The following is a 114629-nucleotide window of genomic DNA, read 5'->3' as shown; positions in this document are numbered from 1 at the left end:
CTAATAAGCAAAGGCTAAATGTTAATTAATGATGGGATCTCAAAACAATCACAAGTATAGCAAAAAGCAGCTTAAAGGGATCATTCACACTCAAAATTGCTTTCTTTCTTTCATTATTTACTCCCCCTCATGTTGTTCCAAATGCCTCTCTTTTTTCCCTGGAACAAATAAATGTTAAGTTTTGAAGAATACGAATCATCCACAACTCAGTTTGGACTCAGTTCAGTCACAGTTCCACGGAGGAGAAGATTATTAGTGAATAACTTAAAATTCAGCTTGCTTCTCACACAAAATTCTCAGATGAATTTGTAAGAGTTGACATAGAATACAAGTTGTATGCACCACTTTTATGACATTTTTATGGTGCTTTCACGGCCTCAATAAAGCTTAAAGGAATAGTAAAAATGTCATTTGCTGAACATGTACTCACCGTCTGGCCATCCAAGATGTGGACGATTTTGTTTCTTCGTCTGAACAGATTTAGATAAATTTAGCAGTACATCACTTGCTCACCAATGGATCCTCTGCAGTAAATGGGTGCCGTCAGAGGTAATCCACACTACTCCAGTCCATCAATGTCATGTGAAGAGAAAAGATGAGTATTTGTAACAAACAAATCCATCTGCAAGATTTTATTTTTACTTTAATGCTTCCAGGTCCTCTAATATTGTTTACTGCAGTGAGAATGTATTCTAGTCTGAATCAGGAGAGAAATATGCACCATTTAAAAGCTAAAAACAGTTCTAAATAAATATTTTCGTGGAGTTTGATGTTAGAGGACAACAGGGGATGGACTTTTTCACTGTAGGAAACAGTTTTATAGATTATAGACTCATATTTTGGCCAGAAGCCATACTGAAAAAGTTAAAATGCTTTAATGATGGATTTGTTTCTTACAAACAAGTGTTTTTTCACTTTTCAAGATGGAGTGTGGATTACTTGTGGATTATTGTGATGTTTTTATCAGCTGTTTGGACTTTCATTCTGACGGCACCCATTCACTGCAGAGCATCCACTGATGAGTAAGGGATGTAATGTTACATTTCTCCAAATCTGTTCTGATGAAGAAACAAACTCATCTGTATCTTATGACCTGAGGATAAGTACATTTTCACTAAATTTTTTGATTGAACTATTACTTTTACTATTACCTCTGTCTCCATTCACTGTAATTGCATGGGAACATTCTTTAAAATTGCTTCTTTGTGTCCCACAGAAAAATGAAAGTCACATGACAACAACATGAGGGTGTGTAAATGATTTTTGGGTGAACTTATCCTTCAATTAATGATGTGATAATTACAAAACAATCACAAGTTTGACAAACAGTAGCTTAGAAGCCAATGATGTTAACTACTTTGGCATTTACATGGAAGTAAGGCATTTGTTCTGAGGGATGAATGAGAAGATGAAATCTTAGTGCAGCAACATGACTCATCCCTCCTCGTACACTGGTACGCTTCAAAAACCCTCGGTTGAAACCTTGTTAGGGTCTCGGATCACTGGCAAGGACACAATGATACACAGTACATAACACATGGACACAAAATCCAACCATTGTGATGCTGACGTTTTCCCGTTATGCTTCGAGAGATAGGTCGAAAATCTCTCTTAAAAAGTGTTTCAGTGCATATCTCCAGCGATTCCACAGCGAGGATGACTGTGGGCAATCAAACCGTTCAGAGGATGTTCGATCCTTCAGACTGTTAACACAAAGCCAGTCGCAGTGTGGATAACGCAATGATAGAAAGCAAGGAGACGGAGATGGGGTTGGGTCGCCAGGCTCTGGACCCCCGTACACTCATACCTGAAACATGGAAAACGGGACTTAAAGGTACTGAAGATTATTAACTTGTAATTGATGAATATAGACTAAGGTTGATGATACATGGTGCAACTTTTTAAGCAACTTTGCCTGACAACTTTGAGCAATGTTGTTTGGACGCTTTCCCATTGAGGATGAGTAACAAATTCTGGATACTTTAGATCGGTTGTGTGCCCTGTGTCTCACCTGATTGCCTGTTGATAGCAACATTGCCTAAAATGGCCCTGTGTATCATCAGCCTGAGATTACATCTCTATCTTACCAGTGGATCCTCTGCAGTGAATGGGTGCCGTCAGAATGAGAGTCCAAACAACTGATAAAACATCACAATAATCCAGACTCCAGTCCACCCATTAACATCTTGTGAAAAGAAAAATTGTGTTTATAATAAACAAATCTATCATCAATTAGTTTTTCAATTTCAAACCTTTGTTTCCTGCTAAAATGTGATTCCTTTATCCATTTTCCTGCTTTTTCAGTAAGAAAAAGGAGTCTGAATCAGGAGTGAAATATGCACATATCAAACACTTTTTACAAGCAAAAACAGTCCCAAACTGTTGGTTGTGGCTTACTTGGGAATTATTATGTTGTTTTAATCAGCTGTTTGGACACTCATTCTGACGGCACCCATTCATTGCAAAGGATCCATTAGTGAACAAGTAATATAATACAAAATTTTCTCCACATCTGTTGCAATAAGAAACAAACTCATCTACATCTTGGATGTCCTGAGTGTCAGTACAATTTCAGCAAATTTTCATTTTGGGGCGAACTATAGTAACTGAATGGAACTGAAACATGAATGTACACAGTGGTTTAAAAGCTTAATTTAAATTTTTTGAAATTAGATTAAAAACAGTTGCATTTTCACTAAGGTCCAGCAGATGCACACTGAGCAGACTTTCCCAGTTTAAATGACTAATTAATATTAAAGCACGTTGGAAAACCTATTGGCACAGCTAATAATTTCCAACATTAACAGAGTCAGGGCTTTTTCTTGAAAACCAGACATTGTGGGCCATTAGATGAAAAATGTGAACAGTAAGCCACAGAGAACAGTTGTCCCGTGCAGTTGCATCAGCCTGTGACGTTGAATGCATGGGGGAGAGAAGACCAACAGGCAGAGATAGATGGCGAGAGCTTGGGCTAGTTAATAAAGATCAGACTGCTTAGCCCAGTGGAGAATAAAAGGTGTACGAGGAGGACACATGAAATCACTGAGAACTCATTTAGAGAGGCACATTAAACTCTGTGCTGCAAACTGCATCTGCGCTCTTCACTCGAGGGAACAGGAGTAGAACATTATGAGGTCAACTGTGCATTGTTTATTTTATAGAGGCCTGTGTGTTTAATATCCCTTTGACATTGAATATTTATCTTTTACATCATGGGCACTGAAAGAGGAGGGCAGTGGATGTGCTTTGCACACGCCTGCAGGTTTAACTCACATACGGAAATTTAATATTGTGTAAGGATGCAGACATAAAATGAATGAGCCGAATATAAACAACTGATAAAATCGAATTCATAAATCACTCATTTTTCTAAAGTAACACTGTCCAGCAGGGACACCGGGATGGTAGCATTTATTTTTTGGCCTCCCTTGAGCTTGTTGTATTTTCATAAAGGTCCTAAAGGGTAATCAGCAAATATAAGCAGTGACTTCACAGCAGTGTGATTGGCTCATAAGCTTTTTCAGTGTCATTTTTCACAACTGGTCCACAAGAAGAGATGGATGGAATAAACATTGAGTAAACTATTCAGCAACAAAGTGATATCACCACTCTGATTCGGAAAGATCTGTCAGGTGAGGTGAGTTTTTAGTTTTCTTACACTTTTAGGATATTTGATTAGAAAAATGTGGGGCAGGACTTAATTTGATTCAATGGGAACTGAGTGGATGGTGAAAAGAAGATGTTACATTGCAAATATTTTCTTAATTCCAAACATTATTCAATAGCCACACAACATGAGTGACGTCAGCAGAAAAGGAAAGCTGTTGGAGCACATTGTAACATTTCCTCTATTGTTACAAAGAGATTTAAGTAAGCGTTAAATGACTACAAAATTTCTCTTAAAAAAACACCTTTTGGTAAATGTAATCTTTAGCCAATCTCAAAATGAACACCCATTTTTTTTTCGTACTGTACATTTTAGCGTTGTGTTGCCTTAATTCATTTTTAGCATTTTTAGAATTAGCAATCATTTTTATTTTGAAATTCTGACTTCGATCTGTTTTCAGGATTTTTTGATGAATAAAGTTCAAACGAACAGTATTTACTTGAAATAGAATTTTAAAAATGCTATTCCTTATTCCTAAATTTAAGTATACATTATTATTATTCACCCCAAACGTTTAAAAAAAAAAAAAAAAAAAAACTTATTTCAGAAAGCCAATACACCCAAATTCATCAAATTAAAAAAATAGTTCTTACTAAGTTTATGTATGTTGATGGGTTCAGTTGGCATCCCTTCTCCTCCGTCACTCAGCGCTCGTATCTGAATGATGTAATCGTCATCTCCAGGTAGCGTGAGCTCCACTGAGGTCAGATTTGTTGTTATTGTGTTCATTTCTTCGTGCCGGTTCCTTCTGTAAGACACCTGGAGAGAACCAATGACAGAGGCGCTAACAACCACTTAGATTTATTCACCACAAGCTATTTTAGTCGATAAAGGAAGTCAAATCAAATTATCATATACTGTAGGGAACTGTAGTGTTTATTAGCACACCTGGTGCTTTCGCTATACTGTACAGCACATATTTTGAAGATCTGCAGTATAAATTAGTTTTATTTTTATTTTCCGTTACCACTAAGGTGGGTAACCATCCAATAAAAGAAATATACAGTATACACTGTAATGCAGTTGTTTCCTAAATGCTCACTGGAATAGAACAAGCTAATATGATTAAATGAAAATAAAGCCCTACAGTTTGGCTTTGAGGTTTACATTGCTGGGAAGCACTTACCTGATAACCAGTAACATCTGACTCCATCTCCAGAGAAATGACAGGCTCCCAATGAACAGTGAGCTTAGAGCCAATCAGATTCCACTCCACGTTCAAAGGTGGCTGCCCGGGTGCTGAGAGGAAACACCAGCATCAGTTACTGTACATGTGACCACATAATCCATTATGACATATCAACAAACAGACAGCCAGGCCAGGCACCTCTCCTGTCAATGTCATTATGTATGATACTATACTATAATAAAGCGTAGAGTACTAGAACTATGAATGACTATTCTGGCATTTCAAACATGTATGACTGAAAAAGCCCCCCCCCCATAAACAACAGCAACAAATACAAACAGTCACCAAGTACAATCACCCTCCAGAAAGGACAACAAACACATAAATAAAAACAGTGCATATGATTTGTATATTATATTCCAAGTCTTTTTTGTATGCAAGTTAAGGACTATTTAGGTACTTTTGCTGGTCATTGTATTCTTTCGCTGCATCAGAAAAAGCAGCATGAACATTCATCTAAGTATCTAATTTTGTTTCCCACAATCGTACTCGGTTACTAACGTAACCTCGGTTCCCTGAAATACGGGAACGAGTACTGCGTCGAAGACGCATATGGGAAAAACCCCTTTTTTCTCCTGAACTGAAGCCTTATTCAATCACGCAGTGAAACTGCACAGCCATTGGATCGTGCAGTGCTATTAAAACAAACCAATGGCTTGGCAGCGGTGCTGCACGAACCTATGGCAGAGAAGCCCGCCAAAGCCCGCCAATATGGGCGGGGCATCTGGCTATATATTGGCCGCTTCGCCACAGGAATTCAGGTTACTTCGACTGAAGCGACGACTGAGTTGTGCAGCCTTTTTAGCATGGCAAGGAACGCAGTACTCGTTCCCGTATTTCAGGGAACCGAGGTTACGTTAGTAACCGAGTACGTTCCCTTTCAATACTTCACTCGTACTGCGTCGAAGACGCATATGGGAACCCAGTTCAATCACGCCATGCTAAGAAGGGAGGACGACCAACGCAATCAAACTTGATTTGTTAAACCAAGATATGATAATAGCAACTAGGGGCAGAATAAGCTCAATGAGGTTACGTCTGGCCTAGCCTGATCATCCCGTGTTCGTATCGCCTCAGTAGCCAAGGGACCGAGTGCATACGAGTAGAGTTTGAGCCTTGGGCAAGAATGGCCAAGAGCATGCAAATGAGGAACAAGAAGGTGACCTTCACACAGAAAGTACCCCTAGCATGAAGCGCCGGGACGTCTAGATTGTAAAATCTAGCAAATGTGGACGGCGAGCTCCAGCCAGCCGCCTCACAAATTTCTGCGATAGTCACACCATTAGACCATGCCCAAGACGAGGACACTGCTCTCGTCGAATGGGCTCTTACTCCAATTGGGCTCTCCAGGCCCAAAGAAGAGTAGGCTAGCTGGATTGCATCAACAATCCACCTTGAAAGTCTTTGCTTAGAGACCGGTAACCCTCTGGTGCGGTTTCCAAAGCATATGAAGAGCTGTTCTGATCGTCTTATTGGTGCAGAACGCTCTATGTAGACTTTTAGAGCCCTCACTGGGCAAAGTAGATTCAGCCCTGGATCCTCCTCTGTGTTTTGTAACGCAGAAAGGGTGACCACTTGTGCTCTAAAAGGTGTGGAGAGCACCTTTGGCACATAGCCATGCCTCGGTTTCAGGACGACCCTCGAGTCGTTAGGCCCGAATTCTAGGCAATTAGGGCTTATCGAAAGTGCTTGCAAATCACCCACACGCTTAACAGACGCTAGTGCCAATAGCAGAGCGGTCTTTAGCGACAGGGCTTTAAGGCCTATGGACTGTAGCGGTTCAAAGGGGGCCCCCTTCAGGGCTCTCAGCACCGTGGGCAGGTCCCAAGAAGGGACGGTGGGAGGGCAAGGCGGATGAAGCCGTCTGGCACCTCTCATAAATCGGACGACTAAGTCGTTTCTGCCCACCGACTGGCCTGCTATAAGGGCGTGTGACGCCGCTATAGTTGCTACATAGACCTTGAGCGTGGAGGGGGATCGTCCCTTCTCCAAGAGCTCTTGCAAAAATGACAGTATCACTGATACGTCACAAGAGGTCGGGCTTTCACCATGGTCTGAACACCATGTGGAGAACACAGACCATTTGGAGGCATAGAGGCGTCGTGTAGACGGAGCTCTAGCCTGTGAAATTGTGTCTAGCACACGCTCAGGGAGTCCCGCGGACTCCCGTCGAGCGACCAAAGGTGCAGAGACCACTTCTCTGGGTATGGATGCCAAATCGTCCCGTCCGCCTGAGAAAGGAGGTCCCGTCTCAGGGGAACGGGCCATGGGGCTGCAGTCAGCATCTGCGACAGGTCGGCTATCCAGTGCTGATTTTCCCAGAATGGGGCTACAAGCAGAACCCTGCATCTCTGGTCCCTGACCCGCCTGATTACTTGGGGAATCAGAGGGACCGGAGGAAAAGCATAAAGAAGACGGTTGGGCCAGTCCTGGGACAACGCGTCCTTGATCTTGGAAAAATATATTGGGCAATGAGAGTTGTCTTTTGAGGCAAAGAGGTCTATTTCCGCTCTGCCAAAGACCTCCCATATCTTCTGAACCGTCTGCGGGTGGAGTCTCCACTCTTCTGAGGAGACTCCGCTTCTTGACAGCATATCCGCGCCCTTGTTCAGCTTGCCCGGAAGATGCACTGCTCTCAGGGACCCCAAATTGCTTTGGGTCCATTCCAGCAGTCGCGACGTCAGTCTGAAGAGACGCGTCGATGACAGCCCACCTTGGTGATTTATATAAGAGACCACCGTCATGCTGTCCGATCTGACCAGCACGTGGTGACTCTTTAGGTCTGACAGGAAGCTCTGGCAGGCTCGTTGAACTGCAATCATCTCGAGGCAGTTGATGTGAAGCCTGCTCTCCTCTTTCGACCATTGGCCGAAAGTGGGTTTCCCTTCGCACAGCGCGCCCCAACTCTTGTTGGACGCGTCTGTGGAGATCACTTTCCTTCTGCAAACCATACCAAGTGGAGCACCCCGTTCCATCCATTGCATGTCCCTCCAAGGGGTCAGGGCCGAAATACAGTCCTGACTCACCTTGATATTCAAGCGTCCGTGACGCCATGCATGAGGTGGAACACGTGGTTTCAGCCAATATTGGAGGGGGCGCATACGAAGCAGCCCGAGCTCCAGCACCGGCAATGCCGCCGCCATAAGACCCAGCAGCTTCTGGAATGTCTTTAGGGGTCGAGAAGCACCTATTTTGAAAGAGGCCGCAAGTCGCTGTAGAGCCGCAGCACGCTCCTTCACCATTGTTGCCCTCATCGTCACTGAGTCTAACACTGTTCCCAGAAACGATATCTGTCGGCTGGGGGACAGTGAGCTCTTGACAAAGTTCACCCTGAGCCCCAGGCATTCCAGATGGCTGAGGAGCACAGTTCTGTAACCCAATGCCTCCCCCTCTGACTGAGCTAGAACTAGCCAGTCGTCGAGGTAATTGAGAATGCGGATGCCCTTCTGCCTGAGAGGGGAGAGAGCCGCATCCATGCACTTTGTGAATGTGCGAGGCGCCAGAGACAGCCCAAAGGGGAGGACCTTGTATTGGTAAGCCACGCCCTCGAAGGCAAATCTCAAAAACGGCCTGTGACGGGGGGCTATCTGGATGTGAAAGTAAGCGTCTTTCAGATCCAGCGAAAAGAACCAATCCCCTGAGCGTATTTGCGAGAGGATTTGTTTCAATGTGATCATTCTGAAGCGCCGTCTCATGAGGGCACGGTTCAGATGTCTTAAATCGAGGATGGGGCGCAGCCCACCATCCTTCTTGGGAACCAGGAAGTAACGGCTGTAAAACCCTGAGTCGCGGTGTGCTGGGGGAACGATTTCTATAGCTCCCTTCACCAGCAGATTTTTCACTTCGGCACGAAGAACGTGAGCGTTCTCGTTGTGCACTGAAGTGGTGACCGCCCCGTGAAAGCGTGGTGGCCGTCGTGCGAAATGAAGGGAATAGCCGTGTTTTATTACTCCCATGACCCAATCTGATACCCCGGGAATGGCTTGCCATTGTGAGGCCCGGATGGACAGAGGTTGTATTAACTCGAGTGATTGACCGCCGTGGGGGGACATAGCACTCGTGAGTGTTGTGTGAGGAAAACTGCTCTTTTTGTGAAGGAGTGTGTTTTTTATTTTTTGCACTATAACAGCGCTTTGCTGTCTGGGTGCTAACAAGGGCCCATTGTTTGCAGCAGGAACAACTTCGCCGACATCTGGAGATGGACGGCAGAACACACGGGGCAGTTTGGGGGGTGGTCCGGCTGTGGCGAGACTTAGCCCCCTCCTCTTTCTTTCCTGTTGATCAGGATGACGGCGGCGGCGCAGGGTCCAGCACTATCTTGGGCCGGGGTCCCATGCGCTTGGGATACTGATACCGTCTGGTGGCCGAGCGAGAACGGTGTCGAGGCTCGGGTTTCACCGGCTGGGCTGCGGTGGTAGCAGCTGGCGCTTGCTTAGGAGGCTGACGAATCGGCACCTGTTTGGGGCGACTGGCAGCAGATGAAGCGCGCTTCGGCAGGAAGTGTCGCATTGCCTGGGACGACTTCTGCGCCTCTGTGAAACGCTCGGCGAATCCCTCTATCGCCGGGCCAAAGAGGCCGCTGGGGGAGATCGGTGCGTCTAGGAACTGGGCTCTGTCAGCATCCTTGATCTCCGTAAGGTTGAGCCATAAGTGGCGCTCCAAGACGACCAGGTTAGCCATCGAGCGCCCAATGGCCTGGGCGGTGCTCTTGGTAGCACGCAGCGCCAAGTCTGTTGCACTTCTCAGCTCCCTGAGCGTGGCGACATCTGGGCCAGACTCGTCGGTGGCGGCGAGAAGTTTGGCCTGGAAGACTTGAAGCACCGCCATAGAGTGGAGCGCCGCGGCTGCTTGCCCTGCCGATGAGTAGGCACGCCCGGCGAGCGCCGACGTCGTACGGCAGGGTTTGGATGGATGGTTGGCCTTGGCTTTCCATCCAATAGCTGCTGGCGGGCAGAGATGCACGGCCACAGACTCATCTAGCGGCGGCAGCCGTTCGTATCCTCTTTCATCAGCGCCGTCAATTGAGGTGAGGGCGGATGAAGATGAAGTACGCAGGCGCGCTGAGTAGGGGGCGCGCCACGATTTAGTGAGCTCGTCGTGGACCTCCGGGAAGAACGGAGCAGTTCGCTGACGAGGGGCTTGCTGGCGCCCCGGCAGAAACCATTCATCCAGACGGCTACGGGCTGGTTCCTCTGGAGGAGACCAATCCAGACCCAGCTCATCCACTGCCCTGGAGAGAACGCGGATAAGCTCGGCGTCCATCCCGAGTTTCGAGCGGTTTGGTTCAGATGACATCGAGGGGGCGGGGTCCGGCGAGCCCGACAGCTCCTCAGCATCTGAAGCGGCTAGAGACATGCTGTCCTCTAGCAGTTCCTCCTCAGTCCCTCCAAACAAAACCAGATCACTCGCGGCAGCAGAGGGACACTGGTCTGGCTGTACAAAGAGGACTGGGGAATCCCCTCTGGGCGGAGAAAACGAGGCACGCGGGGGCTGAGCCGGCGTGAGCTCGCTTTCATCCTGCTGCTTTAATCCTCTGCCCCGCCTTTTCTTCCTCGCCGGCTCACGGGATGAAGAAAAAGGGAGGGCGCGAGGAGCGAGATCGCTCTCTGAAAAGAAAGCGATTCACGAGCGCAGAGAGGCGATATTCATGTTCTCGCAATGAGAACATGAATTCCCCGCGAGTGCTGTGTCAGCGTGGGGTTTCCCCAAGCACGCAACACACTCGCTGTGCCCGTCATCAGCGTGCAGAGGGGCTCTGCACGAGCTGCAATGACGAGACGGCATTTGCAACAACGCCGTAGAAAAAGGCTCTTTTAGAGAAATTTGCTCTTTCAATATATCTCACCGGATGGCCGCAGGGAAGCGATGAATCTGCGGTGGGGACCGGCAGTCGCGTTCCAGTGCGAGGCGTGTCAACGGCGAGCAGTTCAGCGGAGATCAGCGAAGCGATGTGACGTCGTCGCTGAAGGAGAAATAATCTGAATTCCTGTGGCGAAGCGGTCAATATATAGCCAGATGCCCCGCCCATATTGGCGGGCTTTGGCGGGCTTCTCTGCCATAGGTTCGTGCAGCACCGCTGCCAAGCCATTGGTTTGTTTTAATAGCACTGCACGATCCAATGGCTGTGCAGTTTCACTGCGTGATTGAATAAGGCTTCAGTTCAGGAGAAAAAAGGGGTTTTTCCCATATGCGTCTTCGACGCAGTACGAGTGAAATATTGAAAGGGAACAAAACAGAAAGACATAAAGGTTTGGAATGATGACAGTTATTAAATGCTGACTTAACCTTATAACCAATAATCCTTCAAATCTTTATTTGTCTTTGCATTTATTCAACATGGACAAACTAGAAAAAAGTCGCAGTAAATACATTTATAATGTTACAGTAATGTTAAAGTAGAAAATAGTTATATTTTTTGCTATGTTTTTGATAAAATAAATGAACACTTAATAATAAAAAAAATGTAATAATTACAGTAAAGTATATCAAATTACAGGTTTCTTTATCCTGTTTAAACAATAAAAATGATTTTTTTATTTTTATTTTTTACAAAGTGCAAATATTGAAATTAGACAAAAAAAGTTAATGACATGACGTAACATAATATATAACTGCAGAGGCGATAAACTGTAAATAAACTGATACATTTTAAGAAGCATATACTTACGGGACTTCTTTGTGGTCACATTGATGGTGGGAGACAGAGGGCCAGTTCCCGCCGTGTTAAAAGCGCTCACTGTCAGGAAATACTGAGTGTACTCTCTCAGTCCGCTGATGTTAACCTTGTTCTGATTGGCAGACACTCTGACTTTGCCCATGGTCTCTGGTTTTGTGTCATCCTCCCAGTACACCACCTGATTTCAAGAGCAATGGAGAGAAAGCACAGACTGTTGGATCTAAAGCCTCGCAGATATAATGCCACAGTGCCATTATGTTCAGTGCAGGAGAATTATTATACAGTTTTTCCACTTTTTTCCACAAAGTGGGTTTGGGGTGGCATGGATAAAGAGTTTCACAGAGGAATGTGTAATGTGTTCTCTGTGCCCTCAAAAAAGATGAAGAAAAGCCATTTCGTCCATGCTGCAGAGAGGGCCTCCTATGCATACGGTAAGAACAGGGAACCCTATTCTTATTTTCAAATGGAGCGTTTCCATGGGTACAGAGGGAACTTTGAGGTGCAGCGTGGGAGATGACAGGCTCTGACAGAACCCACGGTGCATTTCAAAACCGGACAGAGAGTTATTTCCATTACGAAGAAGGGACGCACCTCATAGCCCAACACTCTTTCTGGGGAAGCGCTGAGAATGTGCCAGCTCACTTCAATTTCAGTGGCAGAAATGCTTCTGGCCCACATGCCATCTGGAATGCCACTGGGCTCTGAGAGGGAAGAGGAAAAGAGAAAAAGATGAATGCATAAAGACAAGAAGAAAAGAGAGAAGGAAATATGAGAAAAGAAGAGCAATAAGACAATACTAGGATAGAAAAAGGGAAGAAACTGAAATGAGACAAGATTAGAAGAGAAGACACAAGATGAGACAAAAAGCATGTCAGTGCACAAATCAGAGGATGATGAAAAATGACTTATAAATGACTGATGCAAAACCCTTTGTCTCTAAAATAGTAAATTACTAGCCTTTATTTTAACAGGATAGATGAGTGGCATGAAGGAACATTATCTGTACAGGAAATCAATTAATGCAGTAGCTTCCTGACACACCACTGTCTCCTCATCACTCCACGCTGTTATAGCTCATCTCAAACTGATCCTAACTAGCTGAAAGATTCCCACACTGCTGCTTCAAATGCTGAGCATGAGTTTCCAGAGCTCCAACCACCTGACATTTACAACACAACATCACATACAGCCATTATAGTACATGCTTTACCTTGTACTTACTATAAAAAGAAGATTGCATTATGGATTCTTGGACATTTAGCAAAACATCAAATACATTTCCAGTTAAGAAAGTGTAAAGTACTGCTAAAACTGCCAGCAACAGCGTTGGAGTGACCCATAAAATGATATAGAATTACATAATCTAGATCTATAGCCTTTTCCTCGCTTTTCCTTGACCATTTGTTATAAAATGAGCCATGTCCTTTCAGCGCTGCACGTAATAAAGTGCTGGTGGTACAGGAATCAATCCTGGCCTGTTCTCTCAATTTTTTATGCACCTTTCAATGGATGAATAAATATATGGTGAAAAGAAAAATCCATTGAAAACACTGTAAATGAGTGAAACGGTAAGTTTTTGTGCGCTGCTCATAATGCGATTGACAGTCTCACCATTCTCAGCCGAGAACACAATGGTAACAGGGCTGAACGGTCCCTGGCCTTTGGTGTTGTAGGCTCCCACTTTGACGCCAAATGGAGAAAAGGGCGGGATGCTCTCGTTCCGGTACACGTAACGGGACTGGGACGGTATGGAGGTGACGGCGTGCGTCCAGTTGACCTCCCCCAACGGCCGGAAAGCGATGATGTAGCCGAAACCATCACCGTTTTGCAGGTCTTCAGGCACAGGCTGGGAGGGAAACAAGAAACTATAGTGATATTAAAACATACAGACCAGATCCAGCCTCAGGTTCACACCCAGTGCTTTTCCAAACCCCGCACAGTTTTCACAAAGTAATGCAACCTCTTGAGAGTGTAAATGAACTGCTTTCTAATATACAACCAAGTTTGAATTGAATGCTATTACGGGAGTAAAGGGCCCAGATGGAAAACAGGCTTGGCTTTGACTGAGGTAATAAACACCCTCATTCAATTCCATTTAATTAGCCAAAACTATTACCTCGCACAGAGGGAGTGATAATATAGACAGATGACTTACCTCCCATGTTATTACTAGCTCTGACTTGGAGCCACCCCCACCTCCGACATCGGAGGGGGCCGTGTCAGGAACTGCGAACAGAAAAACAAAGAAAAAACAGCTTGTTTTCAGTACAGCGGATATATACAGCCCCTACCTTCCTTATTATTTCTATTCCTTTTCTTTTACTTATAAGCCTTACTTAATCAAGTATCTAATGCAACAAAGCTCCGGTCCCTTAGCAACTGCTTTAAAAAAAAATTCTGTGGGCAGCGTCTGAGCTAACTGCCTTTGTTTCTAGTGAATTTCACCATTTGCCAAGAGTCTCTCAACAATAACGCTCGAAGATTTCGTTCTATAACATACAAAGAGGCACTTGAGCATTGAATGCACCGAAATTGTATCGCTTCATCAAGGGACATTTGAACAATATAGACACTTGAGCATTAGTGGATTTTCAACCTCAGACAGCACACCCACAGGATGCCTACAGTCGCTTACTGACCATCTGATACCTACTGCACACAAAACTGGATTGCACTTTCTCGATCTGGCAAGCTCTGTTCTGATTGGCTGAATAATTAGATAGGCAATTTGTGTTCGGATGGTAGCTTCTGAGGATGAAATTATCCCTGGATTTTACCAAGTTTAAAATGTTATATTAAATCGGATCAGACGTAATTATGTCTGTGAAATAGTCTGTACTTAATACTTTAGTGAAGGGTAGAAATTCTGATCTTGGAGTAATTTTGCTTCTGATCACTTCTTTGTTTACCGGGTCAAAGAAAATTGCTAATGGAATTGACAGTTATGTATAAACACCATTCAATAGTTTAGGGTCAGTAATAAATTAATACTTCAATTCAGGAAGGATCAATTAAATTGATCATAAAGGACAGTAAAGGTATTTATAATTCATATTAGAAAGATTTCTGAAAATTCAAATTGCCATTACTGGAATAAATTATATCATATACTAGTTATATCTAGTAATAAAATGTTCGTATATTGCTGATTTTACTGTATTTTTGATCAAATAAATGCAACCTTGGTAAGCATGAGAAACTTCTTTCAAAAACATTTAAAAAAAATCTCACTGAATCACTGAAATAATATAGTTTGAATGCACACATTATCAATAGCTAGTGATTAATAGTTGATCACATGGTGTAATATTGAGGATTTTTTTTCTGTAACAATGCACTAAAATAAGGGCAATGAATAACTAAACCATAAAAAATTCACAACATTGTAATTCCTACATTAAAATTATATTATATCAAAAATAAAATTGCCTAAAAGGAATTAATATTACATGGCAAAACTATTTAAATGAGATATTTTCTGATTTGACTTTCCGTTAAAAATGTGTGTATAAATCAAGAGCGCTGGTGACTCACCTGCATCTTCGGTTCTTGTTTTAAGAGAAGCGGGACTCGGTTCCCCCACGCCGACGCTGTTTCTCGCCAGCACTCTGAACTCAAACTCCACCCATGCGTTCAGATCCACCACCGTTGCCGTCAAGGTGTTCCCATCAATCACCTCCGGGACTGAGAGCAAACAGAAAAGCCACGGTTTAACTGAAAATACCTGGATTACAAGGTGCCACCATGAAAGTCAACAACAGGAGCACAACTTTGAGCCTATGTTTACAGTAAGCCAGAAGTGTCATAAAGCATTAAAACAAATGTTCTATTTCACATCTCTGTCTGGGTGGGATGTTGTTCGAATGAATTCAGATTCAAGCGGCAAGGCAGGAGAACAGATTACGTCGTTTTGCCTTAGTACTTAGAGGGTACTTATATGTACTCAAAGTGAGCATAAGCTTCTTTCTTAAAAGCACATGAGACGTGCTATGGTAATTTCAGTCTCTCACTGAATTGATGCTCCGCTTGACTAGCTTTAGCTAATCCTGTATTGTTACCCGTGTTCACCGCTTGCCAGCCCACTGTGAAAGCTGTCTTGGCCTGAATGATATAGCTTGTGATGGGGCTGCCGTTATCCTGGCCGGGTCTCCAAGAAAGCTGAGCCGTGCTGTCTGTGATCTCCTCCACTGTTACACCATCTGGAGCTCCTGGGGGACCTGATTCAATCAGACAATTAGCAGTAAATTAGCAATTAGAAATGAAGTTACCTTCACTGACATCTAAACTTGCTCACCCCCTGCCAGGAAGCTCTCCGCTTATCGCCCTCCCAAACTGTGACATAAGGCCAGTCTCTAAAAGGCGTTATTACATTTTAAGCTGTTGCTTTTGTGGGGACGCTAGATCTCTTTGAGAATCACAGGAAAGCTTTTCAGAGGCTTGAGCTGTTTTCTTAACGGCTACAGCACGTCTTCCAATTAAAATGTGCAGAGAGTTGTCTTCCTTTGTCAAATTCACACTCTTTTGGGGGAATATATAACGAAATGGAGCATAATGTTTTGTGGTTTTGTCAGCGCAGGTGACTTGTAGAATCAATAGTAAGACCAGACAATGATTGCTTCTCACCAAAAAGGCACTCAAAGACAAATCATCAAGACAAACTGTAAAAAAAAAAAAAAAAAAAACTTCATATTTGGTTTTGGTGTGAGGAGTTTACATGCAGTTTTGGTCTGACTAATATTTACATAATTCATTTTAAACCATGGCCCCCATTGTGCATAATACTCAAAGGACAGACACTAGTTTCTGTGAATTAAACTGCCGGAGGTTTTAGGAGCTGAATGTCCTTCAGGGGTCCCTCTTTTTACATTTCTGTTCCAGTTTCTTAATCTTAATAATCTTATTAATACTTTTTACTTACAATTTTAGATACAACATTTTAGAGTTCGAAAGAAGTAGTAAAATGAATATATATATATATATATATATATATATATATATATATATATATATATATATATTGAAAAATGCCTATTGAGTTTTGTGATTGTATTCATTTAAATGAGAGTGGGTGTAGAAAAGAATAAACACAATTTAAAATAATCACACTTTGCAGTCTGAAATAAAGAGGGAGAAAGTTTTTGTTTTATCTAGCTGTATTTACTCAGTGCAATTTATAACATCAAAGTGAAAGATATAACACCAACATGTCAAAAAAAAAAAAAAAAAAAATCAGAATCAGTGAGTTAGAAAAAAGATCATCCCCACTCTTTAAAATGACTTGTAAACTCAATTAGGTGTTGTTAATCACCTTCTCAGTGGCACACAAACCATTTGACTTTTAACTGTGATTAGTTCAGCATGAAAAGAGCTTTTGTACAACAGGGAGAGTACAAACCAGACCCTCCCTGATCGGGACGTCACTCCAAACTGGATGAAAGAGCCGGAGGAAACTGGTCAGAGAGGTGACCAAGAGGCCCATAGCAAACCTGAAGCAGTTACAGGAGTTTATGACAAAGAGTGGTCATTGTGTGCCTGTGACAACAATATCACAAATTCTCCAATGTGGCTTGTTCAGTAGAGTTGACATGCATCACGACTGAACTTTACCAAAACACCTTGAAGATTCTGAAGCAGATGAGACTCAAATTGAATTATTTGGCCTCAACACCAAACGATATGTCAGGCAGAAATCGAATCCAGCTCACCATCCAAATAACATCATTCCTCCAGTAAAGCATGTACTGTTATGGGGTGTTTCTCTGCAGGAGGGAAAAATGGATGGGGCAAAATACCATCCAATTTTTGAGGAAAATCTGTTGCCCTCTGCCAGAAAGTTGTCAATAGAAGAAGGTTTACCTGCCAACATGACAGTGACTTAAAGCACCCAACAAAACTGAACACACAGTGGTTGAAGGAGAAAAAGGTGAATGTCCTAGCATGACCTAGTCAGAGTACAGACTTAAACCCCACTGAAATCTTTGGAATGACTTTGCAGTCCACAAACGGTCACCACCATTTAAACTGAACTTGAGCAGTTCTGCAAAGAAGAGGGAGCAAATATTGCAAAGTCTAGAAAGTTATTAGAGACTAAAGACTGTAATGAAAGCAAAAGGTGGTTCAACAAAATACTGATACAAGGGGGTGTTCCTTTTTCTAACTCAGTGATTCTGTTTTTATTTTATTTTTTCTGACAAATTGTGTGTGTGTGTTATATCTTTCACTTGGATGTTATAAGCTGCACTGAATAAATACAGCTGAATAAAACAAAAACTGTGTCTTCACTTCATGCTGCAAAGCAACCAAATTTTATTATTTTAAGGGGGGGGGGGGGTCTTTTTCTATATCCACTGGACATTTCTAGGATCTAGAAATCAGACATTTATCATTTAACTCCCCATCTTAAGAGCGCAGTAGCTGTGACGTCAAAACCAGGAAGACAAATTCACCATGGGTTCCCTTAAGATCTTCCTATGGGATTTTATAATGGTGTTTTTCAGTTCATAAGTAAAATAAGGTCAGTGGTAAATATAACTTGACAATACTTTTTTTGTTGTACAATGTAAACTGAAAACACTTACACTCCAGATTCCTTAAGTAGTTACAAACCTACCCCCCCCCCCCAAAAAAAAGCAAAAAAAGCATTTATTTTAAAATTATGCTTCAAAATGTGTGTTTTCAGTATGGGTGATTGTAGATTGAAACATACAAGTATAATCAATTTATGTTTAACGCAGACATTATTTTACTCATAAATTGCATAAATCCCGGCCCCCTGTTTGATACAGAGACATGGCCCCACATTTAAAGAGCCTTATATAAGCCCAGCTGGTTTTATTTGCTTGCTACTGCCAGTTTGTACTTGCATTTTGTACTTGCTGAGTACATTTCCTTGGCAAAGCAAAGAAAGCTTTTTTTATCTTTCAATCAGGTTTTCCTTCCAAATCCAAACCCTGAATTTGAAGCTCCCCCGGTTGCCTGGCCGTCGCTCTCTTACCTTTCACGATTAAAATAGCCACAGCTGATAAACTCTCGACATCCGTGTCGACCACACAGACATATTTTCCGGCGTGTTTCAGCTGTATATTCCGTATCATCAAATCTCCAGATGTACTCTAGAGATATAAACACACACATACACATTACTATCTGCTACCAACTGGGCTTTAAAGCAACAGGAAGATGTGTGAGTTGTTTGCTATATTTGCCGACAAGTGCTTCAGTAAGTGTAGACACCCTGCTGGGTTTGGGAATGAAAATGTGGCCCAACTCCACAGCTAACGGATGACTTTTGGCAAAGGCTGTTCACTGCCATGTTTGAAACGTCCGTCATGGAGAAACATTTCCTCTGGCCAAGCCTTAGGCTTCTTCAACACTGCACAGAATCCAGCTACCAAACTCACTTGCTAATTGGCTAATTAGAGCTTAATCACATTTAAGAGGTAGTGTGATTGGATTCAGTGTGCTGAAACCCTGTGATATGAAACCATACAAGTGATGAATACTAAATCCACACACGACAATTAAATGCCTTTGTTAATCTAATAAAGATGAAGAAAGTTGTTCATAAGAGTGGAGGTGAACTTCAAAAGCGCTCTGTCAAGGGAATAGATGAAGTACTGTGAAAACAGGTAAAGTAATAAAGATATTTCCTATTATATTCATGATGATACATGTAATTAAGAAGTAAAAAGAGCATCAGAATCCTCATACAGTATATTATAAAGTTATAATCATAATGAAGAACTTATGTACTGAAAAGTTCTTTCTGCTAAACTAACTTTTATTCTTAACATTTGAATCATATTAATTGATATACTGATTAACTGCATGCATTAACATATGCAGAGAATAGAATACAATTTAATTCAAAGACTGAAAGCACTGAATAGAACATTTTAAAAGAACAGACAACTTTGTAAAACTAAACACTCCAGCATTTTGTTTCACTCCATTGCTCTCAATTTAGATGGTTTTTTAACAGAAGCATTTATGTATGCATTAAATTAGCATTCTATAAAGCCTTAACCCTCTATGGTACGGAGTTGTTATTGATATCGCATTATGGGAATTAAAAGGGTAGGCCTTAAGGGAGCCAATGATGTGCTGTTTTTAAGTCACATGACAACTGAACGTCCCTCCAAAACTCCTTTTCCCACTGTCACCCTGACACAGAAGACACCTGTTGAAGTGCTCCAGAAATTGCTCGATTAAGTTAATTTGTAAACACATTTTCTCAAGGGGAATTTTTTTTGGAACATCTTTGGTAAGTAAATTAGATATTTTCATTCACAAATCAATTTTGTCTAACATAGTTTTACTGTAAATTAAGAAAATAGCAAGGTTGCCATATGGCAACTCTGTACCACAGTGGAACTGCAGTAATGTATTTCCACATTGGGATTTTTTTATAGATCGTAGCATCAATAAAATTATCTAGTTAATTATTGATTTGAAATGATAATTGTAGTATAGTAGTATTTAAGTATAAATAACAGAATTATGTCTTCTTTTCAGAAAATGAATACAGCAATATTTTAATGGAAAAGGCAATAGTAAGAGAGTAGAGTTGGCCTGTCATGGAGAAGAAAGGGAAGTGCAAATACCCTGGCTGCAGGGGGATCGTCTGCATGAAGTACAGCAAATGTGACTTGCACCTTTGAATCACAAAAAGGAACTGCTTTTCACAGGATGTCATGAAATGTGACATGAGCTGGATTGAGACATGTTCACATGGATGGACTGGGAAAACACATTTTTCTTCAGGGAGCTGCCTATCGTAATACCTGTAGTTGATGTTTTCATGTTCTACATGGTATTAAGGCATGTTCCAAGCTAGCATATATTTACTTAACTTATATAAAATATTTTCAAAAAGACTTGTTTTTGTTGTTGGAAACTTTGTGGATGTTAAAATATAAAATAAAAAATTGTCCATTTGCAAGCATTAATATAATACTTTTAAGTACAATTTTGAAGGTTAAAGGGTTGGTTCAGCCAAAAATGAGATCCAAGTATTAAAATATATCAATATCTAAAACTAATGTCCATTTAAGTAGAAAAGAAAATCATAATCTAATAGAAAAACTACTACTTTGGCCATTTTCCATTGTGGTACACTGTTGCAATGTTACAATGTTTTTTGATTTGTATAACTGAAGCTATTTCATGTAATAACAACTTATTTAAAAAAATATTTAATGGTTGGAACATAATGCGTACCATAGAGGGTTAATAAAAAAAAATAATAAAAAAAATTATATATATATATATATATATATAATAAAATGCATCAATATTTCTTTATTTATGAAAATAAATAGTGCTATCAGTGTGTACATTTACTTCTTACTCGATTCACCAATCTGTCAAAAATCTTCAGTTCATTAAAACGGATACGTTATTGCTATTGTTTATAGACACTTACTCGCTTGGATGTTGATATTGTCTATGCAGCACTGAAGTCTTTGGCACAGACAACTTCACTAATTTAATAAAAAGCGCTTAGATTTCAAATCAATTAAATTACATGAGATAAGATGTATGCTCTTATCTGAGGGGAAGATTGTGGTTGGCAAACAAGAGGTAAATCTGCAATTTCAGCAGCAAGGGCATTAGGCTAAAAATTTTGTTTCATTATGGAAATGAATTCATCCAAGCTGTGAACTTCATGTTGATAATCCTACAAGACGGGTGGCATCTGAGAATTTATAATAAGAACTGGAATATAATTACTGATAAGAATCACTCGCTTGAAGATGAGAGCGTATGTGTTCCAAATGCTCAGAGTTATCACCAAATTAACAGAATTATATAAAAGTCAAAAATAATTGTATTTTACTGTTGCTTTCCACATAAAAAATAACTCATTTAATTCTCTGAAATATGCAACCTTATTTGAAAAATAAATCATCTTTTTGATGGCTTTGGGGGTGGTGATTAATGAATCTGTTTAAGGGATGCTCAGTTGAATCATGCACATCCAATATTGACCAGTCAGTCCTCATTAGGGCATTCTCTCAGTCTTTAAAATCATTACTATTTCTAGAAAGGCATCATTACATCCCAGAGAAAAGCAGTCTGAGATCTGACCATTCAAAAGCCATATGAGGATATTACACTTGAGATCACTGAAGGCTAAACTTTAATGGATTGATTTTTATTATGTGAAGAGGAGGGAAAATAGCTCAAAGTGAACATATTGGGCTGCTAAGCAGTGGAAGGAACAGCTAAAAACCTCAAAAAGAGAGTGATGAATAGATCTCTGCCAAGTCTCCCACACTTTAACAGTAGGTCTGGCTCAGAGGACAATAGCATTGTACAGTAAACTACTGGATCTACTCCCTCAGAATCTGACATTTGTTGAGTATAATAAGTATAATAAATTAATTTCATTGTAAAGCTGTATAGCATGGTACACAGTATAGTACAGAGACATTAAATTAACACCTAGGGGCCTATTTTAATGATCTAAATGCAAAGTGTAAAGCACATGGCGCAGGTGCACTGAGGGCGTGTCCAAAAATAAATTAATAAATAATGGCCGTAACGTTCAATAAACCAATCAGAGTGTCATCTCCCATTCCCTTTAAGAGCGAGATGCGCTCGCGCCATGGGGCATCACTATTTACATGGCGGAAAAGCTGAACGCTTCTCAAGCAAAGAAACCGATCTGCTCGTGTGCCTGAGCAGATCATCTACAGGACAATCAGGAATCCACCAAAGCATCCACAGGTGAAGAAGGCGTGGGATGAAGTAGAATTTCATTCATCATTATAAGTAGTATTGGGCTGAATTGCTAATATGTAGCCTAATTCTAATACATGCAATGACTATCCTATTTATTAAATTTTTATATTTATGTGGCCTACACAATAATATTCTTTTACACTGTTATCCTTTTGTTTTTAATATTTGGCATGTTTGTGTGATGCGCATCCCTGTGTGTAATAAGCAAAGTCAATGCGCACTGTGGACCCGCCCAGACCCGCATTTTCTACCAACACGCTCTTTAAATAACACAAAAAATTGCGTCATTGACTTTAGACTAGGTTTGAGTTGGTCTATGGCGCAGTCTATTTTCAGCAATGCGTCAGCAATGTGCCGGAACACACCTCTTTTTTAGACCAGCACGCCAATGGGCGCACAAATGGCCACACATGCATTTGCGCCGGGTGTATGATAGGGCCCTCAGTATTTTTCTACATTAGAAAGGCTTTACACAAAGAAATTAATAGTAATATTTATACATTTGTTTAAAATCATTTGCATTCACATATATTCTGATGCAGACTCCAGTCATATGATCAGCCAAATAAAAGTTATTAAATTAAATTAGTCCACAACAGCTGTCATATTTGCAATTTGAGTGCAGATTTAACTCTAACGTTGTGTTCTATTCATTTTGACATAGAGAGGATTTTCTTTGCACCAAAAATGCTAATTAATTTTATCACATAGGAGTAAAACTTACTAACTTTTCTCCCACAGGGAATAACAACTCCCACCCTCATTCTGAAACTGCCCGATTGCCGACCTCATCGATTTGAACTTATGAACCTCAGTTTTTGACACTAACACAAATCGATGAAGCCTACAATCAATCAGTTACAAAAAGGAATACAAAACATGCTAACGGAAAGAAAACAGCAAAAAGAATGAATGCAAGATTGGTGATAATATTGCATTATGATAGGTTTACAAACAATTTTCAGAAGACCTGGTCATTTTTGACTGGGAAAACCAAATTAGGTAAAGGATAATCAGCACAGCACAAGTGTGAATAAACTTGAAGTGTGAAATGCTAGATTTTGATGAACATCTTAACAAACGTCTATGACACATTAAACAGTATAAAGCATTATACAGACAGAAAGAATATATATATAAAAAATACGACTTACCCCACCCACATGCTCATAATGTTGGTCCAGTTTATTGAGGAGCTGCCCATTGAAGGCCCAGGAGAATGAAACATCCAGAGCGGGGTCACAGGAGATCTGGCAGGGGAGTACGATGCTCTCCCCAACAATGATCTCCATGTCTACTGGACCCTGGGTGATCTGTGTGGGATCTGCTCAAAAGCACACATAAGGTTGATTAATTTAAATGAATAATAAATGTAAATATATACGCACACTGTACAGTATATACAAATTCTAAACCATAGAATTAAATCGCAGTGTTTTTAAACAGATGACTCTAAGATTTACAGCAAAAAAAAAATAAAAAATAAAATAAATGAAGTATTAGAAAATATTAATTATAATTGAGTTTATTTAAAGAAAGTGTAATTTTTTCAGTAAACCAATTTTTTTTTTTTTTTATGTAAAAAAGGGTTTCCCCCGTACCGAAACTGTGTCATCAAATCTAAGGTATGTACACACACACACACACACACACACACACACACACACACACACACACACACAAAAGAGAATAAATAGGGTCAATTTGGGTTCAATTTCAGAATAATTTGTTTTAGTTTTTTAATAATTTGTTACAATAAATTTTTTTTTTTTTCAATTCTGAAAATTAAATAGAAGAAAAAAAGTCAATTTCAAATGATCAAGGGAAATTCATTTTCTGTTCAACTGACATGACCCCTTTAATAACATCAATGTTTTTACAAGTGCCCAGTAGCTAAATGCAGAGGTTACTTCCATTAAGATTCATATTCAAATCTGTTGGCGTGGAATCTGCTGTAAAGGACTAATCTCAGCAAAACCCAGAGTGCAAATGCCGCATTCTATATTTTTCTCTCTAAATTGTGTAAGCACAACCTATAACCTACACCCTCACACACTCCATTAGTGTAATCCAGGGTAATTGCAATGCCATAAGCAGAGCGTGGAAATGGGTAATTACAACAGCACACAAAAAGCCTCTGTATCCCATCCCTGTTGAGTTCAACAAAGACAAAAAAAAAGGAAAGAAAACAAACCTTTGTCACATTTATAACATGAAACCTCATTGGTTCTTGGATGTCATGTGACTGAACATGTCATAACAGAAATTTCATGACACAAAAAGCAGTGATGTTTGATGTTATACATGCCTTTACGTACATAATTTAGATTGTCTTTGGAAGTAAATACCCACTTACATATTGCTCAGTTTATCGTATATGCTACCTTATGTCCTTTTTGGAGCTTGAAACTGTTGGACTCCATTGACTTCCATTGTATGGACAAAATCAGTTGAGACATTCATCAAAATATCTTTGTTAGTGTTACACAAACGAAAGAAACAAATGAGGGAAACATCATGAAGGAATTGACTTTTTATTTTTGGATGAACTATCTCTTTCAGAAACTGTCATGATTTTGATTAATTGTGCAGCTGTATCAAGAACCCAATTGCCTGAAACCTTAAAGCCCCAGAGTTTGGAAAGATATCACCACTTCCCACATAACATTTCCGCAGCTGAACGAAAATCTAAAATAACTTCTGTCTGCAGAAAAAGCAAAGAGGAAGCCCAGACTGTAATACTGTTACAGTAATCCATACCTGTGACTAATAGTCTTCCTGTAGTGCTGGCCACACCAAACTGGTTTCTAGCCAAGCAAGCGTAGTTTCCCCCGTCCATCTTGGTCACATTTGTTATTCTAAGTGTTCCATCAGGGAGTAAAGTTATCCTAAAGGAGAGAAGCACAATCCCCTCAAATCAAATTTAAACTTGGTTAACTCATAATGGAGCTAGATTCCGAGTACAAATGTGTTTTACATTTCGGGAACAGTAGAAAATGTAGTAAGAAGAACATAATGTGTTTCTTTAGAATGGCACATTCATCTCTGTACATTGGACACTATCCATGACAGCCAACGAAGCTGAAGAGTGTGCATTCACACGAACAATCATTTAAACGTAAATGTGCATCGCTCAATCTACTGCCCCATCATTTGAATTAGACTTCCTTCCAAACCTTCATGACTTTTTCTACAATTTTAACATACTCTTAATATACATGCTCTTAAGAAATACAACCCTTATTTTCTCATGTACATGTTAAGTGCCTAGAATCTTAAGCGATTTCAGTTTCATTTACAGTAATTGCTATTTACGTGTAACTGCAATCCATGACTTGAACCCTTTACAACTCTGTATAACAAGCCTCTCACACTGTTGCTGGTGTTTTGTCTTGGCTGTATGGATGGGGGCAATTTTAGTTCTGCAATATGTTGTTACACTAGTAATTCAAAAATTGCACGACTGGGTTAGAGGAAAAGTTTTTGGTTTATCAGCTGATTAATTTATTTTAAAAGAATGGGTTGTGACTTCTTTGATATAATTACAGTATATGTAGGTTCCAATTTGACATTTAGATATCCACTAATATTTCAAATTTTGTATTGTATTGTGTTTTATGTTGTTGGGTATCACAAAACGGAATATAATACGAAAAAGTAGGTACTATCTTGCAGCGGTCTCCTTTCCCCGACAATGCATTGCATCACGTCACGTTGGGGAGATAATTTACCAAAGCCACCTTGAGAGCATTGAGAGTGACTAGAAAGAGACGAGTAGTAGACGAGAGTATTCAGATTATAGATAAATAGATAAATACATATATATATATATATATATATATATATATATATATATATATATATATATAGATAGACTACATATATAGATAGATAGACAGACAGATAGATGGAGAGATATCGACCAACAGCGACCCAAACGCACTCACTTCCCTACAGCACAAGCTTTCTAACGCAGTTTACATGGGACGGCACCCACACAAGCTCCTGTCAAACACAGCTACAGACACACGGCTACGTTTGCAACAACATTTTCACCGGAGGAAGAGATAAACGCTTAGAAACGTCCATATAGCTAGCATGATGCCTTCTATTTCTAGGTGACAAAGACAAAATTTATCAGTACTACGACACTATGACAAAGGTTACCGATACTTATCTGAACTAACGTCATGATCACTGCCACTAGATATAAAGAAAACAATGATATATATATATATATAAAAAAAAAAATATATATATATATATGTATGTATGTGTGTGTGTGTGTCGTTATTGTGCACCGCTGCTCGTAAACTAGCTCCAGTGCTCATTGCTGCAATGCTAAATGATAGCAACTCACCAGGACTTCACCAACTCCACTCATTCTCCTGGGGCCATGCATAGGCTTTGACGGACATCAGTTCTTGGCAATTCCTCATTTGCCCTCTCACGGCTGGCTCGATTGAAAATACACTGCTGTGTTTCATCATACATGTTGCCACTTGCCACCTCTTCCTCATCCCAGTCAGTCGCTATAGTTCTGATGCTGCGCGCGTTCCAGGCAGGTTTTTGAGCTCGTAATAACTATTTCATATCACTACTAACGACTTTGTACCGTTCCAGGCAAGTTACGCCAAACTTTCTGAGTGCAAGGAATTGTAACTAGATTATTTATTTTATTGCAACGTTGCACTGACCTAAAATAGTTTTTTCAACGTGTACCACTTGCATAAACACTGCATCAGCAGGCAGTATTATTCGTAGGGGCTGTCATCGTTGTATCGCATGCTGTGTGACCTCGGAACTCGGAGTACATTGATCTAGTACGAGACACGAGTTCACGGGTGGGAAGTCACGGGTTTGATTGCCGTTCCAGTGCACTTTCACGGGCTTAAGCTTGTAAAAACACGGGATATGGGTTGCCTGGAAAGCGGCATCATACTAGATGGAGGCTACCTTTCCTCGACCTCTACCCAACATGACGTCATCACAGAGTTGCGTAAAAAAACCGTTTACACCAAAAACTTAAACAAATAGGTATTTAAGCCCATTTTTGAGACATTTTAAAAATGATATACATATCTTGAGTGATTTATGTACCCATTAATCGAAAGTAGTGGTTAACCTGCAACATGGCCTTTAAGGCTGCATTTATTTGATCAAAAATACAGTAAAATAATATTGTAAAAAATTACTACAATTTAAACGAAGTGTTTTCTATTGGAATATATTCCAAAATGTAAATATGACGTAAAGCCGACTTTTCAGTCTTCAGTCTCACATGATCCTTCAAAAATCATTCTAATATGATTTAAGCCTCAGGAAACAATTCTTATTATTATCAATGTTGAAACGGTTGTGCTGCTTTATATTTCGTGGAAACTGATTTTTTAAGTAAGTTCAAAAGAACAGCAATTATTTGTTGTAGAATGTTTTCCATAACAACGTAAAAGACTTTACTGTCACTTTTCAACAATTTATTGCTCAAGAAAATTAATTTCTTTATAAAAATTCTTACTGACCCCAAATTTTTCAACAGTAGAGTGTATACTTATTGAGATCTAAACGAAACAGATTTATATACATCCAAAACTACTTAGTAACGTTAATATTCTAAGGCAATTATATTATTTTTATAAAATATTTTGATATGTTTCTCTAGATTTCTAGCATATTTATAGTGTAACAACCATTCCTGTTATTGTAAGTTCTTGTATCTTGTGTTAAATTTAAAATTATTTTCAAGGCTTTCTCATTTTTAAAAGGTAATGGTAATATTTGTGATGGCATATAGATGTACAGCAGTGTTTGATTTATGGAAAAATATATATAATTGCCCCTGGGCCTCCTTATATATCACCAGCTATTCACATGATATTATCCAGAGCAGCTGACAGCAAACGCTGGAAACCCAGTTCTGGAATGTTTATGTTGTAATGTACAATTCCCCAGCAATGCGCTTACAGTTAAATTGGACTTTGGCCATCTCAACGAATGCTCTCAAAACAAACAACTGTGGCTTAATGCAAATCTATTGTTTTCCTACAGTAGTTCTGCACCCTTGACAGGATTCTCCCCATACTATTTAATCCAACTGCATTATAAAAAGAGCCAGGCTTGCGATCCGCTGTGCTTCCTCAAGCGGCCTCCTACCAGGAATCATTTCATACTTGACAGACTTAACCCAAAATGCCGAGCGACCTCCTGCTGGCCCGGCCTAATGGCCTGCTTCATAATTCATGAGTGTTATGGTCAGTGAGCTACCACAATTGGCAATGCGGCTTCCTTTTGATAACTGTTCAGTTGCAGGCTGTGCACAGATAGTGTGAACATAGCAGGGCTGCTGGGGTGAAGCCTTGAACGAATAGATGGTCAGAATGAATGAAAAAGAGGAATTAAGGACAAGAATACAAAGAAAAGAGAGAGAAAAAGATTGTATCCGTACCTGTCTGTGCTCTGCACTGGTTCATTTCCTTTCCTCCACGTGCTGATGGCTGTGGGAAAGGCCTGCGGCCTGCACTCCATGGTGACTGTGCTGCCCGTCTTGGCTTTAAGCAGAGCTCTGAGAGGGCTTCTGGAAAAGTCTGGGGGCGAGGCTATGGAAAAACACATGGCCAAGAGAGTCAAACTGCCGCCTCAGGCTCGGATGCCCTGCATGTATTACTGTAAACGGACAGCAGCGCCGAAAGCAGCATTGTGTGTGTGTGTGTGTGTGTGTGTGTGTGCACTGCTGATGTAGGACCACTTTAGCATTTTCTCTTAAAGGAACAGTTCAAGGCAAATTCTGGAGGCACTTCACTTGCACACTGCCTGTTGTTTTAGCGCTTCACTAAAGGAATTATGGAAATCAGGTAAGAAAATTAGTGATGAATGCAATTTGCACTGTGCAGTTCCCCATCATGTGGGTGGTTTTGAGCCTTGTGATTATGTTCGGGATGTATGACAATTTTACCAAATCTTTATTTGGACTATCTGAGGGGAGAAAAAAAGGCAAAAATAATACTATTGGGACATTATTTTCCATCATTTGATCCCTTTTAGGATAAAATCAAAAACCTAGTTTTGAATGAATGAGTCTTTATGAAGTGGAATTCTCCATCCATCCATCCATCCATCTAAATGTTAACTGAAATAAAAGATATTAATAGGATTATTTCGGCTAGTTTCCAAAGCAAGATTTCTCTTTTTCGTTTAATTTACCTTAATGTTCTAAAATACAATGTTCTAATAACTTCCATAAAATGTAAATGTTCTAATAACTCAAATAAAATGAATAATATATAATAATCTAATAATCTATATAGACATATTTAAATACAACAAAAACTAATAAAAATTACAAAAACTTTAACTAAAATTAACATGAAAGCATGAAAACATAAAAATAAAAATAAAATTCAAAATGTTAACAAAAAATATAATAGTATCTCAAAGACTCTAAAATAGCACTGGTTTGATCAAATGTATGCATCCTTGGTAAATTATAAGGGATTTATAAATAAAAAAACAAAACAAAAAAAAAAACATAAAAACAAAACAAAAACAAAAAAAATCTTACTGACACTAAACTTTTATAATAAAAAAAATAAATTAACAACACACTAGTGTACAGCAACCTGAACATTAAAAAATAAAAGCAGAACTTTTTTTTTTTGAGTGAACTATTCCTTAAAAAAATATGACTGTGGTGTAAAACCCCAAACCTGTTAATCACAGGGATATAATAAGGTATAACATCAATCCACGCTGATTTTACACAGTCAGTTGTCAAGTTTTTATAATAGCCCTTATATGAAAGACATTTTCCGATAGTGATGATGCAATGCAACCAGCACTAATTGGGTCTAATGTATCTCCTCTGCCGAGAAGCAGTGTTTATCAATGCTGCAAATCGGAAAGCTGCTTATGCACTGTCATAGCAAACACACTGTGGCCTAAAGTATTGTTAAATAGCATCTCTATTACCTAATTACCCCATGGAGGGTTGCTGGCTCCTACACAAACATCATTACAGGAGACCACTGAAGGAATTGGCTGTAGTCAGATAGCAGAGGTGTCCTTAATGACCTCTACCCTCTTTTGGCTATCTCTCTCTCACTCTTCATCTCTGTATGAGCTGATGACAAAGATCTTTCTCTGGTCTTTGTCACTGTGAACCTCTCAGTTGTGGTTTGTCATGTTGTCAACAGAGCGGCCACAGTTCATCATCTTCCACCAGCCAATCAATAGTGGATTAACATTACTGAAAGTCACAGTGCCGTACCACCCCACTCTAAATGTTCTGATGGGAAATGTTGAAAAGAGGGCAGCTCTTTCGTTTGTGAGCCCATTTCAAGAGTTTATTTGCCTGTAAAAACCACAGAGCGCACCAGAGGATTAGAGCTGTGTCCTCATATTCATAATCAGTCATAATCAGTATTTGAACCGGTTTTATTTATTTATTTTTTTTTATTTTTTTTAAAGGTGCTCTAGTCTTAGTTTACTCTTAGATAGTTAACTGACACCTAAATGCTATTATAACAGTTCTCAATGTTATTTGTTAAAATCTTGCAAAGTTTTGCTTCAGCAGTGTTTACATTTATTTTTCCCACAGAAAAAAAAAAAAAAAAATTATACAGCTATTCAAGCAATCTCAATAACAACAGTACATTAGTGTATATATATATATATATATATATATATATACATTTTTTTTTAAAATCACAATTTATTTTAGGGAATTGTAAAATAAAATAAAATACATATTTTGTTATTTCAACATTTTTTTCAAAATGTTAATATTTGTAATATTTCTCCAACGGCTTTACCTACATTAAAATAACAATATTCATACAACATCACATCTGCCAGTCTTAATTCACTTACACAAGTTTTAATTAGGTACCCGACAACTAAATGCTATCATAATGTTATTTATTTATTGTAAATGAGAAATTCATAATGTATAATAAATGTAACATAATGCTTATACAGTCATTCAAACAGTCTCTTTCATTGTTGAAACAATAGTATATATATATATATATATATATATATATATAGCAGAATCTTAAAATGTTTTGGTGACTCAAGCTATATTCTCCATATGGAGTTTGAGTTGATGCCCTTGGGGAACTTGTAAGTTAAAAAGGTACAACCTTTCTCTGATTCCATTATAGATTCCATTATTGAACATTAAGTAATGAATTGTGTGTGTGTGAGGCTAAGGTTATGGGTAATGTGTAATATTTATTGTTGTGTAATGAGTAATGCATATTGTATTATTTATCGATTGATCGACAAATTTCTCCTGAGGGAGAAAATATACTGGAATACTACAAAAATATTTTCGTTTATCTACATTCATTTGTGGTTTTAGGTTCTAGAAAGATTTTAAAATGTTACAAAAGCAAAACTGCAACCAAAAAGCAATTGAATGGAATGTTGTAGAGGTGTTTTGTGTTTGCTGGGATGGTGCTTCTTAGTGAACAAAGACACAAGATGATTGGAAATGAGAAAGGTACAAGAGATTCTCTTACCTAAAACCACCAATTCGGCACCGAAATAAATGATTCCGTGTTTGTTCTCAGCAACACACTGATACATGCCAGCATCTGAAAGGTTTACGGAGCCGATTGTCAGAGCTCCATTCTCTATCTGGATCCTGTCCTGTGAAACAGATGAACAGCAATCAAAAGAATTCAAAATAGGCGTGCATTCAACTCAAACAACAACAACTAAGATTTAGGCATTATATAATCAATACAACTTTGTTTTATACATTTAACAGAGCTCCCCTGCTAAGGTTTGACCCAATGATCTTTGCACTGCCAATCCAGATCTTTTCACCACTACACCATAACTCCGTGCACTGCTGGTATTTTACCTCGGCTGCCAGTAGTTCTCCATTCTTCAGCCAGCTGTATGAAGGCTTGGGCTTTCCATTGGCCTTACACTCCCAAAACAACCTCTCTTCAATTGACAAAGCGCTGTCTCGCATCGTCTGAACCCACTGAGGCTTCGCTGAAGAGACAAAAGTCAAACGTTTTTATGAATTAATTTATCAGTCATTTTTGATACACAATGTTTTTTATGAATGACAAAGACATTTCTCTGGTCTTTCTTGAGATCTTTTTACGGTCTTTGTCACTGTCTACTAGAAGATTTTTCCCTCAGTCATGGTCATGTTGTCAACAGAGCAGCCACAGTTTCTCATCTCAGTATTTTTCATGTTTTATGCTTCCCAAGGCTGCATTTAATTGATCATAAATACAGTTATACAGTAATACTGTAAATTACAATTACTAGAAAATCCAAATGTGTGTCTTTGCTGGAACATGGACACTCTTTTACCCAATTAATTGGAAGCACAAAATGTCAGTGAGGACTTGATCTATCCGTCTTCCTGCTGATTGAAAAGGTAACAGATTTCCATTCAGTGTACTTGACTCTGTCTAGATTAATGATTGAACCGTCAAACACAGTTCTATAATGTGACGCTCTCTTCATGTTGTGCGTTGTTGTTTCCCACCAATCACTCAAGATCCGTGTAAGCATGCCTATAGATGAATCATCAATCAACATTCCCGCTAACAGCGCTTGCAGGTTTTGTGGCAACTAAGCACTAAACTGACCGATGGGAGTCACGCACTGATTGACTCGTCAAGAAAACTGGTCAGCTTTGGTTTCCCAAGAACTAATTAAACCCAAACGTCTATGAAACGCATAAGCTGACCAACCTTGCAACTGTTATCGGTTTCTTCTTTTCTATGCTTTGGCCTTTTTCAAAGAGTTCGGCATACTGCATTATACAAGGACGCCTGCTCTCTGACAAGAACTGGGATGAAAAGCTTTCATGTTTTTGCATCGTTTGTGAAGGCCGGGTCTTTTCAGAAGAAGGTCAGAGTAGCAACTGCCCCTCTAACCTTCTCAGTAACCTTGAGAAAAAGCAGGACTCACATTCACAAACAAAGCGTTTCATCTGGGAACTTAGAAGTGGTGTGTACTCAGATGTGAGTGGAAAGAAAACCTTTTAATTCGCGCTGTTACAATTTGCACTTCAGTTTTGTTTATATTGTATTTCACTAATGGGTTCCTTTTAGCAGGTATTTTTCTTTTTTGTATATTTATCCATTTATCTAAATCAATAACACCACATGTGAAAGGTTGCCATACCTAAGAGATATTGAGTAGCTGTTCGGCTAACAATTATCTTTGGAAACATTTGCTATTTTCATCTTGATATTCAATCATTTTTCAGCACACTATGGCCAGTAATTCTGTGTGTAGCTGGTGATCTCCACATCATTAGGTTGAGGCATGTTCTTCTTGTTATTGTGTCAATGGAAAATGACAGACCCAAGGAGGTAATTATTCTCACATGCTGGCTTCTAGTGCCTAATAATCCTTTGAGTCATGGCTCGCCTCCAAAGATGGGCTCAAATTTGCTTAAATTCCAGATAGACCTGCAATTTGTCCAATATTTAACCGATATCGCTTTGGGCAAGACGTTGGTGTAAGATTTGGAACAGAAGCTTTATCTTATAAAACTAAGGTAAAATATTGACTAAAATTGGAGAGCCAAGATAATAAGATAATAAGAGCTGACCTAATTGCAGTGTCTGAATATTTAATAACGAGTAGCGTTATTAACTAAAATATAATAATAATGAAAAATACACAATGAGGTGAAATAATGAGTTCTTCTTGCACTACATATATATTTAAAGTGAAGAAAATATCAGAGCTCTCATACATACATGTACCTGAATATCTATCCTAATGAAGATAAATGTTATCCATCTATTTGTCTTTATGTCTGTCTATCTGTCTGTCAGTCTGCTGTTAGCAAAAAAACAAACCAAAAAAAAAAAAAAAGGCTTTATAAAACAAACTTTTTGCCATTTGACACCTTTCTGGATGAACGAAAGTGTCTCAAATTAGCATTTAGCACTGCTGAGTCTTGGCACACTGCAGCATCACGCTGCCAAATCCATTATGTGATCTCCGTTTATTTTGGTCTTTACTATGCAGTTATAGAAACTATAAAAAAAAAGTCAGACAGGGCAGAAAGTAATCAAAAAGCTATTCACTGCAATTGTGAAATGACCGAACTGGCAGGGCTCCTCTTGGAAAACGCTGGCAAGAATTTGAATGGTTATGACAACAATAATATCCATTAAGTGCGTTTTAAATTATTAGAAAGCTTTAATTTCAATTACAGAGAAAAAGATATGGCAAAGTCGACGGGCTTCTACAAGACCTACTAATAGCCAGCCAATGTGTTCACAAAATAAAATCGTATAATGGATTAAACAATTATATCATGTGTATCTTCTGTAGTACAATAACACAGAGGACACAAGTTTATTTACAGTATGTTCCTGGCAACTCATTGCCATACTTTCACAGCATTTTTACGGTAATATTTGTACAATATCAAATTTAGATGAAACAATTTATATGATTATACAACAATGGAGTGGTACTGTATATTATTGCAAGCAATTAGTGTGAAATGTTGAAAAAAAAATTTTATGGCAACAATGAAGCATACCATGTAAATACTAAACATAAAATGGGTGAAATAATCATACCATGGAAAGAGAGTCGTCCTTGCACCATGTTCTTTCCCATCTTGTTCTCTGCTACACATTCATAGCCTCCGGCGTCCTCCTGCTGGAAACTGGGAATCTCCAGAACTACGTTTGAGTTCTTCATCTTCACCTTGCTGGGAAACGGCACTCCATTGGCTCTCCTCCACGTTATCTCCGGAACTGGGCTGAATATATGAAACAACTATGGTGAGTGATCTTGCGAAAGCAAAAGAGAAAAATTCAAAGCTACATAGAGAGAAAGAATGAAAGAAGGAAAGAACACAGAGTGAGAGAGAGACAGAAAAGATAAAGAATGAATATGTATATGGCTCATCCACTAATGGAATCAATTGAGACAAGGCAACCCCCCCAAAAACAAAACTAAGACTGTTATACGGTATTTCATGTTTAAACGGTGGCGAGAAGAGGGGGCCAAGTTGAAAAACACATTAAACTCAGTGACAGAGTTCAGGTTAGCAAGTAATCGGCATTAGTAACTACAAAAGGGTGATGAATGACACTTACTTCCCCAAAGCAAAACACTCCAGTGTCACAACTGATCCCTTTGCGGCTGGAACCATGTCAGAGAAATGAACCTCTATTTTTGGCTCATATTCACCCATTACGCCTATAAAGGAAAAAAAAAGTGTTATTTTTCAATTCATAATTAATTCACTGATCTATAAAACTTGAAAATACATTATACAATAGATATGAAACAGTGTTAGTAGTTGAACAGGTTTTTTTTTTTTTTTCAGAGAACAGGCAGCTAAAACAAAAGCAACCAATAATTTATAACATCATCTGGAGTCTGACACAACGTGTAGAGGTGTGTGGTTTGCTCAAGTTTTACAGTGTTGGTAAATATTTTATCCAGCCATTGTTTATGTTTACTTCGTATAAGGCAAAGTATATTTATGACTGTGAAAGCATCTCTTCGAGAGTAAGCAGGGTTGTCTATGAAGCTTTGACTTAAAAAAACTAAACTAATTTACACTATTTTAAAAGAAGTGTTTGCATAGTTAACATGCTGTCAAGTCGACACCAGAGAAAGTGTTTTCAGTGTTTCAGTGTTCAATTTCTAAGCAAAATAAATTAGTGTCATATTTGAATTCCAAATACAAAGACAGAGATATATCAACTATATAAATGCTTGAATGACTGATATTTTGTTTAGTTTAGTTATGTTTTTCAAATCATATCACATGTTAATGGAGTTGCGCCTGCAGGTGTGTTTTGACTGACCTGAGAAACATTACCTGAATATTTCAGCAGTTATTATTTGTGTCCCGTGTTAATGTCGACTGAATCAGTGATGCCAGTTATTCATGATTTTATCGGAAGAGAAGACAATGATGAATAAAGTCGGAGTTTTTGCTATTTTCATACCAAAATGTATTTTAAATGCTTAAAAAAAATCTAACGGACCCTCTGATGTCACATGGACTACTTTGATGATGTTTTTCTTACCTTTCTGGACATGGACAGTATACCGTACACACAGCTTCAAAGGAGGGACTGAGAGCTCTTGTCACAGTTCAAACAAACCTGATGCTTAACTACATCAACAGGTCAAACAAACCCTTTAGTGCTGATGTTATGATTAAGCTTGTGCCTACTAAATTGCCCACTGGAAAAAAATGTTGATACTTACCATCAGTTCGTAGTACCAGAGGGGTCGGGGAGCTGAGGACTTTGCCTTTAGTGATGCGGTTTACCACCACGCACGTGTAGTTACCCACATCTGAGGGCTCGACTTTGGCGATGTAAAGGTTTCCCGTCTCCTGAGAGACAAAGCGACGATTGTCTTGCTGAACAAAGTAAGGGTACTCATTAAAGACCCATGCAAATGAGAGATCTGGAAAGAAGACGGGGCACAGAACATATATAATTCAAAATAAATGAACTAGGCTAGCCAAACACTCTTGGGAACTTAAATGAGAAATTCTTTGTTCTTTTTGGTATAATCATTAGGACACCGATAACACTTTTCTTTCCCAATAGCACTACTGAAATCTGACCCAGGTGTATCCAAAATTATCTTGGGGAAATTAGAAGCCTAAGCTGTGTTAAACACATCTTTATAAAACACTATGAAAAATGTCAAGGAAAACAATAGGTGCATAGACTCAAAGATCAAATGAAATGAACCCGCACACCCAATTTTTACACAGTTTTAGAGGCCACAAGGTGCAAAAAAAACAACATATTGTGTTGAAATGTTTGAATCCAATGGTCTCTAAAAATGATTTTCTTTAGACAAAGCGTGCAAGCTCAAAACAGATAGTAAATGGTGCACACTGATAAGTCAGAGCTCTGTATTTCACACATGTAAAGCATATTTATATCAAAGTAGACTATAAAAAAGTAACACTATAAAAGCCTTACCTCCTGCATATGATGGTGTACCACAAAGTAAAACTACCCCCTGGCCTTCTCGCACGGAGACAGCACTTCTCGTTTGAGTTTTTAAATTTAAGTCTGTAAAACACACACACACACACACACACACACAGTCAGAAGTGACATGAAAATGAAATGAAAATACCTCCGAGATTATTTCTTTTATCATGTAAACATTTCTGTATTTTATTCAATACATAAATCCCACACAAGAAAACAAATCTAGTGATTGCATGTAGTCTACACTATACATTTTTATTTTTTAAAGCAAAAATGTATTCCAATTACAATTAATAACTTACTCCTATTTTATAGTAACGTTCTTGAACAATTTCATTACATGTCAGTCAGTGTTAGACTTCTTACATACATATTTTTTGACAATGGTGGTGGAGAGTGCTGTCTTTCACATTTTTCCAAAATCCATTTTGGTCAACTGGTTCAAATAGGGGTTAAAATGGGTTGAGATATGGTGAACATTGGTGTATCCAATCATTCAATGGCCTCTCATGTCCTATGGTTGTGGCCGCTGTCAACTTGGAAGAGTCTGTTCCCATCAGGATATAAATTGTTCATCATTGGATAAAGGTGAACCCTGAACAGATTTTTTGACTTGCAGTGATTCTTCCCTCTGAGGAGACAAACTGAACCCAAACCATGACGGCACAATGGCTCCCATAACATAACAGAGCCATTGGATTTTCCTTGATTTTGTCACTCATCTGCCTGGCCCATTCGTAGGTGTCTCCTACATGTGGCTGGTGGGTTATTATCAGTATACAAAGGATAAAATGCAAGCTCCAAGGGGTCATCCGATGCAAACAAAGTGAAGGACTATACATCTGAATTCCAGGCCAACAATGGGACCAATGGATTATGTTAAAAAACCAGGTCTCAGTGGATACTGAAAAAGCTGATTAAGATTTTCTTGACACCACATTACATATGTATAAGTCAATGATATAACATTGTGTAAAGTGTATGTGTCTTGTCAACCGGCAATGCTCACCAACAAACTCTAGATTAATCACATTTTCATCCACAATCCATTCAAGTTTACCAAAAGCGACACAAAATTTGGTTGGAAAGGCGACAACCAAAAAAAAGCAGAAGGCCCCATGAAAAGGGTCACCATAATGCATAATGCACCAAAACATTGACTTTTGAAAACGAAGGCATGGCCGCCCACATTTGCTCTGCTTATACTCGACAACCGTGTATACAATAACATCATGCTCATTGTTGTACCTGCATGAATGGTCATGTAACATGTTCTGAGAACATTTCTGAAATGCAGTGAAAACAAAATTGTAGTCGCCGTTTTAAGAAGAAAACACACAAGTGTAAAAAGGGCCCAATACCTCCAAGGTCATTCTGAAGCCAAAACATGGGTATATATATATAATTCTCTGTGAACAGCCCGGTTTCAGCTTTTATGTAAACAAGATCTTCTCCACATTGATGTTCTCTTTTTTTCTAGTGGCTTCAACTGGATAGGCTAACATAAACCTTATAATGCAATGACACTTACATCGTCATCGCATCTCGTGTGCCACTGATAAAGGTCAAGCATACTTCGGCCTTCCGCACACCATCCGAAATATGTAATTTTCGCCATCCACGTGCAGGCAATTTATTTGAATATAATAAGGATTTTGATAATATTTCAGTACAAAATTCGAATTTAGTTTTTGAGTAATTTTGAGAGCCCTCCTGTGTTCCACCTCATTGCCCCACTGCGGGTATAACTGTGGTTCAGCTGGTCCCGCTTGTATGGTTTCTGGGTGCCTGGTCAGCGCTGCCCAGCCCATATCGATGGCTTCTGCGGATCATCAGCCTCGGGTATGTGATTCAGTTCGCCCGGTGTCCCCCCACCAGGCAAGAATCAACTAAGCAGAATCCACTTCACTATGCATTCATATGTCAGTTCTTCTGCGCCATGGACCATTTCTGTGGTTCGCATTCAAGGGGTGTGCATATCAGTAAAAAGTCCTGCCCTTCAGGTTGTCCCTTTCTTCCTGTGTCTTCATGAAGGTCGCAGAGGGGGCTCTAGCTCCCCTCAGAGAGTTAGGTGTTCACATCTTCAACAATCTTGACGATAGGCTTATTCAAGCACAGTCTCGAGACCAGTTGTTATGCAAATGTGCTTTTTCTATTACTTTCAAATAGACAAAACATTTTTGTTGTTGTTGTTGTTGTAACCACTACTCTATTTTTATAGCAGGATACTGTATAGGTACATGGGAGACTACATGTAATCTGTTCACTGGTCTGAAAATACATTAAACAGCACTTGCATCTGTCAAAGCACTCGACAGAGCAAACCATATTAAAATATATGCTAACAGAGTTTGTCTAAAGCACTTAATGTAACAATAAACATGATGCATCCTCATGTTTTGGGTTGTTTGTATTGTGCATATTCCTGCACTGCTTACCCTCTGACCTCTGCTATTTTTCAGATGTGTTTTATCCATTAAAATGCATTATTCACTGCTGTGAAAGGATGTGACTAATAGAGGCTGTCCATGAACAGCATGCAGACCAGATTAATTAATGAATTGAAAAGTCATTGTTGAATATTTTCATTAATGATTATTAGCGGTGTGCTATCTGATGTCAGGAAACATCATTAGTTTTGTGGCTACATTCAGTAACATCATTAGCACAGAAATCACTGTTTTTGCACACAGTGATACACAATTATGCACAGGACATGGACAGGAAATTTCTAACAGTCTGTATAATCAGCTTGATTTCAAACATACTTTTTTGGATAAATGCTGAAATTTATATGGACATATACATATGGATATACTGTTTGGGCAGTGAAAGTACTTCAATGTAAAAGTATTTATGCATGCACTTTAGAAACACACATACACACACACACACACACAAAAAAAACCTTAAATAAAATTAAATAAATTCAATGCACAGACTAAAGTATTTTTTGGTTCTTTCAATTTTGGTGATTTTGGCTCACATTTAACAAAACCCACAAATTCAATCAAATCTCAACAAATTTAAATACTTCACAAGAACTATATATATATATATGTATATATATATATATATATATATATATATATATATATATATATATATATATATATATATATATATATATAAATTTTTTTGTGTATTGTTGGTCTTCTGGAAAGTATGTTCATTTACTGTACATCTATTCAATACTTGGTAGAAGCTCCTTTCACTTTAATTACTGCCTCAATTCAGCGTGGCATGGATGTGATCGGTTTGTGGCACTGTTGAGGTGATCTGGAAGCCCAAGTTTCTTTGACAGTGGCCTCCAGCTCATTTGCATTTTTTGGTCTCTTGTTTCTTATTTTTCTCTTGACAATACCCTATAGATTCTCTACGGGGTTCAGGTCTGGAGAGTTTGCTGGCCAGTCAAGCACACCAACACCATGGACATAGACATAACCAACTTTTGGTGCTTTTGGAAGTGTGGGCAGGTGCTCAGTCCATTCCTTGTGAAGTTCACTTAAATTCTTGAATCCAGTTTGCTTGACAATCCTCATTCTCTCGGTTGGTTGTGCATCTTTTTCTTCCTCACTTTTTCCTTCCACTCAACTTTCTGTTAACATGCTTGGATACAGCACTCTGTGAACAGCAAGCTTCTTTGGCAATGAATGTTTGTGGCTTACCCTCCTTGTGAAGGGTGTCAATGATTGTCAGATCAGCAGTCTTCCCCATGATTGTGTAGCCTAGTGAACCAGACTGAGAGACCATTTTGAAGGCTCAGGAAACCTTTGCAGGTGTTTTGAGTTGATTACCTGATTGGCATTCTAATTTGATGAGACAGTGACTTGGTGGGTTTTTGTTGAGTCAAAATCATCACAATTAAAAGAACCAAAGACTTAACCTTAAACTGTCACTCACATTTTTTAACATAGACTTGAAAGTGCATGATCCAAACCTAAATGTTTATAATTCATGACTGAAAACATTTTGTAACATGATTTTGATGTACAATTTTCATGATAATGCAATGTTTGAATTTAAAATTGGTTTCAAAGGATGAATTTTGAGATTTTAAGTTTTCAAGTGATATATAATTTCTGATGATTTCTAAAGTGTGATAGAGAAAAAGGCAACAAAAAAGACTTTTTTTGACAAAAGTCAAAACTTCTGTTATGATATATGTTTTTTGACGTGCAGTATTGCCATAAATTTATCTATTACTTTTCCTACATAATTTTTAACAAAAAAGATTGGTAAAATATGTATTTAGGAGTCTTTCCAACAATATATAGTTTGTCATGATTAGATTAGGATTTAATTGTAATATAGTAAAGTAAACGTCCCACCGAAGTAGGCTTCCATCTGTGTGCACTGAATTTATTTAATACACGAGTATCACAATTTGAGTTGAATTACTGAAATAAATGAACTTTTCCACAACATTATAATTTATTGAGATGCACCTATAGTTGCATTAAGGTGTTTATAACTAATTTTCTCTCTTCTTTAAGATAAGTCCAATATTGGCAGCATCAACTCTAACACCTGTCACCCTGCATTGAGCGATTGAGGTACTACTATAGCAGGCTAACTTACAATCAAGGACTCACATGCAAACTGGAGGCTCGCTCTTCTGCTAAGAATTGCTCCCGGTGGGTTGAATGCAGTACACTGGTATATTCCTCCATCCTGGGCGCGGTCCAGACTCCTAATGACCAAATTTCCTCCCGATAGCCACCGACGGGAATCGCTACTGAGATTAATCAATGTGCCATTCAGAGACCACCTACAGACACACAAACAGACAGATGATAGTGCACATAGCTCAATGCTGATTTTGAATAATTTTTTAAGATAACCTTTGAAATTTATTTTGTTTTGGGTGTACAAATGTCATGTGGAATATCAATGAATCATTACAAAGCAGATTCAGATTGGTATTACACGCCATCCCTGATTCATTTCAATAACAAAAGAAACATTTCAAAATGTGAAAAGTCTGATTGCCTATGAAAATGTTGTCTCATTGAAAAAAAAAAATCTCATTGAACATCCTGTTTCACTAGGAAATGCATCATATTATACAGGTAAAATCATTTGCAAATTGCAAGTCATCTCAGCTTTTTATGTTGAAAGATTTCCTGCAGCTCTTTTGCTGTCTTTTTCATTGTGCAATGATTAGCGCCGGAGAGTATCATCAATTTCTCTTTTTCATGCCTCATCTACACCTATCGTCAAGACCTAAGACCCAAGCCCACCTGAGGCCCTTACCACTAGAATTCAATTCAGAGGCCAACCCGCTAATGTGGACAGATTTTCAAAGGGCACAAGATCATTTAAGGATCCTGGGGCCTCACTAGTCATTCACTCTGACAGGGTGTCAGCTGGGCTGAACTCCCATAGTTCAACTGTGTGTCTGCCTACCCCAGGAACAGATGCTGTGTGCTAATTTACGAGCATGAGCATGCAGTGAATGCAAATAAGTGAACAGAGGTGTAAATACAAAAACTTAGAGTTGTGATCAAGGCCCCCGATTGTCCACAACAATATTCAATGGCTCCATGACTTTCCAGGTCTTGATTTGTAGTTGCTTTAGTTTAGTTAATGTTAGTTTATTTTCATGTTAAAAGTAATCTTGAGGCCTCTCCAAAGTTTCACTGGTTGAGAACACCGTTATAGATTAATCCCACAAGACTGGTAACATTAACCGTTTGTGGTATTTTTAGTAAGTTATGCATACTTGTGATCAAAAATTATTCACACTAGCACAAGACTCTCTTTAACTTTTATTCTGGCAAACAAACCTATATATATATATATATATATATATATATATATATATATATATATATATATATATATATATATATATATATATATATATACGAAAGATTGGGATCAGTAAGACGTGTTTTTTAAAGAAGTATCTTAAGCTCATCAAGGCTACATTTATTCTCGTACATTTTTCACAAAGTGGCTTATTCGTACGAATTCGTACGACCACACTCGTATTTTACGAGTTGCACAATTCGTATGAATTTGTACGAATGACCTACACCTAACCCCACCCCTAAACCTAACCGTCACTGGGGTTTAGACAAATCGTATAAAATCGTACGAGTGAGGTCGTACAAATTCGTACAAATAAGCCACCTCATAAAATAGGTACGAACTGGCCGTGAGATAGCGTTGGATCAGTTAGACTTGTTTTTTAAAGAAGTATCTTGTGCTCATCAAGGCTACATTTATTCAATCAAAAATACAGAAAAATTTTTTAATCTTGCTAAATGTTTTTACAATATCAAATAATGGTTTCCATTTGAATATACTTTAAAATGTAATTCATTTCTGTGATGTACAGCTACATTTCCATTATCCTTTACTCCACTCTAAACTGTCAAATGATCCTCCAGAAATCATTCTAATATGCTGATTTATTATTAGAATTAATAATGTTGGCAATAGTTGTGCTGCCAAATATTTTTTGGAAACTGCGATACTTTTTTCAGGATTCTTTGATGAATAGAAAGTAATAGAGAACAGCATTCATTCAAAAGGCATTTTTGTTATTGGTGTTAACTGTGGAGACATCGCGGGAGAAGCTGATATTTTACACTCGCTTTTTAAAAGAACTCCCCCGTATTACTGTGAACGATGTAAATCACATTGTGAGGCAGTCATCTGTCACTCCTAACAGCAAGATGGAGAGGTTTTGAGTTACAGTGTCACTTTGAGGGTGTTTTCTCATGCCATAGTGACAGTTGCCTGTAATTTCATTTCATTATTTGTTTTGATCTATCCAGATAACTTACATTGTATTCATTTTGACTGATGTGCTTATTTATGCAAAGCATACGATTTTTGGATATTAACTGAATCATTTTTCAAATTCCAACAGGAATAAGGTGATAATGAGAGTTGTCAGTGTTTCAGGCCAGTAAGGAAAGGCAAGATATTATCTTAAGTCTGATTTAATTTCAATTTCAAACATGTAACAAGTATTTAAATATAATATTAATACATGACTTTTGTTATAGTTAAATTATCTTCACAGGTTGTTAAATGATGTCCTCCCTGTATCACTGTCCCACAGCAGTTGTTCCTATGATGCTGGGACAGAACTGTGACCACAATAATGCTGCACTACTGTACCAGACAGAACAACACCTGCAGCTTGGCATCAGTGAAGTTCCTCCTGTTTATAGCTGTACTGGAAGAAAACAGTTTTTAAGTGAATTTTTTCAATATATACGGAAAGTGTTGTCAAGTCCCGGTTAGTCTAACGCACACAATGTTTTTTTTTTTCCTTCTTTTTTTTATAACAAGTAAAAATTAAATAAAGTTGATAGAAAATAGAAAATAGATACAGCTAGTGTTAGAGGGTCAAGTTATTTGTTTCTCATAATAATGAAAAAGTTAGAACAAGTAGATAAAAAGTAGATGGTGTTAGAGGGTTACTTTTTTTTAACAATTTAACTGCCACTCGACCAAATGGTTGAGCACATTTTGAGTCACTATATTTTATTGAGAGGAGTACCTAACTTAATTCAAGCTGATTGAGCCATCTATACCATCTGGTAGAGGTATGTTAAGCCAAAAAAAATCAACAGCATTTGTCACAACACTTCTTCTTTGATGGATGTCAGAGAGAAAGAAATCACTCCTGCCATGTAAACTGTTTTTGGTGAAATTTTGCAAGGTAAGCATATTTTTTGACATATTACACTGTAAGAGCCCTAACTTTACAAAATTATTTTACTTGGTGCCATGAAAAAACTTTAGTATGTTTTCAATAATTTTTGAAAAACGTGCTCAACCAAATGGTTGATTTGTCACTTTATGGTAAACGTAGAAAAGCTAAGCTAATGTTTTAAAAATTATGGGACGTGTTGGAAAAAAAATACATTGAGTGTGGTAACTAATGACATAAGGAGATAAGAAATGCAAACAAAAAATGTTTTTTTCTTGGTGGGGCAGTTAAAGGGTTAATAAAATGAAAACGAGTAGATAGAAATAGAATAAATAGTTTTAATGTTAGAGGGTCAAGTGTAGACAGAAGAGATGTTTCTTTAGCCGTTTCTTGGTTATCAAATTATCACATCCTTTTAAAATAAACTTGATTAAGGGATAATGTAATATATGCTTTAGGTGTAAATTATTTTTAATGGCATAGTCAAAAATATTCTAGATGAGACAAAACAGAACATAACCTCTGCTCTGTAAAATACATAGGATTTCTGTATGTATTACACAGTTTTCTAATTACACTGCAGTTTTTTTTTAAAGTACCAAAAAAATAATTAGATATATTAAAGAATTCACTGGTGTTTCAGGCCTTAAAATAAATTTATATTAATCTGTATTGTTTCCTATTAAAGGCAATACAGAGTTATTCCAGTAAAACATGAATTAACATATCTAGGTGTAGTAATTTGTAAAATAATCAAATGAACAAACAAACAAACAAACAGGTGTCAGTTCAATTTTAATTTTTTTAGAAAACAAAGAAGAAAATTAATTTGTGGTTAATGAGGGATATCTCAATATTTGGGAGGGTATTATTGTCAAAGGCGGAGCTATATATACGTCATTATCACTAGATGTGCTTCCTAAGATTATTGGAGATCGAGATGAGAACTTTATTTTGAGAAAAACACGCTTTCATGGTTACATATTATATGGTTAATAGAGTGTATGAAGAACAGAAAAAGTCCTTGGACTGTATTCCCTAATCAAATATTCAATACTTTTGGAGGCATAGACTTTTTGTTGAAATGTAATTTTTCTGATGACAAAATTCCTGTTAAACAGGCCTGCTAGCATATAAACACAGTGTTTCATTCCTCAGTTATTTCGCATGGAATAACAAGGACATATGATTTAAAAACAAATCTTTATTCTATCATACTTGGGCAAATGGTTAATGAACACTCTCTGAAATAAGGGTACAAAAGCGGTCACTGGGATGGTACCTTTTCAAAGGTACATTTTTGTACCTAAAGGGTCCTTTTTGGTGCCTTAAAGGTACATATCAGAACTTAATAGGTACAAAGGTGTACCTTTTCAAAAAAGGTCCCGGCCCAATGACAGCTTTTGTACCTTTATTTCTGAGTGCATGGATATTTGTTATCACCAAATTTCTTCAAACTTTAAATGACCAGTTAAAGAATATGCTATTGTTCTTGTTCTTTTAAAGAACTGTATTTCAGAGGAAATCAATATGGATAATGCTTGTGGAAACATTTTCAATGATAAAGTTTTAAAATGCTCTTTGTTCTGTCTTGACCTTAAGTTTTGGGAAAAAATGTAGCTGAAACAAGGCTGTAGTGACGTGACGTGACGTGACGTGAAGTGACATGACATTCAGACAAGTATGGTGACCCATACTCAAAATTCGTGCTCTGCATTTAACCCATCTGAAGTGCACACACACAGAGCAGTGAACACACACACTGTGAACACACACCCAGAGCAGTGGGCAGCCATTTATGCTGCAGCGCCCGGGGAGCAGTTGGGGGTTTGATGCCTTGCTCAAGGGCACCTAAGGCGTTGTATTGAGGGTGGAGAGAGCACTGTTCATGCACTACCCCCACCCACAATTCCTGCCAGCCCGAGACTCAAACTCACAACCCTTTGATTGCGAGTCCGAGTCGCTAACCATTAGGCCACAACTCCCCCCCTGTAAAACCCATTATTTAAAAATGAAGTGAAAATCATCAAGCTCACTCAATCACAGAAAACAATATATTGATTTTTATTTTGTGTTAGAAAGGCCGTATGTGAGGGAGTGTCAGTGGCAATGAAAATGTAGTGATACACATCCTAAAACACAAAAGGCACCTCCCCTAATGGCCCATCAGTGTAAATGTGACTGAGGCAGGTAAGAAAGAATGCGAAGAGAGTAAAATAATGGGAGTTTAGATCATTTTTCTTTATTCTTTATTTACAACACAGTATAATCAAAATAAACACAGTGAAGGTCAAAGACACACTACTGAGCACACTCATTACACAGAGACGTCAACAGACTTTGTGTCATTCCAGGAAACAGATTCTGTTCAACAAGTAAAACACGTAAACCATTGCTGATATTTCCAGTGTTTGCTGCTTCTTTCACACTCTAAAAAACGCTGGGTTGTTTTTTTCAACCCAACTGCTGGGTTGAGGCCGTTGGATAGGACTTTGGGATGTTTTAACCCAAGTTTGGGTTGAAAATAACTATCTATTTTAACCCAGCGGGGGTGGGTTGAGGACGCGGACGTGAAGGAGAGCACGCACGTCACGTCAAAATCGTACGTCTCCAGTGCGAGCAGCCGCCATTTTCTCAGCATGATAGAAGCGAGAAGCGAGTGAAAGACTATGGTAAGTAACGTTAAATATTCAAAATGTAAAGTTATCTTTTATTGTTTACCCGGTTGTATGAAAGGCGGAATGTTTAATGAAAGGCGGAAACAAAGGAGCTTAACGTTATATATATATATAAAAAACGGTCGCGGTTTTCGCCTCGGACACGGAGGTCTTAACTGCCTCATGTAACGTTACTGAACGGAGGATGTACTTTTAATATAACGTCTGTGAATGTATTTTGTCATATTTACATAAGATTTTACATTATCTGTTCTCTTTGAGGCGTTAACAGACGGTTATGGTCACGGTTACGCTCATGTGAATTTGTCTTTTTTTTTCGCGGTTAAACTGAATGTATGTTTGTCTCCTAAAGGAAACGGCATTGTGTAGTAAAGACTAGCATAATTATTTTGAGGCTGTTGAAGTGGTAACTGTTAAAAGTATGTTTAACATGTAATATTTCAGACTTGTCCAGCTCCTGTCTTCATTGTCCTCGCGCTGAGAGTTAAAGACACAGAAGCTGTTTGTGTGAGGAGTCACAGACCTGTGTGAGGATGAGGAGGAGGTGTTCTTCTGAAGAGAGGGACAGACGGTTTAAGGAGAGTAAACTTCAGAATAACATCAAGTTATCTTTATTTTTACTAAGACTAAAATAATGTGTGTTTTTTTTAGATGTTGAAATCCAGAGACAAGATAACTTCATTCTTTTGAGACTGATGTAAGTTAAATTATTATTACTTTTTTTTTTTTTTAGAAAATTAATGTTTCTGTTGTGTCCTGCCTGTTAACTTCACATTTTGATGCAAAAACAGTGTGATTTTATATATGTATGTATGTATATGTTAATATTTTATTGAAACCATCGATGCCCCTCTTTGCAGAACTCAAACTAACTGGAGTTAAGGACACACAAGTCTGCTTGTGTGAGGAGGTGGCTTTCTCAGCTTCTTCTGAAGAGAGGGAAAGATCGTTTAAGGCAAGTAAACTTCATAATTTCATGTTATCAGTTTTTGTTGTGTTTTACTAAGAGTAAAATAATGTTTGTTTTTTGTTTTTGTAGATGTTAAAAGCAAGAGACATGGGAGAGCATCATTCCTTTGAGATTTTATGTAAGTTATTTTTAGAAAATAAATTTTTCTGTTGTCTCCTGCCAGTTTACTTCACATTTTGATGCAACAACAGTGTGATCACGTGCTCATTTCATTAAGACCATTGATGTCTGTGTTTTTTATTGCAGAACTCAAACCAACTTTGGAGTTGTCTGATTTGGAGAGTCATTATTCTTGGTCTTCGCTCTTAGAGGTAAAGTTCACACAAAAAATCATTTACTTGCCCTCAAGTCATTCCAAACCTATAAGACTTTTGTCTGTCTTTACAACATAAATTTATATATTTTTAGTTTTCTCATAATATTTGTTAATCCATTTATAGTTTAGATAATCAGTATTTTCAAGCTTCATAAATATAGAGTTATTGTAGAAGTAAATTCTGATATTTATATATGAATACATCTTCAATTATATGATAGCAAACATGTATGTTCAAAATAAAATACTGGTCTCCCAGACCAGCAATGGAGGACCCAAAAAGAGAATATTAAATATATTCATACGTTTTCCAAAAAATTAGCAGATTTTGTATGAGTCTGGAAAAACATGAGGAGAGTAAATTATGACCATTTTAATTATTTGGTGAACTAACGGTTTGAAGAGCAGCTCTCCACGCACATGAATATTGTGAGGTATGTGAATGTCATGTCTGTTTTAATGTTTCAGTAAAGAAGCTTTCTGAAAGCAATATTTATTCAAACAATATCGCATGTCCTCACACTAGTGCTGCCATTATAGCATTCTGGAGCGCTGTGGTGGACTGAGACATTAAACAACCGCACAAAGTGTTGAAACTTTGAAACCGATTATTTACCTATCCTTACGGATGTGAATACACCTCTACCTGAAAATGGATAGTTTAATTAAATGTATAATTTTTTTCAAATGTGTTTCTCTTAGGCCACTGATGAAGAACAGGCGGTGACTGGGATGAATCCTGGTCAGAGAGGAGAATCTTCTTTCCCCTAAACTGATGCAGTGGTGGTTTTAAAGGAGGACGCTGCCCTGGATGATGTAGATGTCACATGCTGTGCTGATGGGGTTTCTTCATGATAACATCGGTTATGCTAAAGAGATCATGAAAATTGACTGTGATGCATGATCTGTATTCATGGACTATGAAACAAACTGTAAGTGTATAATTTGTTAAAAAAAAAAAAAAGTTAAATGCTTTTTCTGTGTTGTTTAGTAGAAGAGTTTACACTCTGTCATTCATACACCTGCTCACATTCTTTCACACACACACACACACACACATGCGTCTGTTAAAGGTTATAATATCAAAGTTAATGTTGTGATTTATTTGTGTACTGTCATGCCAGAATAGTTGGAAAAAAACCTAACTAATTGTAAATTTATTGTATGTGTTTTCGTATATTTTTATACAATATATACAATTGAACAAAGTCCAATTTGATCTTAAGTTATATTCATCAAATGTTCAATTCTTTGTTTATGAACTCTGTAGCTGTTAATGCCATCCTTTTCTGCATTTCTTCTGACATGTTACTTTTTGACTTTTCTCTTGTTTTTAATAAATATTTTCCTTTTGGTAATTATTATTTGTGTGTAAAAGAGATATTTAAAATGAACAACATTTGTAGGTTTAATGCCTAGCTCAATTTGGGTTCATTTTAACGTAGAAATGCATTGTTTCCCCACATGGCTGCACTCTGCGAGTTTATTTTCATCCAGCAGGAGGCGCTAAGAGCGGGAGAGGTAGGTTTCTCCGGTAACGGCTGCAGAGCGGTGCTGAGCTCACAAACGCTGCCTTATCAAGCACATGCGAAATGATATCGAACATTTTCTAAATACAGTAGTTTTCCTTCTGAATTACAGTGATAAAAAAAACACCCGCTCTGTTTTTTTAAACCCTGCAATATAGTCATTTTAAACCATAAAAAAGGCAACCCAGCAGGCTGGGTTAAATATGATAACCCAACTGGTTGGGTTAAAACAACCCAGCGCTGGGTTCGTCCCTTTTTGACCCAGCGCTGGGTTGTCAAAATAACCCAAATTGGGTTGTTTTCAACCCAGCAGTTTTTAGAGTGCAGTAGTCAATTCAGTAGTAGGAGCTTGTTTTAAGAAGAAGAAGAAAAAAACACCTGTGAGCATGCTGATATCAGGAGAATTATATATATATATATATATATATATATATATATATATATATATATATATATATATTGTTGTTATATATATTCCTGGTGGGCCGTTATCACCGTTAACGTGCTGCGTTAACGCGAGACTCTTATCAGGCAATAAAAAAAATATCGCTGTTAATCTATTCTCAAAGTTGGGAGCTGGGTCTATACTAAGCAAGCTATGATGACTTTCACCTTGATATTTTATATAACTGACTGATAAAAGGAAAGCCTAAAAAGATGCTCAGGACAGTTGACGGGCCACTGCTGCGCATCGTCACGAAAGCTTATCTTTCTCACGTGTTGTTAAGCCTTGCCGCTTGTCGATTTAAACATTAAAGCATCCAAAAACTAGACGCGGAAAAGCTGAACAGAGTAGCGCGTGCCGTTAGGTGCGCACGAGAGAGAGAGAGAGCCGCGTATCACGGACAGCGACACTGAACCGAGCTCTCTTCTGCGAAGTTCACCTCGAAGTTCCTCCTGCACCCGAACGAACAAATGCAAATCGCAGTTTGAACAAACAAAAAGATGTGAAAGAGCCCAATTCAACACCACGGTGTTCTGGTGTTCAGGGCTCGTGCAGAGAAAGGCGTCTCAAAACACTTGAACATCGAATTTGCTTATTTTTGCTCTTGTGCCGACAAATACATACAAGATATGTCAAAATATCCACCTTGGAAATTATGCTCGAAAATTATGCTCGAAAAAATTGTACGTTATTTCTTAAGTGAAAGTAAACAGTTGAGGAAAAAAATGGGATGTGTATTATATTGGATGCGTTCATCGTCTCTTAAAGTGACCGCGTCTAATTTAGCTACTGGCTGCTGTAATGTTAATCCAAGAAAATGAAAATGAAAATCACTCACTGCTCTTGACCAAATTTCTTTGTTAATAGACAAACCAAAAAATATTCAGAAACAAGATGTACTTTTTGATATATATAGCAAAACTGTAATAATGTGAGAAATGTTGAAGGTGTCTGAATAAATGTAGGTTTGATTGTATATTTAATTTTTACATTGAAGACTATCCAGTGCTTTTTTACATTTAATTATTTAGTTTCTGTACCTTGACACCTACAAACTTAAAAAAAAAAAAAAACTTAAACATTGGTGTGAAACAGGTGTTAGGTTGATTGCACCTTGTGCAATGTGGAATTAGTTTACAGATTTTTCAAGCACTTTGTGATACATTTTGGAAACAGGAGATGAGCCCCTTTTCTAATGCACCATCTAGCTTGATAAACCCCCTCCTCAAAGACTTACTGTTTGTCAATTTTATTTGGGTAACACATATTCTGAATGCCTTCGGCAGAATTCGAATGAGCCATTTTAATCTAGATGAATCTAGATTAATTTCAAGATCACAGTGAGATTAATCTAGATTAAAAAAAATAATCTATTCCCACCTCTAATATATATATATATAGTAATAGACTCTCGCATGCTTTGTACTGTGGTAAAAAATGACACTTATGTCTGAGAAATGAATTAATGTTTAGCACGTTAAACTATTCGTGGGAATAGTGTAATAAATAAATAGTGTAATAATAAACACTGATCTAAATGTTCTTAGACTATAACATTCATCAAGTTACAGTGTAAACATTCTTTTTACTTTTATATCATATTGTGTTATATTATATACAGCATAAATACATCCTCGCGTTGTACAAAATATAGATACAATGTGCCTATTTTAAAACAAAATATTTTACGTGATTTCAAATATTTTAGTTTGGATTTATAGTTTGGAAAAACCCAACTAGTAAATGTGTCCAAGTTGGTCACAATAACAAGTTAACTGATGCAAATACGAATATGACTTACTCAGCAGATATTATCTCTTCTGCTGCTCAAGCCATGCGTTGCATCGTACTCTTCTTCTGAAGTACAATCTGGCTTATTCCTCTCAGCACATCTTCTTCCAGAACAGTACAGTACAATGCAGAACAGTAGATGAACTTGGTGAATCTCGGTTCTTTGTTTATTGAAGTGAAATGGGTATTTACATATTTGCGAGTCCCATGTGGATGATAACCGTAAGAATAGCGCGATGTGCGTTGACGTGATCACATTAAAGATAATGAGCTCAGACGGGAAGGACTGGACCTTAGGTTGGCTTCATACAGATTACTTAAAGAATATTTGTTTTCAACATGACTTAATTTTAAAGCAGACATTTCTCTATAGATACATCTCTCATGCCTGTTTGTTGAGTATTCGCTGAGTTTCAGTTCATTTCAGTGACGCATTTCAGAATTCAAGGAGACTAAGAAGTCAAAAAGCTCACCCTGTTTGTTTTCTTTACTTTACAAAAGGACAAAATGTTGTTGTTATTTTGAGTGTTAACAAAAATAAGCATACACTTAACAGTTTCGAATGATGTATAACACTTAACTGTGTGACCAAAATCGAAAGATAATTTTTTCTGTCTTTCGCACTGATAAGAAAAAGCGAGCTGATCGCACCAAATAGCAAATAACATTTTGGAAAATGCTTGCAATACAGTTTGTGTGCAAGTCTGGAACAGAGATTGGCTGAAATAAAACAAAGGAACTGGTTGCTAAATGCACATTTGGAGAAAAAAAAGGCCAATACGATTTATGGCCATTCAAATATTTCTTACATTAATTGTTTTGGGACATATACTGTTCTTCTTGGCTAAAGGAAAACAGTTATTTAAAAAAATATATAATTTTCCAGGATAACAAGGATTTTTCCAGGATATTTTAAATTTTTACTCATTTTCCATATTTTTTTCCTGGACTGGAAAATTGTACAGGTTTTTTTCAGGATGCGTGGGAACCCTGAAAATGCGCAGTTTAGAGGTAGAATGACAGACAAGGAAGGCCATGATCTGGTTTTCACCACCCACGCTGTGAAATTCACAAATTTATTCTTAAGAATGCCTATTTGCTGTCAAGCGTGGCTTTGGCCGATGGCACAACAGGTTAACCATACATCCATAAATGAGCAAATATGATGGAATATCACTCGACTCAATGCATTGGTTCCAGTCACAGCCTCTTACTGTTTTCACCCATGTATATGTATTATCTTTTCTTTTTAGCATGTTTATCTCTAAGAGCAGCTGTAAATGTCATGAACATAGCAGGGATCAGTGTAAGGGCCAAAAACAAAATGCTCTTGACATCTCAGAATGTAATAGCTTTCTCTCTCTACTCAAATCATCATCTGCTTCTAATGTGAGGTCTTCATGAGCAATGCAAATAAGAAACGTTCCAATGTCAATAAGCAGTTTTCAGTTGGTTAAAAATAGTAGAGAGGCAAGTGAGGCCCGAACAAGGGCACTTGACACACAGCGGTAAATAAGTGACACATCCGCACAGGCAGTGATGGCAGGAGAAAACAGAGATAAAATGAAGGGAGGTGTGAAGTGGGGTTACGTTCGCCTCAGAGCTTGTCTGGAAAGTGCCAAGTCTCCAGTGTGGCTAAGGCTGAACTTGAATCGACCCTGTGCTGTTCATATCAATTTTGTATGGGGGAGTGACATCATTGATATGACTGCTGGTGTGGGATCCAAAGCACCAGGCTCATCTGCTCATCTGTCTGCTCTCCTCATGGTGCTCAGATCTTCAACATCTGTGGACTGCCCTGGAGACCAGTCTCTGGCTGTGGCAGGGCATCGTGTGTTTCAGGGGAGTAATCTCTGCTTTCACACACACACACACACACACACACACACACACACACACACACACACACACACACACACACACACACACACACAGACACACAGACACACATACACACATGGGACAACAATGCAGGCCAGACACTCTCAATGCTTCAAAATGGTTACCCCCCCCCCCCCCCCCCCCAAAAAAAAAAACCGAGCACATAAAAATTAACTGCATTCACTCGGCCGGGTTTAAGGTTTATTTAACATGGTAAGAAATATTACAGCAACAGAATAATCAAATGTAAAAATAAAACACTGCATAGTCTTCAGTGTATGAATTAAATATAATGATTCTTAATTTAAAACTTGCCACTCACTTGTCATTGGTATGCTGTCAAAAAGATTGAAAAAAGTTGACATTTTTTCAACTTGAAAAGATGCTCTGAGCTGCAGAAAAAGACTCCGGCGGTGGCGTTTTAAAAAGCGCTTAGGACTTTTTTAAAAACACGGTTTATTCCATAGGATTATAATGTAAAACACACTGGCAGCTTCAAAAAAGACGCCAGATATCAAAAAGATATTTTAACGATTTTATCATGATAACGCTACGATGTGGACTTTCCCATTCTCCTAGAAGTTTTATTTATTATTAAACTTTAAAGTTATCATCCTGAACATGCTTTCAGAAGATACTGTAGAATTACATACATTTTCGCTTTGGCTGTTAAAGCTTTAAGTATGAATTTGGGATCCAAGTTATAACCCATCCAAATGAACAGAATTTGCTGCTGTTTGTCAGTGGATGTATATCAGAAATTTTGTTTGCGTTTCGTTTTTCAATTTCACTGGACTAATTTGTGGTCACAAATAAGCAATATAAAAGAGGGTGCATGTTTTTGTGCAAGCAAAAGCATCGTTGTCATTTTCCACCACCAATGAACCACAAAGAACACTTAGGAAAATATTCCAATGTTTCGAAATTACACCTATGCTGTTTGGCAGAACTTATGGCTCCTCTAATGCATATACAGCATGAAGACTGTTTTTAGTACCAAGACACCAAGCCCTAGTATTCACAAAACATAAGAAGTCTGCCAAAATGGTGCACAAGGACTTTTGTTATTCATGCTTGAAGTCGAAACCATCATTTTGATCTGTATTTGTGTTCACTAAGAAAGGATGGATCTATTAAGGAAACTCATTTCTCATGCAAGCCGCAGCAGGACAGGAGTTTGGGATTTCTAATATAACTCTGAAAGACTGGATGTTTTGAATTCAGGGTTTGATGTATTCTTTCAAGCAATTACCTTGTCCCTTGCACAAATCATTTTAGCACATGCTTCATTTAAACTCTGCAGACTGACTCACTTCAAAAAGATATTTTTGTCCGCAATCACACTTCACTGGATAATTTATACGGATTCAATTGAGTCTTTTTGGCAATTCATCATTGATATCCCATGCTGCCAGTAAGCACTGAGATTTGATAAAGTTTTAAAATTCTTTGGAGTTGCTTCATCTATATATATATATATAATATATATATATATATATATATATATATATATATATATATATATATATATATATACAAAAAATAAATAAATAAATAAATAAATAAAAAAAAAATAAAAAAAAAATTATATATATATATATATATATATATATATATATATATATATATATATATATATATATATATATATATATATATATATTATTATTATTATTTTTATTTTTTATTTTTTTGCCAGGGAGCCAGGAAACTTGGGTGATAAAAATGATATTTTGACAGTTAGGGGAGCAAATTTAAAAATGCATCTACCTTCAGTTTTTATGAACCTCGGTTGTAGCCGGGCAATTTATTCTAGAGAGCTGTCAACTCAGCTTCTCTCAATAGCAGGAAGGAGCCAGAGAAGAAGTGCTTCAGCCCTATTTGCACATCAAGAGAGGTATGCAGGTTAAGGCTCAGGCACCACTCTGCGTGACGTGCGGCACAGCAAGAGAAAGAGCAAAAAGATGATTAGAAGAAAACGAGGAATGCACAGGCCTATAAAGACTACAGTAAGGCCATCACCCATGTGCTTTCAATCAGGGGAGGAAATCTGTTCCTGAACTAAGATGAGCACAGCAACCATTCTGGATGGTGATTAGAGTGTTGCATCTTTACAATGTCTGTGCCTAATTCCCTGTTAACACCTGGTATTAATGTGTTTTGATCGATTGGATCACAAGTAGATGTGGGAGACACTTTCCCGTTTATCCCTGGTGTTTTCAGCAGTCTCTTTCGTCCACTTTCCTGATTTCTTTGAGGGGCGGGTGTGTGTATGGACTTGTTCTGATCTCTCAATCTAATATTGTGAAATAAGCTTGAAGCAACTTTCATTTCTGCTCTGATAGCTGCAAAACCATGCCGAATGCCGTGGGTTTGTGTTAGAATCAGGAAAGGTAAAAGAACATTGTGCAACCAAAACTCATTGGAAATAGGTGCTAGTTACTCCAACATCAATTTTGACTTACTACACATTTCGCCACAGTTTCAATTAAATGTCTTGTGAGAGGAGCAAAAACGTATATTCGATATGTGACTATGACACATTGTTATGTTGGTACAGGCGTGTTTTGCTGTTTTTATTACGTGTTATTATCATGTTGGAAAATAACAGAAATTCCTTCACCAAACCAAACCCAACCCTAAACCTACCTGATAGTGTTAACAAATGCAAAAGTTATATGCAGGCTTGAGCTGTTTGGTCAAATAGTAGTTTCACAGGATTTGCACCTGAGCACTTCACCTCACAACTGCAATGCCGTATTGCGTGAGCTATGTGAGCTACCGAGTTACAAAACTCATACATATTAAACTGTATATATGACACTACACAAGTATCAGTTTTCTATTCTGGCAGCATGTTCAAACTGCTAACTGCTAACATAATATCGTACAAGGCATTACAGTGTGTTAAAAATAGGCTTTCTTAATCGAAACTCTGGCCCTTTAAATCATAATTGTGTGAAAATTGTTTTACTGCCTCTAGTGTTCATTTCAACCAGTGACTGCAGTGTATCGTATGTATAGGTGCGAGTTTTGCAGAAATGTAGGTAGATGCCGTATTTCCAATGAGCCTGGGTGGGCTTTTTACATTGGTTCACCTTCAAATCAAACTTACGCTTTACAGCTGTATTTAGATTTGTTGCCTCGACAAAAAACACAACTTAAAGCCAGGTGTAAACAGGGCCTAGTATAAAACACTGCAATGTCATACACAGCAATCTGCAGCAAGAAAGAGAGACGAAGTCAATGATTTTCAATAAGAGTTGCCGTTTTCTGGGGAAATGAGTGATTGAGACTTGGCTGCAATTCAACGAAACTGAGACGTTTCGCTTTATGCAAATGAGTAGTGTGCAATTGGAGCAGAATCAGTGGAGATCATGTGATCTGTCTTGTGTGAGATTTCCTTAACAGTTTCATTAATAATTCTTTAAGTACTTTTAAGCAATAAAGGAGAAATGCTAATTTATTGAAAAAATAAATGCTTTCAATGATTCTTTAAGCTGTAAAACAAACTGATTCATTGAAAAAAAAAGAAGAAGAATTACTTAATTGTTTTACTTACGATACTTTTAATTTGTGAGATTTTATATAGACAAAGTCCTAGCGGGACACGTGACACCACAAGGCATGATAAAAAGCCTAATCAGCCAAGTTGGCTATATGTGACAAGCTATTTTTGACAAACTGTTTTTGGATTGCTTTCTATTTCTGCTCCATCATAGCTGACAGCTGATTGCATTTTATATAATATTAAAATCATTTAATTTTAGTTTGGATATCATTGTGCTTGACTTTTATAGCCATAATGAAAGTAAAAAAAAATTAAAATAATTTATCACATATATTGAAAATAAATTACTGTGTACATATTTTTAAGTTTTATTCATTTAATTATGTAATTTTCCATGCTGTTGCAATTGTGAGACAACAATGTGCTTGCAGAGAGAGCCCACCACATGCTCTCCTGACTGACTGTGATTAATTTTGCGTCTTGTAGCCGTGTCATGTCTGGTATGGACAAAAAAAATAGCTTGTCACTGGAATCTTATTGCATCATGTGTGCTTTCGAAGAGGCTAGCGCCCAGCAGCACAGTGACCTGGTGACCTCAAAAACACTGTCAGTGTTGAGAAGGGCATAAGAAATTCTCTAAGCGAAAGAGCATTTCTGATCAGCTATTTTCCGACTTTCAGAAACAAACTGCAAACAGTAAGCATAAACTTTTTGAATAAAAGATGTACACTTTGCATTTATGAGATCTAGGTTGATTTAAATAGAATGATGCATGGCGCATAACATGCCACATGTTTAATTGATATGCATGTGTCAATGCATTCACTGAGCACTGCCAGTGTGAAGCTGGTATAAATATTGCAGTTTTATGGCTCTTCTGTTGCCCGGGAAGACACTATGAGATACAGCCTCGTGATGTAAAATCCATAATCCATTAAATTACAGGAACATTCCTGACTAACCAATGCCATCAGATAATGCAGATGTCAAAATGTGACACACCGCACCCCGGCATATATCTATTTGGAACATACAGCAAAAATTAATGGACTGTTGAAAATACCAAAAAGAAAGATCATTTTGTTGTCACCGGCAACTCTCACCATTAAGACGGAGTAAAAGTTGCAATTTTTGTACATCTTGGTCATTAAATTCTAATAATATCATACAGTACTGCATGCATAAACATAACGTCATGCATGATTGGTGTTGCAGAATCATTCAAATTACTGAGAGGACGAAAAATGTCCCAAATCTTTGTGAGCTTCCTAAGTTGGCAGCGTTAAGGCATTACAAGCACGCTTTAGATGCAAAGACCATTCCAAATGGTAGGCAGCATTTATTCTACTTATTTTTTCCACATACCTTCATTCGGCCAAAATCTGCAGCAGCATCTATGTGATTTATTAAGCACCATTAAAAAATGTCCACAGAACATGGAGGGCATAGAGATTTTAAAAAATCAACTACAAAAAAATGTGTAATTAAAAATCTAAAAGTAATGACACACAACTAATAAAACTACTAAAATGTGATACTCTACAAAATATTTGAAGATGTTGTGTATTTTTATGTTTATTAGAGCATGGAATTGTTAGCAATATTAAAAACAGCAAACAAACACTATTTGTAAGTCCCTCTGAAAGCATTACAAAGCTCACTAGATTAAAAAGCGAGAAAACTGAAGCAGAAAATGCAAATGTACCTGTACTGAGGGGGAGGAATGCCCTTTGCGTCACAGGTCAATGTAGCCTCTTCCTCCAGTGAGCCCACTGTCAGATCGCTGGGCTCCATTCGCCATTTCGGCCCATTGAAAGACTTATAATCCACACACTCTGAGAGCAAACGACAGAATACAATTACATATTTATATCTTAATGCAAAGTTTAAGCTGCAGTGTGTCATTTATATTGTGTCATTATTATTTGACTTTTAAAACTTAATGGAATAGTAAATAAAGAACAGCACCATACCTGTTCTTTTAATAAGTAGAGACAATTACATATAAGTCAAACTGAAGGTTTATTCCTTCAAAAGATACACTATAGCTTTGTGACACTATTAAAACACTGATCTGTTTGTCTGAGTATCCTAGGCAGCTGGAGAGAGTGACATTGACTCAAGCAATGCTGTGAGTTTAGTGGCAAGAATATTTTGTCTAACAAAAGCCTGATGGGTTTAAAGTCGCCATGAATTCAAGATTGACAAGTCTTATTGTTAAGGAAAATTACAGGGTTTATTATAAACCATTTATTTTTGTATTCCACTTTTTTTTTTTTTTACATTTCATCAAAAACTTCACCTCCTCCTTTATTCTCTGATGACATGTGCACCATTGAGAGGACAACAACAAACCAATTAATTCCCAGTGGACAAAATCAAGCCTAAAAAATCTTCAAAAAGCTGTTTCATTGGATATACATAACAATAAAGAAGAAAAGATTATTGCAATCTCCGTTTCATGCAGACTTTAAAAAACGTGTTTGCAATTAATAGTTTTTGCAATTCCTTTATGTTATACTTACACTAGTAAAAAAACAAAAAAGACACACTTAAGCTTTGAATTCAGCTTATTTGACATGAACAAAAGAAAATTCTATTTGGGCATACAGCGGAAATCAACAAAAACTGTCTTTAATGATCTTCTTTAGTTATGAGCTGTTATCAGACTGACAGTATCATTTGTGATTTATTTTTTATTTTTTAATATTATTTGTTCTCTTAATTAATAACTATTAATTAAAAACTATTACTACGTTTTTTTTTTGTTACGGATGTCTTAATTAGGATACAGGATTTAACATTTTCAGAAATTTTAATTAAATGTTCATGTAAATTTATGTATTTGCGAGTTGTAATTTTGTAATATGAAAACAGTAGGTAGACAACCAGAATGTGTAATAACGCCGTGGCTAACTGCAAGTCAGTCGTGTGTTAAAATCATTCGTGAAACTACCGCCAGGTGGCGCAAAGGGAAGAATTGCGAACTGAAGGTAATTGTAAAATGTTGTTTTGTAAACGGAGATGAAAGGAAGAGGTAAAACAACAATAACATTTTAATATACATTTAAACATTCTTAAAAGCCATTAAAAAAAATAAGATATCATATGTATATCAGACGAAGATCCCTAAATCAAATCAAATCACAATCAGATTGCAGCATGCTTCTGTCATCTTTTTTTTTTTTTCAGAAAACCTGTTTTAGATCATATCATGATGAAACATGCAATTTTCACCCCTAATAAAAAAAATGGAGTTGGAATTTTTTTTTTTCATGAATCAGTTCATTCAGTTCACAAAACCAGTCTGAATGATTCATTCACAAATCAAACTGGCCCTCGAGTTCAACTCACAGACTCAGTGATCCCGTCACAGCCATTAACAGCTCACAGGAGGTGAAGAATGACTCAAATTGCAATCTGTTCCTCACTCAAAGCTATCATATGGCTTCAGAAGACCTGAAATACAGCACACATGTTGTACAGACCACTTTATGCTGCTTTTGCATCCTGTTTGGAGCTTGAAAGCCTCAGCGGGGACTCATGGAAAAGAGCAATCAGTAAAAAAAGATTCAAAACATCTTCTTTTGTTCTTCGGTGAAAGAAAGTCATAGATATGAATCAACATGAGGGTGAGTATAAGATGACAGAAGCATCACTTTTAGGTGACCTTTGCCTTTAAGAGATGGAGCTCTGGGGGTAGTTTAGTATACATATATAAATCAGACTATTCCCAGTGAATTCATATTGAGAGAAATAATTTCCCCTACGACATCTGTAGGAAGTGGAGCCATACACTGTGACATACTAGTTCAATTTCCTTGGAGGACACATTGTATCGAAGCCTCCAAAACCCTCACAACACAATTCATTATCAAAACGACTGCACAGCTTAATTGAAACCCCCTTCACCAGGTCCGAAACACCTCCTGTTCCTGTAAGCCTGATTCTGTGCGTCAGAGACTATTACGGTCTTCCGTTTATAATCAAGACATAGACTGGTAGCAATAAATGCTGCACATTTGTTCCTGTCTGCCATGGATTCACACAAAAACAATAAATGACCAGACAGGTTGAACACATACAGTACATAATGCTTCATTAATCAAGGGTATGTTTTTTGGGGGAGTACTTATCATATATGTACAGTCAGATTTTTTTTTTTAACTCTGAGCTACAGAACACTGCTATAGTCTACCTTAGAAAAGATTAAGTTAAAGTTGATAGAGACATAGTTGTGAATACACCACAAGAGCCACAGAGGGAAGGAATTACCAATTCATTTTACCTGCAAGATATTCCATGATTGATAGCAGCAAAAACTGTTTCCATAGTAACATCATCTTCAGCTGCCAGGGGCGAGTGCTACTTGAATCCAGTGTGCCGTAAATGAACGGCTGCTCTCTTTCTCTTCCTCTCTCTTCCTCTTGAGAAAACCACGTGACCTGGAGGACCAAATTATAAGAAATTAGAAATACTTCGTTATAGGTAGTCCAGTCTATTTTTCTCAATTAACTCTTAACAATTAGTTTTTATGCAAAAGAAAGACACAAGGTAATGAGCGGTGGCTGCTGTGTGCTTACAATATACATTATGGGGAAAAATTATTACAGCGCTAATGAAGCTAATGTGGCATAAAAGATCACGAGTGAGATCACTTGCATTCAGAACGATACTCTTTTCCATGATGCAAATTGATATTGATCGGCTGGAGATTTCAACAATAAAAAAAGCATAACCAACAACTGCAAAAATCTGCATGTGAATGCTTTTCACTTAAAATCACCCATATAAACAATGAGTAAAAAACCCATATAAACAACATGAACACACATAAAACAATTTTTTTTAGCTTAATGTGTCTTAATATATTAATATATTAATGCCCGGTTTCACAAGCCCAAAGTAAAATGCATGTTTGGTGTAACTAAAAGCAATTTGCTACTGATTTGTATGCACACAAATAATATTTCCCCCCCTAAGGTACATAAAAAAATAATTAATTAATAATAATAAAAATAAAAACTATTTAAATGTCCAAATTTAATTAAGATTTAATCATGGCTTAATCTAAGCCCCGTCTGTGAAACTAGGCCTAAAACAATGACATTGGATGACATTTAGTCCCAGTTTAAAATGCATATTTTAGCTATCTCAACTGAAAATAACTTGCACTGATATATCAGAAATATATGTCAGTGCCATTGTTTTGTGTCAAGTTTCACACCAGTAGTGTTTTTTTTTTTTTTTTTTAGCCATTTTTATAAAAACTGCTGAAATATCCAACTTTAACCAAATCCTAGCCCTGGCTTGAGCTAAATTCTGTCTGTGGAACCGGGCAACTATGTATAGACAAGCAGATAACCCACAATATGAACATAAAGAGTATTTTTCATATTCTCACTATTCTCACTATTATAAAGAAAAAGCTAATGCTGCAGTTTAGCTCAGGGCTCATCTGTTTGCCTTTATTTAGTATAAATATACAGTATGGTTTATATTTCCATTTGATCTTTTAATATGACTGTTTTAGTACATTAAATTGACACGTGGAGGGTAAGGACGAACTCAAGCGCAGACAGGAATCACAACACACAGGCTTTATTATCAACAAAAAGGGGAAAACAAAATCGACGAGGGGGAAAACAACAACTAAGGCAGAGACTAAATGACTTAACAAGACTAGGTTGACATGATTGACAAAGACTCTTAACACAAGAACACTTAACTACAGATAAACAATCACAGAACTTCTAAGTGCACCAATGAGTAACAATATATCACAATAAGTAGCAAAGTGTAACAATAACAATGTACCGCACAACACTAATAAGACGTAACAGGTGGCACAGGTAAATCAATAAGGACCAAGACTAGGATAACAAGGGGGGCGGGGCAAGGAAACGAGACAACACAAGCACATGGCCCAAAGACAAGGCCATGTGCTTGTACACAAAACACGGGCCTGTCATGATCCTGCCTCAAGACTAGAGGAAAATCAAGGACATGAGGGCAGAATCATGACATAAAATTCATCAAGCATTTTTTTATGTTCCACTGTCAAGATCTCCAGCAGGAGTGCCCATGAGCTCCATCCCATACCTTTGTCACTCACCCGGGATCAATTTCTCATAATCCTTTATATGGACTCATCAACACTCATCATCAGTTCACAGCTGTCTCATATGAGAAGGACTATAATGGTTACACTCACACACAAACATTAGTGGGGATTGTTAGTCTGTAATGTTTTCCAGTTTCCGTGTTCCGTGTTCCTGCCTATGTTTTATTTCTTTGTTTTTCCTGTGCCTTGTCTTGCCTTGACTTTCCTTTGTGGTTTTTGGATCCTAGACTATTTGTCATTGTTTTGCTGCCTGTCCTGATCTGTGCCTGTTTTCAAATTACTCTTTTGTCCATGCCTTTGATGTTAACAGTTTGTAGGTTTTTGAACCTGGCCTGTCTGTCAACGTTTGTAAATAAAGCCTGCATTTGGTTGTCAACTTAGTTGTCATGCCCCCTACTTTACACCCACGGTTTTGTGGTCTGCCTGAGATTCCAATGATCCATGTAGCAACATATTGTTTCTTACTGAATTGGTTCAATGACTCTTAAAGACAACCCATTTTCACCACCTACTGTAACGATGTAACCTGCAGAAAGATTTGGAAAAATCCCAACTATGTGATACAGAAAATCAAATATGAGGACCAGACTGGACTGATATTCTAAACCAGAGTTTAAACCAGAGTTTATATATATATATATATATATAATCCAAACCTATATTTTGATAATAAAAGGTATGTACATGACATCACAGTAGGTATATGTCACTGTGGTTACACCACAGATTTTTTTTTTTTTTTTGAAAACTGGATTGCTCAGGACATAGTAACATATGAATACTGATAAATTCATACTGATTTAAAAAAAAAAAAAAAAAAAAAAAAAAAAAAAAAACATTGTAAAGCCTGAATGCACTGTAAGTCGTTTGGATAAAAACATCTGCTAAATGTATAAATGTAAATGTAAATGAAGCCATATCACTGTCATATTGCTATTCGCACATATTGTACCTATTAAATCAATTGGAAATCATCTGATTTTAATGAGAAAACATTACCTACTGAGTTATTAATTTATATCTAAAGTCTCCCTGTACAGCAACTGTAAATCATTAAACAATGATTTTGTTAACAGCATGTATTTTGAAGCAGTTATGATAATGGATTTAATTTAACACTGATTAAATTAACATTTGATTAAAAAATATATACACAGATAACACTTAATCCCTATGCAAACTGTCATGTTAGTAAATAGCCACATCATTTGCACTGTCCTGTAGCTTTTTAACTGTCATTGCTTCCAAGATCTCTAAGAGACTGAAGTGGATGTTGTTTAACAAAAATTAATCATAAAATACATGCATTATGACTTATTTAGAATAATAACTAAAACAGTGTATGGACTTAAACACATGAAGCTTTACAGTGCAATATAATAACAGAGTTATGTGTTATAATATTTATTTGGTTCATTCACAGCATTAGCACTAACACGAACTAAGCATGAACAATACTTCTACAGCATTTACTGATCTTAGTTAATGTTAATTTCAACATTTATTAATATATTATTCAAATCAAAAGTTGTATTTGTTTACATTAGTTAATGCACTATGAACTAAGAAGGCAGCAGGTGCAATACATGCAGTTTTTCGCTGAGGAGCCCAGCCAGAGACCCAGTAGCTCAGCGGTGGTACAGCAACCATGGCAACGGGACGTGGCATCTCCGTTCCCTCCTTCAGGAAACGAGGGTTACCATACGTAACCGAGACATTCCCTTTCAGTCGGGTACTCTTGATGCCACGTTTGTGACCGACAAAAATTGGATCCCTACCAAAGTGCCATGGGTACTGCCCCTTCCAGTGCCCTGTGCGAGCCATACTCGAACAAGTAGTTCCACTCACCATTGTCAAAGCACTACCTCACTTGGTGAGATTGGATAACACTGGGAAAACATACCCATTCCGCTTTGAACAGTGATGCTGCGGAAACCCATCCTTCCCAAAGGAGGTCTCGGGAGCAAATACACATATAGCATCCGTTTAGGTGTATATGGAGCAATTTGAGGTGATTAAAACCCTCTTGGGAAGGCAGAGGTCTGCCGGAGAAACACTAGCTCTAAGGCTATACCATGGACTATACGCATACGAGTACTGATTAGGTCTCAATATGGAACTCAGCATTGCATGGTTCTCACGGATTCATCATGAAGGCCTGGCACCGAACGTTCTGCCGCATCCAGCTGCCTAGGGTGATGTAGGATCTCAGCAGGGTCTTCAGTACGGACACTCTGGAGCAGCTATGAGTGAGCTCGCAACCTGAATGGGCAGGGCACACCCTGTGCCTAATAAGCCAGGGTTATGGCATCCACAATCCAATGGGCCATCCTCTGCTTAGAAACGGCATTCCACTTCTGCCGGCCCCTGTAACAGACAAAGAGCTGGTCTGAAGTCCTGAAGCTTTGTGTCCATTCTACGTAGCATCTCAATGCTCGGATGGGACAGAGCAAAGCCAGGGTTCACCACTTGGTCTTTGAAGGGTGTAATGGGAACCTTGGGCACGTAGCCGGGCTGGGGCTTCAGGATTACCTGGGAGTCAGCTGGCCCAAACTCTAGGCACGAATCGTTGACCGAAAATGCATGCAGGTTGCCTACCCTCTTGATGGAGGCCAGTGCAAGCAGGCAAATGAGTTTTCAATCAAAGAAACTTTAGCTCAACTGAATGCAAAGGCTCGAATGGGCCCTGCTGTAATGATTTAAGCACTAGAGTTATGTCCCAAGAGGTCCCGGGATTTAACCTCCTAGCCCCTTAAAGGAAACTGATTATGAGGTCATGCTTACCCAAAGACTTCCCCTTCACGGGGTCATGGTACACAGCAATAGCGGCAACCTGGACTTTGAGGGTGGAGGGAGACAGTCTTTGCTCCAGTCCTTGCTGCAGAAAGGAAAGCACGACCGCAATTGGGCATTTTCGGGGTCTTCTCAGCGAGAAGGTCACCTAGAACCTCCGCGTCCTGTACAGGGACCAGACATGGAGTTTCCAAAGGTCTGGACGGGGTTGCCAAATGGTGCCCTGTCTCTGAGTCAGTAGATCTTTCCTCAGAGGAATCGGCCAAGGAGGGGCTGTCGCGAGGAGCACTAGTTCAAGTAAGCTGGACCATCAGTGGATGGAGTCGCCATTCTCCCGGGAGCATTGCTTGAGACAGCTCATCGACAGTACGGTGGAGCAGGCCGGAATGTGAACAGCACGAAGTGACCTTAGAACCTGCTGACTTCAAAGGAGGAGGTGGCGGACAAGTTGCGACATGCGACGGGAGCGCAGACCTCCTTGTCAGTTGATATATACGCCACGGTCACTGTGTTGTCCATATGGACCAGCATGTGCTAACCTAGTAAGTGACATTTGAGACAGTTCAAGGCAAGACACACTGCTAACAACTCTAGGCAAATAATGTGCCAATGCAGCTGTGGGCCCATCCAAACCCCTAAAACTGCATGCCCATTGTACGTGGCACCCCAGCCGGTGGCGAAGGCATCCGTGCAAACCACAACAAACCTGGAGATCTTTTCTATGGGCACCCCTGTCCAGAGGAATGTAAGATCTGACCACGGTGTGAGGATTTGGCGACAGGCCGGTGTAACTTGGACCCGTTGAGTGCCATGCTTCCACGCCCACCTCTGGACTAGGCCTAGGAGCCTCTGAAAGAGTTTCAGTGGGACCGCTGTCCTGCCCTTGAATGTATTCAAGCAGGCTAGCACCGACCGCGCATATTCCTCTGTGCGGCGTGCTATCTGTTCGACTGAATCCAACTCCATACCGAGAAAAGAGATCCTCTGCGTCAGTGAGAGTTTTCTCTTTTCCCAGTTGACCCAAAGGCCCAACAGGCTGAGGTGCCAGAGCACCAAGCCCCTGAGCTCACACAACTGATCTCAAGATTGTGCTTGAATCCACCAATCATCTAGATAGTTGAGAATGCGAACACCCTGCTCTCTGAGGGGAACCAGAGCCGCTTCCGTGACTTTCGTGAAGACACGGGGAGACTGGGATAGTCTGAGGGCAGGCTCTTGTACTGATATGCCCATCCTTCAAACGTAAACTGCAGAAAAGTTTTGTGGTGCAGAAGGAATGATACATGAGAGTACTCATCCTTCAGGTCGATCGCTGCAAACCAATCATGGGGATGGATGCCTTGAAGGTGTGTTTCTGCATCAACATCTTGAACGGTAGCCAATAAAGGGCCTGATTCAAAACTCGCAGATCCAAGATCAGTTGTAACCCACCGCCTTTCTTGGGTACAATGAAGTAAGGGCTGTAAAACCCCATCCTCATATCAGCTGGAGGGTCCGGCTCTATCACGTCCTGCCCCAGTAGGACTGCAATCTCTGTTTTCATTGTAGTGAAGTGGATAACGCTGAACTTGGGTGGATGCTGGGCAAACTGAATCGCAGTGCCAAGGCTGATGGTCCGTAGAAGCATACGAGATGGGCTGGGTAGTGCTGAGCAGGTGCTTAGAAACCGTACAAGCGGGGCTAGCAAAACCACAGCAATACCCGCGGTGGGGCAGCGAGGTAGAACCCAGGGACCCAACTCAGGGGGTTTGTGAGCAGGCCGGAGTGTGTGAGTGTGGGGTGCAGGGCTCACCTGGTTCCACAGATTGGCAGAGGGTTCGTGAGTAGGGTCTTTGTAGACGCTCTATAAAATGTTATTTATTTATTATTTGATCAACCGAATGTGTCCTTGCTGTTATTCATTCGTAAAAAAAAAAGAAAAAAAAAAAACCTGACCGTTTATTTAATTACTATTAATTAAATATTAAATGTTCTTATTAATGCATTTACATTTTTACATTTAGCATGTACTGTACCAATGTTTTTATGCTAAATTGTACTGTACTAAAATTTACTATGGTTAGTATTTGGTTACTAATATCTCCTCCATTCTGATTATATGTTTCTCAGAAGCAAATAATTTGCTGTGCAAAACATTTCTGGATGGCACCAAGTCATGTTTATCCTATGTGCACTACATATTTAATGTTGTGAGGGTCATATGTTTTTTAACCTTGTGTAGTTTTGTCCATGCTTTTCAAGGATAAGAGCTTGTCAAACAATCTGTCCATGTTGGCTTCTGCCTAATCTGACTAGTTTCTACCAAACAGCAGATTAATTTGCACCCACATAACACAGAATTTGATCAGAGTAGACCTGTGACCCATTTTTTGGATGCAGCCCACCAGTGAAGAACCAACACTCAACGTCAGTTTCTCATAATACACTTCATAGAAACACTTCACAGAATTCACTGATGCACAAAACACACACTCACACAAAGGCGAGTAATATCCAGACCACTGAAGACGTATAAGGACACTCCAAGAATGATAATTATTGCCATCTCTTGTAACTGCCAGAGCGTAAAGCCTCAGGAAGGATTCCCCTCATCTTTCAAGTTTTAGGCTGGTTTTAGCTGGAGTAAGTGTGTAAAATGGGATTTAAAGTCTCTGGATTTTGTTTGAAGAACACTGTATGTCATGTTTCCTTCTTGCTAAGCAGTCTTGAAGTGAAATCCTCAATGGCAGTGAGCCTATGAGACCTTCTCATCACACTGAACCGTCTAGTTCATTCCCATTAATAAAAGTGTGCACTGTGTAATTAGGGGCCCAGTTATTTGCAGCCTAATTTAAAGCATTTAATGTAACAATTCAACATTCCTCCATATAAAACACCCTGAAGATGTAAAGCCACATCAATAATGTTAAATATTCAAACTCTGTGAAGTGAAGAATGCTTCAAAGACCCAGCTCCACGGCATTACAAACAACTCTCCAATTTCTTGATTATGTTTTCTTGTTCCTTGACTAACATAATCACGGGTCAATACAAAAACACGCTTTCAAATGTGCAGTATATGTGTGAGTTTCATTAACGAAAATTGTTGAAAAATGTTCGCTGACGTTTTTTACGACTAAGACGAGATAACACTGATATGACACCGACGTCATCAAAATGTTAACTGTGACTATATCGACATGTTGTTGATGAAAAAGACAATAATAAAACTGTTTTCAATTCAGTATAGCAAAAACTGTTGTTTTGTTCAACAAAAAGAGGAAAAAAAATATTATGGAAAACTATGCTTAGGGTTGTCAGATGTCAAGAGTATAAAACCCCTAATAACAGCTTTTCTCTTTCTCATACATTTTCTATGGGATAATTTAGTTTTATCCTGTGGTGAAACAAGTTTACATAATTCTGCCCTGTGATTTACTTAATCTTCACAACCTGGCAACCATGAAAACATTGTGCTCCTTCACGTGGCTGCTTGGGTTTTATGCTGTGACTAAATCTGCAATCGAGCCTTCTCTGTGACAAATCCACACATGGATCCTTACTATATTGTTTGCGATCTTGGTTGCAGGTTGCACTTGCACTTCCAAGTGTGGAAGTCTGTTTTCAACACAAAATAAAAAATAAAAGAAGGCAACTATAAAGAACATTTGAAATATGACACAGACTAATACTAAGACGAAAAAAAAAAAAAAAAACGCCAACAACATTAACACTAGTCCAGATCTTTAACTGTATGCAACATGCAAACCCAGTTGATGTAGCTGAGATACAGAATGTAATGAAGCATTTTTCTAGTGTAGCAATAAATTATTCTGTAGACAATATTCTATCACTAGCAAGTGTAAAAAAAATACATTATGATGCCATAAAGTGTTTCAGAAAACTGAAATATTAGACGTTAAGACAAAAAGAAGCATTCTAATAAGCAACATACTCGGACAGACAGTCCATTTGTGACAAATAAATCTGTTACTGTCCTGTAACATTGCGTTTATACTGTAGGTTGGTTAACTGATGTCTTCCTGTCACAACACTTTATTCTGTATAATATGCGGGTGCGATCTTGCTGGTATATGTTTTGATGATCCTCTGCGAGGTATAAGAGGAATTATTATGTCGCTGACCAGCCTGACTGATTTTCTCAGTTACGAAGCTGTTGAGTGCAGTTTAGCGGGAAAGATGTTATATTTGTATTCATTTATTTCTTTATTTTACAGGGTGGATGACACGTCAAATAAGCCTGAAACAAGAGATGAATATCTATTATTTCCCTTAAATAAGGACACAGACATAAATGGCATCAGGTGTGAAATTATTTTTATTTTTTTAAATTCTAATTAAATTTTTTTTAAGCTCCTGTAGTGCAGATCAGTTACAAAATGACACCAGATAGCAATATAATATTATTTAGATTTAAAAAAAAAAAAAAAAAAATTTAGTTTTATTTTAAAAAGTAGACTTATTAACTCTTTCCTAAGGTGCCCGGGAGGTGACATGTTCAGTTCACTTAGTTTCGTTGTGGCCACAACATAATAACTCATGAGAACATGATAATATGTTGTGGCCACAAGATATTAATTTGTGGAAACATCGTATTAACTCATGGGAACATGATTTTATGTCGTGGCCACGAGATCATTTTGTCGAGGTGATGACATTGTTATGTCGTGGTCTTGATATGCTATCTTGAGGGAATCCATTTCTCGTGCCCATGAGTTTAATGCGTAAACAAACCTGCGTGACCATAGCAACCCGGTAAATAGATAATTTATTTTTTATTAACATTAAACATTTAATATTTGTATATTATTATTATTATTATTATTACATTAACTTATTAGGGTTATATTTGTATATTTATTGTTATATATGCTTATTTCCCCTTTCAATGTGTGTATCACGTTACCTAGTTAACATTTTGTATAATTATGCTAGCATTTGCTAGCGTAACAAATATTTTGCAAAAAAAAAAAAAAAAAAACACCAGACAGTTTTGACTTTATGATTGTATTTATGCCCATGTGTAATGAAAAATGAGTGTGTTGTGTTTACATTTACAATTTAAACTACATGATTATTAATTTCTCAAGGGAGTATTTATAATTGCGGTCTATTAATTAGCAGACGAAAAATTTAATATGTTCAATTTAAACTTTATTGGCATGTCCAGCATTTACAGTAGGCTATTATTTAATAAAGTATTCAGAACGTTAATTAAAGAGATTGACATGAAGGGAAAAATTAATATAAACGTATTTATAGAACGAGTCAATCTTTTGTTCAATATCTGGCTCAGCTTGGTGTTCATCTTCAGTTCTCTCTTCACATCAGTTCAGTCAGTGTACTGTTTGAGTAAATGAATTACTCCGGGATATTGGTTTGTTTGAACTCAGAGAGAGTGTCAGCCACATTAAACAAGTTAACAGCTTAAGTCATTTGTGGATTAATGCGTATTGGAGACGCGAACCATTTCAAACGATTCAGTTCGATTTGGTGAACTGGTTCAAGTAGATACGGTTACACCGAATGATTTGTTCACGAACCGGATATCACAAACTGCTTTGTTTTGAACTGTCTTATAACAGACAAGGAAGAGAAGACAATGCTGAATAAAGGTGTAGTTTTTGCTATTGCTTTTTTTGCTATGCTTCAAAATATTCTAACTGACCCTCTGATGTCACATGGACTACTTTGATGATGTCTTTCTTACCTTTCTGGATATGAACAGTATACTGTACACACAGCTTCAATGGAGGGACTGAGAGCTCTCGGACTAAATCTAAAAAATCTTAAACTGTGTTCTGAAGATGAACGTAGGTCTTACGGGTTTGGAACGACATGAGGGTGAGTTATTAATGACATAATTTTGATTTCTAGGTGAACTAACCCTTTAACATGGGGAGTCTATGGGATTGACTCCCTTTTGCAGCCAGCCTCAAGCGGCCAGTCGATGCATTACAATTTTTGTAACTTCCTTATGGGCTTCACGAGAGAGCGGGAGGTTGCCGCTCGGTATTAATTGGTAAAATCACGGCGACCTTATGAAGACCTAGGAAAAGGTTTCTGTTTAAGTTTTAATGGAAGTTATCTATGTTTTGATCATCACTCTGAATTAAATCCAGACGTTTTCTCTGACAAAAGCAAGATTTTCTCAACTTTTTGTTAGAAATGTTACCTTTTTTAATGAAACATATGCACAAAGAAAACAGAGTAACCATCTCTTTCTTTTGGCATATTGCTTGCTTAGATTTTTATACAATAAAATATATTGGAAGGAAAGAGTTAAATGTATAATATATGTATGTATATATATATATATATATATATATATATATGTATTTTTTTTATAAATAATTTGCAATCTGTGTGTGTGTGTCTAAATATATATATATATATATATATATATATATATATATATATATATATATATATATATATATACAGTATGTGTGTGTGTGTTTGTGTGTGTGTGTGTGCGTGTGTGTGTGTGTGTGAGAGTGTGTGTGTGTTTGTGTGTGTGTATAAATATATATCAGTCAGCCCTACTGACCTACTAACACTAACTGTCAAACTGAAGCCCAAAAAATGGAGAGATAAAGCGATGAGCAAGGCCCGACGCTGAGGCACAGTTGTAGTGGACGTCGCAATATTAATCTCAGGTAGTGACGAGTGAAGCTTTCATTCTGAAGCACAAAGCCATTAATAACAGCCTATCAATTGCTTTCTCTTTCTCTCAAACTAGAAAAGTGGCCTCTACGGGTACTGAAGCACATCATCAAAATAGCAAATGAAGCTGGTGGCAGCGGCGAGGAAAGCGATACACAGAGGCGCCAGATTTGTGATAATCATCATTCACTCTGTCCCTTTGCCTCTAGGCACTTTACATCAAAACAAATGACAACTGTATCTCATAGTGACAGGTTAGTTTAAGCAAATGCATACAAGACAGCTTAACAAAACCATTCCCAACAGAAAAACAGCTGTGTGTTGACACTGATATCAGTGAGATTTGGGATAAGCGTGCACATTAATGCATTACTGTTTCCTTTTTAAATTATGAATAAATGTTTGATGAACAGCTGGGTTGTATTTGGCAACATGTGAGATGACCAATCTAGCAATTGAGAGATGGCTGATGAATGCAAACCAAACAAAATTGAAAAGACCGAGCTGAAGGCCGGGGAATTCGACCAATCAGATGAAAGCAGCGTTTCGGCGCCACACACAAGTGCGAATGAAATATTGAATCCATAAACCGATTTGTAAACCGCAAATGACAAAATGAGAAATCGAGCCAAAAACAAAATTTCCGCTTGTTAAACTAAACGGAAAAACAAATAAACAAGCCATTTTTTTCCATTTCTCGTTATTTAATTCTAAATAGGAAATGAAATGATCAAAACGTACACGGACCAGACGGGCTTTGGTTCTACTAGCGATTTGATTGGAGACCAACAGCCAATCACAATTTAATTTAATTTCCCGATTGGTTTATTTTGTGACACACTTGTAACGCTGTTGTAAGTTGAGCGAGCGTGTGTCGAAAGTTGAGCGTGCACAGAATTAAGAGGTTTAAGTTTGTGATAGAGCACCTGAGTAAACTGTGTGAGAGGGGTTATTACTGCACGTTAATATGGATAATAGCAAACAAGCAAATACATTTATTGAGCATGGAATCATTTCTTTGCTCAAGCGAATTATTATTATTATTTTTTTTTGCGATTGTTAATTTCTGTTCAAAACATAATGTAATGTGCTTGCAAATATATTGTTCTCTGTGCTCAAAACGTACAATTACTTGCTCAGGACTGAGGCACAGCTATAACGCCATAGTACACCTACATACAGCTCCGTTGTACCGATACTGCCCCCTGTTTCTGTCCCACTTCACTTCCTGTTAGCACGGATCTGTCCTGCATTAATAAAGGCAAAAATACCAAAAAATACATCTTAAAAAAAAAAAAAAAAATATTAGGCTTAACGGGATTAGGCTAACAAAGTATAATTCCTTTTTATTGATATACAATACACAAGACTACATCAGACAAATGCTTCAGAAACTTATTTTGACAAAGACATTGCACCCCCCCCCCAGAAAAAAAATAAAAACCTGTTATGTTTTTTTCCTTCCTCTCTTTCTTTCCTAAATATTGACCATATTTAGTTTCTTTCCAAGAACCTTACGAAGCCGCAAGTCCATTTAAACCTCATTTCTGGAAATTAGAAAGGCTATTAAAGTGTTTTTGACTGACAAACAAAATACTTTTAGCCGGAAATGAAGGTACTTATAACAACCCATATTTTGTAAATGATAAAATCATTCGTTTTTTAAAACCTTCCATTAAATTGTATTTATTTATTTATTTTTAAAGTGTCTTTAAGGATTTTTCTGTCTCATTGTATTGTTAAGTGCTTATCTGTGGAATTAGAGTAGGCACGTGTTTGTCCTTAATTTATTTGCTCCCTCAAGCCCAAAGTCGGAGACACTCATTAGGATAACGAATGGCAGCTTCAGAAAGAGGTCTCAGGACACAGAATTCTTCCCACTCGTACAGTACATGACTAGACGACTAATAAGTCTCATCATGGCTGCTCCCTGTGCACGAGGAGTTTTAAGAACAACACCGTTTTTTAAAAATGTCAACCCACAAAGGGCACTTATGCTAACAGATAGCCAGAATTACTTGTTTTTGTCCAATATAGACTCGGTAAAGTGATTATTTGAAATGCAATTTAGTTCTTGGTGTGAATAAATTGAGGGAAGTGCATATATATAAAGCAGGTCATTTGAAGATTCTCCAAGGTTTGAATTTTACACAAGTTGTCCATAGCAATGAATGACTTAATTTCACAGCTTCAGTATTATTAAAGGTCCACAGATTTTTTTATTTTTTTTTGTGCGAGATTTATTAAATTTGCATTAAATTTCAAATGCAATGCAGAATGCATGTTTAATGTGTATGAGCAATAGAGTCCTCAGTTAAATTTGATTGCAGATTCGTATTAAATCGGTGGCTGCGTGTTGAAAAGACACTTGGCACTTCTAAGGGGTTCGAAAAGTGAGGGACATTTCTTGACTTCTCTTGACTCCTTGTGATTCTCATATTGCCTGCATACTACAGATGAATAATTCGAGTGAAATTAAAAACCAAAAGTTCACATTAAAAATGCAAAGCCATATTACAAGTATCATTTCTAGAGGAAGTGGTTGCTCTCGAAGACAGCATCATATCGGTTCAACCACTGAGCATGGTGAAGTGTAACATCATATGAGAAGTATAAAAAACATAAGATGCCTCACTGATACAATATCACCACACTTTCAGGAAACACAAACAGGCATTTTGGACACATTTATGCTATTCTTGACATTACAGTATTCATGTTACATGATTATAAGAAGAAACCAACATGTACTTTATGGATATAGTTACCACACTATGGTGCTACTTGTAAGTACACTTTACACTACATGCAACAACAATTCTAGGTAAAAATGCCACTGAATCAACCTAAATACATTTATATCAGCTACTTATTTTACAGGTTAAATCAGGCAGAAATGGCTCTTCAAGGCATGCAGATTACCAATTTTTAAGGTGTATAGACCTAAATTATTATAGATAAAGTAATAACATTATTATAGCTGTATAAAATGTGACTGGTGTAACAGGGACATTGTAATGTAAAGTATGAGGCACTTTTGTACTGAATTCCTGGCTCTCCTCAGGGGTTTTCCTGACAAACCAGCAGAGCACCTGTGCATTTCTGCAGGAGATGCCCAGCTGAAGCTCAGCCTGAACTTCACTGCAGCAGAGCTCCTTATATCCCTGCCTGTCAAATCCAAAGCTGTCAATCAGCATCATTCAGCACACGCTGTTTAACAGTAAACCAACACGAGCTGATGGCTGAGCTGATATCTGACGTGCAGATTAAAGCATCTGCTGCTGCAATCAGCACTGATTCATTGTGAATTCTAAATTACATGAAATTATAAGGGTTAACCTCAAAGCCATGCAAGGTGAAACAATGAGCAGGCAGAATAACTATGATAACAAAACGCTCAATTCAGATATGAAATGTTATACTTTACCCGACTAACGTGTGTTTTTATTATAATTATTATTATTTCTTCAGTCTGTGCTCCACGAGCGGTAGATGAGAGAGAGGTGCTGACATCGCAGTCACTGAGATTTCGGGAAAACCATTTTGCCAAAGTCCAGAGATAGAGATAGAGAGAGAGAGTCAGAAGAAAGCGCAGGCTGTAGGAGGGTTTCGCCCTTTCTCCTTCGGTTCTTCACCCCTGAATATATTCCAGCACGGCTCCCTCGCAAATGTGTCTGCAAACTGCGCGCAAACCCAGACAGTGCTCCTCCTGAGCCAAGCTCACCTCGCTGGATTCACAGCCATACAGAGAAAGAGAGAGATGTTGTTTGCTGCCAGATTTATATTCAGCGTGTCCAGCCAGCGCTGGGTCCAGCAAATCAGCAGAATGATAGCGAGAGACTTTATGAACAACAGCGCCACCTTCTGACCGAAGCGCACAACTGGCCCTTATGACTACAGACGGGAATCATGAGGAATTGTACGCTTTTGGCTCCAGTTTTAATCCCCCTTTACGATTCTGGTAGCATTAACCTTATTTTATTTTATTTTATTTTATTTTATTTTATTTTATTTTATTTTATTTTATTTTATTTTTTCACTTCTGCACGAATGAATGAATGAATAAAAAATCGCATCTAATGCCTTCAGAAGTTATTGCCAAAATGATCGTGATTAAAATAATAAATAATTAATGAATAAATAATCAAATTAAATAAATATAAAATTACTTAACTTTTGAATCGTAGGCCTAGTGTATCAAGGTTTTCACGAAAATATTAAGCAACAAAAATTATTTTCAAAAATTTTAAGAATATGTTTTCTGAACAGCAAATCAGCATATTAGAATGATTTCTGAAGGATCATGTGACACAAATACGGAATAATGGCTGCTAAATATTTCAGATTTGCATCTGAGAAATAAATTACAATTTTAAACAAAAGTTTTTACTTTTTTGATCAAATAAATGCAGCCTTCGTGAGCAGAAGAGACTTTATGTTTACATAGCTATTTAAATGAGGACATTACATAGACTTCTACTGTTTTTACATACAAACAGTTGCACTTTTTTTTTTTACCTAAATCCACCCCAACCCGAAGCCTTCAACATTTTTACAATTTCAAAAAACCTTAGTTTACTTTATTTTTATACCAATTTTACAAATGAGGACATCCCCAAATGGAGGTTTTTGGCGTTGTAAGGTTTTGCTCACTTTTGGGTACAAATTTGTCCCCAAAATATAGTTAATTATGTACACACACACACACACACACACACAATCTTAATCCATATTTGTCTTGTTTTCCAGAATATATATCCAAGTGTCCATAAAACATTCATTATAAATGAAAAATAGAATATTACATCTTGTCTTCAATGAAATCAAATAATATTTAATGATATTTATGCTTTGCAGATTGGGAAAGAAAAATAAACATGTTTACCCTTTGAATTATGTTTACTTTTTCTTACCCTTTGGCAAATAATAATTGATAAAAAAAAAAAAAACATAATATTACATGTAATTTTGCTTCTCAAGTAAATACATAAATTTATGTTGTATTAAGGATGTTTAAATATTTAAACTGGAAAAGCATAACTTTTTTACATTTTATTTTTATTATTTATTTATTATTATTTTTTGGTTGCATAATTAGTCAGTTTAGATGTTTCCACACGAATCCAGATTTTAGGATTCCTCCCAAAACATTTGTTGCATCAAACTTTCATTTAACATAAAAAACTGACTGACACATCTCTGACACCCACAGCACAGAGGGAGCTGAACTTGTTATGTGAAACATGACAGGCTTGCAGTTATGCTCAATGCCTTGATAAAGAATACCTGTCTGAGTGTGCTCAAATCGACCTTGAAACGAGACTTGTCAGTCCCATTCAGGAACAAATGACATGACTCTATGGGTGCCACCATTCCTCAAGTGCAGTTGGACCTGGTTCCAAGAGTGTCATTAGGTCTCTGCGATTGAACTTTACAACTGGTTTGAGCTCCTCGCCATTACACTATTCTAGAAGGGTTAACAAGCTTTACTAGCAGGCGTTATTCAGGTTTCTGTGATAAACAAGTCCCTTCCTCTCAGCACGCACGCAAACCTATAATTCAAGGAGGAGAGGGACTTTCTGCTTTTTGTTTGTGCGTCAGTCAAGAACTTCAATAAAAACATCACTGTCTGACAGCACAGACCCCACAGGCCCCAACATTCACCCACAAAAAACCCCCCTGCATTTTATTAGCACTTTCCAGACATATCCATCCATATCACGCCATTATAATTGTTGTTGGAAATAAATCTCTGAACAAGACCGGAAGATTAGATGATCTTTGGAAAGGTCGAACGGCGCTCCGCTGGGTGTTGAGAACAGGTCAATTCCAGAGACAAACCCCAGTAAAATAAGCTCTCTTTATTAAAGCCGAAGCCGTGTTCTTCCCCACTGCCATTAAACACACATTAATCATGCTTACTTCAGCCCAGGATACTTTAACACAGCCCAGCCATCATTAATAACGCTCCATCCAGTCCCGCGTTGACATTTCCTTTAATTATCTCCGTAATTTATTCATGTACTGTATCAGTGGTGCTTGTTGTGCGAAACTGCCTGCGAGGAATATTTTACTCAAGCCTCTTCAAGACACAGGATTAACTATGCTAATGAGGAAGCTGGGAGGCATGACTGCTATTTGTGTGTTTAAACCGGGAAGCCATTAGGCTCCCGATACATGCTTGCCAATTGACACAGGTTTGAGTTTGTTATTGTGTCAGAAATATTTTGAGCATTATATCTTAGTGACTGGGAGGTCATTTTTTTCACTTATTTTAGTCACTTTGAGCTTTGTGCTTACATTTACATTAATGTCGTCATATCACTGCTGCTTTCACACTACACGTCTATTTTTGGTATCATGAAGTTGCTGAGGTTTGCACATTCCATGACAGATCCGAGACTGAAGGTCGGTCTGGTGCGCGTGTTCAGACGATTACTAAAAATTGGTTGAAACTGTCTACATGTCTGTGGTCTCCCATAGTTTTGGACTCCAGTCCAGTAGGTGGCATCAAGTGACTGCAAGGAACAGTGAATCATTTAATCATTAGCTCAGTTGAATCAGTAGCCAAATAACACTTCTGTGTTGTTTGGAGATGCAACAGTCTGCTTTGATTTAATTTGTAATCAATGTTTCCTTAGGCAGAACAAAAAGTAACTTGCGAGTTGCGCCTGTGTTTTAGGCTAAAAGTAGAGTACCCCAGTATAAACTTTCATTTTATTTAACTATTACAAGAAATATTACACTGTAATTGTAAGTTAAGCATGTTTAGCTCTTCCCATTACATTACTGCTGCAATACCGCCCACTTTTTCAGTGTGAATACACCACTACTTTTATTAGGAGCAGTCGTGGCATAATGGTAAGAGTCAGACTTGTAACCCAAAGGTTGTGGGTTCGAGTCTCAGGTCAGTAGATAAGTATTATACTCATACTGAATATTGGCACAAAGATGCACTAGTGCTCAACACCAAAGAGACATGCAAGCGAAAAACAAGAAACAGTTGATCTATGAGGATTTGTTGATTATTTTATACAACAGAAATTACACCTTAACACTGCAAGTCAACACAGCAGCCTCTCAAACAGTCAAAGTCTCAGTTAAACTCAAGAACTCATAAAGGGCATGGGCAAATCGATACCAAAAACCTCTCTTCAGTATAACGTATAAATAAAATAATATGAAGTAAAATAGTCAAAGCTTACTTTCACTTGATGTTCTGATTTGGGCCTCATGATGTCTTCAGCTCATATATAAAACTCCTGCGATTCAGCAACTAGCTGTCACGTAGTCGAGTAGAAAGTAAAAGTTGCTAATATCTTTGATACTCAGCTGAATTACAAACTTACCAAATATATATTTAACTAGCTTGAAGAGTGGAGTTGGATTATTTTCTTTAAAGACTAATGTTTTTTTTGCAAACACAACCATTGACATCGCTACAAAATACGGCAACAATTGCAACATTCTGTAGTTCAATCCAATCGAATCCAGTTTGCAGCAGTGTGTGCCAAGTGCCATAATAACTGGAATGGAGCTCAGCTTAGTCTATGTGTAATTACCCTCTCTTGCCTTTAGCTTAAGTTTACTTACGTGCTGTCAAGAGAAGCCTATCTATGAAGGCAATAACAGCTCCTGGCAAGACTGTCAAACCATCTGGCGTAGAGAACAGGGAGACAAAAACAAATGAAGACAGGGACTTGGTCTTCATCCAGTTTGGAAGGCATAGAGAGAAACCTCCGCACTCCAGGCAAAGCTTACTCAGCATCACTAAAGGAAATGCACTTAAGGCCAACACCGCGCAACATTGACCATACATCTCATTTTTGTTATTCATCTCTGAGGTGATGACCATAGGAGGACAATTACTTGTGGACCCCACAACTATCTATTTGTACTCGCAGATGTGTATTCTGAAAATTCTTTGCACAGACGGTTTTGTGTAATGGAGAAGCATCATGCATCATATTTAGTACAGTGTGAATATATTCCTAAATTCCATTGTCTCGCTTTATCACCGTTCTTTATTTTCACAGTAAAAGATATAGCTCATTTTCTTGGGGGCGTAATATGCATTCAGTCTGATGAAGCTGGATGAGCGCCTCCATATCACAGCCTACCCTATTAAAAATGACAGCAATTTTATAACATTAAATGCATAAAAAACTCATAGGTACAACTTTTACCTTTAAGTGCCGAAATAATGCACATTCATAAACAAACTGAGCAAGACACTTTACACACTAGACGTGTTGCAATTTAAAACTCCCGTCACAGCATTTTGCTTTGCTTTGCCTTGAGGCTACACCCTTAAATGAAAATATGCTCTCAAGACGAGGCTTTTTCACTGGTATAGCATCTGAAATTCTCGAAAACGAAGGAATAAGCAAACAAATAACTAAATATGTGAAAATAAATATCCACTCAATAAGCACTAAAAAATGTATGTATACCTCCTTGTCAGTTTGAGGCCCATGCTCTTCACAGTATTTGTCTCTTATGGTGAATTTACCTCTGCAGTGTGAGCGTTATTTCCTCTGGGTGCCCTAACCCTCTCCTTAGTTCATTATCCTGCCTGCTTCTAGTCGGGCCGCATAAGACTAATGGCCCTCTCTGCCTCTCATTGAGCACTGCTGTGCAATGGTGGAGCAGTCTATTACGTCTGAACAGGTTGAATTTACCTTCTCTAAGAGAGTCCATGGTGGACTTTAATGAGAGGAAAGCATCCTAGACATAAATCCTTATTGGGCTGGTCCGTGGAGTTAGTGGGATGCAGGATGACAATTGGACCACGTGGCCCATGGGGGCACATGACAGCGATAACTTATCCCAGATAGACTGTGGCTCCGTCTGTGTCTGCATTCCCGTTATGGGGAGGGAAATGAGACGAGAGCAGGTGGCGGGTCTAAACACTTCCAAATGCCAATCTGGCCTTGAGATTCATGGCACAACATGAGTGGGAGTCAGGCAAAGCTTCGCTGACTCCAGAAAATTAAGATTTAATCAAACCGATCTTAATTGAATCTTTTCACCAAACACTGTCTAAATCAGACCTGGTGTCATGGTTTTGTGACAAAAGACAGAGACCAGAACTGTTATCTACCATTACTTGCTGCAGTGTTTTATTTTTTTATTTATTTTTAATTTAAAGAAATTAAATTATTTAGCATTAACATTATATATATATTTATATATATATATATATATATATATATATATATATATATATATATATATATATATTTTTTTTTTTTTTTTTTTTTTTTACAAAGTAAAACAATGATTATTGCAGAAATTCACATCATTGAAAATAGTCAGACCTATATCTATCTAGGCAGATAGATTATTATGTTCTGGGAAACATGTATCTATCTTCTCTAGCTTCTTAAAGGCAGTAATATATATATATATATATATATATATATATATATATATATATATATATATATATATATATATATATATATATATATATATATATATATAATAAAAAGATATAAAAAATTTTATTTCCTTTTTTCTGACAAATCTCCATTATACTGTCACATTTGTGAACTTTCTGTTTCCTTTTTTGGTCACCTTCCTCCTAGTTTTGGTTAATTGATTCTTCCCACCTGTTTCCAGTTCCCTCATCACCCCCTGATTGTTTTAATACCCGTTCTGTTGAGTTCTCCCTGGTACGTGATTGTTTGTATGTAGATGTGTCAATGTAACAGAAACCTAACCTAAATGCTGAATGTAATCTAGTCTGTTGTCTTTATCCTCCTTCGTTGTCAGTAAACTCCTAATTTATTCCACATCCTCCTCTTGCACTTTATTTTACGTTTAGCACTACCTTATTTTGTAACATATACTTCACTCTCCGGGTCTTAACCCTACATTGCATTTCCTTCTGGAGCATCAGTGAATGTTTGAACCTTTTGTAATATTCGAGTGTGAGTCATCAATGTGTCATCAATGTGAAAAGATGAATCTCTTAATCATACAGTCACCACTGGAAATGGTTATAATATGCAAAAGTTGCTGGAAAACCAAATAATTAGGGGGATCTGAAGGATTTTTCTTAAGAACACAAAAAAACAGTATGTAAACTTTTGAACGAGGTCATTCGTAATTCTCTTTTCTTTTGGAATATATGTAAACCTTTTTTAATTTAATCAGTGGTAAAAAAAAATATATATATATAATTCATCATTTTCATTTCATTCACTTATTTTGGTAAAATAATAATAGAAAAATTACATAAAATGTTATGTATACACACATATATATATATATATACTGTATATAACACCAAGATTTTAATTAAAAACAAAACTTATTCAGCCTTAAAAAATTGCAACATGATCTTCTCTTTTGAGTCACTGGCTGAATAGCAAATAGATCAATATGGACGATAAGACCAACAGATATCATTTAGCTGATTTATTGTTTCCTTTGCTTCTGCTGGTTCGGTTTGGATGCAACCAATGTTGACAGTCATATTGCTCCTCATGTTTTCAAACCAGCTTTTCTCTTTCTCTTGTCTCACTTCATCCTCCATAATTTCTTTCCTTGTTCACATGGCCATCTCATTTGTCACTTATTTAACTAGGGCTCAATTATTAATCTGCCTGCTCATGGAGATGGATCAAAGTCAAACTATGGTCAAAAATGTTGAATATGCATCCTGAATAAAAATCCAGCACTTATTTTCAACAGACTGCTCTTTTCCTAGCGTCGGTGCTGAGGCAGGATGGTTGTGGTTGCATTTCTAAACAGTAAAAAAACAATGATGCTGTGGAGCACAAAGTGTTAAGACCATAGGATCAATATGCTAAGGTACTGCAACAAAAACAAGCCTCACAGACTGCATTGACTGGAGCTGAATCTAGCTTTGGAGTTTTTGTTTCATAAAAGCACTCACAGCTGGAAACTTTATATTGTCTGGTGCAAAAGTCTATCGCCTGCAATTTTAGTGTGATGCAACTTTGAGTAACCCGATACACACACGATTCAATTCTAGTCGAGCTTAATTATGAGCATAATCTGCATATTAAATGACCTCAGAGCTCAGGGAGGGCAGCAAGGTTGTGATACAGGTGCAAGATTTGAGGAGTCCGAAGCTTGTAAAAATAAGAAGAACAGACTGTATCGCAACTGTTTTACTAAAATAGATTTATCATTTTTGTACAGAGTGGAATCCTCTGGAAATCTTTCCAAAAACAATAGCTCTGCTGTCACAATGCAAGTTCCTCCCGTTACATTTTAACATTGTGTGAAATAATAAATATAGAAATAATAAGTATACTTTTATAAACATACTTTTAACTGGAATGTTTTTAAAGTGGGTTGTATAGTGGACTCTTTTGATTTAAGCCAGTAAGCAACCACCCAAAACTACTCAAAACACCTTAGCGACCATATAGCAATGCTGTGGGAATGACCCACAACACCCAATAGCAAACACATAGTAATGCACTAAAATGCATCAGAACACCCTAGCAAACACATAGCAATGTGCTAAAACCACACAGAACCCTAGCAACACATTACAAACACTCAAAGTAGCTACCACATATCCACACACACACACACACACACACACACACACACACACACACACACACACACACACACACAAATCAGAACACCTAAATATCTGCATAGTAATGCCCTGCGAACTACCACTACTGCTGTTAAACAACACCCTAGCGAACGCATTGCGATAAAAAGCAATGCGCTATGCAAAAGCAAAAGCAATGCGCTATGAACACCGTAATCAGAAATTGCATGAGGGCAAAAGATCTGTCTGTGATTGTGCATCAAGATAATTTGTTATGATGACCAACAGAAAGCAGCTTGGTTTGAAAGTGTCTTCTTCATCTTCATACAATGCTACGCTATTGAGATTCGACAATAAAACACAATTTTGCTAATGCGTCTGCACGTTTAAAACACCCAAGCAATGCCTCATAGGAACCACCCAGAACACCCTACATCAGGTAAATTTTGCACATCACTGTCTCATAAGGATTTAAAATATATTTGATTTGTTTTTTTGGCTTGATTTCTTTTTAAAGTCCTTTATGCGCTTGAATTTCTCTGGTCCACCACTTTTGTGCATTCGAGTCAAATGAATTTCAAATGAAATTTACTCATATAAGCAGAGGATGACATGATCTTTAGTTCTGTTTGTTTACAGTTTGAATGTGATCAAGAAAGGAAAGGAACAAACACAGGATTTAATCACAGCAAGTCACAGATAAAATTCCACTGTTTTGTAAGATAATTAAGGCAAACTCCTTATACAAACCCATAATTAGGTAATTATCTATATTATACCTTATGGAGCAATTATCTTTAGTTCTTTTTTCCAAGCTTTATTTGTCAAAGTCTCTTCCAACACTCTTACATAAAAGCCATTTTCCTCTGAAAAGGTTCCAATATCAAAAAGGGTAAACGTGATCTATTTCCTACATGCTGGAGTCACTGATCGTCGAATTGAGGTTATAAGGCAGCCAGAGAGCTGTCAGTCATTCTGCAACACACCTGTAGCTTACACCTGTTCAGTGCAGAGCAGCTTCAGTCACACTGTTTACCAAAGGGTAATGCTTTTGTTATGTATGGAAATCAGTTTATGAAGGACATGTAGAGATGGAAATGAAATGCTATGTCTGAATATAAACCTGCTTTGTTTCTCCAATTACATTTCTCCAAATCTATTCTGATGAAGAATCAAACTTATCCACATCTTAGATGGGCGAGTACATTTTCAGCAAATTAACATTTTTGGTTGAAATATTCCTTTAATATACTGTATGCTTGCAAACAGGGAAGCTCTGAAATCCTTTTGGTGCAATGAATAGTGTATAATGCAGTACAGAAGAGATAATCATAATTGCCACCTAAACACTTGTTACCATGGTTTCTTCCCTTAAGTGCAATGAATGAAACAAATACTGAATAGTAAGTCTTACATCCAACAGATGGCCTGGATCAAAAATGTTATTTCCACAAATCTAAAGGTCACAAACAGTTCATGGCACATACACAATGATGGAACTAGTGCCAGTGAAATTTGTGGCACTTAATAGAATCAGTTTTCATCAGTAAAACAATCATTATTTTCATACTCTTTTCTGTTTCAGGGGGTTAAGAATATTTCAGGGAAAGATTGGAGGGGATGTGGAGGGTCGAGTGCATCCAATCATTACTGATGATTTCCGGGCCTCCGAAAGGTGAGAATTAGAACAATCGAACAAATTAATTAAGCACTTCTTAAAATAATCACAGGCAGCGTTGGTCCTGTTCAGCAAAAACACAATAGCGGAAAGGCAGAGCAGAGATCCCTCTCCAGGAGTGCTTTTGTTTCATCAGCATGCCGCTAATAAGAATGCTCTGTAGCCAATCTTAAATGCATCGACGCCTTTCAGAAGGAGCTAGCTGAGGTCTGCATGCTGGCCAGCTTGAATGTTCATTTGCTATTCATTAATTGAACATTAATTATTAACTCACAAAGTCGTTCATTAACATATTTAACCTGACAGCTATACCTGATAGATCAGCCTGACTATCCACTTGATCTGTGAAACCAGGGATTGTGTTCTGCTCAGTGGTGAATAGGCCACATACATATTTATTTATTTGTATGCATGCTTGAACATTTTATATTAATGTCACAGTGTGACAAATGGCGTGTGGAACTTATTCCCGCTGAAGCAGTGTTCCCGGGGGAACGCTTTGAGTGTAACTCTGTTCCCAGGCCTGTGTGTGTGTTTGTTGCTGTGACAACCCCAAATGATGGATTGGCAACAGGTGTGGGGGATTTACTCAGAGTTTGCGTGAGGCCTCATCAACAGTGGAGAGGATAAAAAGCAAGAGAGAGAGGTGGTGCGTGTGGTTTTTCTCCCTCGTGAAAAGTCGTTTTATTGGGTGGTAATAGTGGCTGGAGGACGGGTGAATGAAGTGGAAAGTGTTGCTTTGCTGAGGGATTCGAGGACAACAGAAGGAGAGTGAAATACCCTGTTTGCATTGGAGAGGAGCTAAGTAACTGAGAACTGAGTCTTGTAATTGCACACGTTTGACACTGAATTGGATGTGGTTTGGAGTGTTTGGATCACGATCATAAATATCACTGAGTGGATTGTATTGATTCATTACCGATCTCTTACCTCTCCCTCCTCTATAAATGGTGATGTGAACTCTGCCTGTGACTGTGAAGAAAAACATCTCAGAACATCCTCAGTGGCAGTGAGGATTGCGCCCTCCCCCTTCCCCTCGGACAGAAACCCGAATGTGAGTGCTGGCTTTAAATTGCACGTCGTGAAGTGAGTTTGCAGTGGCTAAAATTGATGTTTTTCCCCTCAATATATGTTTGAAGTGGAATTGTCGTGTGTGTGTGTAAGCTACATTCCTGTTTGCCATGCACTCTCTATGTGTCATGAGGGCTGACTGTCAATAGTAAGAGTCCTGCGACACTGATTTGTTCCAACTGTCTGGATGTTGAGGATTTATCATCTGGGATGTGAATTAACCCCTCTGTTGTGCTAATAGGAGAAGAGATGCCCTGTTGAAATATTTACTATCTGCCTCAGAAAAGCTCTGTGCAACCTGTTGACTTCGAGTCTGCTGTATCCCTGCCATTCAACTGTATGGTGAGAGGTGTTCGCTCCTTCCAATACATGTGAATTGTATACTTGCCTGAAACATCCATTCTGTCTGTCTCAGAAGAAGCCCCATTCAGCCTGTTGACTTCGAGTCTGCTGTATCCCTGCCATTCAACTGTATGGTGAGAAGTGTTCGCTCCTTCCAATACATGTGAACTGTATACTTGCTTGAAACATCCATTCTGTCTGTCTCAGAAGAAGCCCATATTCAGCCTGTTGACTTCGAGTCTGCTGTATCCCTGCCATTCAACTGTATGGTGAGAAGTGTTCGTTCCTTCCACTGCATGTGAACTGTATACTTGCCTGAAACATCCATTCTGTCCGTCTCAGAAGAAGCCCCATTCAGCCTGTTGACTTCGAGTCTGCTGTATCCCTGCTATTCGTCTGTATTGTGAGAAGTGTTCGTTCCTTCCAATGCATGTGAACTGTATACTTTGTCTGAAGCATCCATTCTGTCTGTTTCAGTAGAAACCCTGCACAGCCTGTTGACTTAGAGTTTGTTGCATCCTTGTGGCCCACCTGTGCTGAGAGAGGTGACTGTCCTTTGTCACGAACGTGAGAGGGGCACGCTTTGTCTGGAATATCCACTCTGACGGTGTCAGGAGAAGCCACCTTACTGAAGACCGTGCACCTGCCGTATACGTACTTGACTGATATCATTCGCCTCAAATTCCGTACCTGTGGAAGAAGGAAGGAAGGCTGGAATTACATACTTACCGGAGGAGACTTACCGGACCCCTCACTTGCCAAACACATCCCCACCTCAAGGCTGTGTATCTGCCGTGTACGGACCTGACCGATATCCATCCGTCCCAAATTCTGCATCTGTGAAGAAGGGAAGGGAGTTTGGAAGTATTTAATTACCAGAGGAGACTTACCAGACTGCGGGCTTGCCGATCGTATTCCCACCTGTGAAATACCTACTTGACCACCCATCTGTCCATCTATTGCGGGGCCCGCACAGAGGAAGAGGGCGGGAGAGTCCCCGGTCGCTGCATTGTTTACCTTCAAGCCCTGAGGGTAACAAAGAAGATTTTAGTTTAGGATTCCCAATTTGTTTTTACTTCAAAATAAAACTTGTTAAATTTATTCTCTGTCTCCGACTCTTCCCTCTGATACGCTCCTCGAGGTGGTCCTGGTTTAGGGGAGGGCGCAGTCCAGCTTGGCCCCCCTGACCTGTGACAGATTGGCGTAGTCGGCAGGGTTCTACCTCGAGTTGAGCGACCAGAGGTCGAGATGGCAGAAGAGGAAGTGCTTGGGGCACGGCAACCCGTCGTGCCAATCTTTATGGGGGCTCCGTGGGCTCCGAAGTATGGAGGCCCGGGATCCGAAATGAGCTTGTCGATGTGGAAGGTACAGGTGGAGTACCTGGCAGGGCTCCAAGGTCTGAGTGCCCCGCAGCAGGTTCAGTTTGTTTTAAACTCTTTGGAAGGGGAAGCGAGGAGAGAAGTTCAGGCAGCACCGGCAGCAACTCGAGCGACTGTCCAGGCCATTTTTGACTTCCTCACGGGACAATATGGAGACACCACCCCGGTAGCTGTTCTGAGGACGCAATTTTTCAATTCTCGGCAAGGCCCTCGGCAATCTGTTCGGGCATTTACCCTACAATTACGGGAACAGTTTTCTAGACTTACAGGGAGACAGGATCATGGCCTGGGGGGCGAAGAGGTTTTACTACGAGATCAGTTTTTAGTGGGGCTGCGGGAAGGCCCTGTGCGTCAGAGTCTGCGGGTGCAATTTCGACGAACCCCGAACCTGACCTTTGAAGAGCTTCGACAAGAAGCACTGGCCCTTGAGTGTGACCACATGGAGAATGTAGATCCTCCCAGCTGCCTAGCCACGAATGTTGTTAGCACCCCTTCGACTACTACGACATCTGACTGGAAGCAGGCCCTCCGGGAAGAGTTGAAGAGAGATGTGCGGGAACAAATGTCTGACCTATCTAAATCTTTTATGGAGGAGCTTCGGCGAGAGCGCCTCCAGTTGTCCTCTTTACCGCAGGAGCGGGCTTACTCTGATGGGAACCGTCCTCCCGACCGCCGTCCATCCCGACCTTCTGGCTCGCGATTTCAGTGGGATGAGCGTGGGCGTCCCATCTGCAACGGCTGTGGAGAGCCGGGACATTACTTCCGTCAGTGTCCTGCTCGACGTGCATCGCAAGGGGGTTTTTAGAGTTTCCGGCCACTGTGGGTCAAGTGGTCGGGACCCCCTTATCAGACCCCTCTCTGCCTACAACTTCTAGGAGCCGCCTGGTGGGCTGTTGCCCAGTGGTGGTGGTTCAGGTCAATGACCAGAAAGTGCAGTGCCTCTTGGATACAGGCTCCCAAGTGACCCTATTCACCGAAAGCTTGGCCCATGAGTTGTTTGGCACCGAAGGTCGTCCACCTGCGGAAGCCCCCTGGTTGACGCTACGTGGGGCGAATGGTCTTGACATCCCGTATGTGGGATACCTTGTGACTGATCTAAAGATTCAGGGAGTAGTGGTGCCACAGAAAGGAGTGGTGGTCGTACGAGACACATGCCTGGGGTCTCATCGTGCCCTGATTGGGATGAACGTCATTTCGGACTGTTGGGAGGAGCTGTTCCGAAGTAGACCGGCTCGAACAGCTGCAACATCAGCCGGGCAGGAGTGGGACCGCATTAGGGCCGACTGCCGTCGAGTATGTCTGGCCGAACAACAGGGGGATCGGGAAAGCACGGGAAGAGTAGCCTGCCGTTACGCCTTGTCCATTCCAGCTCAGAGTGAGGCTTTGGTCGGGGTCAGGTTGCCTCCTCGACTTTATAGTCCGGAAGATTGGGTCATGGTGGAACCCCATGAAGATGGTCCCAAGGTGGAAGTTGCTCGAGGATTGGCGACTGTTCAGGGGGGCCGGGTCTCAGTGCGAGTCAGGAACACGAATCCTTTCCCTGTTCACTTGTATCGTCACCAGCGTTTGGCCCGGGTGACCTCAGTGAGGCCCCAGCAGGTTCGTGAACAGGGTGAAGTCAACTTCAATCGGGTAGGCCCGACAGTGGTAGAGGTGGCCCTGACACGAGCAGGTTCGGGGGCGGGAGAGATAGGAGGAGGGTTGCCTACCCACCTGATGGGGGAGTCTTTACGGGGTGAAGGACTAGGAGAAGAGCAATTGGGACAACTCCAAGAGTTCTTGATGGAATGGCAGCACTTGTTTTCCACTCACGATGAGGATTACGGCCGCACGGATGTGGTGCGACATCAAATCCCAACTGGGGATGCTGCACCCAGCCGAGAGCGCTATCGACCCGTGCCCCCGACCTTGTATTCCGAGGTCCGCACCCTTTTGCGAGGGATGCTTGACAAGGGGATTATTCGAGAGAGCAGTAGCCCTTGGGCTGCCCCGATAGTACTGGTTCGAAAGAAAACTGGTTCCTGGAGGTTTTGTGTGGATTACCGAAGGCTGAATCAAGTCACCAAGAGGGATGCTTTCCCGTTGCCTCGAGTTGAAGACTCTCTCACGAGCCTCACACAAGCCACCTGGTATTCCACCCTTGACTTGGCCAGCGGTTACTGGCAGGTGCAGATGGACGAGCATGACCGGGAGAAGACTGCATTCACTACCCTCTTTGGCCTATATGAATGGGACCGGATGCCGTTTGGCCTTTGCAACGCCCCAGCCACGTTCCAACGGCTGATGCAGCGTTGTTTAGGCAACCAACTGATGGATTCCACCCTCGTCTATCTAGACGACGTCATTGTCTACTCCCCAGATTTCAAGTCCCATCTCGAGCACCTAGAGCAAGTCTTCCGTTCCCTAGAGCGATATGGGTTGAAGCTCCAGCCAGACAAGTGCCAGCTCTTCCGCAAAGAGGTTAAATTCTTGGGGCATGTGGTGAGTGCAGCGGGGATTTCAGTTGATCCCGAGAAGGTGGTGGCAGTGCAGGAGTGGGCTGCGCCCAAGACGGTGCGCCAGGTTCGTTCATTCCTGGGCTTCGTGGGTTACTATAGGCGATTCATTAAAGATTTCTCTAAAATCGCTAGGCCGATCAACCAGTTGCTGGGAGGTATGGGACGAGTTCGTGGCCGAGGGTCCCCTTCGATCCAATGGGATCCGGCCTGTGAAGCTGCCTTCCAGAAACTCAAGCAGGAACTACTACAGGCCCCGATCCTAGCCTACGCTGACTTCACACAACCCTTCATCCTGTATACCGATGCTAGCCACCTGGGCTTGGGGGCTGTCTTGGCCCAGAAGCAACAGGGAGAGGAAAAGGTAATCGCCTATGCAAGCCGAAGTTTACATCTAACGGAGAAGAACGATGCCAATTACAGTTCTTTTAAGCTTGAGTTGCTGGCAGTGAAGTGGGCGTTGTGTGAAAAGTTCAAGGATTACTTGTGGGGAGCCAAGGTACGGGTCGTCACGGACAATAACCCGTTGGTTCATTTGCAGACTGCTAAACTGGGGGCGGTGGAACAACGCTGGGTGGCACAACTGGCCAATTTTGATTATCAGCTCCAGTACCGGCCAGGAAGAGAACACACTAATGCCGATGTACTATCAAGGTTACCCGGCGAAGGATCGGCAGGTCAGGTACCAGCACCAGAAGCGGGGTCCGATGAGGGACTGATGGTGGGAGTTGTAGAGGCACCAGGGCAAGTATCGGAGGAACCCCCCCCTTGTTGGGGGTGGGACCCACAGCGATGGAGGCGGTGGCAGGGCGAAGACGGAGATGTAGCGTTGGTTCGAACGTGGCTAGAACAGAAGGCCTGGCCTGAGGGTGTGGGACGCCGGACTCAGACTCGGATTGTGCGGGGCCTGCTGGGACAGAGGGGGAGACTCTATTTGAAGGAAGGTGTGCTCTGTAGGGCCCTCCAGGACCCAGGTCGGGGCGATGAGGTCTGTCAAATCGTGGTCCCTGAAGGGCGTTGTCAGGCTTTATTGGAGGCATATCACACCAAGATGGGACATCAGGGGCAGGAGAGGACATTGGCACTGGTGAGGCGACACTTCTACTGGCCCGGAATGGAGGGTGCCACGAGGACTTACCTTCAGAGGTGCCCACGCTGCATGTTGTTTAAGACCAAGAAGGACGTACGGGCACCGCTGGTTCCGATGCAGGCCAAGGCACCGCTACATATGGTGGCCATGGATTATCTGACTTTGGGACGGCCAGTGGATCGGATCCAGAACATCCTTGTGGTAACCGATCTGTTTACTAAGTATGCTTGGGCCATCCCAACTGTGGACCAAACCGCCATTACGACTGCCAACGCCCTTTGGAGGTATGTGATCCAACCATTTGGATGCCCTGAAATTTTCCACTCAGACCAAGGAACCAACTTTGAGTCCAGGGTGATCCATGAGCTGTGCCAACTGTACGGATGCAAGAAGACCCATACGACTCCCTATCACCCCCAAGGGAACGGGGGGTGTGAGAGGTTTAATCAGACCTTGCTGAGTTTATTAGGAACCTTAGAGGAGGAACAGCAAGGCCATTGGGTCGACAGACTCCCGGCGATGGTACAGGCCTATAACAACAGTGTACACAGTACCACTGGTTACGCCCCCACCTACCTGATGTTCGGCAGACATGTGAGACTTCCGATGGATATGCTTCTGGGGACCACTGCAGGGGAAGAGGGAGGTAGTTTGACAGATTGGGTGACGGGACATCATCAACGCCTCCAGTCGGCATACGAACGAGTCTCGGGCCGGATTAACCGAGCAGCGTTGAAGAACAAGAGGTTGTATGACCGGACGGCTCGAGAGGCACCGTTACTACCAGGGGAGAGGGTGCTGGTGCGGGATAATCGCCGACAAGGGAAGGGAAAATTGAGTGACCGGTGGGAGGCTCAGCCGTTTGTCGTTTTGCGACAGCCACACCCAGACCAACCCGTATATGCATTGCGGCCAGAAGGAAAGGCGGGCCCCGAACGGGTGTTACATCGAAATTTGATCCGCCCTTGCCCAAACTACCCAAAACGTGTTGTAGAGAATCCACCGGTTGAAACGTCCGGGATGCCCCCGCTGGTAGGATGGGCGGTGATTCCAGGAGGCCTGGGCCTAGGGCTACGACCTGAAGCACCCATTTCCCCACCTCGACGGTCCCAGCGTGAGAATCGAGGTCAGCCTCCAGCTAGGTTTGGAGACTGGGTGTCTGGAGACCGTTCTCGGGACTAGAACGGTTTGGCGGGGGGTATGTCACAGTGTGACAAATGGCGTGTGGAACTTATTCCCGCTGAAGCAGTGTTCCCGGGGGAACGCTTTGAGTGTAACTCTGTTCCCAGGCCTGTGTGTGTGTTTGTTGCTGTGACAACCCCAAATGATGGATTGGCAACAGGTGTGGGGGATTTACTCAGAGTTTGCGTGAGGCCTCATCAACAGTGGAGAGGATAAAAAGCAAGAGAGAGAGGTGGTGCGTGTGGTTTTTCTCCCTCGTGAAAAGTCGTTTTATTGGGTGGTAATAGTGGCTGGAGGACAGGTGAATGAAGTGGAAAGTGTTGCTTTGCTGAGGGATTCGAGGACAACAGAAGGAGAGTGAAATACCCTGTTTGCATTGGAGAGGAGCTAAGTAACTGAGAACTGAGTCTTGTAATTGCACACGTTTGACACTGAATTGGATGTGGTTTGGAGTGTTTGGATCACGATCATAAATATCACTGAGTGGATTGTATTGATTCATTACCGATCTCTTACCTCTCCCTCCTCTATAAATGGTGATGTGAACTCTGCCTGTGACTGTGAAGAAAAACATCTCAGAACATCCTCAGTGGCAGTGAGGATTGCGCCCTCCCCCTTCCCCTCGGACAGAAACCCGAATGTGAGTGCTGGCTTTAAATTGCACGTCGTGAAGTGAGTTTGCAGTGGCTAAAATTGATGTTTTCCCCCTCAATATATGTTTGAAGTGGAATTGTCGTGTGTGTGTGTAAGCTACATTCCTGTTTGCCATGCACTCTCTATGTGTCATGAGGGCTGACTGTCAATAGTAAGAGTCCTGCGACACTGATTTGTTCCAACTGTCTGGATGTTGAGGATTTATCATCTGGGATGTGAATTAACCCCTCTGTTGTGCTAATAGGAGAAGAGATGCCCTGTTGAAATATTTACTATCTGCCTCAGAAAAGCTCTGTGCAACCTGTTGACTTCGAGTCTGCTGTATCCCTGCCATTCAACTGTATGGTGAGAGGTGTTCGCTCCTTCCAATACATGTGAATTGTATACTTGCCTGAAACATCCATTCTGTCTGTCTCAGAAGAAGCCCCATTCAGCCTGTTGACTTCGAGTCTGCTGTATCCCTGCCATTCAACTGTATGGTGAGAAGTGTTCGCTCCTTCCAATACATGTGAACTGTATACTTGCTTGAAACATCCATTCTGTCTGTCTCAGAAGAAGCCCATATTCAGCCTGTTGACTTCGAGTCTGCTGTATCCCTGCCATTCAACTGTATGGTGAGAAGTGTTCGTTCCTTCCACTGCATGTGAACTGTATACTTGCCTGAAACATCCATTCTGTCCGTCTCAGAAGAAGCCCCATTCAGCCTGTTGACTTCGAGTCTGCTGTATCCCTGCTATTCGTCTGTATTGTGAGAAGTGTTCGTTCCTTCCAATGCATGTGAACTGTATACTTTGTCTGAAGCATCCATTCTGTCTGTTTCAGTAGAAACCCTGCACAGCCTGTTGACTTAGAGTTTGTTGCATCCTTGTGGCCCACCTGTGCTGAGAGAGGTGACTGTCCTTTGTCACGAACGTGAGAGGGGCACGCTTTGTCTGGAATATCCACTCTGACGGTGTCAGGAGAAGCCACCTTACTGAAGACCGTGCACCTGCCGTATACGTACTTGACTGATATCATTCGCCTCAAATTCCGTACCTGTGGAAGAAGGAAGGAAGGCTGGAATTACATACTTACCGGAGGAGACTTACCGGACCCCTCACTTGCCAAACACATCCCCACCTCAAGGCTGTGTATCTGCCGTGTACGGACCTGACCGATATCCATCCGTCCCAAATTCTGCATCTGTGAAGAAGGGAAGGGAGTTTGGAAGTATTTAATTACCAGAGGAGACTTACCAGACTGCGGGCTTGCCGATCGTATTCCCACCTGTGAAATACCTACTTGACCACCCATCTGTCCATCTATTGCGGGGCCCGCACAGAGGAAGAGGGCGGGAGAGTCCCCGGTCGCTGCATTGTTTACCTTCAAGCCCTGAGGGTAACAAAGAAGATTTTAGTTTAGGATTCCCAATTTGTTTTTACTTCAAAATAAAACTTGTTAAATTTATTCTCTGTCTCCGACTCTTCCCTCTGATACGCTCCTCGAGGTGGTCCTGGTTTAGGGGAGGGCGCAGTCCAGCTTGGCCCCCCTGACCTGTGACATTAACATGAGTTTTAATTTTCAATCAGTGCAGTACTGTACTATATAAAAAAACTGGTTAACAAAAGAGTTAGAAGAGTTGCATCAGAGACTGTTTATAAGAGACATGCCACTTCCTCAATCCTCCATACAACTATATAAGGAAAACTCATAACGGCAAAGATGGCGTTTGTATGCACATGTCCCGCCCCTACCGCTGGAAAGCCAATCATCTGCTTTTAACAGTCAAGCCGGGAAACATTTAAGCCTATTGTCTGGTTCCATTGACACATGCACACAGTTGAGGTTTTGCGACAGCGGAGATGATTTGGCGACAGCGAGATGTGGTGTGTGCAAGATCAGATGGAATCCACATAGAAGAGGGTGAAACTGTAACAACGTGAAGGCACCGCACTACCAGATAAAGCATTTTATATCGACCACAAATATGTTACCTTACCAAGTAAAAGACACCGGTATTATGGATAGAGAGGTAAATGAAGTTGGTATCGTGAACCCTTGGGAATGCGTAGTAAAAGTATAACCTGTGGGGGAAAAGGCGTTTTAAACCTTATTTTGGGGCAAAATAATACAACTTTTTCAGCGATTTTTATGATATTGTACTGCTGTTTCAACACATGCAGTTTTTATGTCCCGGTGACCAGTGAAAGTGCAGTTCTGACTCTCTGGACATTAATTTAGATAGGAGCCTGGTCTTGTTAGTCTGAAATAGCTGTCCGGAGGCGTTGCCAAGATGGCGGCCGAGTGGCATGACTTGCCTTAAAAGACTTTGGTTGCATGCACTAAAAATACAAGTGTGGATTCAGATGAGACAACAAATAGATTTTTTTCTATGTCTTTGACAACCGTGTTTCATAAGGAGTCATGCAGTATTCCTTCACTAAACCTTCACCTTAGTCACTTTTTCTCATATATATGTTAAGTTCTGGATTTGCTTCAGTATATTTTATCTTTTAACTTTATAGGGACTAGCCTGTCAAAGACCAACTCAAAGCAAATGAGTGCCCTCTAGTGTGCAGTATCTCCTCTTATGTTGCCTGTGTGTCCAGTTCTGTGTTATTGACAGCTCAGAATTCACACAAACAGATTTCAAGCATTTAAATTTAGCTGTGAAGCACGATCTAAGAGCGTCAGAGATGGAGGTGAATGACAATTAAAGACAGCTCTAAGTAAAACTATTTTGGTTACTTAAGATTTCTTACAAGGGACATGAAATGAAGCTTCAGAGTATTATATTATGTTTCTTGACTTTATTTTAGAAACTCAAAGTTTTTTTGTTTTTTTATTTTATTTGCAGTAAAAAAGGTGCAGTTTTTGAAAAATATAATTTTCCATCTTTATTTTTGCTCTCTGTGAAAAACCATTGACCTTTATTTTCTCTTGAAATACACTTTAAAAAGTATTTTTATTTAATATTCATAATATTCATATTCATTTAATTTTGTAATATTTATTTTGTATATTTTATATTTGTTTTATGTATATATTTTACTTATGCTTCTACTAATAGGTTGTATGCAGCCTCGTGCAAACGTTTGCCACTACCGATGTCATTATACAAAGGCACTATTTGCAGCCAAACATGATTACTCTATTCTCTACATACTCTATTCATGTAATTTATTTTAAGACTGGACTCTTAAACTCATGTGAGTGCACATCATTTCAGAAAATATTTTTCAGAAAGGCCTTCTATTTATTATGTTACAGGGAAATGTTAAAGGAAAATGACTTGAGTACACTTTTAATATTACCGTGTTTATGCTGTTTACCAATGCTCTGTCTCATCACAGTGCCAGAGGTTTCAGAAGCTTCAACAGCCTTGTCTAAACCCACATTCAGCTTTCTGTCGTTCTCTACATGAGTGAGTGAGACTTGCCAAGTGCCATCAGAGCCTCTGCAGGCATCGTGAGTCTCCTGACTGTGTTATCTCTAACAGCAGCCTGCTCTTACTAAAGCCTTGAGCGGTTCTAGTATGTTGGAGGCGTGTGTGATTGTTGATACTGAATGTAAGCGCTGTGTATGGGATGTGCTGTACATCCTCAAGTGCTCCCATGACACGTGCGTGGTGAGTTTATTACACTTACACTAGAGGGCAGTACTATATTACTAGAGGCAAGGTATTCATTTACACTATTTACAATCTCTAAGACCAATAGCTCAATGTTTTGGTCACTTGTTTTCACACCGTGAGAACAATAGCAGTCTATGTGGGCTAAACTGCACACAATTTTCGTTGTATTGGAACAAAATATATTCAATGACTACAAATTACATGAATTCTTGTCTCAGTCAGACACAACCACTACCAAAACTGTAGGTTCCCACAGGCCAACTTCCACCCCTAATGAAAATAATATTTCTACCACTAAAAACGAAACAAAAACTTGCTAAGTTTGTTAACAACAATTTGCTACATTTCTATAGTAACACCATATTGAAATATATTCTTATCTAGAAAATTAAATACTATCAATTTACTATTAATTTCAGTTAGTCTTTACATTTTATTAGCATCTATACAAAAGGAGACGACTTGTAAAAATGTAAACACAGACCATGTTACATATATTGAATTACAGTTAATTCTTAACATTAGAGAGCTACTTATGAATGACAAATGTGTTTGTTGGGTTATAAAAATCAGATTGGGGCAAGTTGTCACATGTTTGGGCAAAATATAAAATGTGTGATAAATATTCTATGTTTATAAATTACAATTTATTTTGGCTAATATATATATATATATATATATATATATATATATATATATATATATATATATATATATATATATATATATATATATATATATATATATATATATATATATAATTACCCTTTACAGTTCTTGCTTTTTATTTATTGTTTTATATATGTTTTGCTGTTTTTGAATTATGCCCATAATAGGTTATTTAATGGGATTTTCCACTGTGACAATGTACACCATATAGTGTGAGTGCATGCCTACTGAAATTGACTTTCAAAAGGAATCCAACCCTTTTCAGCCCTATGGCATCTGTTTAGTTGGTTTATAAAATAATCTTCAAAATCTTTCTTTTAAATACATAAAATGAAACTGCTACGAAACTGCTATATTTTTGGTCTTTGTGCTTTACTTAAAATGCAGCAAAATGCTGAAGGTCAAAGTTCAAAGACATGCAAAACAGCCCTTGCCAGTCTCAGTGTAACATCTGAAAGATACTCCAAATGCAGAAATATCTAAAGTCAAAAGGTTTTGTTAAATGTAGAAGAGACTCTTCTTTTTTTCTCAAATGATGTGAGTGATGTGTCTTAATTACTATATATTTGTCAGACAGCCAGCTAAAAATACACACATCAGATGTGATTTACAATGGATTGAGTGCTCATTAAGTGACTTTGTGCATTCCACAGAGTCAACATCACCATGGCAACAAAAAAGGCATCTTTTAGGACATTGGAGGCTCAGGCAGTGAATGAGGTTTCAGGACGTCCCTCGTGTGCACTCTGATCCTTCTAACGCAAAACCGTCTTTCCACACACCATTATCCAAAAAGTGGGGGTCTAAACCCCAGAGGAGAGAAACACATTTGCATTATCTATAATTACAGGGGTAGATTTTTTGTTGGTGGGTGGTGGAAAAAGGGAACATTTCTTCCCTAGCAATGTTTGGAATAGAGTAAATGTTTTTCAGCAGCAATACACTTTGCATTCTCTCGCAAGAGGTTTACATTCGCACACAAGTTTTTGCATTCTTGCAAAAGTATTGTGTGAAACTTTTCAACAAAACACTTGCTTTCTCTAACAAAATGTGTGCATTTTCTTCTTATCTCAATTTTTTTTTTTAACCATAACTTTTTCCATTTTAGGGGTTGATGATGTCAAGGGGTGACCGCAGATTTTTTTGTTGTGTGTGTTTAATAGATTTTGATTTTGGAAAGTTCATGTTAATGTTCTCATTAAAGGGTTAATGTTAATATAATGAAATACATATGAATTAAACAAATAATTGACTTAAATATTGCCACTGTATCATACGCAAATAAACATCATCATATTCTTTTTATTAAAAAAAAACAAAAAAAAAAAACACATAAATGATATATATTTAGCATGCACAATACATCATCAGCAATAGATTAATTCACCAGAGCCATGGCGTATAAACACTTTTTTCTAATCTGTGTCTTTCAGCCTTCGATCAGTACCTACCAAATTTGAGGAAACACTTTTCACATGAATAAGGTTATACTGAAGCAGATCATACTTTAAAGTATGCAATTGCACATTATGAATAATGACAACATTTTTGTGATAGGATTCAAACAGAGCTGCCCAGCCAGTGCATGTAATAACTAAGAGAAAGCAGTAGGACCAATTATGTGCTTGGCTGGACATTAACTGCCCTCCTGCACTGAGATTAAAAACCAATTACAGCATGTTACGAATAGTAGAGTTCGTTTTATCTCCGATTAGTGTTTCCTGGCACACTAAGAACATTCATATTCACTTATAAAGGTAATTTGGAGAAGATAATACAGATGGACACTCATAAACCCTCTTAGACTCATAGTGTTGACCTCTGTTAGTTTGTGTTCAGCCTGGGTAAGCAAAGTAAATTACACATCTCTTAGGGGGCTCTCGACCATAAAGTTCTTTCAGGTGGAGAAAAATGTCTGAAAATGTTAATGGTGAACAGCACCTGCCTGTAAAAGTGAGCTTAAAATCCCTAACATCGGCGTACAAACAAATCAAGGCCTCTAAATTCTGAGCCTGTGAGATAAGCACTTTGCAGTCGTTCACTCGCTGGTGTCCCATGGACCCTGCAGATTAAATAGACTTGGTTTAAAAAGCTTTAAGTGAGTGCTCAGAGGGACCTTACTGGCTGCAGCTACAGTAATAATGAGTTTGGAAACCTGCGGAAATGAGTGGAACTCACTTCAGTTTAGTATCCACTGCTTAGATTGCCAGTGTTGGAGGATATAGAATCAAACCAAGCTGAGATTATTTACAAAGTATGTTAAGTGGACTCAAAGTGCTGTTAAAATATCAAACAAAATAAATAATATAAAGAAATGAATGTTAATAGAAAAAAAAAGAAGAAAAATGCAGTATGGCAGGTTTAGATGGACAAAATTGTAGTTCTAAGCGGCCATGCATTATCATTTTTTTTCTTCTTTTTTTCTCGTTATAACGGATTAATTTTCTCGTTATCTCGACATAATGAAAGATTTTTACTCGTTATAACGACTTAATTTTCTCATTATCTCGACATAACGAAAGTCGTTTTCTTGTTATAACGACTTAATTTTCTCTAGGAACTTACAAAACTGCACTAGCAGGTGGCACTATCGACCTGAATAAAACTGATGGGGTGTTGTACACCCACCACTTTACTGTACGCGGACCTTCCTCGTGATCGCGATAATTTGTGCAGTCTTGTTATAACGTGAACATGACTTTCTTTTGGCCAGATAAAGAGAGTTTATTAAGTCATTATAACGAGAAAATGACTTTTGTTATGTCGAGATAACGAGGAAATTAAATGTATATAATATATATATAATATATTGTAGCTCAACTGGTAGAGCACTGCGCAAGCAAGCAAGAAAGCGCAAGCTTGGGGGTTTGATTCCCCGGGAACACATGATATGTAAAAATTGATAGCCTGAATGCACTGTAAGTCACTTTGGATAAAAGTGTCTGCTAAATGCATAAATTTAATTTAATTTATATATATATATATATATATATATAGAGAGAGAGAGAGAGAGAGAGAGAGAGAGAGAGAGAGAGAGAGAGAGAGAGAGAATTAATGAGAAAATTAAGTCTACAAATTTATATATATAAACCCACTTACATTGCACACAGGAAACAGTTCTCAAAGAAAATAAGCTTGGGCTGTCCGAAATGTGAAGATACTACTCACCATCAAAATGCTGTTAAAGAGTTACTTTGGGTTCAGTCATGATAAATCTCATTGTCAGAATGTCATAATGCCATTATGACATAAAGCCTTTCATCTGCTTTATACTGGAGCCTGATGCATGTAAATCCCATATAGACCTGTAATCCAATTTATCAACATCTATCTAAATTCCACACATCTCTCTACGTCTGCTGCAACAGATTTTATCCTAGGTAATAGCTGTATTTGGATTCTTGGACCGTCGTTGGGATAAACTTCTTTGTGTGATTCCTGCTGTGGAGAGAATGAATTTGAAGTGATTTTCTAAAAGCCAGTGGGCAGTGGAGACTGTGCTGTTCTCAGTAAATACAGAGTTAATCCCATGAGGCACTAGGGCTGAGTGCCCACTTAATGGCCATTTAACATATAGCCAGTCTCCAGTTCATTATGAATCTAACAGTTTTTGATAAAGTTGATAAATGTGTTTCTTTTTTCAGGCAGGGTTTTTTCTTCTCTTTCAAAAGCATCTCCAACCTATTTCTGTGGCAACAAAACCAGAAAAAAATCTAGAACTGAACTTTTTGTGATATTTCTTGCCACCATTATATTTTGGGTTGACATGCATTTGCCATTTTTTTGCATTTGCCATGTGCACCCTGCATTTTAAGCACCATGAAAGTCCCCCAGATTATCCTGTTCCAAATTAATGGTGACTACATAGACAAAAATTATTTTAAAGACAGCAATGATTTGCCTTCTTTCATTGACAAGTCTTTTCTTCTTGCTGTGTCCAATCTCTTAATCTTTGGCCAAAACGAGAACTGAATCGTAATGACTCTTTTGCGAAAAGTGAATTGTGAATCGTAGATGTTTAAAGGCATGTGCTTGGCTGGTCATTACTGATGTCACACTTTCATGTGCATGTGCTCCATATTTATTCATGAACTCAAGATTGAAGCCTGAGTTGACATAGAAACAGCTTTAGTTCATGATCATGAGATGTCTTGGGCTTAAATGGCTTAAAATGACTTTAATGTTTAAACTGACATGATCTAAAACAAGTAAGAATTAAAAACTTTCTTGAGGAAGCAGCAATAGCCTGATCATTAAGATAGTTTTAGGGGGCTAAGGTGACAGATGGGGTGCTGAAACCCACCTAAATAGGGTTTAGAAACACCCTGTTATAGCGTGTGTAATTATACTGAAACATACATATATAAACCGTTTACTTGATTCAGTGTGATGGCTGAGGCTGTTTCTGAGATAACAACAAGCCAATCCGTGGCTGAATTTTCAACATGGCTAACTGTAAATCATCTTATACTGTCAATATACAGTACTCAAGCCAACTCTGCTCTAACGGTCAACTAGCAGTGGGAGTAAGATTGCCCGATTGCCCCCTAGTGGATGGCCAAAGTTTGCTATATTCATAAATCTTTAAGGGAACTTCTCTGAATAAACTGATGCTAGCACCCCCCTTGACAGTTACTGGTGCCCCCTGGTGGGGTGCATATAAGTATATAGCCTGTTATAGGCTGCATGTTCCTTGCTGCCTGTGTTACATTACGGGCGGAAATACACACATGTTTAAGTGTTGTTTGTTTAGGAGCAGAGCACACTGAGTTAGCTATCTGCATTATGAGTGGCTCTCGCTGTGGACACTCCACTACCTACATACACTCTTCGAGGAGGACACCCTCACTCGAGTTCCTCGCGGTTTGGGTCCTGCTTCTGCCTAGGCAGAATGGTGGCTGGGGTCAGGGGGATCGCCTATTGGATTTGGTGGCGGGAATGGAGACGGGCGAGTCCCTTTCTTCCCCTTTTACCCACCAGATCCAGTGCTCTCTCTCTGAGATTGGAAGCACTGCGGTTTCCCCACAGGGAGAGGCTCTATCTTGTTTCACATAAACACAATTGATATCATCTCGTGCCTCATTTTTCTATATAAATCTAAATCTATCTAAATCTAAATCTATACAGATGAGAGGTGCTAGTGTGCAGGTGACATCTGGTGGTTAATGAGTGGAATGGTCCTGAGTGGAGTGCCCTCTACTGAAGTTCATGGGCACTCCATGTAATGATCGTGACAAGTGAACACACACATGGAGCAGTGGGCAGCCATATTTCTGTGGCGCCCGGGGAGCAGTTGGGGTTTCGGGGCCTTGCTCAAGAGTCCTACCTCAGTCAAGGTACTGCAGGTGGAAGAGAGCGCTGTACATTCCCCCCTCTACCCCTCCCCATCTATAATCTCTTTGAGACCTGAGACTTAAACCAGCAAACTTCGGGTTACACGTCCGACTTTCTAACCAGCCCACGACTGCTCCACGGACGACTCTCTGTGGTCCTCAAATGCGGAAGTCATCATAGTTGGGTGAACCTCTAGTGGTGAATGGAAAATTACAACAAATATAATTTTTGCATTTCCATTTGCTCCAATTATCGATCCGTAAAGACTAAAAAAAGTATTGATAGTAAATTTTTATGTAAGTATTCACAACACTTTTACCATAGTGCATGATTTTTAGATTTTGCTACATTTTGTGGTTTGCTTCACTTAACAAGTTTGTATTTTTATGGCTTTTCTGATGTGGTAAACTTGCTCAGTAGTTTACCTGTTAAAGCAGTGCACTTGAAGTTTGAAGTGCCGAGGCATGAGTCCTGTGAAACATGAGTCATAATAATAAGAACTAAAATAAACTGTTTGCTTCAGTAAATATGTTTGAATCTCATGTTTGCTTTTTTAACACCACTGGTTATGTTTTAGTTTAGGTTAAATGCCCTTTTCACCTTAAATAACCTTTTATATATGCATATGTCATTTTCAACTTAAATAACCTTTTAGTGGCACTTACAGGACATTTAATTCCCAAACTGCAGCATTATAACATAATAAAGATGCACACGCAAGATTCATATTCAACTGTTTTGGATTAAAACTGAATGTGCTTTTAACATCATTCACTGGATATTTCACTGTTAAAGTATTGTGGAACTATCCCTTGTTTACTATCCATTGTCAGTAGAATTTGTCAGGAAGCCGAGAGATAAACACTTCTTTTAATTGTTTATTAGTCAATGTCAATTATTGAAAAATGGCTAAATATTGGCCTGTCAGTAGGATTGACATATATATATATGATCTTAACTTGACAGGACGCTCAAAAATACTGTTTAAATACAGTATGTAAGAAAAAAACCTATAATAGTCAATGATTAATCAACCATCATTTCCTAATCATAGTTTTCAATGTCTGTCCAAAGGTACAACAATATACATGGAAACATTACATATATTCCTACTACTACTAATGGCATTTCATTTAGAATATACCAATAGCAATTTTTGCTATTATACTTATTTATTATACTGATTTTCTGTCATCAAAGTGAGTTGATGGAAATAAGGTTGTGACTTCTCCTGCTGTCCGTAGCTTAATGTAATCACCATCTCACATGGTTTCAACGGCTTTCCATGATACTTCTGAGGATAGGAAACAATATTCTATAACGATGCCACCCACTGAGTGAGATCTGGGCTGCTCTTCAAACACACACACACACAAATAAAAATACACACACGTACAAAGGACACCCACTCCCAATGTCCTGTACACTCTTTGTAGCCCACTTGGAAAAAGTCCTCCCCATTGACAGGCACAATGGTCCACACTCCTCCTAAGTGCGTATGGACAGTTTGCTGGCACCTCTAGTGTACTTCAGTCCAATTCAGTCTGTCTCACACAGCTCAACAGAAGCTCTCACTGTGTGTCCCCATATAGAATAACCTTTCTCACTCAAACTTTCCTCTGAGGACACACATGACAGTCTCCAAATAATACCACTTTATATTTAATAATGCCCATATTTACAATATTCCTCATAAACTGGAACATGAAAGTTTTCCATTCATCCAAAAGACATCCTCCTCTTTTGCTCTATTGGAGTGATTCATATGACTCAGTCGAATCCATTGGGTGGACAGAGAGGATAATTTGATAGACACACTGTTTCAAATGAAAGATTGTGGATTCACATGCTAATTATCTCCCATATTGCCCAACGGGAGCAACAAAAGACGTCAGTCATCACAGGATAGGAACGTAATGACGTGGCTGCTACTAGGAGACATTTTTACAGGTCACTGCAGGTTATGTTAGGTGTGACATGGTTTATATTAGATCAGGAAAGCTTCACATTGCATTGATGTTTTATTATGTGAAAGGAGCCAAATGTTGACTAACTTCTTTTCTTCTTTTTTTTTGTGTGAATATTTGTATAATTTCATGTCTGTTCCCCAGATCTGTTCCCGTTCTATCAAGCTGAATAAGATTCATATGCTAATGAGGCCCCTCTCTTGGGGTCTCTCTTCTCAATCAAATCTCACTAGCACCTCCTGAAGTGTGTTTCGCTCACAGCCCCTTAACACCTGTATTCACTTTGATGAGAAAAGTAAGAGCAAAATGACACCTGGCTGTGTTAAAAAAAATAATTCAACAAAAATGTGTGAATAAACTATTCAATGTTTTCTATTGCTTAAAATTCGGAGCAAAAGTATTCCTTTCTAAAATAAAGCAGGAGATGGTATGCTTACCATGATTTTACCAAGTGATGTTCTTTGGCACAATACAAATAAACAAACAAACAAGCAAATAAATAAGTCACATGAAAATATAATTCAGGTGATCTGCAAACATAGATGTGGCAAGATTTTTTTTAAAGATAGAAATTAATACTTTTATTCAGCAAATATGCATTATAATGTAACAAAACATTATATTTATTTTATTTTTACTTTGTTTTTCAAATAATCTAAAAATGTTATCAAAGTTTTCACAAAAATTTTAAGCAGGAAAACTATTTTTGAAAATTCAGTTTTGCCATCACAGGAATAAATTACATTTTAAAATGTAGGCCCATTTAAAAAAAAGAAAATGGTTGTTTTAAATGGTAATAATATTTCACACTATTATTGATTTTACTGTATTTTCAAATAAATTCACCATAAAAAAGCATTTCTTTCAAAACATGAGAAAACCAAACACTTCTGAATGGTAATGTAGCCTATTTCACTTCATACTTAGCTCATCCAAGCTGATATTTATTTGTACCTTTTTAACCTTTTGAATACAGATATTTTAATATGCTAATATGCATGAAATTCATTAATATCACATGCTTAATAATAATAAGAAATAATAAAATAAAAGTATAGTCTAATACTACATATAATGCAGTATATATAGTCTAATATTCTATATAATGTAGTATTAGAAGATAAAGCTTAGTCAACTTTAAATGATCAGCAAATATTTTACTATACCAAAAAATATTTTAAAAACGCATTGTGTCTAAAGCTCTTTCACTCTTTCAGTCATTAAAATAAATGTATCCTGAAGGTAGATTTAGATGAAAGACTGGACCTGTCACAGGACTTGGCCTTTTCATAGTTTAGCTGGTCATTAAAAGATTACACATCTTAAATCCACACCTTTATATTACCCTCATAAACAAAAACTTAATATAGCCAATAAAACTCTTAGAATTTGCACTTAATATTGCAATTATTCCATTCAGTTCAATAGTATAATTATTCCATTCAGTTTAACCTTCCTAATAAACACAGTATATTTGTTTTTGAATCATAGCACACCACAGCACTTAGAGCAACATTACACTAAGTGTGGATTTGTTTCTGCACAGACCTTGCCTCTTAAAAGATTAAGTAGGTGAAGTGCGGAAGCTGTTTGGGAATAGGGTTGCTGGGCTGGCTTTTTTTTCCTCGACAAGCTGTTACATGAGGCAAAAATGATAACACTGTGTGAAGCCTCAGGGATTTCTGATTACTCACCACTCTCATTTTCTCCCAAAGTGTCTCAATCACGCACGCAGACACACACCCTTTGCATTCACAATATAGTACATGCAGATACACGCTGAAACACACGTGTGTTCAGAATATATTTTGAGACAATGGTAAAGAAATACTTTTTGAGTTGGAGTGTGCAACATATATTCTTCTATTGTCTGAGCAGAATTGTCACTGAACTGTGGTATTCAAAGGCTAGTTTCTGTGATCAGATGAAAGGAAGATTCCAGTTTTATTGGTGAACAAATTCTCTTTGATCTTTCAAGGTCTGTAATGCCACTCAGCAGGTGTTGCAGTGCGTCAGTCCAAAAGAAGTTAAATAAAAAGCACCCATCCTCAAAAAAAAAAGTGTCTCACACAGCTCTGGGGGTGAACAAAGGCCTCCTGTAGTGAATAAATCCATTTTTGAAAAAACATATATCCATATTTAATGTAATAATCACTTTAATTTAGCTTGTGCCAAGAGTGGTACACAGAAGCAGCTCCGGGAGGATGACGTCAATGGTCCGTATGCGCCCGTGAGTCTAGTGAAAACCAACATTTGTTAACAGGAACAAAGGAAGCAAAGATGAAAACAAGTCTCCTATTGGCTTATATCGAAATCCTCTGACATTCTTCCTTACAAATCCTCATTGTGCACTTTTAATTTGTGACCGCTGTTTTGTTTTGATCTCTCCACTGCGCTTCTGCGTTTGTCACTTCTGAAGCCGACCTCATATACGTCATTCACCTGGAGTTGCTCCTGTGTACAAAAGTGAGCGCAAGCTAGATTAAATTATTACATTTTAAATCTTACAAAAATGCATCACTTCACTACACGAGGACCTTTTGAGCTGTGTGAGACACTTCTTATTAAAGGGGGGGGGTGAAATGCTATTTCATGCATACTGAGTTTTTTACACTGTTAAAGAGTTGGATTCCTATGCTAAACATGGACAAAGTTTCCAAAATTAAGTTGTACGTTTGAAGGAGTATTTCTGTTCCAAAAATACTCCTTCCGGTTTGTCACAAGTTTCGGAAAGTTTTTTTCGAGTATGGCTCTGTGTGACGTTAGATGGAGTGGAATTTCCTTATATGGGTCCTGAGGCACTTCTGCAGGAAGAGCGCGCGCTCCCGTATAGCAGAGCACTGAGAGCAGAGGCATTCACTGATCAGAGCGAGACCGTCGCGAAATGTCACAAAAGGAGTGTGTTTTTGGTTGCCAGGGCAAGACAACCCTGCACAGATTACCAAAAGAGAAACAGCATTAAGGGACCAGTGGATGGAGTTTATTTTTGCAGAGCATCAACGGAGTTGTGCAAGTTTTTGTGTTTGTTCCCTGCATTTCGAAGATGCTTGTTTTACAAACAAGGTCCAGTTTGACGCCGGATTTGCACATCATTTATTTCTTAAGGATAATGCAGTCCCAACGAAAAAGGGTCACGATCGTGTGTTGGAACCGCATGCGGTGAGTAAAACTGCTTCAAATATCTCTGTGTTGTTAACTTAGCTATCAGCGTGTAAGCACATCAAGTAAACAACATGCGATGTTGTCATCAAACTGCACTTTCCACATGTACAGCTCTATTTTAAGTGATTATTTTAACTTCACACCTTCGTCAGCTTCTTCTTCTCTAACTATGTTGTTTACTTGCTTTGTTTTTTTTATTTTCTCTCCCTCTCTCTGTTCATTTTCAGTCTTATCTGACACACTGCAGTCCTTCTAAACCTGCTGTTAATGAGGTCTTTTAGAAAATCACCCAGACTAGAACAAACACACTCATTCATGCGTTTTCAAATTGCTAATGTGGCTAGTTCCCGACACATTTTCAAGGAGCTCCCATGTCATGGCATGGAGACATTCCTCACATAGACAGCCATTAGTGCAGGCAGCCTACAAGCTAACAGTGGCAAACAAGGCCCTGCAGACTGGCCTTATTGGCCCCTTGTAGACAGGCACCTAGACACCTTTGGTAGAGACAAGGAAATGCAACTCTGATTTTTTAAGTGCTTGAAGGTTATATTGGTGCAGGAGGTTTTTAGTAGTTGCTGTGTTTTAATAGAGAAGTAAGTTAATGTTAATCCTGTGCTTAATCAGCATTAACCCTTTATAATAGGTTGAAAGACACTTTTTCCTTCTCTTCCCCCAGTCTCTTCCTCTCTAGTCAGAGAAACTACATCAAATTAAAATTAAAAGTTGCCCTATTATGGATTTTTGAAAATTACTTTTCCTGCAGTGTGTAATGAAGCTGTATGTGAATATAAACATTCTGCTAAGTAATAAAGCTGAAAGTGCATCATAAATACGTTTATATAAATATTATATTAATATTACAATATTTATTATTTTAATGTGGAAATTTTAATAATTGAATTCTGAATGTTTAAATACATAATTTCTTTTATTAGAATAGTAATAATAATAAACTCACACAGCAATTAATACAATGAATAAAATATTGCATTTGAAGTAGGAAGACTGCAGTATTATTTCTCCCCCCACATTAAAATATTTTATACACTTAATTTATAATTCTCTTCAGTGTTGTAGAGATGCATCTGGTTTTAACTCTTGTGTATTGAGGGAATTTGATTTGATAGGCATTGGTTTCCTGTTTATCTGCTGCGAGGTTCTGTCATAACATGTTATGAAGATAATCATTAAAAAAAATATTTGGGGTAAATCAGCAATGAAATGCTCAGCAAGTTGGGGCAGAACTCAGTCCTCCATTTTTTTTTTTACATCTGATTATCTTAGTTCCATCTTAGAACAAGGAGCTTTGAGTTCCAAGCTACCATTAAGTTCTTTTTGTTCTCTACTATGCCTACAGTTCTCTTATCTGAAACAGCAACACCTGAGCACCTATTGGGCAGCACTGGAAAAGCTTCTCTGGAACTCAGTCCTGTAGGATCCTTTGAACGGCTCATTCTTATCATCTGTACTTCATTACTTTTACTTTTTTGAACCAAATGTTTATAAGATCGTATTCTAGCCTCCTGGGTATGGTTGCACCAGCCATTCTTAAGTTTTTACTTAAATTAGAATGTTAAGTCCACACTACAGGTTTAGTAACTAGCTTATAACCAAATCTATACGTTATTCTGTAGCACTAGTTTGGAAGAATGTAGCTAGTAGTTTGTAAGCTCTCTGTAAAGTAATGCGTTCAGGTATACGTTTACCCTAAATGATCCAATAAAAGCATTCAAATAAGCGAGCAGAACTTGTTTAAATTCTATCAGTTTCAATTTATCCTTCATTCTAATTTCTTTTTGCCTCACGTAACTAACGGTAAAAATAAGTTTCCATTAAAAACAAAACTACTTAATCATGAATAACATTAGCCTATAGGTAAACTATATTACAGTATGTAAATAATTTTCAGAAACTGTGATTGAAATGAATAAGAATAAATAAATATTAAAAGAAAAAAATTCATGTATTGCTCTCTCTCTTAGCATGTAAGCGTAAATGTCAGAAGCATCATATATGTCTGTAGGATTGAAGGTTGTCGGGTAAAAGAACATAAGTTCACTCTGTCTGATATTTTATCCCAAGCTTACTCCTGAACAGACGCTTCAATATATATTTAGTTTATACATACTGTAGAGTTGAGCTGCAACTAGCTTTTTTTATGATACAAATCTTTGCAAAGCAACAGAAAATTAAATTTCTTCAATATTTAGTAGCTTATCAGTGGTGAATGGCAGTTTATGTGCATATGGCAGAAACGTACAGAAAAATCAATTAAAGATGTAGTCAAGTCAAGTAACCTTTATTTATTTAGCAAAACAGATTGTGTCAAAGCAACTGAACATTCATTAGGAAAACAGTGTCAATAATGCAAAATGACAGTTAAATCCCATTCTTCTAATGATGTAGCAAGTACATTGTGTCTTATCAGAAGTGTCCCCGTTTCCGTTTTACCTAATTAATGCAGCCTAAAACTCCTTTAACGGATTAGAAGCATATTAGTGTGTTATGTGTAAACCAGTTTAAAGAGATAGGTCTTTAATCTAGATCTAAACTGCAAGAGTGTGTCTGCCTCCCAAACAATGTTAACTAGGTTATTCCAGAGTTTAGGTGTTAAATAGGACAATTATCTGCATCATGGTCTATGTAAATGTAATGCTGAAATGCCCGCTCAGCTGTGAACTCATCAGCAGACAGTAGTTTTCTTTATTTTGCAAAACTTAACAGTTTTGAATAATGTCTTGTTATCTATATTTATAACCAACCAATGTTGGTATGACCACACACTCAACATATTTGCACGTTGCAGCCTGTTCATTATCAAAATAAAATGCAGTCAAGGATAAAAAAGTTACACTTCTTCGTTGTACAAAATTTGTTGCGCTCTGCCTGACCATTGCCTTACTATGCTGATATAGCTGATGTAAATTATGTTTTACTTCCATGAAAGTATAAAGCCTAGCCTTAGCATCCAGAAAAATCACTAATATTTAAACATTTGAACTTGTGCTGAATGAGAAAGCTAAGAAACTGTTAGACCTTAAAAAAAAAAAAAAAAAAAAAAAATGTTGCATTTACGTTTTTGTAGCCGAAACGCATAGCCTTAACTTTAGAGGATTTATTATTGAGAGAAACAAATAACTAATAATGTTTGTAAACATTGTGCTTTAGCCTACTGGCATTTTAGCCTACATTATTTCTGAATGTAAAAGGGGTAATAAAATGGAATGTTAGCCTATAGGCCACTTATGGGGTTTTTTTTCACTCTAAAAAAGCAACAAAGTATCAAATAAAAACAAGTAGTACTTTTTTAATATCTTAAAAAATACTTTAATGTCTTTAAAGTGTTAAAGCATACATTTTTGCTAAAATCTAGAAAAGATGATGTTCTATTGACTTTGACTAAACACAGCGGGTTATAGGCTAACGTTACCAGGTCTCTTCCTGTAATGTTTTTATTTTTCTCATTGAGAAAAGAAAACACTGTACTGTATTATTATTACTACTTGTATTATTTGGAACTACTTGTATTATACAAGTGGTTCCACTCACCATTGTCAAAGCACTACCTAACTGGGTGAAATTGGATAACACTGGGAAAACGTACCCATTCCGCTTGGAACAGGGATGCTGCAGAAGCCCCATCCTTCCCGAAGGAGGTCTTGGGAGCAATTACACATATATTATGCGTTTAGGTGTATATGGAGAAATTTAAGGTGATTTAAAACCCACTTGGCAAGGCAGAAGTCTGCCAGGGAAACATGGGTTCTAAGGCTATACTGTGGACTATAAACATACGTGTTCCACTTTGGTCTCAATATAGATGAAGGCCTGGCGCTGGACAATCCAGTGGGCCATCCTCTACTTAGAGACAGCACTCCCCTTCTGCAGGCCTCCGTAACAGACAGATAGCTGGTCTGGGGTCCTGAAGCTTTGTGTCCGGTCTACGTAGCATCTCAATGCTCGGACAGGGCAGAGCAAAGCCAGGGCTGGGTCTGCCTCCTCCAGGGGCAGCACTTGAACGTTCAACACTTGGTATTTGAAGGGTGTAGTGGGAACCTTGGGCACGTAGCCAGGCCGGGGCCTCAGGATTACCTGGGAGTCAGCCGGCCCAAACTCTAGGCACGAATCATTGACTGAAAATGCATGCAGGTTCCCTACCCTCTTGATTGAGGCCAGTGCAAGCAGCAGCAGAGTTTTTAATGAAAGAAACTTTAGCTCAACTGAATGCAAAGGCTCGAATGGGCCCTGCTGTAGTAATTTAAGCACTAGAGTCAGGTCCCAAGAGAGTACAGAGGGGGGCCGGGAAGGATTTAACCTCCTGGCCCCTCTAAGGAACCTGACTATGAGTTCATGCTTACTCTGGGGGTGGAGGGAGACAGCCTTCGCTCCAGCCCTTGCTGCAGAAAGGAAAGCACGACTGCAATCGTGCCTCTTCGGAGGTTTTCTCAGCAGCGAGAAGAACACCACTCGTCGAACAGGTTCCACTTCAAGGCGTAAGTGTGTCTCGTAGACAGTGCTCTTGCCGAAGTGATGGTGTTCATTACCTCCTGGGGTAGGTCACCAAGAACCTCCGCGTCCCGTCCAGGGACCAGACATGGAGTTTCTAAAGGCCTGGACGTGGGTGCCAAATGGTGCTCCGTCTCTGAGTCAGTAGATCGTTCCTCAGAGGAATCAGCAAAGGAGGGGCTGTCGCGAGGAGCACTTGTTCAGGGAACCAGGTCAGAGTGAGCCAATATGGTGCCACTAGCAAGGCTTGCTCCTCGTCCTCCCGGACTTTGCACAGTGTCTATGCGAGAAGGCTCACTGGGGG

General features: G+C 38.8%; 1 protein-coding gene across 1 annotated transcript; it reads right to left on the bottom strand.

The window, feature by feature from the left end:
* Positions 1–1038: 1038 nt before the first annotated feature.
* On the bottom strand, positions 1039–77430 carry LOC113092487 (contactin-3-like). The gene is made up of 23 exons (XM_026258102.1): positions 77063–77430; positions 62341–62497; positions 59758–59887; positions 41852–42027; positions 37242–37334; positions 36508–36711; positions 35379–35481; positions 34854–35038; positions 32144–32280; positions 31797–31926; positions 28724–28874; positions 25039–25166; positions 23433–23602; positions 18527–18644; positions 15591–15749; positions 15067–15216; positions 13688–13758; positions 13144–13378; positions 12124–12233; positions 11524–11710; positions 4794–4906; positions 4261–4426; positions 1039–1807 (listed from the first exon to the last, which is right to left on the bottom strand). The coding sequence occupies exons 2-23, from the start codon at positions 62393–62395 to the stop codon at positions 1707–1709; spliced, it is 3072 nt and encodes a 1023-aa protein (XP_026113887.1). The 5' UTR covers positions 62396–62497; positions 77063–77430; the 3' UTR covers positions 1039–1706.
* Between the last annotated feature and the right edge of the window lie 37199 nt (positions 77431–114629).

Source organism: Carassius auratus, unplaced genomic scaffold, assembly GCF_003368295.1.
Source record: "Carassius auratus strain Wakin unplaced genomic scaffold, ASM336829v1 scaf_tig00214604, whole genome shotgun sequence".
In the NCBI taxonomy this organism is placed as follows: Eukaryota; Metazoa; Chordata; class Actinopteri; order Cypriniformes; family Cyprinidae; genus Carassius; species Carassius auratus.
This window is presented reverse-complemented; position numbering and strand designations above follow the sequence as displayed.

Bases quoted from the DNA above. Each gene is read 5' to 3' on its own strand.
- LOC113092487 (XM_026258102.1), bottom strand. From the start codon at position 62,395: ATGATGTTACTATGGAAACAGTTTTTGCTGCTATCAATCATGGAATAT. The intron at 18,645-23,432 runs GTAAGTCGTATT...TTATATCTCTAG, and splicing joins ATTATGAGCATGTGGGTGGG to AGTACATCTGGAGATTTGAT. The intron at 11,711-12,123 runs GTGCGTCCCTTC...TCTTGAAATCAG, and splicing joins AAAGAGTGTTGGGCTATGAG to GTGGTGTACTGGGAGGATGA.